The sequence below is a fragment of the Salvelinus alpinus genome, chromosome 30, assembly GCF_045679555.1.
Source record: "Salvelinus alpinus chromosome 30, SLU_Salpinus.1, whole genome shotgun sequence".
NCBI classification, from domain to species: Eukaryota; Metazoa; Chordata; class Actinopteri; order Salmoniformes; family Salmonidae; genus Salvelinus; species Salvelinus alpinus.
This window is the reverse complement of record NC_092115.1, coordinates 36,546,041-36,690,219: the sequence shown is the minus strand read 5'-3', so window position 1 is coordinate 36,690,219 and position 144,179 is coordinate 36,546,041. Positions and strand designations below refer to the sequence as shown.

At 42.6% G+C, this 144,179-nt stretch overlaps 7 protein-coding genes and 3 long non-coding RNA genes across 14 annotated transcripts; 7 read left to right on the top strand and 3 right to left on the bottom strand.

The window, feature by feature from the left end:
* Positions 1 to 24,615: 24,615 nt before the first annotated feature.
* On the top strand, positions 24,616 to 35,639 carry LOC139560280 (vang-like protein 2). 2 transcript variants are annotated; one of them, XM_071376918.1, is made up of 8 exons: positions 24,616 to 25,084; positions 30,421 to 30,807; positions 31,069 to 31,192; positions 31,441 to 32,048; positions 32,159 to 32,292; positions 32,461 to 32,596; positions 32,881 to 33,127; positions 33,635 to 35,639. In XM_071376918.1, exons 2-8 carry the CDS (start codon positions 30,737 to 30,739, stop codon positions 33,893 to 33,895), a joined length of 1,581 nt encoding a protein of 526 aa, XP_071233019.1. In that variant the 5' UTR covers positions 24,616 to 25,084; positions 30,421 to 30,736; the 3' UTR covers positions 33,896 to 35,639. The 2 variants fall into 2 exon arrangements, with proteins under 2 accessions (XP_071233019.1, XP_071233020.1); XM_071376919.1 differs by having other exon boundaries at positions 24,626 to 25,084; positions 30,486 to 30,807.
* A 122-nt stretch (positions 35,640 to 35,761) lies between these two features.
* LOC139560279 (nectin-4-like) lies at positions 35,762 to 49,184 on the top strand. Of its 2 annotated transcripts, none has more exons than XM_071376917.1 (11): positions 35,762 to 36,010; positions 36,663 to 36,857; positions 36,996 to 37,163; positions 37,376 to 37,654; positions 37,740 to 37,857; positions 46,775 to 46,926; positions 47,181 to 47,346; positions 47,441 to 47,516; positions 47,643 to 47,705; positions 47,817 to 48,029; positions 48,163 to 49,184. In XM_071376917.1, exons 1-11 carry the CDS (start codon positions 35,947 to 35,949, stop codon positions 48,460 to 48,462), a joined length of 1,794 nt encoding a protein of 597 aa, XP_071233018.1. In that variant the 5' UTR covers positions 35,762 to 35,946; the 3' UTR covers positions 48,463 to 49,184. The 2 variants fall into 2 exon arrangements, with proteins under 2 accessions (XP_071233018.1, XP_071233017.1); XM_071376916.1 differs by having other exon boundaries at positions 35,805 to 36,010; positions 36,660 to 36,857.
* LOC139560282 (zinc finger protein 24-like) lies at positions 48,713 to 52,596 on the bottom strand. The gene is made up of 2 exons (XM_071376921.1): positions 52,050 to 52,596; positions 48,713 to 51,006 (listed from the first exon to the last, which is right to left on the bottom strand). The coding sequence occupies exons 1-2, from the start codon at positions 52,327 to 52,329 to the stop codon at positions 50,057 to 50,059; spliced, it is 1,230 nt and encodes a 409-aa protein (XP_071233022.1). The 5' UTR covers positions 52,330 to 52,596; the 3' UTR covers positions 48,713 to 50,056.
* Positions 52,597 to 54,005: 1,409 nt separating this feature from the next.
* LOC139560284 (uncharacterized) lies at positions 54,006 to 56,286 on the top strand. Of its 2 annotated transcripts, XR_011671904.1 has the most exons (5): positions 54,006 to 54,109; positions 55,014 to 55,087; positions 55,247 to 55,309; positions 55,421 to 55,525; positions 55,647 to 56,286. It is a non-coding gene; the product is annotated as an uncharacterized lncRNA (long non-coding RNA). The 2 variants fall into 2 exon arrangements; XR_011671903.1 differs by lacking the exon at positions 54,006 to 54,109 and having other exon boundaries at positions 54,948 to 55,087.
* Positions 56,287 to 57,582: 1,296 nt separating this feature from the next.
* On the bottom strand, positions 57,583 to 60,194 carry LOC139560281 (zinc finger protein 24-like). Its single transcript, XM_071376920.1, has 2 exons — positions 59,774 to 60,194; positions 57,583 to 58,958 (listed from the first exon to the last, which is right to left on the bottom strand). Exons 1-2 carry the CDS (start codon positions 60,048 to 60,050, stop codon positions 57,934 to 57,936), a joined length of 1,302 nt encoding a protein of 433 aa, XP_071233021.1. The 5' UTR covers positions 60,051 to 60,194; the 3' UTR covers positions 57,583 to 57,933.
* A 16,786-nt stretch (positions 60,195 to 76,980) lies between these two features.
* On the bottom strand, positions 76,981 to 79,379 carry LOC139560383 (uncharacterized). Its single transcript, XR_011671926.1, has 3 exons — positions 79,271 to 79,379; positions 77,344 to 77,475; positions 76,981 to 77,256 (listed from the first exon to the last, which is right to left on the bottom strand). It is a non-coding gene; the product is annotated as an uncharacterized lncRNA (long non-coding RNA).
* On the top strand, positions 78,198 to 78,945 carry LOC139560381 (uncharacterized). Its single transcript, XR_011671925.1, has 3 exons — positions 78,198 to 78,324; positions 78,562 to 78,689; positions 78,813 to 78,945. It is a non-coding gene; the product is annotated as an uncharacterized lncRNA (long non-coding RNA).
* A 273-nt stretch (positions 79,380 to 79,652) lies between the features above and the next one.
* LOC139560376 (zinc finger protein 572-like) lies at positions 79,653 to 89,805 on the top strand. Its single transcript, XM_071377085.1, has 4 exons — positions 79,653 to 80,010; positions 86,283 to 86,383; positions 86,541 to 86,655; positions 88,171 to 89,805. Exons 1-4 carry the CDS (start codon positions 79,797 to 79,799, stop codon positions 89,316 to 89,318), a joined length of 1,578 nt encoding a protein of 525 aa, XP_071233186.1. The 5' UTR covers positions 79,653 to 79,796; the 3' UTR covers positions 89,319 to 89,805.
* A 21,099-nt stretch (positions 89,806 to 110,904) lies between these two features.
* Positions 110,905 to 113,288, top strand: LOC139560379 (oocyte zinc finger protein XlCOF8.4-like). The gene is made up of 4 exons (XM_071377088.1): positions 110,905 to 111,347; positions 111,436 to 111,542; positions 111,700 to 111,814; positions 112,006 to 113,288. Exons 1-4 carry the CDS (start codon positions 111,140 to 111,142, stop codon positions 113,064 to 113,066), a joined length of 1,491 nt encoding a protein of 496 aa, XP_071233189.1. The 5' UTR covers positions 110,905 to 111,139; the 3' UTR covers positions 113,067 to 113,288.
* A 14,433-nt stretch (positions 113,289 to 127,721) lies between these two features.
* On the top strand, positions 127,722 to 133,226 carry LOC139560374 (zinc finger protein 572-like). Of its 2 annotated transcripts, none has more exons than XM_071377081.1 (4): positions 127,722 to 128,092; positions 128,192 to 128,313; positions 131,182 to 131,296; positions 131,511 to 133,226. In XM_071377081.1, the coding sequence occupies exons 1-4, from the start codon at positions 127,879 to 127,881 to the stop codon at positions 132,554 to 132,556; spliced, it is 1,497 nt and encodes a 498-aa protein (XP_071233182.1). In that variant the 5' UTR covers positions 127,722 to 127,878; the 3' UTR covers positions 132,557 to 133,226. The 2 variants fall into 2 exon arrangements, with proteins under 2 accessions (XP_071233182.1, XP_071233183.1); XM_071377082.1 differs by lacking the exon at positions 127,722 to 128,092 and adding an exon at positions 128,984 to 129,156 and having other exon boundaries at positions 128,190 to 128,313.
* Positions 133,227 to 144,179: the final 10,953 nt, after the last annotated feature.

The following is a 144,179-nucleotide window of genomic DNA, read 5'->3' as shown; positions in this document are numbered from 1 at the left end:
CGCTCCGTCTAGCTAAACGGGGGTCTGTAAATCGGTAGGTCACGCCACGATATTGCTCTAATACGGAATAGAGGCCAGTATTGGGTGGGTGAATAGGGTATGAAGACAGGCTGACCCGGTTAGGCAGTGGTCTCGTCATACCGTGAAAAATCCTATAGAATAACTCCGGCTTATGTTGAGGAAGTTAATTAAGTTTAGTGGGCGAAAACTATAGGTCGTTTTAGGTAAAACGAAGGGTGTATATGAACGAATGAAAAATAAACGAATTAATGAGAATTCTCTGTGATGAAATGAGTAGAGCAGAATAAGCTAGAACATAAGGAGCAGAGAGGAAGAACATGTTGTGTGTGTCTTGTCATAGGTCCAGGGGAGAGGAATGCGCAAGCCTCTCTGTGACAGTTAACTGAGTGTAATTTGAGAAGGAGAGTGCATTTAACTTACTAAGACAAAGGGAACAAAATCGATAGAAATTGGGAAAAATAAGTTATAAATAAGGATAAAAAATGTACGTGATAATGTGTTAAACAACCATTGTAAGAATACAATAGGTGTTAAAATAAATAATAATAATTAAAGAGGTATTCAACAAGGCACGGATAGTATATAACGGATGCGAAGTAGGAAGAAAGAATTTAAAAAATATACAGATAAACTAAAATATACTACGTGGTTAAAATAAATCTAGGCGGTCTAGAATAAAGTGACAAAACTGCATGAGAGACACCAAAATAGAAGTCTAGAACACATATTAAAAATATCACGAGCACTGTAACGAAATAGGAGGAAAACAGCAGGCGACCAGGCACTCTGTAGCAACAGAGGCTGCAGTTTAAAAATAGCCTGAAGGAGAGGAGAGACTTTGTTTCACTAAAACCATGAATCAGGAATTAAACAGTAAAATAGGCTAAGAGAGAATATAGCAAGCGGATAAATAAAGACATAAGAAAGTGTAGACATTATAAATAGCTGAATTAGAAGGAAAAATATATTAAATGGGATTTAATACACTGAATAAAGTTAAAGTAATAGAATAAGCAAACTAATAAAATGAATAGTAATGATATCTGTGAAAGGGAAAAACACAGTGATATTTGAGGTACTGTACTAGAATAAGACATTAAGTCATCTGTAGTATTCAGAAATAAAGTGCAGACATTATAAAGTAGGCTTTGATAGGAGAAATTAAGTGATGTGACTAATGAATTATTATCTGGGAAAGTGAGTAGCTCTACCTTGGAAAATAGTAAATAAAAGGTGTATAATACGATGGGAAAGTTTAGGAAAAAATAAATAGTGGCATAGGAAACAAAAGGACTGTTTCTCCCTAGCATAGAGAGATAGCGGATTTAATAAAGCCATGGAGTCGCTGAAAGAAGCGCACGTTAATTCTACCGAATTCGTATTAAATATGACAGAGCAAACTGGATAATGTAGGACTACATTACCCGGTAAACAGGATAAATAAAATAAAAAATTCAGGGAGGCAATTAGGAATTGGAACAATCACATAATAAGAAGCTCAATTTACAAGCGTTCTGATGTCAACATTCTATCATCAGAAAATACATTACGATGGGGGACAAATATGATTCTGCTCGTCCTCGCAGACGTGCGAGTGGTTAGAAGAGCTATAGAAAATATCTAAACGTAAGAAGATAGCTCCCTGTTTTAGATATGGGAATATCGGGTATGGGAAAAATGAGAGTACGGTGACACTGGAACGTAGTGCGGTAGCAGGAAATGCTGCTATACAAGAGTTTGCATCTTTGTCAAAAGAACAAACAACTAATCGTTTTTGAGGTTAGTAAGAATGGAATTTTCACCTGGCGGTGTATAGTCTCTGATCGATCAATGAGTGGTTCATAGAGATTACAGTTTATATGTGATAAAAGACGTACTAGATCACGTTTTACCTACCTTCTAGTAAAGTACCGATGGGATTTACAAATAGTCCCACTTGGAATCATTTTACATTGAAACAATAGGTTCAGTGGTGATAAATACGTGGATAATTTGTTATTAGCGTCAAAAGACGGAAAATAAACGTATATGAGAAATCACCACCTTGGTAAAATTAGTTGGAGGAAAAGCAAAATGTAACATATTGATGTTTTCAATTTCTAAGGGTAAGATACAGATAACCAACCAGGAAGAAACTATGCGTTTTGTGGCATGGCTAAAACTTTTATCGCATGATAAAAATAAAAAGTAAAAGTAAGGGGATTTTAATTGTGTTAGACATTCTATACCGTCATTCTCTGAAACTGCTAAGACGCTTATAGAATAAAATGAATATATAAGTAATACTATTGGCTTGCTGATTAAAAGGTAACATTGTGAATGTTAACGAAATGTACAATTTCTTTTCCAGAAAAAAGGGGTTTAATCTTCTCTGGTCAAAATGTCATTGGAGACTGCGATACTGGGGAAAGCAGTTAGAGAAAGTCAGCCGCTTTAAAAATTAAAATATCTGGATAACCTTTCATTGCTACCCATCCCGGATCCGGGAGCATCCTCATCAAAAAAGCTGACTAGCATAGCCTAGCCTAACGCCACAGGGATATCATATAACATAATTTTCATGAAATCACAAGTCCAATACAGCAAATGAAAGGTAAACATCTTGTGAATCCAGCCATCATTTCCGATTTTTAAAATGTTTTACAGCGAAAACACTATGTATTTCTATTAGCTAACCACAATAGCAAAAGACTCAACCGCATATTTTCACAATTTTTCTACCGCATAGGTAGCTATCACAAAGCCGACCAAATAGAGATATAATTAGTCACTAACCAAGAAACAACTTCATCAGATGACAGTCTTATAACATGTTATACAATAAATCTATGTTTTGTTCGAAAATGTGCATATTTGAGGTATAAATCATAGTTTTACATTGCAGCTACCATCAAAAATATCACCAAAGCAGGCAGAATAATTACAGAGAGCAACGTGAAATACCTAAATACTCATCATAAAACATTTATGAAAAATACATGGTGTACAGCAAATGAAAGATAAACATCTTGTGAATCCAGCCAATATTTCCGATTTTTTAAGTGTTTTACAGCGAAAACACAATATAGCATTATATTAGCTTACCACAATAGCCAAACACACAACCGCATTTATCAGCAGCAAAAGGTAGCGATCGCAAAAAAACAGCAAAAGATATACAATTAATCACTAACCTTGACCAACTTCATCAGATGACAGTCTTATAACATCATGTTACACAATACATACAGTGGGGAGAACAAGTATTTGATACACTGCCGATTTTGCAGGTTTTCCTACTTACAAAGCATGTACAGGTCTGTAATTTTTATCATAGGTACACTTCAACTGTGAGAGACGGAATCTAAAACAAAAATCCAGAAAATCACAGTGTATGATTTTTAAGTAATTAATTTGCATTTTATTGCATGACATAAGTATTTGATCACCTACCAACCAGTAAGAATTCCAGCTCTCACAGACCTGTTAGTTTTTCTTTAAGAAGTCCTCCTGTTCTCCACTCATTACCTGTATTAACTGCACCTGTTTGAACTCGTTACCTGTATAAAAGACACCTGTCCACACACTCAATCAAACAGACTCCAACCTCTCCACAATGGCCAAGACCAGAGAGCTGTGTAAGGACATCAGGGATAAAATTGTAGACCTGCACAAGGCTGGGATGGGCTACAGGACAATAGGCAAGCAGCTTGGTGAGAAGGCAACAACTGTTGGCGCAGATATTAGAAAATGGAAGAAGTTCAAGATGACGGTCAATCACCCTTGGTCTGGGGCTCCATGCAAGATCTCACCTCGTGGGGCATCAATGATCATGAGGAAGGTGAGGGATCAGCCCAGAACTACACGGCAGAACCTGGTCAATGACCTGAAGAGAGCTGGGACCACAGTCTCAAAGAAAACCATTAGTAACACACTACGCCGTCATGGATTAAAATCCTGCAGAGCACGCATGGTCCCCCTGCTCAAGCCAGCGCATGTCCAGGCCCGTCTGAAGTTTGTCAATGACCATCTGGATGATCCAGAGGAGGAATGGAAGAAGGTCATGTGGTCTGATGAGACAAAAATAGAGCTTTTTGGTCTAAACTCCACTCGCCGTGTTTGGAGGAAGAAGAAGGATGAGTACAACCCCAAGAACACCATCCCAACCGTGAAGCATGGAGGTGGAAACATCATTCTTTGGGGATGCTTTTCTGCAACGGGGACAGGACTACTGCACCGTATTGAGGGGAGGATGGATGGGGCCATGTATCGCGAGATCTTGGCCAACAACCTCTTTCCCTCAGTAAGAGCATTGAAGATGGGTCGTGGCTGGGTCTTCCAGCATGTCAACGACCTGAAACACACAGCCATAGCAACTAAGGATTGGCTTCGTAAGAAGCATCTCAAGGTCCTGCAGTGGCCTAGCCAGTCTCCAGACCTGAACCCAATAGAAAATCTTTGGAGGGAGCTAAAAGTCCGTATTGCCCAGCGACAGCCCCGAAACCTGAAGGATCTGGAGAAGGTCTGTATGGAGGAGTGGGCCAAAATCAATGCTGCAGTGTGTGCAAACCTGGTCAAGAACTACAGGAAACGTATGATCTCTGTAATTGCAAACAAAGGTTTCTGTACCAAATATTAAGTTCTGCTTTTCTGATGTATCAAATACTTATGTCATGCAATAAAATGCAAATTAATTACTTAAAAATCATACAATGTGATTTTCTGGATTTTTGTTTTAGATTCCGTCTCTCACAGTTGAAGTGTACCTATGATAAAAATTACAGACCTCTACATGCTTTGTAAGTAGGAAAACCTGCAAAATCAGCAGTGTATCAAATACTTGTTCTCCCCACTGTATATGTTTTGTTCGAAAATTTGCATATTTAGAGGTACAAATCTTGGTTTTACATTGTGAATACGTAGCAGAAATGCACAAAAATCTCCGGAGATATTTTGGACAGTCACCTAATCTAATCAAAGAACTCAACATAAATCTAATCAAAGAACTCATCATAAACTTTACTAAAAAATACATGATGTACAGCAAATGAAAGATACACTGGTTCTTAATGCAACCGCTGTGTTAGATTTTTACAAATAACTTTAGTACGACATACAGCTTGCGTTATTGCGAGACAGTGCCCGTTATAAGGGCGGAGAATAGGACTAAACATTTCACACAAAAATACGAAATAACATCATAAATTGTTCTTACTTTTTGCTGAGCTTCCATCAGAATCTTGTACAAGGAGTCCTTTGTCCAGAATAAATCGTTGTTTGGTTTTAGAATGTCCTTCTCTCCTGTCGAATTAGCAACCTTAGCTAGCCAAGTGGCGCGAAGATGTCCATCTTCATCTAACGCAGAGAACGGAAAACTCCAAAACTCCCGATAAACGTTGAATAATCTGATAAAACTATATTGAAAAAACATACTTTACGATGATATTATCACATGTATCAAATAAAATCAAAGCCAGAGATATTAGCCGTCTATACCGAACGCTTTTCAGAAGTCAATGCTGATGTCCTTCCCGCGCCTTGGTAGACAAAGGAAATTGTGGGCACGTCATTCCAAGAGCTCTTGTTCGACCTCAGATCAAGCTAGACACCCCATTCCACCTCCCACTGCCTGTTGACATCTAGTGGAAGGCGTATGAAGTGCATGTATATCCATAGATTTCAAGCAATTGAATAGGAAGGCCCTGGAACAGAGCCTCGATTTCAGATTTTTCACTTCCTGTCAGGAAGTTTGCTGCAAAATGAGTTCTGTTTAACTCACAGATATAATTCAGATGGTTTTAGAAACTTGAGAGTGTTTTCTATCCAATAGTAATAATAATATGCATATTGTACGATCTAGAAAAGAGTACGAGGCAGTTTAATTTGGGCACGATTTTTTACAAAGTGGAAACAGCGCCCCCATATTGACAAGAAGATAAGGCTAAAACATGGAGTTCCGGATAAGTGAGGCCAGTTCCTGTGTGTTCTTGGCCTATGGTTCACTAGTAAGTACACACCATATACTGGGAATGAATATGCGTTAGTGGATTTATTTTGGAAGGGGTTTTATCAATTCAGTTTCAAATTGGGTATGCAGAAGGATGGACATGTTTTTGAAAATGTATTTAAGTTGTTTCTAAAGAAAGGGGAGTGGAAACATTTTTATGGTGCAAAATGCCCTGAATCCTAAGAATTTCCCGTGAAGATTGATCCACTTCACTAGAAATTGTTGGAACAGGTGGGATTTAATTATAAAACAAATAGGAAACACCAGTCTCTATTCAAAGTGTATAATTACTTTGAAAATCTATTATTTCCCTGGGATAATTATGAAGAGTTGTAATCTTAAATTGACTAGTTACTCAAATAGGTACATTTTTTGATTTAACATGGGTTCATAGGTAAAATTATCAGTTCCCTGGGGTTATGGTCTTTGGGTAAATACACAAATGTGCTTTGTTAATTCTGCATATAAAAGGGAAATATATGTTTAAAAAGGGATGACAGTTACTCCAAATGGTTTATTGGAGTGTGGGTCTCTGCGAGGGTTATGTTGATAACCACATAATCTGTAACTCGTCTGAGAGATCACCAGTAGAATAAGGGAGTTATCATGGAAGGTGACGTCAGAATGCTTTAATGCATGGGAGAGATTATCACCACAACAAGTGTGTGTGGAGCTCAAACCCACCCTAACCGGCTGAATAGTGAGGGACAACTGTGTCTGATGACCTGTGAACTGTATCTAAAATAGACATGCGGGAATGATATGTGCTGGGAGGAGAAAGACTAAAGGGGATTGGGGTACTGACCTTTTATTACCAGGCCACTCATGAGAGAAAAACAGAGACAAAAGGGCTATTTGGAAAATAGATATTACTGGTACTAAAAGTTTTTTAGTCTAAATGTTAATTATTAAAGGGATGATGTGTATTGAATAGATAAGGTCAAATTTGAGTTAAAGTAAGCACTAAGGACTGTTATCCTGAATATTGAGTTGGAAAATGTATTTAAAAAAGAACGTTTTAGTTATGATTTGGATATAGAACTGTTTAAATTTACATGGCCTAGGGAAGCTCTGGAAACTAATCCTGAGAATTTGACAGAATTTACAGAATATTAGATTAAAGGTTTTTGTTTCTTTTGTTTTAGAATATAATTGGAATTGGAATGATAAATTGGAATGATATAAGTAATTGAATAAAAGGTATAGTCTGTTGTGCGATGACACCCAAGGATGAAGGAGAAGGAGATCAACATAACATGGGCATAGAATGAAATGGATGGACGTTTTCCCCAGGTTTAATTACATTACAAATAGTAGTAATTTATTGCAAATATGCAGTTATTATAATTTATTTTTCTCTTTTTTCTTGTTTGGTCAATTTATTTTTGTTTTGAGGAACATAAGTGTGTATATTGTTCCTGAGGAGGGACTGATATAAATTGACTAAAATTGATTTGAGAATGTTTAAGTATGTATCAAACTATGGAAGGAAATTAGGAGTAGTGACTCATGTGGACTCATAAATTAAGGTTATGGTAGTGAAGGGGTGTTATTTCTAGAAACGATGTATATTATTAGAGGAGATAACTCACAGAAAAGGAAGGACAGTTGGCCTTGTAAAATATAGGGATATAAAATATAGGGACAATTCTAAAGTAAATAGAACATTACACATACCTAGATTATGGTAAAAGTAATAAGTGGTGGCATTTTGAACACTTGAGCAAAAGTTTAAGAAACTTATGACTTAGTTTTGTTAGGATTGGATATTCTTCCAACTGGAAGACACTTGACTGATTACATGTTATTCTTACAGCAGTTGCTGTAGGGACCATAATTTGGCTATCATTATGAATATTTCTGTGGCAGGAGGCCAGGTATTTGAGGCAGAATGTTTACATAGGGCTGTTATTTAAAAATTAAGAATTAGTGATCTTGCTATAAGAAGAAAGTCTGTTGTCAGGAAATAACCCATGAGAGAGAGAGAGAGAGAGAGAGAGAGAGAGAGAGAGAGAGAGAGAGAGAGAGAGAGAGAGAGAGAGAGACTAGATTCCAGATTCCACTGTAGACAAACTGGGTTGAGTTTGGGGGCTACTTGTTTTATTTGTTAATGCATCATGTGAAAAAGGATAGATGTTAGGGTAATTGTACTCTAAACAACATGTTGAAGGAATTGATGTGAAAGCATATACAGTGTTGAATTACTTCAAGAAGAGATAATGTTGATTAAGGTTATGCACATGCTTATCAGTTGAAATGGAGCAGATGGGAAACTAAGTAAAAAATGACATGATTTGGGAACACCTCTCAGAACCTGGGGCCGAAAGGGGAAGACTGGGTGGAAGCATGAGGAAGCTTTTTAAGGCTTTTATTTTTGTGGAAGTCCAGCAGAAAAGTATCCTGGAGGCATAGAGTCAGGTGAAGAGAGAGTGACACAACCATATGTAGACACAACCATATAGAGATGAGGACACAGAGGATGCTGATCCACCAGGCAGGAGCCCGGAAGGAGCAGGAACAGCGAAAGCAATCGAGACGCCAGGGAGGAGCCAAGAGAACAGCAGACCAAGTGAAAGCCAAAATACGACAGGTGCATCGCCTAAGGCACCCAGAAGAAGACGAAGGAGAGACAACACTGGAGAGAGAACCTGCGAACAACCAGTATTCTCTCCTGTGGGGCCAGAGAGTCCAGGGATGAGAGGAAGTAACCTGCCTGCTACTCTTGATGACATACCTATTGTGGCAGACCTCCTTGACGGAAGCCCTCCACAGTGGGACCCCGAAGTACCACCTACAGAATGGGAACATCTCTTCCCTAAAATTGACACCCTTCAGGATGGAAGCCCAGTCCAGCCTGAGCAGGGAGCCTCAGGGGAAGAAAGAGGAGGAGAGGCCTCACAATGAACAGAAGGAGAGACCCCACAAAGAGGAGGAAAAGTCCCGCAAGCTGAAGAAAATGGGGATTTCCCCACAATTGACTTTTCAGCTCTTGAATGGTCTCCTTAACAGACAATTGAAGTTAGAACAACAAAAGAATAATGACATTGACATAACAGAAGTAACAGTGACCGCTAGTATAGAAACAACAGACTCACGCACAATCAAGATGTATTGGGGAAACAGGAAGAGAAGAGAGGAACCAGCCGAACAATCTAAAAAGAATGACAGGGTTAGAATCTCTGTTCCACCTCAACTCATAACAGAAGCAGGAGAACTGAAGTCTATCTCAATCATAAGGATCAAACCCTTACCAAAGATTGCACTCTGTGGATGGACACATCACCAAACAAAGGGAGAAGTCGTTTGGGACCCGAAAGGATGTGACCTGACATTAATCAAAGAAAAAGACGAGTGAGTGCTCATCATGAACAAGATTGAACCAGTGGAAGGTGAAGAACATATAGTTGAAATAACGAGAACAAGATTGACTGAAGGGAGTAGCACCACAGTCATTAGAATTGGTCCTACGCCAATACCTAAACAGGAAGAGCCTGTGATAACTAGAAAGATAACAACAGTGGAAGCAGCTGCAAGAACTACAGTAGCTACCACTAAGATAACATCAACTGCCCTTACCAAGCAGTCCACTGTACCGACAAAGAAAAATCGAATTATTTGAAATCTAATTATTTTTTAACTACTTCTAGAAGGTGCCAATAATATTGTCCAAGGCCATTTTAGGATTTCTTTGTGGAATTATCAACCATTTTTTGTTTTGTTCAACTGCACACCAAAGACATACATATGTGGATACCAAAATATGTTTTAATTTCAACAGTTTTCTGTAACAAATTGTGCATTATTTGAAGAAAGTGCAAGTGTGCCAATATTTTTGTTTACGACCGTATGTAAATGTTATTATTTCAGTTTCGTATTTTTAATACATTTGCAAAAAAACATTTTGCTTTGTCATTATGGGGTATTGTGTGTAGATTGATGAGGGTAAAAACGATTTCATTCATTTTAGAATAAAGTTGTAAGGTAACAAAATGTGGAAATAATCAAGGGGTCTGAATACTTTCCGAATGCACTGTAAAAGTCCACTAAGATTTAAACAGGGAAATTTGTAATTTGAAAAGGAACTTTATAGAAGTCACGCGTTTTCTACACTTGTAAATGCAAAAAATACTTAACATGTGAAATTAAGAATACAGGCGCTTTATTCACCTGTTCATGCGAAAAGGACATTCGAACGCTTGAATGTTGAGTATGGGGGGTGATAAAGGCCTAAATTCAGCCTAGGCAACAGTACCACCGTGTGGCTGTCGCCTACCATTGAACATCTGACTGACATGACGATACCAACGCCTTACTAACGTCTGTGTGACACCTGCTCATAAAGTGCATAGATTATATTTATATTAATTAAATCTCAACCATAAATGTTAGAAACTTACCGCTTTTCCCATGCAAGCCAACATTCCCGATGTAACCACCTTGAGCTATAGTGTAGCCTACGGCTTGTGTATTTCCAGATATCACTCATGGCCTAGAAAAGATGATGTCCAATCTATAGGTAATCTGTCTTTCCCTCAACAACTCATGGGATGGTATGTAATATTATCTTGCTGTATACAGATCTAAAGGTTCTTAGCCAATCACAGACTGTGTTGTTCCCAGTAGCCTACATCAGATAACCAATAAGAGTTGTGTCCGTGGCTTTCATTCGAATAGACAAGTTCATAGGCTTTCCCAGAGGGTCCATGCTATTCGGGATGCTTGGGATATCCCAATGATAAAGTAATTTGATGTGCTAGTAGGATTTATTTCATGGATTAATTCAATTGTAAATGAAAATATACACACGTGGCGCTATAGGATATATTCATATTTTACATTGTAATAGACTACCCCTACATGCCATTGTATTATAGGATATATACATATTTTAAATTGTAATACACTACTCCTATATGCCATTGTGTGCTGGAGCTATGAGTTTATTTTTCCACTGCCACTAGGCCAACACATTCACACTCGAACTGAATTGAATGGGGGATGCATAACTACTTTTCACTGAAGAAGGGAAATGAGGTACAACATACAATTTCGATTGAAGACTTAAAATCATGACTGACAAGACCAATGAAATCCTAACGGTATCCTAATATAGTGTGGATACAGGAGTAGACTATTCTACAAGAATGTAACTAACTGTATGTGCTAGTATTATTTATCTAATTGGTGAATGAAATTGTAAATGTGGATGGGTAAGCTACTTTATTCAATGATTACGATATTGTTCAAGGTAGACACAGGAGTAGCTTATAGTCTAAAATAATAACGTCATTGAATGTGCTATTGTATAATTCATTTCATTGATTCATTAAATTGTAAATGAGGATGGGTAGGCTACTTTACTCAGTGAATACTGAATGTCTTGCTATCTCTGGGAGTATGTTTTTCAGCTGCTGAACTATGGTAATGTCAAACAAATGTATTTTATTCAAGAAGAAGTGATGAGCCAGAGCAACCGATCAGCATCACTGCAGCTGTTCAACTCACCACCCCCACTACTCTCCCTCCACAACTCATTTGTCTCCACACTGAAAATTACTGTACATACATACCCTAGTGCAACATAATCCATTCAAGGCCTCAGCTGGATGCCTAAAATGTGAGAAATGTAAACAAGATGCTACAGTTGTGTGTGTGTGTGTGTGTGGGTGGATGGAGTTCCAAGAAAAGACGTGTGATGTGACCGTCTGTGTCATTGTTGAAATGCCATAAATGGAAGATGGCAATGGAGATAGTGCTGAGAGTGAGAGTGTACAGTATGAAAATAAAAGACCCCTCGGGATCTAAAATGAGTGCGGGGTGCCCTCTTGTGTCTCGTTTTTGTCTGTTTGAGGATACTACCGTCACTCTTGGTTGAGGTTCTTGGAACTGCTATTTAAGTCTGAGCAGAGGTTGGCAGAGATTTGTGCTATGTTGTGTGTTATCTTGAATATCAGGCATATGTTTGAGTACAGAATGAAATGGTGTAAACTGAACAGGTTGAACTTGTTGAGTACACTCTTCGAAAAAGGGGTTCCAACAGAGCTCTTTGGCTATCACCAAAGGAGAACCCTTTTTGTTTCCAGTAAGAACCCTTTTGGGCTCCATGTAGGGGTCAGGGTGAACCAAGATGGGAGCTGTGGTGAAGTGGTGTTTGAGATCCCGGAACGCCCGGTCAGCAGCTGGGGACCATGTGAACAGAACCTTGGGAGAGGTGAGTGCAGACAGGGGGGAAAGCTAGGGTGCTGTTGCCCCATATAAAGCGGCAATAAAAGTAGGCAAATCCTAGGAAACGCTGCAGCTGTACTCTGGACATAAGCTGGGGCCAATCCACCACCGCTCTCACCTTCCCGCGATCCATCTGTATGCTTCCTGCAGCGATGACGCAACCCAGAAAGGGGATGGTGGAGCGATGGAATTCACACTTCTGCTTTAAAAAAAAGCTGGTTCTCCAGGAGACGTTGGAGAACTTGTCAGACATGGAGCACGTGTTCTTGGGTGGAGCGGGAAAAGACGAGGATGTCATCGAGGTAGATAAAAACGAACCGGTTCAACATGTCACGGAGAACATCATTATCAGAGCCTGGAACACAGCAGGGGCATTGGTGGGGGCAAAAGGCATGACCAGATACTCGTAGTGACCGCTGGCCGTGTGGAAGGCAGTTTTCCACTCGTCCACTTCCCGTATCCGCACCAGGTGGTAGGCATTCCGTAGGTCCAGCTTGGAGAACATGGTGGCCGCCTGGAGCAGCTCGAAGGCCAAAGAGATGAGCGGTAGCGGGTAGCGGTTCTTCACCAATGATGTCGTTGAGACCTCGGTAGTTGATGCATGGGCGCACAGGTTTTGTCCTTCTTCTCCACAAAGAACCCTGCGCCGGGCAGGGGAGGCAGAAGGATGGAAGAACTCAGCAGCTAGGTAGTCCTCAATCTAGGTCTCCATAGCCTTGGTCTCCAGGCCCGACAGAGAGCACAGTCGTCCCCTGGGCAGAGTGGTGCCTGGGAGAAGATCAATCCCGCAGTCATATGGTCGGTGCGGCAGCAGCGAAGTGGCCCGGGCCTTACTGAACACATCCCGGAGGTCCTGGTACTTTGTGGAAATGGTGGCGAGGTCCGGGGGCAGCTTCCGAGCTCCCAAGAAAACGTCCTGAGCCAGGCTGCGCTGATTTCAGGCAATGGGCATTACAGAAGGGGATCCAGCCCATGATGGCACCGGCAGACCAGTCAATGAGGGGATTGTGTCGCTGGAGCCAGGAGAATCCCAATACCACGGGAACCTGAGGAGACTTAATGAGCAGAAACTGGATCGTCTCGCTGTGATTCCCTGACACACAGAGGTTGATGGGGGTGGTATTGTGGGTGACCCAGCCAATAGAGCGTTGTTGCGGAGCTGGTCCGAGTCTGCTGGGTCAGTCATGGCCAGTTTGTACTATCACGTTTAAGGTATGACCCAGATGCAGACAGTGTAGAAGAAACAAAAGTGTATTCCTTAAACAGGGGCAGGCAAACAACAGGTCAAAGACAGGCAGGGGTCAATAATCCAGAGAGGGTGCAAGGGGTTCAGAATGGCAGGCAGGGGTCAATAATCCAGTAAGGTGGGGTAAGGTACAGGACTTTAGGCAGTCTCAGGGTCAGGGCAGGCAGAAAGGTCAAAATCGGGAAGGACTAGAAAACAGGAGCAAGAAACAGGTGAACAAATGCTGGTAGGTTTCACAAACAAAACGAGCTGGCAACAGACAAACAGAGAACACAGGTATAAATACACAGGGGATAATGGGGAAGATGGGCAACACCTGGAGGGGGGTGGAGACAATCACAAAGACAGGTGAAACAGATCAGGGTGTGACAGATACATTACAGAATTACACAGAGTATATGACTATCATCAATAGGCTAAAACAACATGGTAACACACGTCTTCAATTCAGAATAATCTCACAGAGATTAAACTATGTGTGTACACACAGGAGCTTCATAGTGAGTTTTCAAATTATGAACAGATTCACTGTCCTTTTAACCAAATTCAAGAAAAAATTCACACTCAACCTGATTAACATTTCTTTGCACTTTGCTCGTTAAAACAAAAGACAGGAAAACACAGCCAGATTCTGAAAGGTTTCTGGGTTTCCGGACTTCACTGCTGAGGGATTGCAAAGGATACTGTCCAAAAATGCTCTTCCTTCTCAGGAAGAAGAAGCGTGTTTTTGACGGTGCCTAATGCTTCAGAAGACTGGAAAGAGTATACTCTTTCTTTACCATATTGTAATGAAACAGCAGGGAGCAGGTCTCGAACCCTCGACCTTCTAGCCCGAGGTCCGGCGCGCTATCGACTGTGCCGCAAAAGCATGCTCAAGCGGCAGAGTCGATTTCCGCGCTTATAAACCCAGGGTCGTTACAATATCTTTGTTTTTATATAACAAAATATTGTTAAATAGGAATAAATAATTTAAGCTTTTTTTAGATTGAAATTGCTAGTGCTATTGTAACGTTACTTATTTACTTACATCAGCCTGCCTAGTCAGCTAGCTAGCTAGCCAGACAGTTTTATTTAGCTAATGTTAGCTAGCTAACTGTTATTGTAGCTTTCTGTTTGTGTGTAGTTTTCACTTCAATGGCATCCCTAGAGGAGATTTTATTTAATCTTTCCAACCAGGCGAAGTACTATGGCAGCACTGATCTCGACAAGAGGTGCAACATTCGTAGGGGGCAGAAATGCACTATTCAGGGTAACGCTAAGCAGTTAACTTCTATTACATAACTGGAAGGATTTAGCTATGAACAACCATTTTACATCTAGCTAGTTGGTCATCTACAAGTTGCTAGCTATACATTTAGTTATAGGCCATGCTGACCGAGATGCATGTTGGCCATTTCAAAGTGAAGCTCATGATTGCCAAAATCAACCTACGCTTCTTTTGGCGTGGGATTGTCAAGGATGGGGACAGCTGGGCAAGTGAAATAACCTTTATCAATCACATTCTATTAAATCTGAAATTATTATGGTTCTAATGAGAGAGAACACAACATTTCAATTTGTCACCTTGTGCTTAAAGGTCAGTACCTGTCCAGCCTGACAGAAGTTTAAGAGGGTGAAGACTGTGACGCAGGAGTTTTGCCCTGATAAGTTGTTTTGTAATGGTTGCTTTATTTGACCACAGAAGAGTTCAATATTATAGAATGTGTGTCATTATCCTTACAAATATGAAAATCAGCATACTGACTGACACAGATATGGGTAAGAATGAAGTAATCCTCTCTAACACTTTAAATGTTAGGGGTGGACCTCATCGGACCCTTCATGAAATCCAGGAATGGCAACAGCTGGTGTCTGACGAGGACCGATTACTTTACCAAGTGAGTGGAGGCAATACTCACCTCTTAAGGCTAGGGGGCAGTGTTCGGAAGTTCGGATGACTGACGTGCCCAAAGTAAACAGCCTGTTACTCAGGCCCAGAAGCTAGGATATGCATATAATTGGTAGCATTGGATAAAAAACACTCTGAAGTTTCTAAAAACTGTTAAAATAATGTCTGAGTATAACAGAACTGATATGGCAGGCAAAACCCCGAGGAAAATCCATCCGGAAAATGTTTTTTTGAGGTCACAGGCCATTTCAATGCTAGCCTATAAGAAAAACAAATAAATAGGACCCAGATTGCAGTTCCTATGGCTTCCACTAGATGTCAACAGTCTTTAGACAGGGTTTCAGGCTTGTTTACCTTGGATAAACTACAAACAAGTAGTTTATCCAAGGTGTCCCTCATTAGAAAAGTAGTCTTGTTGCGCGTGTGAATGAGGTGCGCGCTCTTCGTCATTTATCTTCCCTATTGAACATACTATTCTCCGTCTTAAATATGATCATTTATTTAGATATTAGAGTACCTGAAGATTAATTAGAAACATAATTTGACTTGTTTGGACGAACTTTACCGGTAACTTTTTGGATTAGTTTGAATGCACGTTGAACGAGTGGATTACTGAAATCAATGGCGCCAACTAAACTGACTTTTTTGGATATAAAGAGAGACTTTATCGAACAAAACGACCAATCATTGTGTAGCTGGGACCCTTGGGATTGCAAACAGAGGACGATCTTCAAAGGTAAGTGATTTATTTTATCGCTATTTGTGATTTTGCCGGTTTGGAAAAGTATTTTGATGTGGGGTGCTGTCCTCAGATAATCGCATGTTATGCTTTCGCCGTAAAGCATTTTGAAATCTGACAACGTGGTTGGATTAACAAGAAGTTAAGCTTTTAAATGATGTAAGACGCTTGTATTTTCATGAATGTTTAATATTACGATTTTTGTATTTTGAATTTCGCGCTCTACAATTTCACCGGATGTTGTTGTATTGGCACGCTAGCGGGACACCGATCCCAAAGAGATTTTAAGGTCAGTAAAGGAAGAGAACATGCTTAACTCTAAATTCCCTTCTGTAACCCATTTAAAAAGTGTGTTTGGAACCAACAATTGATTTTCCTTTTGTATGATGCCCATCAAGGACAAGACGATTCTCCTGAGGTCATCTTGAGTGACCGAGGTCATGAACTCTGGAACAAGGTACGGATATTATAAGTTATATTCTGTCACCAATAGTTTGTTTTAATTTTTATTAAATTAATACATTTTCCATGGTACATAATCAGACATTTCAACATCTTCCATTGTCAATAGATTGCACTTTCCTACCCCCTCCTGTAGCGCTCGTCGTCGGTGGAAGGAAGAGTGGACCAAAGCGCAGCGTGGAAAGTGTTCATGATATTTATTTACAAAAACACTCAAACAAAAATAACAAATCCAAAAACGAAAGCGAACAGTTCCGGCAGGCACAGACACTAAACAGAATAAACACCCCACAAAACCCAAACGGAAAATCACAACTTATATATGATCCCCAATCAGAGACAACGATAGACAGCTGCCTCTGATTGGGAACCACACTCGGCAAAACAACAAAGAAATAGAAAGCATTGATTTTCCCACCCGAGTCACACCCTGACCCAACCAAACATAGAGAATAAATAAGGATCTCTAAGGTCAGGGCGTGACACCTCCTCCAGTTTTAGATGAACGGACCAACCAGACCCTCAAGACTGCCATGGGCAAGTCCCTTGACGGTTACCAGGAATGGTGGAAGGACAAGCTGAAGGTAATTCTCTTTGCACACAACAGCAGCATCCAGGCCTCCAGAGTACTCACCCTATCGACTGCTGTATGGATGGGAGCTGCAGCTCTTTACTGAGGTAAACAACGCAATTATATATACAATTATTGCATATACTGTAGTATTTAAAATTTGTGATTGACTTAGTGTTGTTGTTTGTCTATTGTTATTTTTGGATAACGTACTTTGAGATCCCTGAAACTCCACCTGATGTGGTGGAAGTTGTCGAACCAGGTCAGAACAACTTCGAGGACCACCTTCAGGCACGGGCTGAGAAGGATCTGGAGGTTTTTGACCAGGTAAAAATTATTGTCCGGTGTTAATTTATTTTCTGGCCCTCCAAGAGACATGTAAGAGATGTATCTGTAATAATATTAAATATAATTGCATTTATTTATATTATCAATCAAGGTGAGACTGAACATTGACAAGGTGCAGGAGAAACAGAAGGAGAGCTACCAGAGGAGAATCAAGAAGCGGACCAAGTGCTTCGACATCTGGGCGAATGACTTAGTTTGGAAGAAGGATGAAAGGAAGGTGATACCTGGGAAAACTTGCTGCTCTTTCGCTCCAAGCTGGGGTCACCATCAATTAAGGTGAATATAAAAATCTCAGATGATTACTATTTGCTACCTCTCAGTGGGCGGCATTGCCATGCTGTCAGCAGTACCAACACTGGCCCAGGGGTTTCTCCAAATAGTCAATCTCAAGGCTAACCACTGGGACACGTTAGCTCCGCTGCCAGGTAGGTACTGTTAAGGTGTGGCCATGACACCACCCCTGAGTTTCTCTCACAACTCACCTCTCTCATCTTTTCTAGGGATCATCCCTAACCTCAGCAACCCCACTGACATAAAAATTACAGACAGGTATCCTTTCTTTTCTGTCTGTGTTAACATTAACATTAACAGTTAACATTATTGCATGTCTAATCAAACATTTAAATTAAATCATTCAATAACTGTATTTTTACATACCTGATCAACCTGTAACCTGTGTGTTTACGTCTCTGTCTCCTACCCTGTTCTCTTTTCTCTGCTCCTGTTCTCCAGGACCTATGGGTTCTGCCCAACACCCAGACATGGATCCACCTGATGTCCTCCATTACCAACCACACTCCAACTTTTCATTACATCATCTACAGCTACTGTTATTGTCATCAAAACTTATTTTTTTTATCCCAATGCCTGTTTATTCATAAAAAGCTCAAGATAGCAATGGTTAGCCTATGCAAATGAATAGGAAAACAATCTAAGCTTATTATTAGGACTACATTTAGTTAAAGGATTCTAGTCAGACTATTGTTTGTCAAATCCAGATTAAATATAGGCCTTCATGTGTATCAAATCTGTAGGTGAAAGTGGGCTAAATCAATGACAGATATAGCTGAAATGTTCAAGCTTTATCATGATCTGTGATCAAAACAGGCTGGGGTGTTTTCGGTTCCGTTTAGGCTAACGCAAATGCACTGAAATGAATAGCCTGATTCAATGCGATTCTCCTGAATAAATGTATATAAGCTGTTTGGTCCCCCCACACCGCTTCTAAACCGCTTCTATCTTTTTGGTCTTTTGCTGTAGACATAGCCATTCACTAATATTCTAAATTGCGGAGCATTTAATAAAACAACCATATTTTCCTGTGATAGTGACACTTGATTTTCATTTAAAAGTGAATATTTTCATAAGCCTATATGCCTACCAAGAACCCATGTTGAGGCTGAGCAAGACCTTCAATAGGCTAGAAGATTATGCAGAAATAATCGTGGAGTTAATGATTTCTATAGCCTACATCGCTTTATATAATCTGGACTGTTGTTTTTTCTAAGGCTAATTAAACAAGGGGTAGTATATGCTTTTTGCCTGTCTCTATAGCAAGTGTTAGGCCTATATCCCCACATACCCTCTCAATTCAAGCCCTGCATTTAACCATAAGACATCTCCACAACGTATAGCTTAAGGATCGCATGGTGATTGTGTCTGTTACTGGTAAATTTGTGGTAAACTTGAAACTCTTGGGGAAAAACGTAGTCATATCATGACATCAGTGATTTTCAGGTCAGAAAGTCAGTGAAAGATGCCAAAGTTTCTGAATTGGAATGCCGAGTTGGATGATAGTTCAAAACTATTTTTCCCAGTCTGAGCTCTTTTTTTCCCCGAGTTCCCAGTTATCTTGAACGCACTGAAGTCGAAGGCAGAGATTGACAATAAAAAAAAATGGTGCAAAAGCATATACATGTAGACATTATGTAGATGTTTGTAAGGCGTTCATGGTGAGATACTTAATAATAAACTAAACAGACACTTAAACTTACACGTGACACGTAAGTGTCGCATGTACACAACGTGAAAGCATGATGTACACTTAGATGTCATAGAAATCAAATCAAATTTTATTGGTCACATACACATGGTTAGCAGATGTTATTGCGAGTGTAGTGAAATGCTTGTACTTCTAGTTCCGACAGTGCAGCAATATCTAACATGTAATCTAACAATTCCACAACAACTGCCTAATACACACAAATCTAAGTGAAGGAATGGAATAAGAATATATACATATAAATATATGGATGAGCAATGACAGAGCGGCATAGGCAAGATGCAATAGATGGTATAAAATATAGTATATACATATGAGATGACAAATGCAAGATATGTAAACATTGTTAAAGTGGCATTATTAAAGTGACTAGTGATCCATTTATTAAAGTGGCCAATGATTTCAAGTCTGTATGTAGGCAGCAGCCTCTCTGTGTTAGTGATGGCTGTTTAACAGTCTGATGGCCATGAGATAGAAGCTGTTTTTAAGTCTCTCGGTCCAAGCTTTGATGCACCTGTACTGACGTCGCCTTCTGGATGGTAGCGGGGTGAACAGGCAGTGGCTCGGGTGGTTGTTGTCTTTGATGACCTTTTTGGCCTTCCTGTGACATCGGGTGATGTAGGTGTCCTTGAGGGCAGGTAGTTTGCCCCCGGTGATGCATTGTGCAGACCGCACCACCCTCTGGAGAGCCTTGCGGTTGTGGGTGGTGCAGTACCAGGCGGTGATACAGACCGACAGGATGCTCTCAATTTTGCATCTGTAAAAGTTTGTGAGGGTTTTAGGTGACAAGCCAAATTTCTTCAGCCTCCTGAGGTTGAAGAGGCACTGTTGCGCCTTCTTCACCACACTGTCTGTGTGGGTGGACCATTTCAGTTTGACCGTGATGTGTACGCCGAGGAACTTAAAACTTTCCACCTTCTCCACTGCTGTCTCGTCGATGTGGATAGTGGGGTGCTCCCTCTGCTGTTACCTGAAATCCACAATCTTTTGTTTTGTTGACGTTGAGTGAGAGGTTGTTTTCCTGACACCACCCTCCGAGTGCCCTCACCTCTTCCCTGTAGGCTGTCTCGTCATTGATGGTAATCAAGCCTACTACTGTTGTATCGTCTGCAAACTTGATGATTGAGTTGGAGGCGTGCATGACCACGCAGTCATGGGTGAACAGGGAGTACAGGAGGGGGCTCCACTCCCTTGTGGAGTCCCAGTGTTGAGGATCAGCGAAGTGGAGATGTTGTTTCCCACCTTCACCACCAGGGGTGGCCCGTCAGGAACTCCAGGACCCAATTGCACAGCGTGGGGTTGAGACCCAGGGCCTCAAGCTTAATGATGCGCTTGGGCGGTACAATGGTGTTAAATGCTGAGCTATAGTCATTGAACAACATTCTTGCATTGGTATTCCTCTTGTCCAGATGGGATAGGGCAGTGTGCAGTGTGATGGCGATTGCATCGTCTGTGGCCCTATTGGGACGGTAAGCAAATTGAAGTGGGTCTAGGGTGACAGGTAAGGTGGAGGTGATATGATCCTTGACAAGCCTCTCAAAGCACTTCAGGATGACAGAAGTGAGTGCTACGGGGCGATAGTCATTTAGTTCAGATACCTTTGCCTTCTTGGGTCCAGGAACAATGGTGGCCATCTTGAAGCATGTGGGGACAGCAGACTGGGATAGGGAGAGATTGAATATGTCTGTAAACACACCAGCCAGCTGGTCTGTGCATGCTCTGAGGATGCGGCTAGGGATGCCGTCTGGGCCGGCAGCCTTGTGAGGGTTAACACGTTTTAATGTCTTACTCACGTCGGCCACGGAGATGGAAAGCCCACAGTCCTTGGTAGCGGGCCTCGTCGGTGGCACTGTATTATCCTCAAAGCAGGCAAAGAAGGTGTTTAATTTGTCTGGAAGCAAGAGGTCGGTGTCCGTAAAGTGTCTGGTTTTCCTTTTGTAGTCCATGATTGTCTGTAGACCCTGCCACATACGTCTCGTGTCTAAGCCGTTGAATTGCGACTCCACTTTGTCTCTATACTGACATTTTGCTTGTTTGATTCCCTTGCGGAGGGAATAACTACACTGTTTGTATTCGGCCATATTCCCAGTCACCTTTCCATGGTTAAATGCGGTGGTTCGCGCTTTCAGTTTAGTGCGAATTCCGCTATCTATCTACGGTTTCTGGTTAGGGTAGGTTTAAATAGTCACAGTAGGTACAACATCTCTTATGCACTTCCTTATAAACTCACTTACCGAATCAGCATATACGTAAATATTATTCTCTGAGGCTACCCGGAACATGTCCCAGTCCGCGTGAACAAAACAATCTTGAAGCGTGGATTCCGATTGGTCAGACCAGTGTTGAATAGTCCTTAGCACGGGTACATCCTGTTTGAGTTTCTGCCTATAGGAAGGGAGGAGAAAAATGGAGTCATGGTCAGATTTGCCAAATGGAGGGCGGGGGAGGGCCTTGTATGCATCTCGGTTGTTGGAGTAGCGGTGATCCAGTGTTTTTCCAGGGCGGGTGCTACAATCAATGTGCTGATAGAATTTAGGTAGCCTTGTTCTCAAATTTGCTTTGTTAAAATTCCCAGCTACAATAAATGCAGCCTCAGGATATATGGTTTCCAGTTTGTATAAAATCTAGTGAAGTTCCTTGAGGGCCGTCGTGGTATCGGCTTGAGGGGGGATATACATGTCTGTGACAATAACCGAGGAGAATTCCCTCGGGAGATAATACAGTCGGCATTTGATTGTGAGGTAATCTAGGTCAGGTGAACAAAAGGACTTGACTTCCTGTATGTTTTTACAATTACCCCATGAGTCGTTAATCATGAAACATACTCCCCCGGCCTTCTTCTTCCCAGAGAGAAGTTTATTCCTGTCGGCGCGACGCACAAAGAATCCAAGTGGCTGTAACGACTCCGACAGCATATCTAGAGAGAGCCACATTTCCGTGAAACAGAGTATGTTACAATCCCTGATGTCTCTCTGGAAAGCAACCCTTGCCCTTATTTCGTCTATCTTGTTATCTAAAGACTGGACATTAACGAGTAATATACTCGGAAGTGGTGGGTGGTGTGCGCGCCTCCGAAGTCTGACCAAAAGATCGCTCCATCTATCTGTAAACGTTTTTAAGGCGTTTGTGGTGAGATCTTTCATTAAAAAAATACAAGCAAACTGACACTGTGTACGTGTAGGCAGTTTGACATCTTAGAAAAAAGTTGTCTCCATTGACAGTCCATGTTTATTCATGACGGTATCTAATGGCATTAGGTGACTTGGTGAGAGGTATCAGTAGCTTCAGTGGCTGAATTCTGGCCTGAATCACTCCCCATAGGTGTGTGTGCGTTGAGAGCACTTGTTGAGAGAGTGATGCAGCAGAGGCAGCTGAGTCATGGAGACAGAGCAGCACAAGAGCATGTCTTGACAACTTTTTACAAGTTGTAGGTAGGCTATTTAGATTGGTCATTATGTAGACACCCTTTTTCCACAAAACATATTAACACACTAGAACTGATATAATGGTAACAAAGCATTGGAAAACGAATTTAGGTGCAATAGGGCTCTTTAGATAAATTTGCTCAGAGGTGGTTTAAAGTAAACTGCATTCTAATGTTGACTTTTCTTATCGATAATATTAAGCGAAGGATTTTACTCATGCTCAGTTCTAGGGTCTGGAGCGCTGAGCGAGTGGAAGTTATGGAACTCCCTCACGTGCGTGTTTTATGAGAAAAAGTCCACAATGAAAGTACATTAAATGTGGAGAATGATAGGCTACATTGCATCTGTTGGCCATCAAGTAGGCTTTTAATTTCTATGCCATTACAGGCTACTGTTTTGATACAATAAATATAATGAAATGATGAGATCACTGGAGTCATTGCAAATCAATTAGTTCAACTTGTGTAGCCTACTTGGAGCTGGCAAATGGATTTAATAAATAGCCTATAACTTCAGTTTGTTGTTGTAGCCTTGTGTATCTATGCAATTATTAATGGTCATTTTTAGTTAATTAAATTGGGAGTTATCAATTGTGATCATGGTCACTGCTCTATCTTAAATGTATCATTCTCCACATTTAATGTCAGTTTCATTGTGGACTTCGGCATGTTGGCCTATCAGGGCCTACAGGCTACCTGCATCTAGCTCAGCAAACCATGGCAAAGTTGAATTGCAATTATAAACCCAGATTTTTGTCAGTAGCCTATGCGTATTGAAATAACAAGTCAATCTTGCAAATAGTCAATTTATAACAGTTTGTAGTCTTAACATCTGGCACATAATAACAGCACAATTGCCAGCAAATAGCCCAACATTTGTTTTTTGAAGTTTGTCCAAGTGTTTCTTGCACAGAGATTTCGGGAACCCCTGTCCAATTTTCATCACTCAAACTCTCCCGTCAGATTTATCTATAGTTATGCATATGAGCAAACAGGATTTATCTAAGTAATAAGGCATGAGGGGGTGTGGTATATGGCCAATATACCATGGCTAAGGGATGTTCCTATGCACGACGCAACGCGGACTGCCTGGATACAGCCCTTAGCCGTGGTATATTGCCCATATACCACAAAATCCTGAGGTTACAATTATAAACTGGATGGTTTGAGCCCTGGATGCTGATTGGTTGAAAGCCATGGTATATCAGACATATACCACGGGAATGACAAAAACTAACTTTTTACTGTTCTAATTACATTGGTAACCAGTTTATAATAGCAATAAGGCACCTCAGGTGTTTGTGGTATATGGCCAATATACCACGGTTAAGGGCTATGAACAGCCCTTAGCTGTGGTATATTGGCCTTATACCACACCTCTTCGGGCCTTATTGCTTAATCATAGCAGTCAAAACAAGTTAAATCGACTTCAAAGATGGGAAATTATCTGGAGAGTTTAAGAAGGGCGATTTGTCTTTTCTCTTGTGACAAATTCTTAAACTCGCGAGAATTATTATTTTGATGGAAAAAATGTTAAAAATGACAACGATATTACTTCTTAATTCGCTCAATAACGTTATGGAAAAGGGGTTAAATGTGGTAACTCATCTCTTGCTGCGATGTTTTTGGGGGGAGTTTCCAGGCATTCTGCGCGGGTTTTCAGAAGCCATTTAAATAAAATTGTAGCTCGACCTGGCAACCCTGTCTACCAGTCAGTCGAGGGAGAAAAGAGGAAAGTGAAAATACCTGAATGGATATTTGGGGATAAGTAGCCATACACAGTTTTTTGGGCGGGGGGTCGAAAGCGTGTTTTTCAGTGTGGATATATATAGTGAACATGTTTGGAAATAATTGACCATTGAAGTAAAGGGGGAATATAATATATATTGCTAGGGTGAGGTTTCATGGTTCCGAAACAAAAGTCGGGAAGAGACTATATTCGCACTCGGTTTTCACTCCAGACCGAAGCTGCAGGGAAGTTTAGAGAGGACCCCTGGCGTGATCGGGCCTATTGTTATTTTCACCCAGGCCACGTAGCTACGGGGTTCGAAGAGTTGAATCCTGAGTCCCAACAATTTGGGAGAAATTAGCCAACCCTCATCCCGACGACATGGGAACGATACGCTGAGAGGACACGTGTGGCTTCAAGCTCTGTGAGAAATTTCGCCGAAGGTTGGTGTTCAATTCAATGTGCATGATCCGTTCATCCAGGGCTTCCCCTTTCGAAAATAAATGGGGGAAAAGATTCGCAGACGGAAAACGGATCATCCATTTGTGCTCGATAGTGACCGGAGAGTCTCGCCCTATTGTTTGCTAACCCTCATATAATGGAGGATACGTTTCTGCTTACGTCGGATAAAATGGGCATTTATAACTTGTATATATCGTAGTTGAATCTTCGATTAACGTGTTTTGTGTTTGCTAGGTTATTGCTCAATTAGTAACATGTTATTGTTTCATTCAAGCTTTTGTGGATACACTTCATTTAAGTCCCTGTTCCAAACCGACCGGTAATGAAATGAGGCATGCCACTATTTGTTACGAATATAGTTAGCTACAGTGTATCTGATTCAGCTGGTGGCTAAATTACATGTTTGTAACCTTGTTACACTTGCAACACTGTAACAACGTAGCAAGATATTAACAAGGACTGCAGATATGCATGTTACAAATGTGTAATCTAGTCTAAAGACTAAAGTGAAACATTATGTCTACAGTAGGCTACTACAGTACCTCAAATTATGGCGAATGTTAAGCTTTCACTTCGTAAACTACACAATTACTGAGTTTTGAATGTTTTAAGTTAAACGTTAAGTTAGGCCTATGAAATCAAAATGGTCCTATGCTAATGAAGTTACAACGACCAACTTTGCCACAGCAATCTGCCTACAAGATTAATCTTTATTTGCTTATTTTATGCCTATTTTTCTCATGTAATTAGCTTTTGCTAGGGCTAATGTAGAGTTCCCAGTGCAACTGCTATTGTCCCAGCTGCATGTGGCTCTCAAAATAAACAGGCCCATTAGATTAGAGGCATAGTTTTATTTTTTTATTTAACTAGGCAAGTCAGTTAAGAACAAATTATTTACAATGATGGCCTACCAAAAGGTAAAAGCCCTCCTGTGGGGATGAGGGCTGAGATTAAAAATAAATTAAATTAAAATATTGGACAAATTGCACATCACGACCAGAGACAACACAACACTACATGAAGAGAGACCTAAGATGACAACATAGCATGGCATCAACACATGACAACACAGCATGGTAGCAACACAACATGGCAGCAGCACAAAACAGGGTACAAACATTTTTGGGCACAGACAACAGCACAAAGGGCACATCACGACAAAATAGACAAGTGGTGATTGAGGCAAGACTTTGGACAGTGGTAACCTCAAATCCATGCTTGGATATGGTCACAGAAAAGTTTCTTGGCAGGTGAATGGTAAACTGTCTTGCCCCTCTGGTAACAATGTTGTAACAAGCCTGCTTTGTCCAGTCCATAGACCGTATGTTGATTTGGTCACACCCCATCTTTTACATTGTACACCTGCTCCACTTTTACACCTGCTCCACTTCATAGGAGCACTGGGCACAAAGGTTGAGAGTGCAGTTGTCTGTTTTTCACTTGGTTTTCTGTTGTCACTGCAGTTAGCAGTAGGTGGGTGGGGGTTGAAATGGTGTGTGTGGCCCCCTCATACTCACTCACTCTCTACCACTGTACTGGGCTGTGCATGTTTATTTTCACAGTTGAAGTCTTTTGGCTTCATATTACTCATACATGAAGTTACATACCTCGTTGCCACAATCAGTTGTTTGGACTTTTCCACTCCCTCAAACAGCTGGTGGAAGTTTGGATTTCATGAAATGTAGAAAACGTTGATTTGTCCAATGGCTTTGAATGGTATTTCTGTGTGGGGATGTAGTTAGAGGTATATCACCTCCTCTGTTTATATTTACCAAGCTCCATTAAAGCATTAAGATTTGGAAGAGATGAAGGAGATGTTGTCATATTATATTAGGCTAGTAATTGTAGAGCCATGCGAAGAGAGAGAGATGTGTACTCAGAAAAGGTAAAGGCATCTGTGATGCTCACTGTGGGGCAACGAGACGTGCATGATAGTTTATGCACGGTCAGGCAAGCCCTGCCTTTGGCGTTGGCTTATCTGACTGGGTCATTATCTTAAATCCCTGACAACAGGGCCAGATTAGACTTCTAAGAGTGACTGAGGTTGATTTGGATATATCATTTGACTTTCATTTGAGGTAGCTACTCAAGGGGTCAGAGTGGGTACTGGGCTTGCTTGTGTATGAATTTTCTACAAGCAGTGGCAGATGAATCTGATAGATGCCAGCATACTCGGCAGATGTTTGCATATTTTCCCTATCTACATTATATGGATTAGATTTGCCAGAAGATACTGGCCCTACCGTTACGCTTGTTTACAGTGAGCTACACTGGGGTTGGAAGGCAATCATGGTTACCATCATGGTTACCATGATTGCCTTCAACCCCAGTGCAGCTCACTGTAAACAAGCATAATGGTAGGGACAGTATCTTCTGGCAAGGATTAACCCTGAGAAACAATCCCCCATTTACTATGGTGCCATCTATGGTGGTATGTATTGCTATGGTGGTATGGCTAGATCTTATATACACACACGCATTACCGTTCAAAAGTTCGGGGTCACTGAGAAATGTCCTCGTTTTCCATGAAACCATACATGAAATGAGTTGCAAAATGAATAGGAAATATAGTCAAGACGTTGACAAGGTTATAAATAATGATTTTTTTAAATTGAAATAATAATTGTGTCCTTCAAACTTTGCTTTCGTCAAAGAATCCTCCATTTGCAGCAATTACAGCCTTGCAGACCTTTGGCATTCTAGTCATTCCATGCTTCCTGAAGCACCTCCCACAATTTGGTTGGCTTAATGGGCACTTCTTCTGTACCATACGGTCAAGCTGCTCCCACAACAGCTCAATAGGGTTGAGATCTGGTGACTGTGCTGGCCACTCCATTATAGACAGAATACCAGCTGACTTCTTCCCTAAATAGTTCTTGCATAGTTTGGAGCTGTGGTTTGGGTCATTGTCCTGTTGTAGGATGAAATTGGCTCCAATTAAGTACCATCCACTGTATGGCATGGCATTGCAAAATGGTGTGATAGCCTTCCTTCTTCAAGATCCCTTTTACCCTGTACAAATCTCCCACTTTACCACCACCAAAGCACCCCCAGACCGTCACAATACCTACACCATGCTTGACAGATGGCGTCAACTCCTGCCTAGAAGGCCAGCATCCTGGAGTCGCCTCTTCACTGTTGACGTTGAGACTGGTGTTTTGCGGGTACTATTTATTGAAGCTGCCAGTTGAGGACTTGTCAGGCGTCAGTTTCCCAAACTAGACACTTTAATGTACTTGTCCTCTTGCTCAGTTGTGCACTGTGGCCTCCCACTCCTCTTTCTATTCTGGTTAGATCCAGTTTTCGCTGTTCTGTGAAGGGAGTAGTACACAGCGTTGTACGAGATCTTCAGTTTCTTGCCAATTTCTCGCATTGGAATAGCCTTCATTTCTCAGAACAAGAATAGACTGAGGAGTTTCAGAAGAAAGTGCTTTGTTTCTGGCCATTTTGAGCCTGTACACAAATGCTGATGCTCCAGATACTCAGCCAGTCTAAAGAAGGCCAGTTGTATTGCTTCTTTAATCAGAACAACAGTTTTCAGCTGTGCTAACATAAAACTTTTGTGTAAGTGAAGCTTTTTGAGATTTAGTGCTTTTATATTTAATCTCAGCCCACCCAGTTCATATTCATTGGCATACATGGACACCTTTTTGTTTTTAGGCTTTGGATTTCTAATCCTCTGTTATTTGATCTGCTTTTAATAGCTAGCATTTCGATGGCCATAGCGAATTGATATGGTGACAGTGGGCACCCTATGTTTAACTCCTCGTAATGGTTCAAAACTCTCAGAAGTAGCCACTATTTACTATTTTACACCTGGGATTACTATACATTACTTTTACCCATTGAATAAGAGACTCATTGAAATGGAAAAAATCCAGGCATTTATATATAAAATCCAGTATTACTTTTTCAAAGGCCTTTTCAAAATCTGCTATAAATACCAAGCCTGGCTTCTTTAGAAGTTTCATGTTGTTCCTTGTAGTTGTCATATATAATCGCCAATGTATCGCCCATGTAAAAAAAAAAACTCTTATATGCACCACACCCTCCCAGGGCTGCACAGCATGTGATGGGAGCTGAAGTTCAGCAAATGCTCAGGGGCCCTTAGGTTTCCATTGGAGGGTACAAAGGCTATGGGTTTTTATAGCATAAACAGTGGGGCACTTCCCAAGACGAGGCTCAAGTCAACTTGTGCATGTAAACAGATACACACAGTTAAGAATAGACTGGCAGTTTAATGGAGTTAGTTGTTAAATGTAATGCCCAGCATGCATGGCCATGACTGACTATTGCCCCATATGTGACAAATCAAACTGTCCAATTAACATGGTAAGCCAATACAGTTTCTCGGGGTAGGAGAGGGTGATGTAAGGTCCATTTCCATGGAAACTGTCAGCCTCCAATTCCCTCCATCTGAACACCCTATTTTCATCATCACCAGAAGCGGAGAGGCCCTGTTACCCAGGGGGCCAAGGGAGACCAAGAGGGAATGTGAGATAGGGAAAGAGAGGGCGAGGGCAAACAAGTTTGTGAAAACACAGTAATCCAATATGACTCCATTGTATCAGATCTGTAAGCTTTCCTGGACCTCGGCTCACTGCAGACGTATTGTCTGTAGAACTAGTTGAGGGCCAACCCTGTCTGAGATCAAAAGGCTTGTATTCACCCCGAGAGGTAACATGTCTTCAGTTGCGCAGACGGTCAGGGTCAAATACCCACAAACACTTTCAGGCTATGCTTAAACCCTACACCCCAAACCCCAGTACCCTGCTCTGCCACCTCTGGTCTCTTGACCCACCCACCCCTATGGGAGGGCAGCTCCCACTCAGCCCAGTCAAAGCTCCTCTCTGTCCTGGCACCACAATGGTGGAACCAGTTTCCCTCTGGACTTGTGAAACTTTGTCTGTATTTTGTATTTTTCGGTAATATTTTATGTACATGCTGCTATTTCCCTGTTTTGCCTCATTGTCAGGTCGCTCCCGCAAAATAGTTTTTTAACCTCAATTGGTCTTACCTGATTAAATAAAGGTTTAAAAAAAAAAAAAAAAAAAAACAGAACCCGCCCCCACCCTCTCCCCACTAGCATTGAGTGTGCTGAAAGCTACGTTGAGGAAAAATGTACTTACTATGACTGAGACATGTGGTTGTCCCACCTAGCTATTTTAAGATGAATGCACTAACTGTAAGTTGCTCTGAATAAGAGCAACTGCTAAATGACAAAAAATGAAATGTAAAATGAAATTGGGTTGGATTTAAACACCAGATTCGGGATAGGAGTTTGTTTTTGTCACTAATTCCCTTCTCTCTATTTCAGGGCCTGTCCACTTCAACCCCCCCCATCCTACTCATAATCATATCTTTTCACCCCCCCCTGTCTAGTCTGTCTTCTCTTCTTCCTACCCTCCTTTTTCTAGTCCATTGTTTCCCTGATTCCATCTGTCTGGTGGGCTCTTCTCCCTGTCCTTTGGCCTCCAAGATAGATTCTCTCAGGAGTAAGGTTGAGCTGCTAAAGCTGCCTCTGGCCCTATCCACCAAGTCCATCTCCGAGCTCAAGAGCCAGCTGGGCAGAATCAGGGAACGAGGCACGGGGGGGGAGAGGGGCCTGTCAACCTCATCCACCGACCCGAGACATGGACAACGAGTCACAGTACTCGGGCTACTCCTACAAGTCGTCCCACTCCCGCAGTTCCCGCAAGCACAGGTACCAGAGGGTCAGTCCGACAACAACAACAAAAAAGGCACAAGCGTGCAAGTACACTTTAAACAGTCGTTCCACAAATGTTTTAGTGAAACACTAGGCTCAAACGCATTTGTAATACGCACACACATCGATCCATTAGTCAATGGGCACATTGGTGAGCAACCACACACAAAACACATGTACCCCCAGGCCTCGGTTATGCAATGACAGAGGCTTAACACGCTGACATAACTGTGTGGCTGTCCTGTTTCTTTTACCCAGGGATCGGCGGGACAGACATCGCTCCAAGAGCAGAGACGGCAGCAGCCGTGGGGACAAGTCTGTCACCATCCAGGCCCCTGGGGAGTCACTATTAGACGCAGAGTCGACCCGCGGCGATGACCGGGTTAGAATCACAACCTACTCCTCTTCAACCCCTCTAGATCTCCATATTTATTTCTCTCATAATAGGGACGTTGGTTTTTCCTGACCATGTGACTGAACCAGGATCAGGTTATGCGGTCAGAAAAACGCCAGGTCCCGTTATCTTCCCTACCCATCCAATTCACCACCTCTCTATCCTTTTATATCTCTATAAAGCCCCCCTCCAATCTCTCCTCCACGTTTACTCGATGTCTCTGTCTCTGTCTGCAGGATGACAACTGGGGCGAGACCACCACTGTGGTCACAGGCACATCAGAACACAGCGTGTCCAACGAGGACCTGACGCGTGTCTCCAAGGAGCTGGAGGAATCGTCCCCCCTGGAATGCAAGCGCTTCCTGGGGCCTGTGCTGGGTGGCTGCCTAGGCCTGTTCGCTCTGGTCACCCCCCTGGCCTTCCTGGTCCTCCCCCAGCTGCTGTGGCGTGAGGCCCTGGAGCCCTGCGGCACGCCCTGCGAGGGTCTCTACGTCTCCCTGGCCTTCAAACTCCTGGTGCTCCTCATCTCCTCCTGGGCGCTGTTCCTGCGCCCGCCACGCGCCACCCTGCCCCGCTTCTTTGTCTTCCGCTGCCTGCTCATGGTGCTGGTGTTCCTGTTCGTGGCGTCCTACTGGCTGTTCTACGGCGTGCGCGTGCTGGAGCCACGGGAGAAGGACTACAGAGGCATCGTGGAGTATGCGGCGTCGCTGGTGGACGCGCTGCTCTTCATCCAGTACCTGGCCCTGGTGCTGCTGGAGGTCAGACACCTGCAGCCTGCCTTCTGCCTCAAGGTGGTGCGCGCCACAGACGGGGCTAGTCGCTTCTACAACGTCGGACACCTCAGGTCAGTGAGTGTGTGTACGTGTTTGTCTCTGTGCGTCTGTGCTGTGCATTGTGCTGTTCACGTATCCTCATTGCGATGTTGATAGTATTGAAGATGATTGTGTGTTCCAGTATCCAGAGGGCAGCAGTGTGGGTGCTGGATCAGTACTACAGGGACTTCCCAGTCTACAACCCTGCCCTGCTCAACCTGCCCAAGTCCATCCTCTCCAAGAAGATGTCTGGATTCAAAGTCTACTCACTGGACGGTAAACAGCATTCTACACCCCCCTCTATCGCTCTACCTTACAGTATCTTTCCATTCATCCGTCCAACTGTCCATCAATCCACCCATCCAGTAATTTGTCAACCCACTCATCCATCTATCCTCCCTCCCTCCTATTAATCCATCCACTGACTGATGTATTGATCCACAGAGAACAGCACCAATAACTCCACCAGTCAGTCCCGGGCCATGATCGCTGCTGCGGCCCGCAGGAGAGACAACTCCCACAACGAGTACTACTACGAGGAGGCCGAGATGGACCGCAGGTGCCGCAAGCGCAAGGCCAGGTAAGACCGACCACATCCTGTCCCCCTATACATGTCTGTAATATGCTTTTAAAGTGATTAGGGAAAGAAGAACCCTGTTAATGTCCCTGTTCTGTTTGTCTCCAGTGAGTCTTGTTGCTATGTACGTTGCTGGAGGATAACCAGTCCCTTTTCATAGTGTATTTCAGGCTCAGTTATGATGACTGATGCCACTGCCCATTGAGTTCTCCTGTATCATAGTGCTGTTGCTGATGGTATTAATAACACTAACACTGATCATAATGATTTATTGTGGCGTTGTCCAGGTTGGTAGTGGCGGTGGAAGAGGCCTTCACCCACATCAAGCGTCTCCATGATGATGACCCCGCAGGCTCGTCCCACAAACACCCCCGTGAGGTGATGGACCCCCGGGAGGCGGCTCAGGCCATCTTCGCCCCCATGGCGCGGGCCATGCAGAAGTACCTGAGGACCACGCGCCAGCAGCCCTACCACAGCATGGAGAGCATCCTCACGCACCTGCAGTTCTGTATCACCCACAACATGACCCCCAAGGTGAGCAGAATTGATCATGTTCTCTTGGAGTCTATAATATATCATGTTAAAATAGAAGAGGTACATTGTGTGACTCTGGGTACAATGTTACACCAGCTTTTGGGATAAATAGAAGGGCCGGGATGATACCAGTGTTGCGATATTTTTTCCATTACAAAAATTAAAACACGAAGCAGACCTTACTGTTTGGTTTTAAAAACCTGCTATATGTAAAATATTGTCTGCTACAGCTTGGAAAATAAATACATGTGGCTGGATGACGGCATAATTATATTTGTTTTCAACATTAGGACTTTCCTAAAGAAGTCAAATACGCTTTCCTTGCCACAATACTCAAGTGCATCGCTATACTGGTATCCTCCCAGCCCTAAAAAATAGCATGCATTTGATCAGATCTAGAATTCAAATTCTAACTTGTACACAACTACTCATCTTCTTTTTACCCATTCACATGTCTTCCTTATTCAGGTTGATTTTGAAAGGCTGTATTTTATCTTGTCTGTCCAGGCATTCCTGGAGCGTTATGTGAGCCCAGGCCCTACCATGCAGTACCAGCGTGAGAATGGCAGGGGGCGCCAGTGGACTCTAGTGAGCGAGGAGCCGGTAACCTCTGCCCTGCGTCAGGGTCTGGTCTTCTCCCTGCGCCGCCTCGACTTCTCCCTTGTCGTCACGGTGCAGCCCCTCCCCTTCCTGCGTATCGGTGAGGAGTTTATCGACCCCAAGAGCCACAAGTTTGTGATGAGGCTGCAGTCGGAGACCTCTGTGTGAAGGGGGGGTCAGTGGAGGCCCCTGATCCTACTGGGATACGCAGGGTGCTAGATCATCATGTACTCTCCTATTGAACCATTGTCATGGATGTTAACAGAATGGGAGGAAGTTACGATCTTCCAAAGACAGAAAATGGATGCCTTGACCATGTTTTATGACACTGTAAAATTCCCTTAAGGTGTTTCTTGTCTGTAGGCCAACTGTCTCCATCAGTTTGCAAAGGAACTACATTCCTGAGCTTGTTGTAACTGAGAGACTGTGTGTTGTAGAGTCTTATTCCATGTATATGTGGTATCATTTAATTGTACACTGGCCTTTTTTACACAAACGTTATCATGATTTGATAACATTGAGTGAGTAAATCATTCCTGCCTTGGGACAGCATTCTTACAATGTTTCTCAGACTGACTTTCCTGCATAACCTTTTGTTCCATGAAGCTGATTTGAATGGACTTGCCTTGTCTTTATCCTGTGTCCACTGTCCTCCACCCATCTCACTCTGACCAGGGACATGTGATTGTATCCTCACTGCAAGTTGTCTGCAGTCATAGCAAATCACCAGATTGTGCCACATTTGTAAAACATTCAAACAAGCACAGTAACAGCCTTACCCATGTGTGAACTATGAAATGCTGGCCGGTGATCTCTGGCAAAGAACCACTTCTCTGACCACTAAACCTCTCGGTTCGAACCCAGATGTACTGTAAACTGGCAGCCTAATGTTGCTACTTAGACAACAGTTTGGTGCAGTTCATCTTCTGAGCCACAACATGACTGCCAATCATTTCTATTCAAGCAGTTAGAACTCTAATACCGTACATTTCTGTGAGAACAACCAATGAAAGTTCACAACTGGTTTGACATAATTGATGATAACATCAACGCTAATGATTGTCGTTCCGTTTTTTTTATGCATGCTAGAATTGTGGGTTTAAATACATTTTATATGAGGTTGTTTTTGTTTTCTATATATTTTTTATTAAGTTAATTCAATAAAAAAAAAATGTTTTTACTTTTGGAAAAGAGGTGGTGTGTGTACAAAGATTTGAATGTTTCTTTATTGATAATAGTAGCTTGTATAGTGTGCTCCATGTTTTTACTCCTGTTCTCCCCGTCTCTGCTTTTCTCACATACACAAAGTTGTGATTGTATGAAGACCTGTCTTTCATTCTCTGGTCCTGTTAAGAAAAACAATACTGTAAGCCTGCTGACGAGAATATGATTAAAGACGTAATGGAATCTGAATTTTAATTCAGAGAAAGATGTCGAATTGAAAAGTAATTCCGATGGGGTTTAAACTTCTCTTTTTTACCTAAAACACTCTTTCTACTCGTTCCCTTCGGAGTTCTTTTATGGCCTTTTGTTTTCCACAGCACCCCATTATTCAATATGACCCTCTAGTGACAACATCCTACCACCCTCACTAGGAAGTCATTTCTTTCTTGGACATGTTGTGTATGTGCAGTACCAGTCACAAGTTTGGTCACACCTACTCAGTTTTTCTTTATCTGTACTATTTTCTACATTGTAGAATAATAGTGAAGACATCAAAACTATGAAATAACACATATGGAATCATGTAGTAACCACATTTTTTTTTAAATATGTTTAATATTTGAGATTCTTCTAAGTAGCCACCCTTTGCCTTGAGCGCTTTGCACACTTTTGGCATTCTCTCAACCAGCATGTACAACAGGGAAAGTAAGTGTAAATGTCATTTTTATTAAACATTATGGCTTGTGAAGACTATTGTGTCTTTTTTAGGGCGACTTTGGTCACACTAAAAATCCATAAAGTAACCATGGTAACAGTCTGGTTAATGAAGCATAAACGAAGAGAGGCGAACACCTGACGCACTGCCAACTTGACGCACAGCCTGTCTACCTGCCTCCACCGTAAACAGCGCTAGGAGCTGAATCTTTTTGCTTCAATTGCACTTTTAAGTGGCACCAGTTTACTCTCATATTTCTAATAATGAGATTACGAAAAGGAATTATTTCATAACATTTTGAAGCTTGTAGTTGATATTGTGAGGACTGGTGAATCGAGGGATGAAGTTACCTGTCTGGGATCAGAGCCAGTGGGAGGCAGCCTGGTTGGTGTTATGGGGATTTGGTAAGATTTGGGAATGGGTTTTCAACAACAAATATATGTATATAGCTTTTATATCTGAGTGTGTATTTTTGTTGCATACCATGACACTATTAGGAAAGGGAGTGGTGGTGACAAGTGCTGAGCAACATTCACCATAGAAATGTGGTAGAGTAACATTCTTTGGAAAACAAAAAACACAGGCTATTTCCCTGCATCTTTTGTTTTGATTGATTAGTAATGAGTACGTTTTTGTAGCATGTATAGGCCCATACCTGTGTTAAAAGTAGGCTTTGTTTGTGGTGAGTAAGTGCACTTTTTGTCAGTGTGTTTGTGTATTAATGGCCTTAGCATGACTGCCAAACTGAGGTGTGATAAAGGCAAATGTCATGAACAGGAAAAGCAAGTTAAACAGCTTTGTGGCACATACTCTACCTCTGAGTCCCTGTGTGTATCTGTCTGTTTCCCACTTCCCTGTCTGTAAAATAGGTGTAATCATTCATGAGTGAAGGAATCATTAACTACAGACTGTCTATCCGCCCCAGACATTTCAAAGGGAAATGTTTGCTCTTGTTTATTATGATGATTATGCATTACTCTTTCTCACACCCCTTCTCACCCTTGTTTCTGTCTCTAACACACACAAACACACACACTCCTCTCTCACAAAAAGCAGCGTGTGTGAGGGGTGGGTTTGTGGAGCCTCCTCCATCCTTTGCCCTGCGGTCCATGACGGAGGATGAGACACGGCTGCCCTGTCAGTTCCAGGTTCAGGAGGACGAGCAGGTAGTTCAGGTCAGCTGGATCAAGGAGCTACCTGATGGCACCAAGGAACATATCATCACCGCCCACCGCACAGAGGGACACACAGGTTGGTACACCATGCCCTCACACATCACGTAATCACTCAATCACTATCATACTGTTGTTTTCTTGCATTTGTTTACAATGACTGATGTTTACCAGAAACAAATCTGTCCCTTTGTCTCGTGTCTTGTTTTTGTATCAGAGTTTGGGCGGTACTCTGGGAGAGTGAGGTTTGAGAGCAGTCGCTCCATGGTGAACTCTGCTCTGCTCATCCTGACCACGGAGGAGTCTGATGAGGGGAAATACATCTGTCACATCAGCACATTCCCCTATGGGAACTTTGAGAGGAAGCTGTCACTCACTGTGTGGAGTAAGACACATTTCTTTAACCATCCTCCTTTTCATCCTAGATGTAAACCAAGTTACTATTTTCATTGTTATAATCATCATAGTAATTTCCACTGAAGGAACTCTCTCAGTTCTGACTGACCAAAGCCTTACTTAAAAACTCTATTTAACTGTATAAAATGCAATCTAATATACCTCAGCTTGACCGTGCCCCTCTCCCTCCCTTCCCCCCAGCCTTCCCCATCTCCTCTCTGGACCCGGTGGTTCTGGAGGAGGGCCAGTCCTTCCACGTGGCTGCCTCCTGCCGCTCCGTGGCCCGCCCTCCACCCCGCCTGACCTGGGACACGGACCTTCCTGGCCAGGCCCAGAACCGCAGCTCCGAGGGCGGGGCTGTGTCCACCCACTTCTCCCTGCACCCCCTGAGGAGCATGAATGGCATGCGGTTGGACTGCCTGGTCTGGCACCCTGCTCTGGAACAACCCCGCAGGATCAGCAACCGCCTGGTGGTGCAATGTGAGTTTACCCTCGGCTGTCACCATGGGCAGGTGGTAACTAGATGGCCATGCTAGGATTAAAGTGACATTGTTTGTGTTGATAGTTCCCCCAGATGCATCTGTCACCGGCTTTGATGGCAACTGGTACATGGGACTGAAGGAAGCTGAACTCCGTTGTGAGTCTGGAGGAAACCCCAAACCAAAGAACTTCACCTGGACCAGGTATTACCTGTCTGACTGACTGTCTTTGTTTCTGTCTATGTATTATTTGCCTAATGTAACACAATCTGCATTATAAAATATACTATACAAATACTGGCGTGAAAAATATACACACACACACACACACACACACACACACACACACACACACACACACACACACACACACACACACACACACACACACACACACACACACACACACACACACACACATACAAAGAAGAGTATGTCAATTAGGAGGGTGCCTTTCTCTCTTTGTTCCATTCAAGAATAAATAAAAGACATCGTGTCCAGTTACAGAATAAGAAAACCGATTGGGAGAGAGACATTTTCACATGAGTGAGGGAGCCATGGAGGGAGGGGGAAGAGTTGGAGGCGCATCTTAAGCACTTTATCAAATATCACTCTAATACGCAGTAAAACACAGGGTCTGCACATAATTAAAGATTCTTCTGCGAGCATTACAATAATGACAGAACACACAATTAAATACTCACTATTGCAGTATGATAAAAATCCATGAATCTGTTTCTGCAGTAGTTAGATATAATTGAAGGAGATACAGTGGGGAGAACAAGTATTTGATACACTGCCGATTTTGCAGGTTTTCCTACTTACAAAGCATGTAGAGGTCTGTAATTTTTATCATAGGTACACTTCAACTATGAGAGACGGAATCTAAAACAAAAATCCAGAAAATCACATTGTATGATTTTTAAGTAATTAATTTGCATTTTATTGCATGACATAAGTATTTGATACATCAGAAAAGCAGTACTTAATATTTGGTACAGAAACCTTTGTTTGCAATTACAGAGATCATACGTTTCCTGTAGTTCTTGACTAGGTTTGCACACACTGCAGCAGGGATTTTGGCCCACTCCTCCCTACAGATCTTCTCCAGATCCTTCAGGTTTCGGGGCTGTCGCTGGGCAATACGGAGTTTCAGCTCCCTCCAAAGATTTTCTATTGGGTTCAGGTCTGGAGACTGGCTAGGCCACTCCAGGACCTTGAGATGCTTCTTACGGAGCCACTCCTTAGTTGCCATGGCTGTGTGCTTCGTGTCGTTGTCATGCTGGAAGACCCAGCCACGACCCATCTTCAATGCTCTTACTGAGGGAAGGAGGTTGTTGGCCAAGATCTCGCGATACATGGCCCCATCCATCCTCCCCTCAATACGGTGCAGTCGTCCTGTCCCCTTTGCAGAAAAGCATCCCCAAAGAATGATGTTTCCACCTCCATGCTTCACGGTTGGGATGGTGTTCTTGGGGTTGTACTCATACTTCTTCTTCCTCCAAACACGGCGAGTGGAGTTAGACCAAAAAGCTCTATTTTTGTCTCATCAGACCACATGACCTTCTCCCATTCCTCCTCTGGATCATCCAGATGGTCATTGGCAAACTTCAGACAGGCCTGGACATGCACTGGCTTAAGCAGGGGGACCTTGCGTGCGCTGCAGGATTTTAATCCATGACGGCGTAGTGTGTTACTAATGGTTTTCTTTGAGACTGTGGTCCCAGCTCTCTTCAGGTCATTGACCAGGTCCTGCCGTGTAGTTCTGGGCTGATCCCTCACCTTCCTCATGATCATTGATGCCCCACGAGGTGAAATCTTGCATGGAGCCCCAGACCGAGGGTGATTGACCGTCATCTTGAACTTCTTCCATTTTCTAATAATTGCGCCAACAGTTGTTTCCTTCTCACCAAGCTGCTTGCCTATTGTCCTGTAGCCCATCCCAGCCTTGTGCAGGTCTACAATTTTATCCCTGATGTCCTTACACAGCTCTCTGGTCTTGGCCATTGTGGAGAGGTTGGAATCTGTTTGATTGAGTGTGTGGACAGGTGTCTTTCATACAGGTAACGAGTTCAAACAGGTGCAGTTAATACAGGTAATGAGTGGAGAACAGGAGGGCTTCTTAAAGAAAAACTAACAGGTCTGTGAGAGCCGGAATTCTTACTGGTTGGTAGGTGATCAAATACTTATGTCATGCAATAAAATGCAAATTAATTATTTAAACATCATACAATGTGATTTTCTGGATTTTTGTTTTAGATTCCGTCTCTCACAGTTGAAGTGTACCTATGATAAAAATTACAGACCTCTACATGCTTTGTAAGTAGGAAAACCTGCAAAATCGGCAGTGTATCAAATACTTGTTCTCCCCACTGTATACTTTTCCAAAATTGCTCTAAATGTATATAAAGTATCACATTTGGCATGTTGTTAAAAATGTAATGAATTTTAATGAAAAGAAACTGGATCCTGACCACTTGGTGATAGGGTTTCCCTATCAGTAGTATTATTCTCAAACATATATTCAATGTCAGATGTAATCTCTGGCGTTGATTCCATTATGAAGGATTGGTTAGAAGGTTGGGCTGAGTGAGGACAGAAATGTGAGAAGTTCCTTGTTGGGGTGAACAGTAAAATGGTAACCCGGCTGGGCACAGTGAAACTAGGGCAACGTGAGCCCTCTCAGTGGACCTAGTTCCTGGTGGGATCAGATACTTGCTCTCTATTATAGTCCCTAGGACATCTGAGCTTATTCCGGGGCCTCCTACTTCATAGTAGGGACAAGGGGTCGTCCGAGTCAAGACCGAGACCAGAAAAATGCGAGTCCAATTCAAGACCATGATTGTAATTTGTCAAATCACCACCATAATAAGAGTTCAAAATGTCCAGTATTTCTGGGTTCATATTTCAGAACAACATATAGATTCTTTAGACATTCAGAATAGTGAAAAAATCCATGCCGAGGGAAAATATAGCCGAACTACAAATTATTACTAACCCAAACACAGTGGGGAACAATTGGCCTTATATGCCTTCAGAGAAGGGCTAAGGATTTATAAAATAATTATAATAATATAATTAGATTATTATTTTCAATAATGTTCTGATCTAATCTCTAGTCAATGGCTGATTTAGCTAGCTAGATTTATCTCCCAAGAGACCTGCAAAGAAAAATCCTGACTGGATCTTTTTTCTCTTCAGTGTTAACAATTTCCAACACAAACTGAAGAGAAAAAAGATCCAGTCAGGATTTTTCTTTGCAGGTCTCTTGGGAGATAAATCTAGCTAGCTAAATCAGCCATTGACTAGGCCATAAGAATATACAGTAGATAAAGACATTAGGGCAACATTTAGTGGCGTGACAGTGGAACCAACCAATCACATTTTGACTTAATGGGAGGGACCGTTTTTACAAAAACGTATGCCTTCTTTAACTAGTTTGTAGTGGCTGCAGCAGGTGTTATCAAAGAGGATGTTGTTGCTTATTTGTTAGCTTCTCCCTTTTCAAGAATAACTTTAAACAAGAAGTTAAGTTTCAAATTATCATCATCTGGTGAGTGGAACTGGGTTTATTGCAGCGCACTTCCTGTTGTTAGTCATCTCTTTGAAAATAGCTTGTGTGTGAAATATTGTTGCATTTAAATTGGAACTGACAGCATTTTAGCCACATCTGTTCATATACACTCCCAGGAAAAATATCACACTTTTAAAACATTTGCTGACACTTAGATATGGTAATTTTCACGTTTTCATACATTCTTAGAATGTTTGGGAATTATGTATACTAAGGCATTTGTGAAAATTATATAGCAGTATAGAGAGGGAAAGTGGCTGTATGTTTGGACAATTAATAGACACTGCAGTAAATAAAACCGAATAAAAACACCTGTGTTGTCCAGGACTGGAGTCTACACAGACCGGTGCTCTATAGCCAATCAGAGCTACAGTAGGCCTTTATGTAAACAAGCCATTTGCCACAAGGGCCTGCCATAATTCACTTTGAACTGGACTGTGTGTTTACAGGCAGTAGGGCCTGTCATCATTCACTATGAACTGGACTGTGTGTTTACAGGCAGTCGCGACAGCGTGACTTTAGATAATTAGAATGCATTCACCAAAAGCTACAAAATACACCTAAAAGGATTTCTGCAAAGATGTAAACACCACGGGAGTCCTCTTACATTTGGAAACTTTATAGTCCTATTGATCAAACAACCATGAAATGGTAGGCTCTCTCTCTATTATGCACATCAACAACTAATGCTAACAAGAGCCAGATGAACTAAAACTAATAAATTAACATTAAAAACCCTGTCAAACTTTTTCAGCCAGTTGACCGTCAAAATTGCACTGATAAACGATGGGGAATTGTAGCCTCCTCGTCCTTCTGCAGCTTGCCTGCCAATGCATGCTTGTCCCAACCAAGCACCCAAGCTAACTGGGTAAAGTTGGCTAGCTTGCTACTTCCAGACACAAATGAGAGAACAACTGACCATTTTACTCGCCATAGAAGAGCTGGTTAGGCTGTTTACATGTTATCTAGAGCGTTCTTGACTAATTATTACTTTTTTTGCCTACATTTACTGACACCGGTCAAATTCAGCAGGTGTTCTGTGATCTGGCACACTCAGACGAGAGTGCTCTGACATCGGAGTAGATAGCCAGAGTAAATTTGTGAACGAAAGAGATATGCTAACTGTATAATAGTCATTCAAGTTCTTGCTAGCTAACTAAATGACACCTGCATCTCTAGCTGTGTATAGTCACCGAAAAACTATATGAGGGGGAAAAGTCACTCACCCACCCCTCCAAGGCATTACATGACATCCTCCTAGCAGCTAGCTAGCTATCTAGCTAACGTTAGGCTCCGTGTTTTTAGCTCGATACATAAATAGATACACTAGCCTATTAACCACGTTATGACTGACTTGTGATCATTGCTCTTCCTAGTTTGATTGTCTTGACATTCCCATCCTTAGTTACATTTCTCAGTTTTTGTCCAAAATATTGAGTCATTGAAACTGAAATGGTGCATCCCGAATGGTGGCAGCAAACAATGTACCAGGCCAGCTGTGATTTACAATCTGATAGCAATATTTTTTAGATAACAAAGTATTGGTGAATTATATTAATCATGCGTTGAACTGCATCCATCTATTCTGCCAACAATGCCTTAGTGTACATCATGGAACGTTGAGTCAAATATAACCTATTTTTAAAACATCTTATAAAGTTGATTTTGTAGCAGGAACTGGGAATGTTGTATGTTTTACTGATATTATGATTGTCTGTTTGTTTCATATCTGCAAAGTAGTTAAAACACTGTCAGTTCCACTGTAAACTTCAGGTCACCGGTTACTTTTTGTGCTAAACGTGAATTTCTTTGCAATGGGAAGTAGTAGTTGTACGTTTCGATTGGGACATGCTTAATGGTTGTGATTTTGTATTCTGATTGGGACCTACTGGCTTATTATGTCTGAGTTTATGGACTGCTTATCCCAAACATCATGCTGTGTGTGACTGCTGTCTTTCTATCAGTCCTATGCAGTGGTGTAGTGGTGACTGAAGAAGGTGGTATAGTCTAATTTTGTCAAAAAAGTTCCCAAATGGCCCGCCCAGCAAAGTAAAGACACCCTGTGTGAAACATCCTATGTTTTTTTTAATGAGTTTTCCTATAGATTTTTCAGATTTACACTCTCAAAATCCCACTTTTTTTAATAGAAAAAGGACAAAAATGTGATGGTCTAAGTCCACAACAATGCTTAAACCACATCAGTCTGATTGGGTGGGCCTGTGTCCAACCAGCCCCATCCATGTGTACACCCCTGATGCAAACAGTTCATGATGACAATTGCGCATCACAAATAGCCTACTAACCAACGCTTTGGACTAAACTTTTTAAATTCCTGGTTTGCATACCCATTCTTGCCTTAGTTGGCATTTACTGGTCAATATCATAAGTTGAAACGTTTTTCCTACGCTACCGATGTCATTCTTCTGTGAGCTGCTCCATGTCAAACCAGCTGAGAGCTGTACTCTCTTGCTGCCTGCAGATGATATTCCTACAGATGATATTGGTATTACGGTTGCTGTCCTTTCAGAATCACAAACCTGTCACACACTGAAGACCTATAGGTTCACCACTGTACTAACCTGTCACACACTGAAGGCCTATAGGTCCACCACTGTACTAACCTGTCACACACTGAAGGCCTATAGGTTCACCACTGCGCAAACATGTTTATAATAGATATAAAGACTGTTAAGATATAAATGTTTCAAGAAAGGAGTGTATATATTTGGCCGGCCGAAGCGGTTTTATGCGCTGACTGAATTGAAGCTGATAATTAAGAGTTTTTTACTCAAAGAAATTACGAGTCCTTACTGTCCGAGACCTAGTCAAGACCGAGTACAAATGTATCCGACACTGAGACACTCAATATGTGGTGTGTGGACCGAGACACTCAATATGTGGTGTGTGGACTGAGACACTCAATATGTGGTGTGTGGACCGAGACACTCAATATGCTGTGTGTGGACCGAGACACTCAATATGTGTTGTGTGGACCGAGACACTCAATATGTGTTGTGTGGACCGAGACACTCAATATGTGTTGTGTGGACCGAGACACTCAATATGTGGTGTGTGGACCGAGACACTCAATATGTGGTGTGTGGACCGAGACACTCAATATGTGTTGTGTGGACTGAGACACTCAATATGTGGTGTGTGGACCGAGACACTCAATATGTGTTGTGTGGACCGAGACACTCAATATGTGTTGTGTGGACCGAGACACTCAATATGTGGTGTGTGGACCGAGACACTCAATATGTGGTGTGTGGACCGAGACACTCAATATGTGTTGTGTGGACCGAGACACTCAATATATGGTGTGTGGACCGAGACACTCAATATGTGTTGTGTGGACCGAGACACTCAATATGTGGTGTGTGGACCGAGACACTCAATATGTGGTGTGTGGACCGAGACACTCAATATGTGGTGTGTGGACCGAGACACTCAATATGTGTTGTGTGGACCGAGACACTCAATATATGGTGTGTGGACCGAGACACTCAATATGTGGTGTGTGGACCGAGACACTCAATATGTGGTGTGTGGACCGAGACACTCAATATGTGGTGTGTGGACCGAGACACTCAATATGTGTTGTGTGGACTGAGACACTCAATATGTGGTGTGTGGACCGAGACACTCAATATGTGTTGTGTGGACCGAGACACTCAATATGTGTTGTGTGGACCGAGACACTCAATATGTGTTGTGTGGACCGAGACACTCAATATGTGGTGTGTGGACCGAGACACTCAATATGTGTTGTGTGGACCGAGACACTCAATATGTGTTGTGTGGACCGAGACACTCAATATGTGGTGTGTGGACCGAGACACTCAATATGTGGTGTGTGGACCGAGACACTCAATATGTGGTGTGTGGACCGAGACACTCAATATGTGTTGTGTGGACCGAGACACTCAATATGTGGTGTGTGGACCGAGACACTCAATATGTGGTGTGTGGACCGAGACACTCAATATGTGTTGTGTGGACCGAGACACTCAATATGTGTTGTGTGGACCGAGACACTCAATATGTGGTGTGTGGACCGAGACACTCAATATGTGGTGTGTGGACCGAGACACTCAATATGTGTTGTGTGGACCGAGACACTCAATATATGGTGTGTGGACCGAGACACTCAATATGTGTTGTGTGGACCGAGACACTCAATATGTGGTGTGTGGACCGAGACACTCAATATGTGGTGTGTGGACCGAGACACTCAATATGTGGTGTGTGGACCGAGACACTCAATATGTGTTGTGTGGACCGAGACACTCAATATATGGTGTGTGGACCGAGACACTCAATATGTGTTGTGTGGACCGAGACACTCAATATGTGGTGTGTGGACCGAGACACTCAATATGTGTTGTGTGGACCGAGACACTCAATATGTGTTGTGTGGACCGAGACACTCAGTATGTGTTGTGTGGACCGAGACACTCAGTATGTGTTGTGTGGACCGAGACACTCAATATGTGTTGTGTGGACCGAGACACTCAATATGTGTTGTGTGGACCGAGACACTCAATATGTGTTGTGTGGACCGAGACACTCAATATGTGTTGTGTGGACCGAGACACTCAATATGTGTTGTGTGGACCGAGACACTCAATATGTGTTGTGTGGACCGAGACACTCAATATGTGTTGTGTGGACCGAGACACTCAATATGTGGTGTGTGGACCGAGACACTCAATATGTGGTCTCGAGTACTACAACACTGGCTAAAACACCTAACCAACGCACGCTGACCTATTGTTTTGATTTAATTACAGGCTACTACTGTGGCTTAGCTGACATTCTTGTCAGAGCTTTAAATTCCGGTAGTGTCTAGTTGAACAAAAGGCTTTTAATGTTGTTTTTTCATGATTTGTGTTAAAACTGTTGAATTGAGAATTGAACAACCCTGCCCTTACAAAAAAAAATGTTTTGAAACTGCAGTTGAATATTGTATTTTGTAGGCAGTAATTGTAAATGAGAATTTGTTCTTCACTGACGAGCCTATTTAAATAAAAAATTAAAAAACACACTCATCATGACTCATGGAATAGCAGACCCACTGTGTGAAACAATGGCTATGTCCACAACTGCAGGTATACTGCAAGCTTTTTTTCTTAAGGGTACCCACTGTGTCTGCCTTCGTGGACATAGCCATTGTTTCATGCAGTGAGTCTGCTATTCCATGAGTCATGATGAGTGTGTTTTTATTTATTTTTTATTTAAATAGGCTCGTCAGTTAAGAACAAATTCTCATTTACAATGACGGTCTACGAACAGTGGGTTAACTGCCTTGTTCAGGGGCAGAACGACAGATTCTTACCTTGTCGGCTCAGGGATTCGATCTAGCAACCTTTCGGTTTCTAGCCCAATGATCTAACCACTATGCTACCTGCCGCCCCAGGTAGCTTTGTGCTATGTTGAGTAGGTTACATGAGTACATTGTTGAGAGGATTAGTATTAATGTGGGCATTCCTGTTTTCTGCTATTCTTTAATCCCCTGTATGTGGGTACATTTGTCTCCGTCTGCAGGGATGGTAAGGCTCTGCCAGATGGCCTGACTGTGGATGGAGCAAGGCTTCTGTTTGGCCGAGCCCTGAGCCTGAATGACACTGGAGTTTATGAATGTGTGGTGAACAACGGCGTTGGGACAAGGAAAGTAAAATGTAACATCACAGTTACAGGTAAGGGGAAATAGGCAAAGTTATTCCTGTATTTTGGGGAGATCTGAACAGAAAAACATGACACTGGTCACTACACCGGATTAGTAATATTTGTAACATTGCTGCCCCCTTGTGATAATAATCTGAAATACAGATGTCACTAAAGTTGCAACAAAACTGCATCCTATATACATGGCACTGCAATCGCTACCTTTGGTTGTTTGTGGTTACAATTTTGTGTGCATTCCCTCTTTCCTTCCCACTCCCTCACTCAGAGACATCTCGGAGTGTGCAGGAAGTGATCTTTGACACTCTAGTGATGATCATTATAGCTGTGGCTGCTGGGGTGTTGGTCATCGTCATGATCATCGTCATCATTTTAGTCAACCGATACCACAGACGCAAAAACAGCAAATTAGAGATGGAGCTTAGTAAAAGGATGTGAGTTGATTTCCATAATACTTTGAACCCCCCCCCCCCCCCTATCCTTAAATACTCAAATCGCCCTCAGTTTCTGAAATGCTCTCTTTCACAGGTTAGAAATCAACAATCTCTCCAGACAGGCCTCCTCCAGGAGACTCAACTCTGTCAGCACAGACCCCAGAGGACAGGTGCAGAGTACTTTAAATTCGAACGCTTGTTTGCTCTTATTTTAAGTTATTAGTTATCGTCTACTTGTGAATGAGTGTCTGCCAGCAATAATTATTGTCTTTCTCTACTTTTCACCCCACCCACAGAATGAAGACTGTACACAACTCAGACTAGACAGTAGAATGAAAAAAAGCCTAATGTCCCTTGAGGTGAGAGTTCATAAAAGCTTCAACAATATTATACATTTATAACATTATGTACAGTATCATACTGATTTCATTGATGTTTAATCTGTGGATTATTGCGATCCCTCTCGTTAGGACCATCCCATCTACAAAGGCAGTCAATCCACCCTCGGTGGGAAGTGGGGGACGGTTCGAGAGGATGATTTGGACTACATAGGCCGCCCCGTCCTGTACCAATCTAGCTGGCGCGAGTGCAGAGAGAGTACGAGGGGGGCTGAGATGGAGGGAGAAAGGGAAGAGCGCAGACGAAGGGTGGAGTCGTACCTAAAGAGCAGCAATATGTCCCTGGTGTGTATTTGTGTCCGAGAGAGGAAGAGGATACGTGAAAGTTTGAAAATGCACACTAAGTTTACTCTGTAATAACTGAAAGGCCTATCTGTTTCTCTCAATGCCACACAATATGTGCCTCTCTATTTCTCAGGACTCTGGCCTTCCTTCCTCCCTTGTCCCCATGAAGCCCCAGGATCATGATGGCAGTGTGGGGCCCACAGAAATCCCCCCAATGCTCAGCGACCTAGGTGGCCAGAGGGAAGGCATGACGGAAGGGGAAGACTGGAGCGACAGACAGGACGTGCTGGAGGTTGACGAGGCTGACTGTGACAACAGTTCATACCAGATCTCAGAGGCACTCTCCAACCACTTCCACTACAGTAACGGGTTCCTGCGGCCCAAACCACACTCCAACGCCATCCTCCTACACCCCAGAGGACAGAACATATAGACAGGGGTGAAAGGAGTTTGTTGAAAAGGGAACTGCCCTCTGCTCCACCCTAACCCAATGGTCATGGAGGCCTGTTATATTGTAGCATCGCTTTGTCAACTGTAAACCTAGTCTTGTCTAAGCACTTATCAGTTGTGCTTGTGCTGTCATTTTAGCTAACCTTATAGTTCTGATATACTAAATATACCCTACCCTTGTGCGTTAATGTTATTTTCATGTTTCTTTCTATTTAAAAAAATCAAAAGGGCTGTTTGAGAGAATTCTCATGTTTATTCATAAAAATGTATGCACTGGTAAAAGCATGTCCACTGTCGTTTTTCTCTCCAGATGTGTTAGTCTCTGGCATAGTTTTAAAAAGACGATGGAGATCTGGCTCTAGATATCGTTGTTCCTTTTAAAAGGTTACAAGCAGGAGGCTGTGATCCCTCCCTACAGTATATTAGCACCACTAGTGTAACAGTTGTGGTAGGGGATCACTGCTCTCACTTTACAAAATAGAAAGACAAAAGTAACACTGCTGCTTTCTGCACGTGTCTTGACTGTCTTCTCATAAACTCTGTTCACAGTCATTGGTAAAATGTTTGTCAATAGCTAGGTTTCCATCCAATTGGCGACAGATTTTCATGTGAATATTCTTGAATCCGAATAAAATATTTGCATTTCCAACGTGTTTACCCCAAACTGACTTGTTTTCATGTACCGAATAAAAATCTAAAGTTCAATGCGTTTCCATCACATTTTCAACTACAAAACAGTCGTGTTATATAGCAAATATGCCTACTCTGGTCTTGGCATGTGCGCTAGAGCCAACAGCTCGCAGATACAGTGCGGGTAGGGTAGTCTACATGATGAGATTATGGATATTTGACAAACACGGCAGTCAAGCGTTGATCATCATGTCACCAGAATAAGACCCTCGATATTTATTGGAAAGGAGCATCAAGATCACCGTGCACTTTCATCACCTTCCCACTGGGCATAGACAATTTCAACGTCTAGTTTATATTTACATTTGGTTGTCAACTACTGTGAAATGTCACCATGTCATTAGATTTAGGTTAAAAGTTGGATGAAAAATACAATTTCGTTACAGTTCTGACTTTTGGCAAATCCAATCAGTTTTCCATGTTGATTCAACGTCATCAGATTACATTTTTGTTGTTGAAATAACATGGAAACAATGATGCAACCAGTTTTTGCCCATTGGGCTGTGAAGTTTATAACTTAATCTGTAGCCTAATAAACTGCATGGTTTCACAAGTCGTATGGGAGGACCACCCACAATATAATTGTGACTCCAAGTTTACTTTGGTATGGTTATTATATTAATATTTGCACATAAAGGTGTTTCCACTGTCATTTCTCACATAATACATTTTACAGACACAAAAAGGTAGAACAAACAAATTATCTGTCAGAATTTATGAAATTGCACTGAAACATCACAGCCGTGATTTTGTTTTAATATGGTAAGACTTTACTCGCATAAAAACTGGATGGAAACGTGGTTAATGAGGTTGTTTCATAATGTGTGGGGCGTGCCCCAGCTGGTTTCTCTAGAATGTTCTTAATTGTCTCGTCATGGTGATGACCATCAGTAGACTGTTTGCTTTGCTCTGAGACCCCTGTGTACTCGCTGGTGTGTGCGGAGATTACTCTGCTGAGCAAAACACCTCCCACATGTCACACAGTTGTACGGTTTCTCTCCCGTATGAATCCGTTGATGCATCTCCAAGTGGCTGACCCAGTCAAAGCTCTTTCCGCAAAAGGTGCAAACAAACCGCTTCTCTCCTGCTGAGGTTCCCTGTGGGGCTACTTTTGCTGAGTTGAAACCATTTGGGGCAAACGAGAATACATTGTTTAGCCAAACATTGGAATATGCCCCACTCTCATTGGCTCGCGTTTGTTTGTCTGATGGCAGTCTGGTAGTAGTTCCATCCTCCCTTCTCTCTGGGTGCATAGTTTGCTCTCTGTGCTGACCTGGTTGTGCCTGAACCAAATCTGTAGAGGTCCTACTTCGGTCATTCCAAACAGACTGTGCTCGCATCTCTTCTTTCATTAGTCTGTTTATGTACCCCATCTCTGATGATGGATCGCTATCCAGACCCTGCACTGCACTTTGAATAAGCTGTATGTCTGTATTGAGATCCTGTGTATATTGTTCCGTACCATATGAGCAATCTGGACCCTCAGAGTCACAGTTGATCTCTGATACAGACGCCCACAGCTGACTCTCTCGGTCATCCATGGCAAACTCCGTTTCCTGATGATCTGATCTCTCTGTACCATGTTCACTTCCTGATGTATGTAGTGAAATAACATCATACTCCTCCTCTTGCTCGGTCTTCACCACTAATTCTCTTTCACTACCCTTCTCCTCTTGGTAGCCAGACCTGTACTGTTCATTAAGACCCTCTACTGATTCTTTAGGTGGCTGTGGTCTATTTTGATCCAGTTGTTTGTCTTTAGGTGTGAACACTTTGTCTCTCGCGGTCTGCTCAAATGAAGTCCTTTCACCAGCATCCTTATCAGACCCCTTGGACCCTAGGAAAGGTTTAAATGAACTGTCAGTATATGTCAAAAACTATGTAAAAGTTCAGAGAGCACTGAGCAATTGAACAAGGTCAACAACTGAAATCAATTATCTACACTAACTAGGCATAAATGTCAGTCATATTGTTAATACTTTATCTTTTTGAAGAATTTACCCTTTAGTTGAGATGGACAGAAACACATTTCAGATAGGTCTACTCAAATGCACCTTTCAAGTGCTAGTCTGAACTAGGAAAGTCGGAAATGTCCACCTTGCTAACTGGTAGTAGTAACGCATCATCAAGTTGGAAATTTCCGAGTTTCTTAGTTCCGACTAGCATGTGAACATGGCATACCTGAACCAGGACCTGGGCTTGGGGATAAACTCCTAATCGGAGGTAGGAAACGCGGACATTTCCGACTTGCTGGTTCGTTGAGCGCGGCACGTGTATCGCTACAACAGTTAGCGTGTCGGAAATGTCTGAGTTTTATTTTTCCGACTTGCAATAGAACGCGGCAAAAGTCCCATTAACTCTTCGAACGTTATGTCAAAATAGGTTCTGTACTCACCAAAATATGGAGTTTCGCAGAGCAGCTAATCATTACTGCCGTTACGCACGGTATGTTCTTCCAATAAAATCAATGACCTTTCGGAATATTGTAATGCTGGTGGATCAGCCTGCGAGACAGTAGTAATGAGTGATTTTATTGGAGGTGCCGAAGGTGGTTTTGGCGCATGCGGTAAAAAACGAAATAAAGTCTTATTTACCTTTTTTGGGAGTACATACCGTGCGTAAGGGCAGTAATGACTGTAGTTGTTCTGCATAACTCCATATGTTGCTGACTACCCAACGTGTTTTTTACATTATAACGTTTATGGAGCTGGTTAATGAGTCTTTAAATTGGAGGATCCTGGGCGTCAGAGTGCTCGTCATATGTATCGTCTCCTCAAGCCCATGTACTGGTTCATTCTAAACACAGCTAGCTAGTACAGTCTTAGAAATAAAATCCATGTATTATATTGCTATGAGTATAGTAAACACGAGCTGACTCACCCTGCTCTGTTCTGCTGGAAGACAAAGAGTATGTGGAATAACAGCCTGCTTCTCGCGCTTTGGACGTCGTCCTTTGCCGTTCGTTCTCCATAAACAATAATTTTCTTTTTAACGCTTCGATTTCATTTTCTCTTCGACACATTTCCAAGCGTAAAACAGTAAAACCATCATCGAACATTTTACTTATTTCTGCCACCGCAGCTTTGGCTAACACATCCATAACCGAGGTTAATTTGGTCTGAAAGGTAACACAATTGGTTATATTCTCCTGGAACAACATTTTATGTGACTACTGTTATGTTTCTAAAGATAATGTTCAGTCGGAAAAGACAATACAATAGCAAGCTACCAGAGACGGAAGAGGAAGCGACTCGCTGCTTTTTTTCCTGTTTCCATGGAAGTCAGACCCAGCTGCTATTGCATTGGTGTCTATGGGAGACACACCCAGTTAAGTATACTTTTTGGGAAGGTAAACTGCCTGAGTTAACTGTTAACCACTTTTGCTAGCTACCACCGATGGGTCTTTACTTCCGCGACAACAAAGGATGGGAGAAGCGCGTGGTCATATGATCATTAAAGAGTCCTACGGTGTCCGTAGAGGACATAAACAGACCGTGAGCTCACCTGTCTTTTCTGTAGCCAGATACATGGCACAGGCACGTAATACTGTTTCTTGCTGCTCAGGGAACAGACTACAGTACTATTGTCTCCTGAACCAATCTACCATTATGTACCATCATCACCAATTCAGACTGGTTTTCTGGCCAGAACAACATTGGTGCATTATACTATGATTCTGGACTGATGTCATTCATTTATTGAGCAAGTTCTCTAAAGCACACAACTGCTACTCAACCAAACAGACAACAATCTTTATCTGAGTTGAGTGAACCTTTTTCACTTTTACTGCTCACTTTTCCAGAGAAAGGCTCAAACACAGGGATAGCTTTTTGTGTTTTATTTAACTAGGCAAGTCAGTTAAGAACAACTTCTTATTTACAATGACAGCCTAGGAACAGTGGGTTAACTGCCTTGTTCAGTGGCAGAACAACAGATTTTTACCTTGACAGCTCAGGGATTTGATCCAGCAACCTTTCAGTTACTGGCCAAACGCTCTAACCACTGGGCTACCTGCCGCCTGTAGTTTGTATGTTTTACACAGACTGTTTAAATAATGAACCTGGAATGTCTCGCCAGTCAGGTACTGTGTTTTATGTTTGTCCTAGATGTACTGTAAAAGGCCCGGACCCTCCCTGTGCTGTGTGAATACACAGGTTGGCATTTTTTGGGATGACTTATGTACTGGAGGCAGCTCTGCAGGGTAGTCACTAGCTGACACAGCCACAATGTCATAAAATCAGATTTTAAACCTAAACTTAACCGAACTGCTAACCTTTTGCTTAACCGTAGCGTATTTTTGTTTTCATGGATTTTTTACAATGTATAGCTAATTTTGACTTTGTCGCTGGCCCATTAGTAGAAATCGCTCAGCTCTGCCTCCAGGACAAGATACATCCCAATAAACGTAAACTTCCTGCGTGCATGTGACCTAACAGTCAGTAGACTTTTCTTCCACCAGAGATAAAGGCACTGGCTTTGCGCCATCCTCATGGGGCCCGGGATCAGCAAGCCGCACCAGGGAGGCTCTACTCCAACTACCAGCGACAGCATGGAGAACAGACTCCTGCTCCAGGCCTCTGTGCTGCCTAAGGCCCTCTCTGTGACCTCATGTGCATCACAGCCCTCCTCCTGCCAGTCTCTCCAGCCCTCCAGGCTAACATCCACCACATCCTCCCTCTCCCCCACCGCCTCCTCCTCCCTCACCTCTCCACTCATAAGCACAGAGAACCAATTCTTAAAGAGGGGTTCACTCCTCTTCACTCATGGCTCCTCTCTTCCCTCTCCCCTCTCAGTCCTTTGTCCTCTTCATCCCTGCCACCCTCTAGTGGTGTCCTGCCTCCTACTGGCCTTCCTCCTCCTGTTCTGGATGAATAATGGGAGGATGAGGAAGGCAGTCTGCCTGTAAGGACGTGCTGTCTTACTCTGAAGAGATTTGTGTGGTATGTGGCCCCATAAGCCCATCCCTTCTTTCAGTCTGTTTTTTGTGGTGTAGTTTATCCAAGGTCCATTCCAGCACAGTCAATCTTTGAAATAAAATACATTTGTGATGCTCAATTTATTGGTTAAGTGATTCTGAGTCAATATGTTCCTCTGACAATGTAAGTTAATGGCAGTATACAGAATGTGTTCTCCTTCTTCCTCATGACATGTCAGGATTCTGACTAGGACAGCCTCATGGCTGAGGAGATTGAGGTGTCCACAGAGATGCATGTTCTGGACATGGTATTGGATGAAGAGGTGCTAGACCAAAACATGTCAATTGGAACAGGAGTTTGGCTTATTATTACATGCCTTATTATTTATTTTACTGCTGCTCTTTAATTTTTTGTTACTTTTATTTATTTTTCTTAACTGCATTGTTGGTTAAGGGCTTGTAAGTAAGCGTTTCACTGTTGTATTGGTGCATGTGATCATTCTTAATTTTTTTATTTGATACCTGATTAGTAATATTTGTAACATTGCTGCCCCCTTGTGATAATAATCTGAAATACAGATGTCACTAAAGTTGCAACAAAACTGCATCCTATATACATGGCACTGCAATCGCTACCTTTGGTTGTTTGAGTTTACAATTTTGTGTGCATTCCCTCTTTCCTTCCCAATCAGAGACATCTCAGAGTGTGCAGGAAGTGATCTTTGACACTCTAGTGATGATCATTATAGGTGTGGCTGCTGGGGTGTTGGTCATCGTCATTATCATCTTAGTTAACTAATACCATAGACGCAATAACAGGACATTAGAGATGGAGCTTCGCGAAAGGACATGAGTTGATTTCCACAATACTTGGAACCCCCTTTCCCTATCCTTAAATCCTCCTTAGTTTCTAAAAAGCTCTTTCATAGGTTAGAAATCAACACTCTCCAGATAGGCCTCCTCCACAAGACTCAACTCTGTCAGCACAGACCCCAGATGACAGGTACAGAGTACTTTCATTTCAAACACCTGTTACTCGTATTTTCAGTCATCTCTCATTTTCTTAGAGGGGTCATTTTCAGTTATTAGTTATCATCTACTTGTGAATGAGTGTTTGCCAGCAATCATTTTTGTCTTTCTCTAATTGTCACCCTACCCACAGAATGAAGACTGTACACTACTCAGACTAGACAGTGAAATGAAAAAAAGCCTAATGTCCCTTGAGGTGATAGTTCATAAAAGCTTCAACAATATTATACATTTACAACATTATGTACAGTATCATACTGATTTCATTGATGTTTAATCTGTGGATTATTGTGATCCCTCTCGTTAGGACCATCCCATCTACAAAGGCAGTCAATCCACCCTCGGTGGGGGACGGTTCGAGAGGGTGATTTGGACTACCTAGGCCGCCCCGTCCTGTACCAATCTAGCTGGCGTGAGTGCAGAGAGAGTATGAAGGGGCTGTTTGAAAATGCACACTAAGTTTACTCTGTAATAACTGAAAGAACTATCTGTTTATCTTAATGCCTCCCAATATGTGGCTCTCTATTTTTCAGGACTCTGGCCTTCCTTCCTCGTCCCCAGGAGCAGGATGGCAGTGTGTGGCAGACATCCTCCCAATGCTCAGTGACCTGGGTGGCCAGAGGGAGGGTGTGACCGAAGGGGACGACTGGGTCCACAGACAGGACGTGCTGGAGGTTGATGAGGCTGACTGTGACACCAGTTCTTACCAGATCTCAGCGGCACTCTTCAACCACAGCAATGGGTTTCTGCAGCCCAAACCACACTCCAACACCACCCTCCTACACCCCAGAGGACAGAACATCTCGACAGGGGTGAAAGGAGTTGGTTGAAAAGGGAACTGCCCTCAGCTCCACTCTAACCCCATGGTCATGGTGGCCTGCTACTCACTCCTGTGAACTGAACTTGGATACAGTTGGACTGAAGTGAGTGTTTGGCAACCTCATGTTCACATTAATTGCCATTTTTAGGTTGACTTTGTCCTTTTTTTCCATCAGCATGGGCTTCTTGTATACAGTGCCTTCAGAAAGTATTCACACCCCTTGATTTGTTGTGTTACAGCGTTATTACAAATGGATTAAATTTAGATTTTTTTTGTCACTGGCCTACAGACAATATCCCATTTCAAAGTAGAATTATGTTTTTTGATTAAACATTTTTTATGAAAAGCTTAAATGTCTTGAGTGAAAAAGTTTTCAACCCCTTGTTATGGCGAGCCTAAATAAGTTCAGGACAAAAAAATCTGCTTAACAAGTCACATACGTTGCATGGACTCTGTGTGTAACACTGTGGTTTTTGAATGACTACCTCATGCCAGTACCCCACACAATTATATGTAAGGTTCCTCAGTCTAGCAGTGAATTTCAAACACAGATTCAACCACAAATACCAGGGAGATTTTCAAATGCCTCTCAAAGGGCATAAATATAAAATGTCTTGTTCATTCACCCTCTAAATACATGTCTCAAGGCTTAAAAATCCTTCTCTAACCTGTCTCTTTAACAAGTGACATCAATAAGGGATCATAGCTTTCATCTGTATTCACCTGGTCATTCTGTCATGTTCTATAGTTGCCATGGTGCCCTAGCTTCACCATTCCAGGTGAAGCTGGTTGAGAGAATGCCAAGAGTGTGCAAAGCTGTCAAGGCAAAGGGTGGCTACTTTGAAGAATCTCAAATATAAAACATTTTGATTTAACACTCTTTTGGTTACTACATGATTGCATATGTGTTATTTCATAGTTTTGATGTCTCACTATTATTCTACAATGTAGAAAATAGTAAACCCTGGAATGAGTAGGCGTGTCAAACGTTTGACTGGTACGAATTTGCAGATTTACTGACAGGTTAAAAGTCTTTGGCTTGGCTAACTAGCTAGCTGGCTAATATTTTTGTTTGAAAAATGCATCTGGACACATTACCAGCTTTTTTGTTTCTTCTGGCTGCCAATTCCCGATCTTCTGAGAACAATTTTCAGGAGTCGCCTGAAACGTGAGAGGAATGGGAGATGCGGGAATATAGTAGTACTAAGAGAGAGCGCTCGTAGTGAGGACGACTGGCTACTATTGTGAACTTTGTGTGGTGAACTTTCTGGTCTCCAGAGCTGCTGAGGCATCACCCAAGTGGGTGCTACACAGACTGGAAGAGAAGAAGACCAGTGGCTATAAGAGTCAGGCTGGTTCCCAGACGCGCCCCCTACAAGATCATCAACAGACTCCATCACCATCCTCTGACCAGCTCTCTCTGCTCAAGCCATGAACTGACCCTCTCCATCTTCGAGGATGCAGCTTTCAAAGACTTGGCCTCTATTGGTTCATCTGTCATGATATATTGCGTTTTTTTTTTTTGCTCTTGAAGCACGGAGATTCTATGAAAAGCGCTATAGAAATTGTATAAATTATTATATTATGGAAAGAGCAGGTGTTAATGTTTTGTATTCTCAGTGTATTTCAACAACAACAAGGGCTCAAAGTTCAGAGAATTTATGTTTATTCATAAAAATGTATGCATTGATAAAAGCACATCCATTGTATTTTCTCTCCAGATGTGTTGTCTCTGGCATAGTCCTACAAAAACTAAAAAGACGATGGAGATCCACCTCTTGATAACTGTTCCTTTTAAAATATACAAGCAGGAGGATGTAAACCTGTAACTTTAACTCCCTACAGTATATTAGCACCACTAGTGTAACAGTTGTGGTAGGGTCGCACTGCTCTCACTTTAAGAATAGGAAAACAAAAGTAGCACACTGCGGCTTTTTGCACGAGTGTCTTGACTGTCTTGTCATGAACACTTTGTTCTCAGTCATTAGAAAAAGTTTATATTAATGAGGCTGTGTTTCATAATGTGTGGGGCGGGACCCAGCTGGTTTCTCTAGAATGTTCTTAGTCGTCTCGTCATTGTGATTACTTTTCGTTTGCTTTGTTCTGAGGCCCCTGTGTACTCGCTGATGTGTGCGAAGATTACTCTGCTGAGCAAAACACCTCCCACATGTCACACAGCTGTACGGTTTCTCTCCTGTATGAATCCGTTGATGCATCTCCAAGTGACTGACCCTGTCAAAGCTCTTTCCGCAAAAGGTGCAAACAAACCACTTCTCTCTTGCTGGGGTACTCCTTGGGGCTACCTTTGCGGAGTTGAAACCATTTGGGGCAAACGAGAATACATTGTTTAGCCAAACGTTGGAATATGCTGCACCCTCATTGGTTCGCGTTTGTTTGTCTGACGGCACTCTGGTAGTAGTTCCATCCTCCCTTCTCTCTGGGTACATAGTTTGCGCTCTCTGCTGTCCTGGTTGTGCTTGAACCAAATCTATAGGGGTCCTTCTTTGGTCATTCCAACCAGACTGTGCTCGCATCTCTTCTTTCATTAGTCTGTTTATGTACCCCATCTCTGATGATGGATCGCTATCAAGACCCTCCACAGCACTTTGAATAAGCTGTATGTCTGTATTGAGATCCCGTGTATATTGTTCCGTACCATATGAGCAATCTGGACCCTCAGAGTCACAGTTGATCTCTGATACAGACGCCCACAGATGACTCTCTCTGCGATCCATGGCAAACTCAGTTTCCTGATGATCTGATTGCTCTGTGCCATGTTCACTTCCCGATGTATGTAGTGAAATAACGTCATACTCCTCCTCATGCTCTGTCTTCACTAACTCTAGTGCACTACCCTTCCCTCGCTGGACAGACCTGTACTGTTCATTGAGCCCCTCTACTGATTCTTTAGGTGGCTGTGGTCTATTTTGATCCAGTTGTTTGTCTTTAGGTGTGAACACTTTGTCTCTGGCGGTGTGCTCAAATGAAGTTCTTTCACCAGCATCCTCATCAGACCCCTTGGACCCTGAAAGGGAAGGTTTAACTGAACTGTCAGAAGCTATATGTCAGAAGCACTGTAAAACAAAGTTGAGAGTGTACTGAACAATTTAACATAGGTCAACAATAAAACTGATACCCATTATCTACACTTGCCTGGAAACCTGACCTCGAATTGCATTGAATTCCACATAGGGCAGAAATGAGTGTTTGAATGTGGAAAGTTTCCCTTCACAACCTCTACAAGTCAGAATGTTGAAAAAAAATATTTTTGAACTTTTTGATATTTGTCTGTGCGGTTGATCCTTTTGGAGGTAGGAATGTGAGGCACTGGCAGTGCTTTCGAATTTCTATCACCTGAAGCATGTGCACAAGATTTAAAAAATACATTCATGAGATGCACGCATACTTGCCGAGCTCGTGCTTTCATGGTTAAGTGCATGCTTCGCGTGATAGAAATCTGAACCCACTACCAGAGCTTTGTAAAGTTGATGTAATCATAATTTTCTGTGGATGTATTGTGTCACATTCCTAACGCCAAAAAGACCAACTGCACGGACAACCGGTAAAGTAGGTTAAAATATAATTGTATTCAACAGAGGTCGTGAGAGGAAACTACCCTTACTCAAACGCTCATTTCTGCCCAACAGAATTCAATGCAATTCAACGTTGGGTTTCCTGGCAATATGTACACTAGCTAGGCATTGAGCTAAATTATTGTCAGTTATGTTGTTAATACTGTTAAGAATTGACCCCTGAGTTGAGATGGACACTGGACAACAACACATTTTAGATAAGTCAACCTAGTTAGCTAGTACAGTAAGCAAGCACGCGCAGGCTTACCCTGCTCTGTCCTTCTGGAAGACGAAGAACATGTGGAAGAATTGCCTGCTTCTCGCAGTTTGGAACTCGTCGCTTGCCGTTCGTTCTCCATAAATAATTTTCTTTTCAAGGCTTCAATTTCATTTTCTCTATGGCACATTTCCAAGCGTAACACAGCAAACCCATCATCGAACAATTTACTTATTTCTGCCACTGCAGCTTTGGCCAACACATCCATAACGGATGATAATTTGGTCTGAAAAGTAACACAGTTGGTCATATTCTCCTGGAACAACATTTTATCGGACTAGTGTTATGTTTCTAAAGATAATATTCAGCTGGAAAATCCAATAGTTGGCTAGCTATCGCTGATGGATTTTACTTCCGCGAAAACAAACTGAGGGGAGGAGCGGATATACTTTTAAGGAAATCGGAAACTCCCTTGGAATCGTAATAATCCCAGCGATATTAGAGAAAGGAGGAGATGGGAATATTTTTTGGGCAAAGAATGTAGTCAGACTGTCGCCCAATCGCGTTTAAGTTGTCATGCTGCGTCATGCGGTTGCTAAACTCATCGTCACGATCCATTCTCAAAGTCAGGGTATGAGTCGAGAAACTTGCCTATTTTCCTTGAAAGTACACAGTGTCCCGATTCCAAAGCTATACGATATTACAGATAACAAGTTAATTATCTCACGTCTCGGATTTGTTATTGATATTGTACTTCTTGTTTACGAAATTCATGCTAATGTTGGGTTTTTGAGCTAGCGCCCAATTGACTCCCATTCACTCCTTGTAGGAGAGCTCGTCTTGTCCCAGAATCACCCAGAATGCACCGCGCGGCCGTTAATTGATTACAAAAGAGTTTCTCATCTCCTCAAAAAGTATATCTGTTAACACACCGCGTACGTTGGCAATGGGTCGCTCGGTGTATTCTGGGTAAACTCCGACAAGGAAATATCTCCTTTTTAAATTTTTAAATTTTATTAACAGTAATATGCAAAACATAAACATAACAGCCAGAGGGATTCCACAAATAAATAATTTAAAAAATAAAACGAATCCACATTATATCAATTCAAATACAGACATATAGTGAATACATTTTTTGGACATTTTTTTGTTGTATACATTTTAAAGACTAAATAGTTTTCCAAATCAGATTTAAAAAGGGCCTTTTTCTTCATACATTTTTATTTGTGTATGAAAATGTTTCCTCATAAAATAAAGAGATTTATGACATACTCACGTTCAATTGTAGAATCAGTGTAGTAAAATAATATGTCAAATTTCAACGGTTGTATGCAATTTGAGGCCAATATATAGTTTTACATCAGTCCAGAACACTTCACTATATAAACAATGACAGAATAACTGTTCAATAGATTGTTTCTAGTTCACAAAAACTGCATTCACTGGTAACATCAGGTATATATTTAGAAATCAAGCTATTACACAGATAGAATCTATGGATAATCTTAAACGAGATCTCCTTTACTTTATTGGTCACCATAAATTTGTGTGGAGTGAGCCAAGCACGGTGCCAGTTTACATCAAACGATGAAGCCCAACAAAATATCAAAGAGGGAATAGACTTCCTGTAGAAAATATCCCTTAATAAACGATTGTTGAATTTCGTATCTAGTAGACCAATGCCATTCACCTGGATATCGCTTACAATCGGAGATATTCCAAATGATGCATTATTCTGAAGTCAAGTTTTTATCCCACTAGGTTTAGCTTTAATAACAGTGTCATATTCCTTGCTAGAAACCTCAAAGTCATATCTTTCCATAAATTCTATCAGTGTAAATAGATTCCCACTAATATTAACTAATTGGCTGACAAGGACAATGTTTTTCGAGAACCATTTATGGTTAAATAACATCTTGTTTCTATGTAATATCGACCCATTGTTCCATATAAAACATTTATGAGGTGAAAAGTTGTGTTTATACAACAAAGCCCAGCACATTAAAGCCTGCTTGTGAAAAGCCGCCAGTTTCACAGGAAGTTTACCCACAATATATGGACATTGTAGTAAAAAATGAAGCCCTCCGAACTTCTGAAACACAAAATGAGGTATAATATTCCAGAAACTATGAGGATTTTTTATGTATCTTTTAATCCAGTTGACCTTTGATATCTGATTGAAGAGAGTGAAGTCTAAGACATTTAGACCGCCATCACAAACCCTGTTGGTGATAACATCTCTTTTTATCTTATGTGGCTTGTTTTTCCATACGAAGTTGTACAAAAGCCTATCTAAGGTACAGCAAGTGGATTTGGGAATGTCAATAGATGAAAACAGATAGGATGCACGAGATAGCCCCTCAGCTTTGGATAAAAGCACCCTTCCTTGAAGACTTAAATCCCTCGCTAACCATGAGGATAATTTTTTGTTGTTGACAGATTCAGTTACAGGGTTCAAATTAAGATCATTCACAGCCTTAAGATTTTTGGTGATCTTTACACCGAGGTAGATTACAGTATCTTTTTCAGAGATGTTACAATCTGCTGGATTGACAGCTCCTTTCAAAACAAACATCTCACATTTGGAAAGATTTAATGCCAAACCTGAGATTTTGGAGAACTGCTTCACGATATCCAATGCTAATCTAGCTTGTGACACATTAATTAAAAAAAAGTGAGGTGTCATCCACCAGTTGGGATAACTGATCTCTCTGGACTGGAATGTAATGCCTTCAAATTGACTTTTATGAACTAATGAGCATAACATTTGAGATACTAACAAAAATAAAAAGGTGAAATTGGACAACCTTGTCGTATTCCTTTGTAAATGTTAAACCTTGAGGATGTTCCATGACAGAGTTTGATACAGCTATTGCCACCATTATACAGAGTTCTAATAGCATCAACAACAAAAACGACCAAATTTCAAATGCTTAAAACAATCAAAGATAAAATTGTGACTTACTGTATCAAATGCTTTCTGAAAATCCCAAAATAGGATAACAGGGAAGTAATCCAATAGATCACAATACTCAACCAAGTCTAACACCAGCCTCAGATTATTAGATACAGTGGGGAGAACAAGTATTTGATACACTGCCGATTTTGCAGGTTTTCCTACTTACAAAGCATGTAGAGGTCTGTAATTTTTATCATAGGTACACTTCAACTGTGAGAGACGGAATCTAAAACAAAAATCCAGAAAATCACATTGTATGATTTTTAAATAATTAATTTGCATTTTATTGCATGACATAAGTATTTGATCACCTACCAACCAGTAAGAATTCCGGCTCTCACAGACCTGTTAGTTTTTCTTTAAGAAGCCCTCCTGTTCTCCACTCATTACCTGTATTAACTGCACCTGTTTGAACTCGTTACCTGTATAAAAGACACCTGTCCACACACAATCAAACAGATTCCAACCTCTCCACAATGGCCAAGACCAGAGAGCTGTGTAAGGACATCAGGGATAAAATTGTAGACCTGCACAAGGCTGGGATGGGCTACAGGACAATAGGCAAGCAGCTTGGTGAGAAGGAAACAACTGTTGGCGCAATTATTAGAAAATGGAAGAAGTTCAAGATGACGGTCAATCACCCTCGGTCTGGGGCTCCATGCAAGATTTCACCTCGTGGGGCATCAATGATCATGAGGAAGGTGAGGGATCAGCCCAGAACTACACGGCAGGACCTGGTCAATGACCTGAAGAGAGCTGGGACCACAGTCTCAAAGAAAACCATTAGTAACACACTACGCCGTCATGGATTAAAATCCTGCAGCGCACGCAAGGTCCCCCTGCTTAAGCCAGTGCATGTCCAGGCCTGTCTGAAGTTTGCCAATGACCATCTGGATGATCCAGAGGAGGAATGGGAGAAGGTCATGTGGTCTGATGAGACAAAAATAGAGCTTTTTGGTCTAACTCCACTCGCCGTGTTTGGAGGAAGAAGAAGTATGAGTACAACCCCAAGAACACCATCCCAACCGTGAAGCATGGAGGTGGAAACATCATTCTTTGGGGATGCTTTTCTGCAAAGGGGACAGGACGACTGCACCGTATTGAGGGGAGGATGGATGGGGCCATGTATCGCGAGATCTTGGCCAACAACCTCCTTCCCTCAGTAAGAGCATTGAAGATGGGTCGTGGCTGGGTCTTCCAGCATGACAACGACACGAAGCACACAGCCATGGCAACTAAGGAGTGGCTCCGTAAGAAGCATCTCAAGGTCCTGGAGTGGCCTAGCCAGTCTCCAGACCTGAACCCAATAGAAAATCTTTGGAGGGAGCTGAAAGTCCGTATTGCCCAGCGACAGCCCCGAAACCTGAAGGATCTGGAGAAGATCTGTAGGGAGGAGTGGGCCAAAATCCCTGCTGCAGTGTGTGCAAACCTAGTCAAGAACTACAGGAAACGTATGATCTCTGTAATTGCAAACAAAGGTTTCTGTACCAAATATTGAGTTCTGCTTTTCTGATGTATCAAATACTTATGTCATGCAATAAAATGCAAATTAATTACTTAAAAATCATACAATGTGATTTTCTGGATTTTTGTTTTAGATTCCGTCTCTCACAGTTGAAGTGTACCTATGATAAAAATTACAGACCTCTACATGCTTTGTAAGTAGGAAAACCTGCAAAATCGGCAGTGTATCAAATACTTGTTCTCCCCACTGTATATGGCACCCTTTCATAAACCCTGATTGATATTCATCAATCAGATCATTCAAGCAAGACTTTAACATTTTCGCAAAAATTAAGGCTATAATTTTGTAGTCGTTATTTAGGAGTGTGATTGGATGCCAATTATCAATATTTAAGAGATCCTTGTGTGGTTTAGGTATAAGAGTAATAACCCCTTGCTTCAGACAGGCAGGTAGTTCTCCCTTCTTTATAGCCTCCTTAAAGGTTTCAAGTAAAAATTGTGCTATTTCTTCAGAGAAGGTTTTGTAAAATTCAGAGGTTATGTCACGTTCTGACCCTAGTTCTTTTGTTATTTCTTTGTTTTAGTGTGGTCAGGGCGTGAGTTGGGTGGGTTATCTATGTTCATTTGTCTATGTTGTTTTTTTCGTTTGGCCTGGTATGATTCTCAATCAGAGGCAGGTGTCGTTAGTTGTCTCTGATTGAGAATCATACTTAGGTAGCCTTTTTCCACCTGGGTTTCGTGGGTGGTTATTTCCTGTTTAGTGTTTTTGTGTTTCACCTCTCAGGACTGTTCGTTTGTTGGTTTATTGTTTTTGTTTCAGTGTTCAGTTTTATTATTAAAACATTATGGACACTTACCACGCTGCATCTTGGTCCTCTTCTTCTCCTCCAGACGACGAACGTTACAGGTTAATCCATCACAACCTGGAGATTTGTTATTTTTTAACTGAGCAACCACGTACTGGATGTCAATAATGGATCAATCTTGACAACAAGACCGATTGAATTCTTCACTAACCGAATTAACATTCTCTATAGAATCAAGGAGATCCTTAGTCACTCAAATTGTTATCTAAGGAGTAAAGATTCTCATAAAACTTAGTGGTAAAGTCTGATAACAACTCTCTATCCTCAGTGGTAACCCCATTAATCTTACATTTCCGAAGTGTGTTGAGTTCCCCTCTCCTCTTTTCCATATTAAAAAAGTATCTACTGTTCTTTTCGCCTTTTTCAAGCCATTGTTTTCTGGATCTTGTGAAAGCTCCTCTAGCCTTTTCCTCATACAATGTATCTAGTTGATTCTGTAAATCATTCAATTTAGCTTTCTCATTAAGATCAAGATGCTCAATCTCTGTGATATCCGCAATTGTCTTAGAGAGTTCAGCTACCTCACATATCCTTCTTAAAGCAAGCCTTTTTCCATAAGTAATACAGGCTGAGTGGATTTTAAATTTCAGCAGTTCCCAATATTTCCCATATTCTGCATTAGATGTAGCTAAACTCCAGTAAACAGAAATTAGATTCTTAATCACATTTTTTAAATCATCATGCAATAACAATGAGTTATTTAATTTCCAATAACCACCAGAGTATTTCTTACCATCATTACTGCACATTCTTACAGTCAACCACATAATGTTTCTGCCACACTTTATGATCCGTCAGGACTCAGGCAGTATTTTTACCTCTACAGTGTTGGGCTCAAGACTAGAGGTTATCACCCACAAATCAATTCTTGATTGTAAAGAACGATCTCTATTACTCCATGTGTATTGTTTCTCTCCAGGGTTTTTAACTCTCCATATGTCAATTAAGTTCAGGCTTTGGTAGAAATTCACCAACTTGTTCACACCAATGTTAGGCCTATGGGGCAATCTATCAGTCTCATTAGAATAAACCATATTAAAATCTCCACCAACTATAATCTGACTGGATGGATATTTTCTCAGAAGACTTTTAAGAATTTCTTAAATTTCCTCTAGAAGTAAGTTATTTGGGGGACTAGAACAGTATCCATATACATTACACAACACAAATAATTTGTCCATGTGGTTGATGATCGCTACTAGCCAATGTCCATTGGAGTCCATTTGAGTAAACAAAAATTTCCCTTTGAAGTTGTGTGCTAAAATCGCAACCCCCAACTGAATGACTGGTCCCGTGGGCCCAAAAAATGAAATTGCCCCACTGATTTTTCCAATAATTATAGTCCTCTTTGCATGAATGTGTTTCTTGAACGAATACAAGATCTGCGTTGCAGTCCTTACAAAAAAAAAAGCTTTTCTCTTCAACAGGTTTTGTATCCCTCTGGCATTGATTGACATAAACTTCAAGTCCATATCTACAGAATATAAAGAAAAATCCTATGCAATCTCAACTCTACCCTCTCTATAAAAAGTTGCTTCATATACAGTGGGGAGAACAAGTATTTGATACACTGATGATTTTGCAGGTTTTCCTACTTACAAAGCATGTAGAGGTCTGTCATTTTTATCATAGGTACACTTCAACTGTGAGAGACGGAATCTAAAACAAAAATCCAGAAAATCACATTGTATGATTTTTAAGTAATTAATTTGCATTTTATTGCATGACATAAGTATTTGATACATCAGAAAAGCAGAACTTAATATTTGGTACAGAAACCTTAGTTTGCAATTACAGAGATCATACGTTTCCTGTAGTTCTTGACCAGGTTTGCACACACTGCAGCAGGGATTTTGGCCCACTCCTCCATACAGACCTTCTCCAGATCCTTCAGGTTTCGGGGCTGTCGCTGGGCAATACGGACTTTCGGCTCCCTCCAAAGATTTTCTATTGGGTTCAGGTCTGGAGACTGGCTAGGCCACTCCAGGACCTTGAGATGCTTCTTACGGAGCCACTCCTTAGTTGCCCTGGCTGTGTGTTTCGGGTCGTTGTCATGCTGGAAGACCCAGCCACGACCCATCTTCAATGCTCTTACTGAGGGAAGGAGGTTGTTGGTGTAGATCTCGCGATACATGGCCCCATCCATCCTCCCCTCAATACGGTGCAGTCGTCCTGTCCCCTTTGCAGAAAAGCATCCCCAAAGAATGATGTTTCCACCTCCATGCTTCACGGTTGGGATGGTGTTCTTGGGGTTGTACTCATCCTTCTATTCCTCCAAACACGGCGAGTGGAGTTTAGAGCAAAAAGCTCTATTTTTGTCTCATCAGACCACATGACCTTCTCCCATTCCTCCTCTGGATCATCCAGATGGTCATTGGCAAACTTCAGACGGGCCTGGACATGCGCTGGCTTGAGCAGGGGGACCTTGCGTGCGCTGCAGGATTTTAATCCATGACGGCGTAGTGTGTTACTAATGGTTTTCTTTGAGACTGTGGTCCCAGCTCTCTTCAGGTCATTGACCAGGTCCTGCCGTGTAGTTCTGGGCTGATCCCTCACATTCCTCATGATCATTGATGCCCCACGAGGTGAGATCTTGCATGGAGCCATAGACCGAGGGTGATTGACCGTCATCTTGAACTTCTTCCATTTTCTAATAATTGTGCCAACAGTTGTTGCCTTCTCATCAAGCTGCTTGCCTATTGTCCTGTAGCCCATCCCAGCCTTGTACAGGTCTACAATTTATCCCTGATGTCCTTACACAGCTCTCTGGTCTTGGCCATTGTGGAGAGGTTGGAGTCTGTTTGATTGAGTGTGTGGACAGGTGTCTTTTATACAGGTAACGAGTTCAAACAGGTGCAGTTAATACAGGTAATGAGTGGAGAACAGGAGGGCTTCTTAAAGAAAAACTAACAGGTCTGTGAGAGCCGGAATTCTTACTGGTTGGTAGGTGATCAAATACTTATGTCATGCAATAAAATGCAAATTAATTACTTAAAAATCATACAATGTGATTTTCTGGACTTTTGTTTTAGATTCCGTCTCTCACAGTTGAAGTGTACCTATGATAAAAATGACAGACCTCTACATGCTTTGTAAGTAGGAAAACCTGCAAAATCGGCAGTGTATCAAATACTTGTTCTCCCCACTGTATGTATTAACAGAAGTCTTAACTTGTAAACAGTAACACCATAATTCAAAACTAGAACGCTCAGTTTTCAGTGGGGAAGGAGCTACCTTGTAAACCTACCGACAGAACAAATCACCCCGGTCGTATTTATTTTCAGTCAGCAAAAAAGGCTCTGATTCCCCTGTAGTATCCACCCTTTCTTTGATTTCAGGCCTGTTGTACAAGAGGCCACAATTTTGCCTTTGCTGCCTTATCTGCTGCAGTCAAGTCCTCACCGAATCTAAATTTTCTCTCTTTCAGAAAGGAGCTTTCCTTTGCTTTCTTCCAAACTGCATCTCTCGCTGCGCGAAAAGCAAACTGGATGATGATCGAGCAGCTGATGAAAGGCATCTTTCTTCTTCCCAATAAGATGAGATACATCCACAGCCATATCCATATAACCATCGGGGAAGTCCGGTTACAAATGTCTCTTACTAAGCGCTTCACATTCTCATCCTGGTCCTCCGGTTCACCTTAAAACCGTAGCCCCCACCTTCTCCGGTATCGCTCTGCTTCGATAAGCGCTCTTGCATGTCTGCAATGGTCTTCTCCTGTGCAGTGCATTTCTCAGAAGTAGCAGTGTTTGCAAGTTTAAGCTCTTCGATACTCTTGTATGCATGATTCAGAGAGGTCTCGAGGTCAACTATTTTTGATGTATTTTCGCTTATCATTTCCTCCAGACTATCGGCTCTTTCGTTTATCTTTGCAGAGACAGCATCGATTATGTTGACCTGTAATTCGCGGACTAGTAACTGGATTTTCAGAATCAACCGAATGTCCAGAATCCTCCATTTCTTCTCCCGAGGAATCAGGTAGCGGTTTTTCTCCGTTTGCTCTTTCGCACATTTTTTCCTTCCATTTCTCAAAGTTTCAGATCAAATTAGCAGTCAACTTATCGCTGTTCTCTATTGTGTTTACTATAAGCCAAGTTCCGTTACATTTAATTACGTTTGAGGGATAAAAGTTAAGGTTACTCGGAGCAAGCTGAAATCTCGCCTGCACTCGCCGCCATCTTCAGCACCCCTCAGGAAATATCTCCTTCAAGGAGTCAGTGACCACGGTTACATGTACACCAATAACCCGTTATTAGTCCGCGTTCAAAACAACTGGGAACGCGGAAAAATACGAGGTCAAATCATGAAGTCAGTGATCTTCAGGTCAGAATGTCGGAGCTCTAGAAAGAGGCCCAATTTCCCGAGTTGGAATTCTGAGTTGGATAACCGTTCAAATCGATTTTCCCAGCTGGAGCTCGTTTTTTCGAGGTCCCCATTGTTTTGAACACACGGAAGTCGGAATTCTGAGATTTCAGAGTTTAGAGTTCCCAGTTGCGGCATTATTCGGTAGTGATGGGGAAACTAAGCTTCCTGAAGCATTGAAGCTTTCTAGACAATTGTGTCTAGTCAAGGCTTTGATCAACACAGTGTACACTGTTGGCACCTGCTGGTCAAAAGAATTTAGAGCATCCAAATTATTATAGATGACATCCCACACGCTGGAGCTTGTGCGCATAGTAGCCTTTTTGTTTTCTACCAAACCAATCGCCTACCAAACCAATCAGGTGGTTGTTCGAGGAAACAACGCTTCGGACGTCATTGATCACGTTCTTCTGATAAAGTGATACAGGCACACTGCTTAGAAGTAAACTGCTTAGTGATTTTGATGTATGCCTCAGAGCTTCGGTATCAAAAGCAACATCACTATGTTATCAGAGTAGGGGTTTAAACATCTTCTATTGTAAAGAAAGTTAATAGCTTAATCAATTGATAGACAGAATTTGATTGATTCCCTAGCAAAGTCAGCCTCTAAATGTCAAAGAAACAAAACAATGATATCCCCATATGCATCGGAGTCAGGTATTTCCCAGGTATTTTACATCTTGTTTCTAGCATAAAGTATCTCAGACCAAAGTGCTCTTATAGATCACTTTATATAATCAGATCTGTTTTATTTTCTTCAAGCTCTTAAGCTAATAAGGGATAGGCCTGTGCTTTTTTCCAGTTTCTTTAATAAAAGGTAGGCCTATTGCATACCCTCATATATAGAGTGGTGGGTGGAGGAAGTGACTGACATACAGTATCTATGCATACAGTGGGGCAAAAAAGTATTTAGTCAGCCACCAATTGTGCAAGTTCTCCCACTTAAAAAGATGAGAGAGGCCTGTAATTTTCATCATAGGTACACTTCAACTATGACAGACAAAATGAGGGAAAAAAATCACATTGTAGGATTTTTAATGAATTTATTTGCTAATTATGGTGGAAAATAAGTATTTGGTCACCTACAAACAAGCAAGATTTCTGGCTCTCACAGACCTGTAACTTCTTCTTTAAGAGGCTCCTCTGTCCTCCACTCGTTACCTGTATTAATGGCACCTGTTTGAACTTGTTATCAGTATAAAATACACCTGTCCACAACCTCAAACAGTCACACTCCAAACTCCACTATGGCCAAGACCAAAGCGCTGTCAAAGGACACCAGAAACAAAATTGTAGACCTGCACCAGGCTGGGAAGACTGAATCTGCAATAGGTAAGCAGCTTGGTTTGAAGAAATCAACTGTGGGAGCAATTATTAGGAAATGGAAGACATACAAGACCACTGATAATCTCCCTCGATCTGGGGCTCCACGCAAGATCTCACCCTGGTGAGCAAAAATCCCAGAACCACACGGGGGGACCTAGTGAATGACCTGCAGAGAGCTGGGACCAAAGTAACAAAGCCTACCATCAGTAACACACTACGCCGCCAGGGACTCAAATCCTGCAGTGCCAGACGTGTCCCCCTGCTTAAGCCAGTACATGTCCAGGCCCGTCTGAAGTTTGCTAGAGAGCATTTGGATGATCCAGAAGAAGATTGGGAGAATGTCATATGGTCAGATGAAACCAAAATAGAACTTTTTGGTAAAAACTCAACTCGTCGTGTTTGGAGAACAAAGAATGCTGAGTTGCATCCAAAGAACACCATACCTACTGTGAAGCATGGGGGTGGAAACATCATGCTTTGGGGCTGTTTTTCTGCAAAGGGACCAGGACGACTGATCCGTGTAAAAGAAAGAATGAATGGGGCCATGTATCGTGAGATTTTGAGTGAAAACCTCCTTCCATCAGCAAGGGCATTGAAGATGAAACGTGGCTGGGTCTTTCAGCATGACAATGATCCCAAACACACCGCCCGGGCAACGAAGGAGTGGCTTCGTAAGAAGCAAAACAAGGTCCTGGAGTGTTCTAGCCAGTCTCCAGATCTCAACCCCATAGAAAATCTTTGGAGGGAGTTGAAAGTCTGTGTTGCCCAGCAACAGCCCCAAAATATCACTGCTCTAGAGGAGATCTGCATGGAGGAATGGGCCAAAATACCAGCAACAGTGTGTGAAAACCTTGTGAAGACTTACAGAAAACATTTGACCTCTGTCATTGCCAACAAAGGGTATATAACAAAGTATTGAGATAAACTTTTGTTATTGACCAAATACTTATTTTCCACCATAATTTGCAAATAAATTCATAAAAAATCCTACAATGTGATTTTCTGGATTTTTTTTCTCATTTTGTCTGTCATAGTTGAAGTGTACATATGATGAAAATTACAGGCCTCTCTCATCTTTTTAAGTGGGAGAACTTGCACAATTGGTGGCTGACTAAATACTTTTTTGCCCCACTGTATAGCAGCCTGTAGCCTAATTTCATCTGTCAAACAGGTAGACCTACCTCTTATTTCTTAAATAGGAAGAAATGGGCTCCAACACAAAGCCCTCTTGTTGTTAGTAACATCTAATTAAAATTAAGACGGTGAAATGAATTATACCTACTTTCAGCACCATGAGCTGTACATTTCCGATTGATTGTGCTGTTGCTGCTGCTTCAAGTTTCAGCACCACAATGTAAGTTACTCGAATCTGGCTTATTGTGAGGTCAATAACTGGAATAATGGCGCCGGAGGAGATGACTGCTGTTTTACGGTCCCCTAACCAATTGTGCTGTTGTGTGTGTTTTTTTGCATTATTTGTAACTTATTTTGTACATAATGTTTCTGCCACCGTCTCTTATGACCGAAAAGAGCTTCTAAATATCAGTTTGCATACCGCCCCAACAGATCCACAGATGATGCAATCTCTATTGCACTCCGCACTGCCCTTTCCCACCTGGACAAAAGGAACACCTATGTGAGAATGCTATTCATTGACTAAAGCTCAGCCTTGAACACCATAGTGCCCTCAAAGTTCATCACTAAGCTAAGGACCCTGGGACTAAACACCTCCCTCGGCAACTGGATCCTGGACTTCCTGACGGGCTGCCCCAGGTGGTAAGGGTAGGTAACAACACATCTGCCACGCTGATCCTCAACACAGGGGCCCCTCAGGGGTGCATGCTCAGTTCCCTCCTGTAATCCCTGTTCACTCATGACTGCATTGCAAGGCACGACTCCAACAAAGCCTAGTCCCCCTCAGGAGACTGAAAAGATTTGGCATGGGTCCTCAGATCCTCAAAATGTTCTACAGCTGCACCATCGAGAGCATCCTGACTGGTTGCATCACTGCCTGGTATGGCAACTGCTCGGCCTCCGACCGCAAGTCACTACAGAGGGTAGTGTGTACGGCCCAGTACATCACTGGGGCCAAGCTTCCTGCCATCCAGGACCTCTATACCAGGCGGTGTCAGAGGAAGGCCCTAAAAATTGTCAAAGACTCCAGCCACCCTAGTCATAGACTGTTCTGTCTGCTACCGCACGGTACCAGAGTGCCAAGTCTAGGTCCAAAAGACTTCTTAACAGCTTCTACCCCCAAGCCATAAGACTCCTGAACAGCTAATCAAATGGCTACCCAGACTATTTGCATTGTCGTCGCCCCCCCCCCCCCCCTTTACACTGCTGCTACTCTCTGTTTATTAACTAACTTTAACTCTACCTACATGTACATATTACCTCAATGAACTCAACTAACCGGTGCCCCCACACATTGACTCTGTACCGGTACCCCCTGTATATAGCCTCGCTGTTGTTATTTTACTGCTGCTCTTTAATTATTTGTTACTGTTATTTTTATCTATTTTATCTATTTTTTTACTTAACTTATTTTTTCTTAAAACTAAGCATTTCACTGTAAGGTCTACACCTGTTGTATTCAGTGCATGTCACAAATACAATTTGATTATGATTTTGATAACTGATAAATACATCAATGGCAACAAACATTGTTTTTTAAAATAAAATCAATTATAGCTATTAAAGTTGTCAAACTTAACAGAACATAGGCTATAGGCTAGTCCATGCGCAAGATAGTGCATTTTTTTTGGACTAGGCCTAATCTAAAATTATTTTAGGAAGAAACAATTTGACCCTCCTCCTGAACTGCCATCGTAGCCTTACACAGCACAGCCATTTGTTAAGCAGCACACAAAAATGTGTTTGAAGGAGCAGAGCAGGCTGGAGCTCAGGGTTGGAATATCCATTGCAGCGTGTAATCAGCCTAGTTTTATTTACACCATCCCAACAGCTATCTTAGAAATATAACTTTTCTATGTGCTTCGATGGATTGGATGCGCATTGGTGTCTGGCTGTAGGCCAGTTGTCTAGTGATATTGCCAACAATCATCGGGTGATCCAGTAAAGAAAACAAATATTCAAAGAATATAGTAAAGCTAAATAAATGGTCTACTACTTCTGGCAAAGGATGGCACGTAGAACAGCAGTACCCACTCGCACCTGAAAAACAAAGCAATGGGCACTCAAAAAGCTGACTGACAAAAGCAACAATGATAAATCAACAGATAAATCTAATGCATTGGAATGAAGGCTATTTTTATCAAGGACACATGGCAAACAAATGGCGAAAAAATTGGAAGTACAAAGAAAAATCTATGAGTAAAGGAGCTCAGTTTAGGCTGAAATTCAGCACGATGTCACTCCCTGACCTGAGATATCTTTGTTTTCTTTATATTTTGGTTAGGTCAGGGTGTGACTAGGGTAGGTACATTAGTTTTGTATTGTCTAGGGGTTTTTGTATGTCTAGGGTTTTTGTAGGTCTAGGTGATTTGTATGTCTATGGTGGCCTGATATGGTTCCCAATCAGAGGCAGCTGTTTATCGTTGTCTCTGATTGGTATGGTAACTAGTCTGGCCCTAATTCAGGTAAAAAATACTGTATATCTTGATTAGATAAGTATTCAACCCCCTAAGTCATTACATGTTAGAATCACCTTTGGCAGTGATTACAACTGTGAGTCTTTCCGGGTAGGTCTCTAAGAGCTTTCACTTTTTTCTTAAAATTCAAGCTTTGTCAATTTGGTTGTTGATCATTGCTAGACAACCATTTTCAGATCTTGCCATAGATTTTCAAGCAGATTTAAGTCAAAACTGTAACTTGGCCGCTCAGGAACATTCCCTGTCTTCTTGGTAAGCAACTCCAGTGTAGATTTGGCCTTGTGTTTTTGGTTATTGTCTGGTGAAAAGCAGACTGAACCAGGTTTTCCTCTAGGATTTTGCCTGTGCTTAGCTCCATTCCGTTTCTTTTTTATCCTGAAAAACTCCCCAGTCCTTAACTATTACAAGCACACCCATAACATGATGCAGCCACCATTATGCTTGAAAATATGGAGAGTGGTACTCAGTAATGTGTTGTATTGGATTTGCCCCAACCACAAAACTTTGTATTCAAGACAAAAAGTTAATTGCTATTCTGTACAAGCTTTCTTCCTTTCACTCTGCCAATTAGGTTCATATTGTGGAGTAACTACAATGTTGTTGATCACAGCCATTAAACTCTGTAACTGGCATCATGGTGAAATCCTGAGCAGTTTCCTTCCTCTCCGGCAACTAAGTTAGGAAGAACGCATTAATCTTTAAAGTGACTGGGTGTATTGATGCACCATCCAACGTGTAATTAATAACTTCACCATGCTCAAAGGGATATTCAATGTCTGCTTTTTTATGTTTTACCCATCTACCAATAGGTGCCTTTCTTTGTGAGGCATGGGAAAACCTCCCTGGTCTTTGTAGTTGAATCTGTGTTTGAAATTCACTTCTAGACTGAGGGACCTTACAGATAATTGTATGTGTAGGGTACAGAGATGAGGTGGTCGTTCAAAAAAATCATGTTATTAAACACTATTGTTGCACACAAGAGTGAGTCCATGTAACTTATGTGACTTGTTAAGCAAATGTTTACTCCTGAACTTAGTTAGGCTTGCCATAACAAAGGGGTTGAAAACTTATTGACTCAAGACATTTCAGCTTTACATTTTTAATGTATTTATTTTAAAAAATCGAAAAATATAATTCCACTTTGACATTATGGGTTATTGTGTATAGGCTAGTGACAAAAAAATCTATAAAAAAAAAATCAGGCTGTACCACAACAAAATGTGGAAAAAGTCAAGGTGTGTGAATACTTTTTTAAGGCCCTGTAGCAAATAAGCCATTACATTTTTAGTTAACCAAATTCGACACTCATTGATCTCCATTCAAAAACTCCTTGCTTGGTGAGCGAAAAAAATTAAAACGCCACCTGCTGGAGAAGACAGATTTTGGGCCCAGTTATCCCCACTGAAGTATAAGCTAATACGAACTGGAGACTGCATCCAAGATGTGAATTTATGTACATGTAGTCTAATCCTTTTCATATTGTTTACCCAATAACTTAGGTAAACTGAATGATGCATATGTATAGTCTAATCATTTTCTGTATAGTGAGTGTTTTGTGCTTCATGTGATTGAATCAAATTCTGTTATTTCAAATCAAATCACATTTTATTTGTCACATGTTTTGTGTAGACTAACGGTGAAATGGTTACTTACAGGTACTTCTCAACATGCTTACTGACAAAAGCAACATAAAGGCGCCCATAGGCTCTCCCGGGAAGAGCATGTGATCATATGATCATTAATAAAGAGTCCTACAGAAATAAACAGACTGTGAGAGCACCTGTTTTTTCTGTAGCCAGATATTGCACAGGCACATGCGGGAATAATACTGTATCTTGCTGCTCTGGACACTGACCACACATCATTGAATTGAAAAGTATTAGCTTGTTGTTCACAGGAGTTTTTCTGCAACTTATTTGGTAAGCTTGCCTCCCTGTTTGTGTCATTAGGGGAGGAAATGAGTGATTATACACTGTTGAATGGAGAATGGTAGGAAATTGAACGTAAACACAGTTAATCTCTTTCTTGTTCTTCTGCAGCCTGATTGATCCATCCCTCTGTCACGGCCCAAATGACTTCCTGGCAGTCTGTCTTTGGTCAGATGAAAGGCCAGTGGAAGGCACTACACGTTCCCTGCTTTCCAGTTAACATTTCCTGTTTGTCAAGGTGCGCCATGGCCTCCTGCATCATCTCCTGGAAACCTACAGCTTGTTTAGTAAGTCACCTCTCTGTCCAGGCAACTATGATCGGTTTTCTATAACAGCTTTTCATCTCCTCTTTTATCATTCTCTCCTCTGCAGGCAAGAGGTTTGAGTCTGAAGGTATTGGCTCATCGGAATCTTCAGGTAATAGAATTTATAATTTTCTACCTGTTTCTATCTGTATAGCAAAGTCTCTCTAGACAGAAAACCCTGAGTTAAGTCTTCCTCTCCTTTTCCTGTAAAGACCCCATGTCAGAGGATGCCCAGAGTGGTCTGACGGGTTGTGTGAGGTTCCTGCAGCACCGTGCTCCCCTCCTGACCAGCCCTGTTTCTGCAGCAAGCTCTCAACAAGCCCCACCACACTCCCGCTTACGCCTGGGCACAAGGCATGATGGGAATTGGAGGAAAAGGGGTGTATGTGATGAGGTGGCTAAAAGATTAACAAGATACTCAACCGGAGAACAGGTACAGTAGCTTATCTTTATGCTGTTTGTGTAAGTGATTTTTACCGCAATGTTATTACAGGCCATATTGACCTGTGATATGTCTTAGCTACCTCAGAGGTTGTTATATTGTTTATTGCCCTAGTTGTGACGATATTAGAGATTATTGTGGTCTCTAATCACAGTGAGCTGGTTTCCATCTTCCCCTCTGAGTCCAGGGGCTGGGGATATGGCAGTAGGGACTGGACAGGGGACCGTCCACCTCATCCAAAAAGACAAGACAGGTACATTTCTGGCCTCTGTCAATAAAAACAATATGTTACTGACCTGACAAACTAGGAAAGGACTTACTACTGACTATATGTAAGTTTCAAATTGCACATTACCTTGGCCGTTAACAGGAAGTGAGGTCACTGGTGAGCAGCTGTGATCGCATCTCTGGATGCATCTTCCTTAGGTAAGGGCTTATGGGAACTACTTCATTTGATGGACGGATTGAGTTGTGGGACGTTGAGTGGCTGCAGGTGAAAGAATGTTTGGGATAAGACTTCTAAAAAAAAGACTCTCCCAGGCCAATACACATTGCCATATACAATAGCTTTAGAAATATGGGATTACGTAATTCAGATCCTGCAGACACATGCAAAATGGTCAACTCTCTCATCTTTCTACGGACAACCCTTATTGATGGCCACTCAAACAAAATAACAGGAAGTGACGTTAGTGCAGACGGGAAGCACCTTGCAACTTTGTCCCTTGACTTAAGCCTTAAAGTGAGTCTCACATTAAGACAATGCCAGTCGCTCTGATTACTACGTCACCCATTAGTTTGAACTGTTAATGTTATATATGTAATGCTCCACATGTGTGGTCATCTCCAAAGGCCAGTCTGGTCACAGCCCTGTTGAGCCCTAGACCTCTGAACTGTGTTACCTTTGAACCCGAAGGTCATCTTGTGGGGTGTTGGGATGGAGCTGTGCATCTGTGGAGTACTGGCTGAAGGGTGAAGTTACGGTGAGTCGAATGAAGGACATATTGGGAGCAGAGATGTGTGTCACACTGTTAACTTCTTTCGCCCTCGTTTTTTAACACAACCTTCCTTTCCTAATTCTAATTCCTCCTTCCTTCCTCCCTCCCAGACTCTCTCTGGTCATCAGAGGTCAGTACGCAATCTGTCCTTCTTTCCCTCCTCCTCTCTGCTGTGCACTGGCTGTCTGGAGAGGTGAGGCTGTGGTCAGTTCCAGCCTCTATCTGCATGGGCTGCTACCAGGCTCACAGCAGATCTACAGAGGTGCTCACTTTCCTGCGAGGTGCTCACTTTCCTGCTGGAAGGGACCAAACTCCTGAGTGCTGGCTCGGACCACACAGTGAGAGATGCTTTACACACACACACACATATATATTTTGAAATGTACACTTTTTACTTCTCCCTCAACTTCCTCCACAGGTCCAATTATGGTCAGGTGGTCTGAGCCGCTCGGTGAATGTGTTTGGAGAACCCAAGATATGCCGTTACACTCATCTTTCAGAAGTTCGTCAATGTCCATTTCTGTCACTCGGATGTTCAAAAATCACTTCTTTATTGTAGTTGTTTGCTTTGACAGGAGTCCATTGTTCAGAAGGGAAAGAAGATGTCAACCACGGAGCCCGCTTCTCTGTGTGGCTGTCACTGGGTGTTATGCAGCAGTGTGTTACCATGGTGATGGGTTGAAACCCTTGAGTCTTAAATCAGGTATATGGTTTTAAAAGTTTGCCAACAACTCTGTAAGCCAATTAACTAAATTAATTAAATACATCACTGAACACAACATCAGTGATTAAGAACTAATGAAACCACCCCAACCCTATTGTGTAGATTAGAGGACGTGGGCTAGCGAGGATCTATGGGTGTCCATCCTCTACCTGATTTGGCTGGCTGCAGAGGAGCCCAAGCTACTGGTATCTCGGGGCAGGGATCAACGGCTAAGGGTGTGGAGGATACAGGAGGGAGAGGCAAGCATGGTGCTGCTGGGACGTTTTAGGGTGCAACAAGGCCCCATCCTGGCACTGGCAAAAAACTATTCTTATCTGGCCTCCGCCTCAGGTCAGACTAGTTGAAGATCAACAACTAAAACCCTCATTAAACACTAATTTAATCAATAGTTAACCCATGAACCACATATTCCCCTTGGAATCTCCACACACCACCAACAGGACACATAATAACAGTGCAGTTAATAAATCATTCATTTAACAACTTGTTTACAGATGATTCACAAGATGTATCAAAATGTGTATGAGTATGTGAGTGTCATTGTACTGCAGTGTAGCTACCTCCCTCCACAGTCACTGCAGTTATCCAGCCACCTTTTCCCCCACTAGACTCATCCATTTCTAGCTCAATGTCACAACATGATTACGGCAGGTCAGTATTTGGGCGCATGACATATTAGGGAAGGCAAATTTAATTTTTTGGCTGTGAGATGCAGTGCCGCTGCGCCACTCGGGAGCCCTAAATGTAGGCTTTTTATGCGTTAATAACCACAGCAACCTGCATTGCTCTGCACTCTCCCCTACACGTAGCCATATATTTTCACTAAATGGAGAATGCGTTTTACGATCTGAATTCTTTATTCAATAGATATGATTACCCTAAATGTACTAATTTTAAGGGCTGTTGCACTCTCTTATTTACGGTAATATTTACTTACGTCACGTGTGCATTTGCGCACGCATCTCCCACTTGAAACATTGTTGCAGTTTATTAACATCTACGGATTCTTTATTGAACATTAGCGTTGAAATACTAGACTATTTACTTCACATTGAGAATACAAATCTGTAATTTGGATTGGACAAGATGGCAAGCTGCAATTTTCAGGCGCAGTTGGTATCCATTATGGAGGTTTTGGCTAAAGCAGCTGTAGCAGAAATAAACAAACGTGTTGATGATAGCTGTGCAGTTATACGTTTGGAAATTACCCAAAGCCAGCGAGATATTGATGGACTGAAAAGGAAGTGTCAAATGATGGAGGGCGAGCTGAAGAAGACGCGAGGACGAGTCAGGAGAAAAGGTAGTAGATTTTTGTATATACTTTTACTACGGTGATATGTGAATGATTCTTAAACGTTAAGTTAAATCCGTTACACATTAGCTAGTGTAAATCATAGTAGGCAATTTTTCAACTAACCTGTTTTTGGCGATAGTTTCTCTGTTCTCGATTCGGGGAGAAAATGGTATCATATAAATGTCCGTATCCAGTTGCAAGTCGTTCTCCAAAAAACAGAATATTCAGAAAAATATGAAATGCAAGTTTTGTATCGAGGTAGAAATTCCTTTTGCATGTGTGTAGATCTCTGTTTTGCACTGTTTCAGTGCGACCAAAACACACACGCAAAAGGTATTTCTCACTCGATACAAAACGTGGATTTAATATATCTTTCTGAATATTCTCAGATGTGTTTAAATCCTGAATTGCGGATGCTATGTAATGGCCAATGAAAGGCTTTGAAGCCACCGGCCGTAATATTGGCATTCCCCAGGTTTCCACTAGATAACACATCCACAAAATCAAAATTACCTTAAAAATGTAGCATTCTGGTCATCATTTGAGATTAGGCATAATGATAGCAGTGTGGCTAGGGTTAACATCTAATTTTAACATAATAAATTGTAGAAATGGCCGGGGTTTAGCCATAATTATGACTTTGTGGCTGTGTTAACTAGTGACAGTCCGGTCATCACTAGTTTCCAGTGATGATGATTTATATAAACCCTGGATTGCTGATGTTATTTATTGGCCATTGAGGGGCTTTGATGCTACCGGTCGTTATATTGGCACTCCCTAGTAGGAGCAGTCGTCCATAGGAATGAATGGAATGTCTTTTTTTGCTGTGGTGGGGCAGTAACATTAGTACTCTCCCAAAACAACTTTAACTTCTTATGGCTGCAGGGGCAGTATTGAGTAGCTTGGATGAAAGGTGCACAGAGGTGCCCAGAGTAAACGGCCTGCTCCTCAGTCATAGTTGCTAATATATGCATGTTATTATTAGTATTGGATAGAAAACACTCTGAAGTTTCTAAAACTGTTTGAATTATGTCTGTGAGTATAACAGAACTCATTGCCATGGATCATCACTGGACTGGAGGGCTAATACACTGGCAGGCAAAAACCTGAGAAAAAATCGAAACAGGAAGTGGAAATTCTGAGGCTGGTCGATTTTCAACCAAGATCCCATTGAAATCACAGCGAGATATGAATGAGTTTGCACTTCCTACGGCTTCCACTAGATGTCAACAGTCTGTAGAACTTTGTCTGATGTCTCCACTGTGAAAGGGGGCCGAAGGAGACAGGAATGAGTAACCACTGCAATGAGGTGACCACGCTTTGACCATGCGCGTTCACGTGAGAGGCAGCTCCGTTCCGTCGCTCAACTGAAGTCAATGTAATTCTCCGGTTGGAACGTTATTCAAGATGTATGTTAACAACATTCTAAAGATTGATTCAATACATCGTTTGACATGTTTCTACTGACTGTTACGGAACTTTTGGACATTTCGTCACGTTTTAGTGAACACGCTTTGTGACTTTGGAATTGTTTACCAAACGCGCTAACCAAAGTAGCTAATTGGACATAAATAACGGACATTATCGAACAAATCAAGCATTTATTGTGGACCTGGGATTCCTGGGAGTGCATTGTGATGAAGATCATCAAAGGTAAGGGAATATTTATCATGTAATTTCTGGTTTCTGTTGACTCCAACATGGCGGCTAATTTGACTCTTGTTCTGAGCTCCGTCTCAGATTATTGCATGGTTTGCTTTTTCCGTAAAGTTCTTTTGAAATATGACACAGCGGTTGCATTAAGGAGAGGTATATCTATAATTCCATGTGTATAACTTGTATTATCATCTACATTTATGATGAGTATTTCTGTTGAATCGATGTGGCTATGCACTATCACTGGATGTTTTTGGAACTAGTGAATGTAACGCGCCAATGTAAACTCAGATTTTTAAAATATAAATATGAACTTTATCAAACAAAACATGCATGTATTGTGTGACATGAAGTCCTATGAGTGTCATCTGATGAAGATCATCAAAGGTTAGTGATTCATTTGATCTCTATTTGTGCTTTTTGTGACTGCTATCTTTCGCTGGAAAAATGGCTGTGCTTATTGTGGTTTGGTGTGACCTAACATAATCGTTTGTAGTGCTTTCGCTGAAAAGCATATTTGAAATCGGACACTTTGGTGGGATTAACAACAAGATTACCTTTTAAAATGGTATAAAACACATGTATGTCTGAGGAATTTTAATTATGAGATTTCTGTTTTTTGAATTTGGCGCCCTGCACTTTCACTGGCTGTTGTCATATCGATCCCGTTTCCGGGATTGCAGCATAAGGACTTTATTTCAATATTTTTATTTATTTGTATATTTAGCTCATAATATCATTTAAAAGTGTGCATGAAGGTGTCTGTAATAGAATAAACGTGCCAAAAACGAATGTAGACATTAATAGATGCATTTCTATAGCTTCCAAAATATTTTCTTTTACAATTGAGGAGGAATGCCAAGATGGCTGTGCCAAGTGCCAAGATGACTGACGGGGGCTTCAATACAGCGCCCCATGTCAGTAATCCAGGGTTTATACAAATCATTATTCTATACCCGGCTTTCAACCTACTCTTGAAAGTTGTAATAGTAGAATGCACAAGGTGCAATTTCGAAACTAGGTATTACATCAGCAGTGTTCCTCTTGTCATGTCAGTCATTGCAGACCTTAGAGAGCTATTTATAACTTGTCAGAAATATTCAGATCAACTATCCCATGACAGCTAACGTTATTTAGCTAGTGTTTTATCCCATTGATTTTGTTGTAACGGTTGAGTAACTCAAATATCACATGAATACACATAAGACATAGCAAAATGTGTACAATAGCAGGAAATTAGCTTTAAAACGGCAACATTTTTCTCTGCACCCCATGACAAAATGTGTAGAATTGCATGAAATGAGCTTCAAAATGGCAACAACAAAAAATCTCCATCCCATGGCAAAATCTATAGAATTGCAGGAAATAAGGTTTAAACCACCAAAGATTTCTTTCTACCTGCAAGAGGGGTGTGAACAGTTTGTGTCGTGAACATTCCTTGTGCCCATAGAAATAGACATGGCACGCGCGCGCAGGCGGGGGTATGGGATGTTCCCCAATGCTTGAAGGGGGGCCTAAGTGAAAAAGTTTGGTAACCCCTTATATAGAATATAATGGAAACCGAGTAGTCCTCCATAGGAATGAATGGAATTCTACAGTATTTCTATAAATTTCAAGTACAAAATGACATGTAACATTAGTACTGTCTAAGTCGGAAGTTTACATACACCTTAGCCAAATACATTTATACATTATATATATATATATACACACATATATATATATATATATATATATATATGTAATGTGTGTATATATATATATATACACATATGTGTATATATACACATATGTGTGTGTATGTGTATATATATATATATATATATATATATAAAAGTGTATATATGTATGTGTATATATATATATATATATATATATATATGTGTGTATGTATATATGTTATATATACATATACACACACATACACGTATGTATGTGTATATATATATTGTAAAGACCCTGGGTTTATAAGCGCGGAAATCGACTCTGCCGCTTGAGCATGCTTATGCGGCACAGTCGATAGCGCGCCGGACTTCGGGCTAGAAGGTTGAGGGTTCGAGACCTGCTCCCTGCTGTTTCATTACATTGGTGTCAGAAGTGATCGGACCTTGCATCCACGACAGTGCGTGTGCTTGGCCGGTGAGCGCGTTCCTGTAAGACATAGAGTCGCAAGCTAGCGCGAGGACGTGCTCTTTGAAAGAAGGGAGTAGTGTAAAGACCCTGGGTTTATAAGCGCAGAAATCGACTCTGCCGCTTGAGCATGCTTTTGCGGCACAGTCGGTAGCGCGCTGGACCTCGGGCTAGAAGGTTGAGGGTTCGAGACCTGCTCCCTGCTGTTTCTTTACAATATATATATATGTATATGTGTGTGTGTGTATGTATATATATGTACAGTGGGGCAAAAAAGTATTTAGTCAGCCACCAATTGTGCAAGTTCTCCCACTTAAAAAGATGAGAGAGGCCTGTAATTTTCATCATAGGTACACTTCAACTATGACAGACAAAATGAGAAGAAAAAAATCACATTGTAGGATTTTTAATGAATTTATTTGCTAATTATGGTGGAAAATAAGTATTTGGTCACCTACAAACAAGCAAGATTTCTGGCTCTCACAGACCTGTAACTTCTTTAAGAGGCTCCTCTGTCCTCCACTCGTTACCTGTATTAATGGCACCTGTTTGAACTTGTTATCAGTATAAAAGACACCTGTCCACAACCTCAAACAGTCACACTCCAAACAACACTATGGCCAAGGCCAAAGAGCTGTCAAAGGACACCAGAAACAAAATTGTAGACCTGCACCAGGCTGGGAAGACTGAATCTGCAATAGGTAAGCAGCTTGGTTTGAAGAAATCAACTGTGGGAGCAATTATTAGGAAATGGAAGACATACAAGACCATTGACAATCTCCCTCGATCTGGGGCTCCACGCAAGATCTCACCCCGTGGGGTCAAAATGATCACAAGAACGGTGAGCAAAAATCCCAGAACCACACGGGGGGACCTAGTGAATGATCTGCAGAGAGCTGGGACCAAAGTAACAAAGCCTACCATCAGTAACACACTACGCCGCCAGCGACTCAAATCCTGCAGTGCCAGGACAGACACAGTCTCTGGGTTCGCGCCCAGGCTCTGTCGCAGCCGGCCGCGACCGGGAGGTCCGTGGGGCGACGCACAATTGGCATAGCGTCGTCCGGGTTAGGGAGGGTTTGGCCGGTAGGGATATCCTTGTCTCATCGCGCTCCAGCGACTCCTGTGGCGGGGCGGGCGCAGTGCGCGCTAACCAAGGGGGCCAGGTACACGGTGTTTCCTCCGACACATTGGTGCGGCTGGCTTCCGGGTTGGAGGCGCGCTGTGTTAAAGAAGCAGTGCGGCTTGGTTGGGTTGTGCTTCGGAGGACGCATGGCTTTCGACCTTCGTCTCTCCCGAGCCCGTACGGGAGTTGTAGCGATGAGACAAGATAGTAATTACTAGCGATTGGATACCACGAAAATTGGGGAGAAAATGGGGTAAAATTTATAAAAAATAAAAATAAAAAATAAAAATTATATTATATCTGTTTAGGCTTCTTGCGGTCAGTTTGCGGTCAACATAAACAAAATATTTAAACAAATCTGCCCCCACGACCATCTGCTCAATAACAAATTGGCCCGTGGCTGAATCTAGTTGATGATCCCTGCATTAAGGTGTCTGCAATAGAATATAATTGTCATAGCTAATATAGACATTAAAGACACAGTGCAGTCCAAAACTTGATTTTCCTGTGATCTATATATATTTCCACACTATGAGGTTGGAAAAATACTGTGAAATTGTGAAAATTATGATAATGCTGTTTTAGTGTAAGACCCATTCGAAAAGAAATTTCAGCCTGTTTTGGTGGGATGGAGTTTTGGCCTGCCTGGTGGCATCAACAGGCAGTAAATTAGTTAGACCAATGAGAAAGTTCCAAACCTCTCTGCCAAAATCAGCTAGTTTTCAGTTTTCTCCTCTACTCAGACTACTCTGACAGTCCTAGCAAAGTTCTTGCTTGAGAAATTGCTCTTAGCTAAGATTTTTTTTAAATTAGAAAACAATTACAGTAAGGTACTTACTTGTTACCCAGAAATGATTTAATATTGAGATATAAACAGTGCAATAGGCCTTTCTATAGCTTCCAAAATATATTTTTTTACACTAGAGGAAGAGTACCAAAATGGCTCTGTGGTGGCTTCAACAGAGCCCGCTGTCAATCATCTAGGGTTAATACATACTGTATCATTCTATGCAACTCTCTGTCATCTACTTCTACATGTGTCTGGCAGCTGAAATTCAGTGTAAAATGTGTATTTAATATTTTTCTGTTTTTTTGGAGAACCATCTACAATTGGACAGGGACATCTTTAAGATAGACTTTTCTCCCGAATTGGGAACGAAGTGGCGCCAAGAACAGCTTAGTTCAAAATGTGGCTGCTGTGCTTTATATTAGCTAATGTGTACCGGCTGTATAGAAGCATTCACATATCACCGCTGTAACAAGGTGGAGCTAGATCATTTGTTTGCTTATGCAAAACCCAAATGTGTGAATAGCCATAATATTTAACTGAATACAATATTTAATTTTTTTTACCCCATGGCATCAGAGAGATCTTCATATCCAGTCAAGATTGTTTTGAACAAGCAGAGGATTTGCTCACAGTGGAGAGATGGAGAGATGGCTGTTGAAGAGGACTCTCAACCCCAGGTGTGATACATTACCTTTTACAATTACAGAGACCTGACCTCTTGGATCAATTCTGTTATTGGAATATCAGGAGAATTTACAGTTTGTGTGATTCATTAAAATCAAAAAGGGTTAGATATGGTGTGTTCAGAGTAATAACTTCGGTCCCCTCTTACAGCCTACATATGTGGAGCAGAGAGTGGAGACTGAACCCATACTGATCAAAGATGAGGAGACGGCAGAGGACGTTTGGAAGACTGACCCTCAGGAAGAGCTCATGATCACTGGAGAGGGTGGGTGCGACCATAAGGGGTACTGCTCTGTCTGTCTATGGAAGACTGTGTGGGTGTGGTGTTATACACGTTGCAAGTTGCTACATTGGTGTTGGGCGTTTTATTTTCTGCCATATGGAGTGCACATACACACACAGTCCCTTACAAAGCCGTCATGGTTTGCTACTGGTAGCCCTTTACACTCGTACCTCTATACGGGTTGAAAATGGCAGATTTTGGCACTGATAAGTGCCTAAATTGGAACGTAGTGGCTGCCCAGTAACATGCTATAAATGACGTCAGATCTCAGGCTCTGCGCCGCTTCACAGTGCTGTATGTGTTTTGACTGACAGCCGTTCTGAACATGAGCACCGCACGCGACAAGTTGTTGCCCCTATCCCTCCCGCTAATTGTCAAACCTTTGCACATTTGTTGTTGTCTGAGTGAAACGCTGTATATTAAGAGGACTCAATGTATTTTGAAAGATGAGACGTAGAGGATTATAATACATACGGCATTGATACAAGCAAGCCAAACACTTGTGAGTCCAAATGTGCACTTCACATTTCCGTATCATAAAACCCATGTCATATACAGTGTCATCATTTACGATCACTATATTTGATGTACAGTTACAAGATGACATGGCGTCATACCCTGGGTTGTTCTGAACAGAATGAGCCTATTCTTTTGGTCTATTGTGAAGAAAATCTGGCACAGAACACGCACCTGAATGCACTCATTACTCCTTTCTATGCGCACCAAAATGACGGTATGTTTCTCTGAATTCCCTTGTGAAAGCCTAACACTGTAAGATTGTATTTTATAACTTAGCTGATCATGTTGGCAATATAACAAACTTTCAAATGATGCCCAGCTGACCCAGATTGTAATTTAAAATGGGCAGGTTTTGGATTAGGTAAACAACAACATTAATTGTGTGAAGGCGGGGATGCAGGGCTGTGTTATAAACAAAACAACTACAAGTGTGCTTGTTCTAGTTCCTCAAAGCACCTTATAGTTGAAGACTCTTCTTTGAGTCATGAAAGTGTATTTATATGACTTAGGAACTGTGTACACTTTGGAGAGGAGTGTGGCCACTTGGAGACACCAGTTAGTCCTCTCAGTCAAACCCTTGTCAATTTTCTGTTTTATGTTGCACCTACCCCATATTTCCAGGAATATTCTTATCATGTTACTGAATGTATCCAGAACATTTTCTGATTTTGTTATCAACAAATGTGGCAAAAAGTACAGTAAATGTAAAATGCACACAAAATCAAGAGTGTAATGTTTGGATTCAGTCTTGTGTCAGGTGAAATGTTGTATCCTCAACTTTAGTGTAATAATTTCCCCATAATCTCCAAACTGCTCCCTTTCAAGTGCTACCATGCTTATGCATGTTTTTTACAAAGACATATGAATCTTTGTAAAAAACATTTAAATTTAGCCCTATTCATATAGGCCAAATCCCACAAGTGTAAAGGGTTAAGTGTCTTTTTGAATGTTTCTTTCATGTTTATCCCAAATCTTTAGAGTCTGGTTCCAAGCCTGGGCAACCACCATCCTTTGAGCAACGGCACTTTGAGGACTTCATCCCACAACCCAACATATCTCCTGAAGACTCGGTGGAACATTACCCCAATTCTGATGGTCCAAAGGAACCAGGCACATCCCGGCTCACATCTGCAGAGAAGTCAAAGGTGTTCAGGACAGAGCAGCACCGCCCAGCCGAGGACGAGGACTCACAAGAGCTAGTGATGGTGAAGGATGAGAAAGAGGAGGAGCTGGATCAGACCACGGCCCTGGCAGGACCTGACCAGTTTGTCATGGATGAGACTGATGGGCAGCGGTGGACCTCTGTGGATCCAGGCAGAGAAACTGACCCTGATGGCCACCCAGATTTCTCCTTTCATTCCACAGAAGGGTACTCTCAGAATATCTCAATTTTTCCATCTCACAGTGGGCTGCCATCCCTTCCTACTATGACAGATGGTGTAGGGCCATCGGTTCACTCTTCTAGAGGGAAACCACATGCTAACATGTTCAGTACAGCAGCACACATGAAAAGACATGTCAGGACATTGGCTGATGAGACTAGACAACAGATGCCAGAAGGACAGAGCAGTGAGATGCTGAACTCAAATAATGATGGAAATAGTTTAGCTCTACAGCCAAGGCAGCATCAGCACAGGGCTTCAGAATCAACAGTGAGAATGAGTGAGTGCATGACAGGGTCAAACATGGCCACCACCTCCACCTTCTCTGGATACAGCCTGAGTCGCAGTAGTTTTAACAAGGTGAAGAGAATGAGGACTCAGTGGAGGTCGGGTGGCACCACTGAGAGGCGTTTCAGCTGCACCTTCTGTGGGAAGAGCTTCCAGCGTTTCAGCCAGCTCAAAGAACACCTCCGAAGTCACACCGGAGAGAAACCGTACACCTGCGAACAGTGTGGCAGGAGTTTCACCAAGCAGTGCAACCTGATCAGACATGCTGTGGTCCACAGCGGGGAGAAGCCCTACGAGTGCACACAGTGTGGGAAATGCTTCACCCAGCGCTCCAGTATGAAGTCACATCAGAGAACTCACATAGGAGAGAGTCCATTATCTCAATATGTTGTACCATCATACCCTGGGGATCCACACACAAGTTTAATGTTGTCTCAGACGAAATGGAACAAATAGAGCATAATTGCATGATGTTTCTATAACACTTTCTATGTGAAAATGTGTTACAGAAGGTATTTTGAGACATTTTGACAAGCTTTTCCTCCCAATTTATTTGTGAAATGGTTTTCATGTTTAACTGTTGACGGCTCCTCACTTTCATTTTAACACACAGAGTGACGGAATTCCATAACTACTAGAATGGCCATGACGGTCATTCTGATCGTTGATATTTCAATTATATAAATGTTCCATAATAAATTCCTAAATGATTGCATTTATTATGTTAAAATAGATCATAAGAAACCTCAGGACACCAAATGCAAATTGTAATCAGTCAGAAAATGAATTGATTGATCCAAAACGCACAGATTAAAAAAAAAGAAATTGTGATAGTGTATTTTCTGACTGTAAGACAACCTATTTACAACAGGTAGCATTGTGTTTTGTACCACAAAATCATTAAAAAAAACATGCTATATTCAATAAAATTGATTTAATGAAAGACTTGATCTGCGCTTTTAGATCAACCATTTATAGGAGCCATTAAGTATGTATTGTTTAGTTAGTGTTTGTCTCTCAGGGATGTCACTTCATGCCATAAGGGACAGTGTCATATCGGGTCAGGTTAATAACAACATGATTTCCCAAGTTATATTTTCACGTTACTCTGCTGCCTTAAAATGTTAAGTTATGTCAACTCAAAACTTGGCAATTAAATATTTGTTTCAGTATAATAGGCTATACATGCTCATACAGCTTTACATTTGACATCTAGAAACAACACTTTTTTACTGTGTACATTGTCTAACCTGACTCTACACCGCTACTGTATAAAACTGATAATCTGAATGTAAGATCAAATCAAATCAATGACCTGTTCAGGAGTCTTATGGCTTGGGGGTAAAAACTGTTGAGAAGCCTTTTTGTCTTAGACTTGGCACTCCGGTACTGCTTGCCATGCAGTAGTAGAGAGAACAGTCTATGGCTGGGGTGGCTGGGGTCTTTGACAATTTTCAGGGCCTTCCTCTGACACCGCCTGGTGTAAAGGTCCTGGATGGCAGGCAGCTTATCCCCAGTGATGTACTGAGCCGTATGCACTACCCTCTGTAGTGCCTTGCGGTTGGAGGCTTAGCAATTGCCGTACCAGGCAGTGATGCAACCAGTCAGGATGCTGTCGATGTTGCAGCTGTTCTTGATCGTTGTCTCTGTTGAACCACTTTCTCAAAGTTTGAGACTCAGCTCGTCTTGGAGTGTTTGTTAGAATAGATACTTGGGTTGTCTGAGAGGGGATTCCTCTTCCCACCTCGCGTCTTTAGTAAAATGTTGTAGACTACTTTACATGACTGATATTAGGTCTAGTGAGTTCATCTTCTTGTGTTAAGATTAAAACTTTGAGTTTCTCACCATTTCAAACGTATGGACTAACGTCTCACGTTTCCTGGTCTGTAGAGGTTCAAACATTTGTAACGTTGAGCTTGCGCTTTGTCGGCTGGTCTGCTTGTACATTTCGTTACCAAGGCTTTTATCCTTGGGTAAAAAGGGGGCATTCCATCACGCCGACACATTGTCTGTGCTCACTTGGGCGTGGTTACTGACTGGGAAAAAGTTATGAAAAACAATTAGAAGACTAAAATCACATTTATATCTTAACCAAAATACTCTCATACTTTATATAACATTTAGATGTAAACTTGATAAATTGATTGCGTACCCTTTCCGAGTTACAGTTAGTTTGTTATACCATTCTTAATGACATCACAATATAATAAACAATATGACATGATTATTCTTTAGATCCCCACTGACCACTCTTAACATTCCTATCTTATAAATATTGTTCCCTTATTCACTTTCTGGGCAAAAAGGTTTTGGCGACAAAAGTCTCTATCTACACAAAGCACATTCCTTTCCCAATACTGCAGGGCAGGAAATACCCTTTTGCAGGACACAATATTGTTGACCGGGTGTTAAGGTGTCAAAATCGGCATAACTCCCCCGTCACCTCTCCTGTGGGAGAGGGGGGGGGGGGGGGGGGTTTGGAAATCTGTCAGCCATTTTCCAAGCTGATCTGGCATCTTTGATCCTCCCTCAGGATAGAGCCATGACAGGTGTCATCCGACACACAGAAACGAAGGTAAGTTTGTGGTGTTTGCGTGCATCCGTGAGTGTGTGGTCAAGTAGTCGAGTACAGCAGTGAAATGTAACTTGTTTGTTTTCAAACCGGTATGTTTGATGTGGACCTGCATCCACATCAACGGGCCGCATTGGAGAAGGTGAAAAGCTTCAAGTTCCTCTGCGTACACATTACTGACAATCTGAAATGGTCCACCCACACAGTGTGGTGAAGAAGGCACAACAGTGTCTCTACAACCTCAGGAGGCTGAAGAAATTTGACTTGGCCCCTAAGATGGGGCCTACAGATGCACCATTGAAAGCATCCTGTCGGGCTGTATCACCGCCTGGTACGGCAACTGCACCGTCCGCAACTGCAGGGCTCTCCAGAGGGTGGTGTGGTCTGCCCAATGCATCACCGGGGGCACACTGCCTGCCCCCCAGGACATCTACAGCACCCGGTGTCACAGGAAGGGCAAGAAGATCATCAAGGACCTCAGCCACCCGAACCACTGCTTGGTTCACCACGCTACCATCCAGAAGGCGAGGTCAGTACAGGTACATCAAAGCTGGGAACGAGAGGCTGAAAGAAGCAGTTTATCTCAAGGCCATCAGACTGTTAAATAGTCACCATTAGCCGGCCTCCACCCAATACCCTACCCTAAACTTTAGACACTGTCACTAACCGGCTACCACCCAGTTACTCTACCATGCACCTTAGAGGCTGCTGCCCTATGTACATAGTCATGGAACACTGGTCACTTTAATAATGTTTACATACTGTTTTACTCACTTCATATGTACTGAATATACTATATTCTAGTCAAGGCCTATCCTATTTACAGTGCATTTGGAAAGTATTATGGTGGAAAAATTGCAAGATTATGTTAACACTTTTATTGCATCAAATGGTTGTGTTATGCAACAGAATAGAGTATTCTGTTAACTATTGTCTGTGTGTGTTCTACTGAGGATGGGCCTCTGGGAGTGTCACAGTGGCGTGTATAAGTGGCAGGGAAGTCAGGCGCAGGAGAGTCAAATAGAGTGTAGAATGGAGTACTTTAATTAAAGTCCCAGTAATCTGCTCCATAACACTCACGGGAAAAACATAAAACAAATCTGGGTACGAAGACCCGTCGCACACCTATACACAATCAACACAACACTTGACAACGAACAATCTCTGACAAAGACATAAAGGGAAACAGAGGGTTAAATACACAATAGGTAATGGATGGGATTGAAAACAGGTGTGTGGGAAGACAAGACAAAACCAATGGAAAATGAAAAATGGATCGATGATGGCTAGAAGACCGGTGACGTCGACCGCCGAACACCGCCCGGACAAGGAGAGGCAACGACTTCGGCAGAAGTCGTGACATTACCCCCCCCCCCCCCCCCTGACGCGCGGCTCCAGCAGCGCTTCGACACCGGCCTCGGGGACGACCCGGAGGGCGAGGTGCAGGGCGATCCGGATGGAGGCGGTGGAATTCTTTTAACATGGAAGGATCTAAAACGTCCTCCACCGGAACCCAGCATCTCTCCTCCGGCCCGTACCCCTCCCAGTCCACGAGGTACTGAAGGCCCCTCGCCCGACGTCTCGAATCCAAAATGGATCGAACAGAATACGCCGGGACCCCCTCGATGTCAAGAGGAGGTGGAGGAACTTCACGCACTTCAGCCTCCTGGAGCGGGCCAGCCACCACCGGCCTGAGGAGAGACACATGGAACGAGGGGTTAATACGGTAATTAGTGGGCAGTTGTAACCTATAACATACCTCGTTCACTCTCCTCAGGACTTTAAACGGCCCCACAAACCGCGGACCCAGCTTCCGGCAGAGCAGGCGGAGGGGCAGGTTTCGGGTCGAGAGCCAGACCCTGTCCCCTGGTGCGAACACCGGGGCCTCACTGCGGCGACGGTCTGCGCCAATTTTCTGGCGCCTTATGGCACGCTGAAGGTGGACGTGGGCTGCCTCCCAGGTTTCCTCAGCGTGCCGAAACCAATTGTCCACCGCAGGAGCTTCGGTCTGACTCTGATGCCAAGGAGCCAGAACCGGCTGATACCCTAATACACATTGAAAAGGAGTAAGGTTAGTGGAGGAGTGACGTAGCGAGTTCTGGGCCATCTCTGCCCAGGGCACGAACTTCGCCCACTCCCCCGGCCGGTCCTGGCAATAGGACCGCAGAAACCTGCCCACATCCTGGTTAACTCTCTCCACCTGCCCATTACTCTCGGGGTGAAAACCTGAGGTAAGACTAACCGAGATCCCCAGACGTTCCATGAACGCCTTCCAGACCCTTGATGTGAACTGGGGACCCCGATCAGACACTATATCCTCAGGCACCCCATAGTGCCGGAAAACGTGTGTAAACAGGGCCTCTGCAGTTTGTAAGGCCGTAGGGAGACCGGGCAACGGGAGGAGACGACAGGACTTCGAAAACCGATCCACAACGACCAAGATCGTGGTGTAACCCTGTGAAGGTGGAAGATCCGTCAAAAAATCCACCGACAGGTGCGACCACGGCCGTTGAGGAACAGGTAAAGGTTGAAGCTTACCTCTAGGCAGGTGTCTAGGAGCCTTGCACTGGGCGCACACCGAACAGGAGGAAACATAAATCCTCACGTCCTTAGCTAAAGTGGGCCACCAGTACCTCCCATCAAGACAGCGCATCGTCCGACCTATCCCAGGATGACCAGAGGAGGGTGACGTGTGAGCCCAATAGATCAATCGGTCGCGGACAGCAGACGGAACGTACAGACGACCAGCTGGACACTCAGGAGGAGAGGGCTCTGCACGTGACGCCCGCTCAATGTCCGCGTCCAGCTCCCACACTACTGGCGCAACCAAACACGACGCTGGGAGTATGGGAGTGGGATCCATGGGCCGCTCCTCTGTGTCATACAGCCGAGACAATGCGTCTGCCTTGACGTTCTGGGAGCCTGGTCTGTAAGTGAGCGTAAACACAAAACGAGTGAAAAACATGGCCCACCTTGCCTGGCGAGGATTTAGTCTCTTCGCCTGCCGGATGTACTCCAGATTGCGGTGGTCAGTCCAGATGAGAAAAGGGTGATTAGCCCCCTCAAGCCAATGCCTCCACACCTTCAAGGCTTTTACGACAGCTAACAGCTCTCGGTCCCCCACATCATAGTTTCGCTCCGCCGGGCTGAGCTTCTTCGAAAAGAAAGCACAGGGGCGAAGCTTCAGTGGCACACCCGAACGCTGAGAGAGCACTGCTCCTATCCCAGCTTCGGATGCGTCCACCTCTACTATGAATGGCAAAGAGGGATCCGGATGAGCCAACACAGGCGCCGAGGTAAACAGAGCCTTCAGTTGACCAAAAGCCCTATTCGCCTCGGCCGACCACTGCAAGCGCACCGGTCCCCCCTTTAGCAGTGAGGTAATGGGAGCTGCAACCTGACCAAAACCCCGGATAAATCTCCGGTAGTAATTGGCAAACCCTAAAAAACGCTGCACCTCCTTTACCGTGGTTGGAGTCGGCCAATTACGCACGGCTGTAATGCGGTCGCTCTCCATTTCCACTCCTGAAGTGGAAATCTGATGCCCTAGGAAGGAGATGGATTGTTGGAAGAATAAGCATTTCTCAGCCTTGACATATAGATCATGCTCCAACAGGCGACCAAGCACCCTGCGCACCAGGGACACATGCTCGGCGCGTGTAGCGGAGTATATCAAAATATCATCGATATACACCACTACACCCTGCCCGTGCAGGTCCCTGAAGATCTCATCTACAAATGATTGGAAGACTGATGGAGCATTCATCAACCCATATGGCATGACCAGGTACTCATAATGACCTGAGGTGGTGCTAAATGCCGTCTTCCACTCATCACCCTCCCTAATACGCACCAGATTGTACGCACTCCTGAGATCCAATTTTGTGAAGAAGCGTGCCCCGCGCATTGATTCCATAACTGTATTGATCAAAGGTAGCGGGTAACTATATTTTACCGTGATTTTATTGAGATCTCGATAATCAATGCACGGGCGTAAACCGCCATCCTTCTTCTTCACAAAAAAGAAACTCGAAGAGGCGGGTGAAATGGATGGCTGAATGAACCCCTGACGCAGGGATTCAGAGATATACAGTGGGGAGAACAAGTATTTGATACACTGCCGATTTTGCAGGTTTTCCTACTTACAAAGCATGTAGAGGTCTGTCATTTTTATCATAGGTACACTTCAACTGTGAGAGACGGAATCTAAAACAAAAGTCCAGAAAATCACATTGTATGATTTTTAAGTAATTAATTTGCATTTTATTGCATGACATAAGTATTTGATCACCTACCAACCAGTAAGAATTCCGGCTCTCACAGACCTGTTAGTTTTTCTTTAAGAAGCCCTCCTGTTCTCCACTCATTACCTGTATTAACTGCACCTGTTTGAACTCGTTACCTGTATAAAAGACACCTGTCCACACACTCAATCAAACAGACTCCAACCTCTCCACAATGGCCAAGACCAGAGAGCTGTGTAAGGACATCAGGGATAAATTGTAGACCTGTACAAGGCTGGGATGGGCTACAGGACAATAGGCAAGCAGCTTGGTGAGAAGGCAACAACTGTTGGCACAATTATTAGAAAATGGAAGAAGTTCAAGATGACGGTCAATCACCCTCGGTCTGGGGCTCCATGCAAGATCTCACCTCGTGGGGCATCAATGATCATGAGGAATGTGAGGGATCAGCCCAGAACTACACGGCAGGACCTGGTCAATGACCTGAAGAGAGCTGGGACCACAGTCTCAAAGAAAACCATTAGTAACACACTACGCCGTCATGGATTAAAATCCTGCAGCGCACGCAAGGTCCCCCTGCTCAAGCCAGCGCATGTCCAGGCCCGTCTGAAGTTTGCCAATGACCATCTGGATGATCCAGAGGAAGAATGGGAGAAGGTCATGTGGTCTGATGAGACAAAAATAGAGCTTTTTGCTCTAAACTCCACTCGCCGTGTTTGGAGGAAGAAGAAGGATGAGTACAACCCCAAGAACACTATCCCAACCGTGAAGCATGGAAGTGGAAACATCATTCTTTGGGGATGCTTTTCTGCAAAGGGGACAGGACGACTGCACCGTATTGAGGGGAGGATGGATGGGGCCATGTATCGCGAGATCTACACCAACAACCTCCTTCCCTCAGTAAGAGCATTGAAGATGGGTCGTGGCTGGGTCTTCCAGCATGACAACGACCCGAAACACACAGCCAGGGCAACTAAGGAGTGGCTCCGTAAGAAGCATCTCAAGGTCCTGGAGTGGCCTAGCCAGTCTCCAGACCTGAACCCAATAGAAAATCTTTGGAGGGAGCCGAAAGTCCGTATTGCCCAGCGACAGCCCCGAAACCTGAAGGATCTGGAGAAGGTCTGTATGGAGGAGTGGGCCAAAATCCCTGCTGCAGTGTGTGCAAACCTGGTCAAGAACTACAGGAAACGTATGATCTCTGTAATTGCAAACTAAGGTTTCTGTACCAAATATTAAGTTCTGCTTTTCTGATGTATCAAATACTTATGTCATGCAATAAAATGCAAATTAATTACTTAAAAATCATACAATGTGATTTTCTGGATTTTTGTTTTAGATTCCGTCTCTCACAGTTGAAGTGTACCTATGATAAAAATTACAGACCTCTACATGCTTTGTAAGTAGGAAAACCTGCAAAATCATCAGTGTATCAAATACTTGTTTTCCCCACTGTATGTATCCATAGCCACTGTCTCCGCTTGCGACAGGGGATACACGTGACTCCTGGGATATGCAGCGTCTACCAGGAGATCTATCGCACAATCCCCCTGTCGATGGGGTGGTAATTGAGTCGCCTTCTTTTTACAGAAGGCGAGTGCCAAATCGGCATATTCTGGGGGAATGCGCACGGTGGAGACCTGGTCTGGACTTTCCACCGTAGTAGCACCAACGGAAACCCCTACACACCTACCTGAGCACTCTCGCGACCACCCCGTGAGAGCCCTCTGTGGCCAAGAAACAGTGGGGTTATGATAAGTTAACCAGGGTATGCCTAGCACCACAGAATACGCAGGGGAATCAATAAGGAAAAGACTAATCTTCTCCTTGTGACCCCCCTGCGTTATCATAGACACAGGTGCGGTGACCTCCCTGATAAACCCTGACCCTATTGGTCGACTATCTAAGGCATGAATAGGGAAAGGCATATCCACAGAAACAATAGGAATCCCTAAACTATGAGCTAAATTTTTATTAATGAAATTCCCAGCCGCGCCTGAATCTACTAGCGCCTTATACTGGGAATGCAGGGGAAAATCCGGAAAAGTGACAGAGACAAACATAAGTGCAGCAGAGGGCTCTGGGTGAGTATGGTGCCTACTCACCTGGGGTGATGCCAGAGTGCCCTGCCTGCCTTCTCCATTCCCAGAGGAACCAACCCGGCACCGACCAGCAGTGTGATCTCTGCGACCATAGATGGTGCTCGAGCGGGAACCCCCTCCGGTCTCCCGGCGCACCGTCCCTCCCAATTCCATTGGTTCGGGAGAGAGGGTGCGGGAGGATGGAACAACCAGACCCCGATCTAGACGTCCACGAGTAGCCAGCATGTTGTCCAGCCTGATGGACATGTCCACCAGCTGGTCGAAGTTGAGGGTGGTGTCTCTACAGGCCAGCTCCCGACGGACGTCCTCGCGTAGGCTACAACGGTAATGGTCGATCAGGGCCCTGTCGCTCCATCCAGCGCCGGCAGCCAAGGTCCTAAACTCCAAAGCAAACTCCTGGGCACTCCTCGTCTCCTGCCTCAGATGATAGAGGAGCTCACCCGCCGTTTTTCCTTCGGGAGGATGGTCGAATACTCTCCTGAAATAAAGGGTGAACTCCTCAAAATGGTCCAACGCCGCATTCTCCTCTACACACAGCGCTGGCCCACTCCCGGGCTTTCCCGGTGAGGCATGAGACGAGGGCGGAACTCTTCTCCCGGTCGGATGGTACTGGGGAGACCGTGGCCAGATATAAGTTCAGTTTAAGGAGGAAACCCTGGCAGCCTGCAGTATCACCGTTGTAACCCGTGGGTAGGGGTAAACGGATTTTGTTAGGTTCAGGTGGGGAAAACGCGTTAAAGGTAAATCCCCGTTGTGGCAGTGGAGGCGCTGGAGAAACTCCCTGTCTCTCCCAGCGATCCATATTCTGGACAATGCGATCCATGACGGCGCTCAAACAGTCAATCTCCTTCGCTTGGTCCATAACGCGCTTTTCCACCTCCATGGGCGTCGTGTCCTCTCCTGCTGACTTCATATTTTTTGGTCAGAGATTCTGTCACAGTGGCGTGTATAAGTGGCAGGGAAGTCAGGCGCAGGAGAGTCAAATAGCGTGTAGAATGGAGTACTTTAATTAAAGTCCCAGTAATCTGCTCCATAACACTCACGGGAAAAACATAAAACAAATCTGGGTACGAAGACCCGTCGCACACCTATACACAATCAACACAACACTTGACAACGAACAATCTCTGACAAAGACATAAAGGGAAACAGAGGGTTAAATACACAATAGGTAATGGATGGGATTGAAAACAGGTGTGTGGGAAGACAAGACAAAACCAATGGAAAATGAAAAATGGATCGATGATGGCTAGAAGACCGGTGACGTCGACCGCCGAACACCGCCCGGACAAGGAGAGGCAACGACTTCGGCAGAAGTCGTGACAGGGAGATAACACTGACAGGAGATTTGATGTCTTTTGGATGATAAAACCTAAAGAGCATTCCAGAGCATGAGTTAATGTTTCTGTTCTATACGGGGCTAGACACTGCTCTCTACACAATGAAAACTGTTGACCCAGCAGATACTGTCTGCTATGTATTATAGGTATCTTTCATACAAATGAAACCTTAACCTTATGACCCATTCTATATATCTGTTGTTCGTCATGTAGGTTGAAAGGGGTGTATCTTGGCTATAAAATACCTTTGTACTTTTGTCTCGGGGCTCTCAACGAATAATTTGATCGTGAATCGTCGACCAGCCATGACCAGTCATCATTTGCGTAGAGCACTCAATCGATTCACTTTATATGTGTGTGTTGTATTGACCTACTTCCTTATTAATAAGTGATTCAAGATTTAGTTTAAGTATAACTCTGACTTGTGTGATAAGTTTGTCTCCTCATTTGATAGCAAAGAAATTAACCACCACAGTATTCACACCCCTTGACTTTTTCCAAATTTTGTTACGATACAGCCTTATTCTAAAATTGATGATTTTATTGAATTGAAAGCCATGAGGTCGAAGGAATTGTCCGTAAAGCTCCGAGAGAGGATTGTGTCGAGGCACAGATCTGGGGAAGGGTACCAAAACATTTCTGCAGCATTGAAGGTCCCCAAGAACACAGAGGCCTCCATCATTCTTAAAGGGAAGAAGTTTGGAACTACCAAGACTCTTCCTAGAGCTGGCCGCCCAGCCAAACTGAGCAATCGGGGGAGAAGGGGCTTGTCAGGGAGGTTACCAAGAACCTGATGGTCACTCTGACAGAGCTCTAGAGTTCCTCTGTGGAGATGGGAGAACCTTCCGGAAGGACAACCATCTCTGCAGCACTCCACCAATCAGACCTTTATGGTAGAGTGGCCAGACGGAAGCCACTCATCAGTAAAAGGCACATGACAGCCCGCTTGGAGTTTGTCAAAAGGCACCTAAAGACTCTGACCATGAGAAACAAGATTCTCTGGTCTGATGAAACCAAGATTGACCTCTTTGGCCTGAATGCCAAGCGTCACGTCTGGAGGAAACCTGGCACCATCCCTACGGTGAAGCATGGTAGTGGCAGCATCATGCTGTGGGGGAAGTTTTTCAGCGACAGGGACTGGGAGACTAGTCAGGATCGAGGCAAAGATGAACAGAGCGAAGTACAGAGAGACCCTTGATGAAAACCTGCTCCAGAACGCTCAGGACCTCAGACTTGGGCAAAGGTTCACCTTCCAACAGGACAACGACCCTAAGCAGACAGCCAAGACAACGCAGGAGTGGCTTCAGGACAAGTCTCTGAATGTCCTTGAGAGCCCGGACTTGAACCCGGATCAAACATTTCTGAGAGACCTGAAAATAGCTGTGTCAAAAGGCACCTAAAGACTATAGCTGTCTTGGGGACCAATGCTCCCCAACCAACCTGACAGAGCTTGAAAGGATCTGCAGAGGAGAATGGGAGAAACTTCCCAAATACAGGTATGCCAAGCTTGTAGCGTCATACTCAAGAGTCAATGCTGCCAAAGGTGCTTCGACAAAGTACTGAGTAAAGGGTCTGAATACTTATTTAAATGTAATATTTTTTTATTTTTATTTTATAAATTAACTAAAACGTTTTTTTTTTTATGTTGCTTTGTCATTATGGTGTATTGTGTGTACATTGATTGGGGATTTTTTTTAAATCAATTTGAGAATAATGCTGTAACATAACAAAATGTTGAAAAAGTCAAGGGGTCTGAATACTTTCCGAATGCACTGTATACATGTTTATTTATACTCCGGACTCCGATATTGATCGTCCTAATATTTCAATATTTCTTCATTCAATTTTTTTACTTTTTATATTTGTGTGTATTGTTACATATTACTGCCCTGTTGGAACTAGGAACACAAACGTAGAATATGTAACGAATTTGCAAAAAATTACTTTAGTTTCGAATTTGCAAAACATATATGTTACGAATTCTAGCTAGGTGGCTAATGTTAGCTAGATGAAATGAAAGATCCCAGAAAATGTTCCATGCGCACAAAAAGCTTTCACATTTTGAACCGTAACATATACTACCTCGCTGTTAGTGAGCATTTCTCCTTTGCCAAGACAATCCAACCACCTGGCGGGTGTGTCAAATCAAAAAGCTGATGAAGCAGCATGATCATTACACATGTGCACCTTGTGCTGGGGATAACAAAGCTCACTCTAAAATGTGCAGCTTTGTCACACAACACAATGCCAAAGATTTCTCAAGTTTTGAAGGAGTATGCAATTGGCATGCTGACTGGAGGAATGACCACGGGCTGTTTCAGAGAATTTCATGTTGATTTCTCTACCATAAGCCGCATCCAACGTTGTTTAGAGAATTTGGGAGTATGTCCAACCAGCCTCAGAAACGCAGACCATGTTTAACCACGCCAGCCCAGGACCTTTACATCCAACTTCTTCACATGCGGGATCGTCTGAGACTAGCCACCCGGACAGCTGATGAAACTGGAGAAGTGTCCTCTTTACAGATGAATCCCGGTTTCAACTGTACTGGGCAGACGGCAGACAGCGTGTATGGCGTCGTGTGGGCGAGTGGTTTGCTGATGTCAACATTGTGAACAGAGTGGCCCATGGTGGGGTTTTGGTATGAGCAGGCATAAGCTACGGACAACAAACAAAATAGCATTTTATTGATGGCAATTTGAACACACAGAGATACCGTGATGAAATACTGAGGCCCATTGTTGTGCCATTCATCCGCTGCCATCACCTCATGTTTCAGCATGATAATGCACTGCCCCATGTCGCGAGGATCTGTACACAGTTCCTGGAAGCTGAAAATGTCCCAGTTCTTCCATGGCCTGCATTCTCACCAGACATGTCACTCCTTGAGCTTTTTTGGGATGCCCTGGATCAACGTGTAGGACAGTGTGTTCCAGTTCCTGCCAATATCCAATAACTTCGCACAGGCATTGAAGAGGAGTGGGACAACATTCCACAGGCCACAATCAACAGCCTGATCAACTCTATGTGAAGGAGATGTGTTGCGCTGCGTGAGGCAAATTCTGGTCACACAAGATACTGATTGGTTTTCTGATCCACGGCCCTACCTTTTTTTAAAGCTATCTGTGACCAACAGATGCATATCTGTATTCCCAGTCATGTGAAATCCATAGATTAAGGCCTAATTTATTTATTTCAATTGACTGATTTCCTTATATGAACTGTACCTCGGTAAAATCTTTGAAATCGTTGCATGTTGCGTTTTATATTTTTGTTCAGTGTAGTTGCAAAGTAGCAAGTAGTTGAAAAGTTGCTAATTAGGTAAATGCTAAAGTTGTCCTTGATGAGATTTGAAATTGCAACCCTTGGGTTACTAGACTTTGTCATACACCCATCCATCCATCCCGACCAACCACCCTACTTTCGTTCCTGCCTTTTGTAATCATCTGTCTTATGTAACCATACCAAAAGTAACAGATCATACTAATTTGTGTGTCCCAGATTTATGTTTACTATGTTACGTCTAGTCTATGAGACCAGGCTGGAGTGACATCCTTAGTACAAGAAGGCGTCCGAGACAGAGTCATGACCGAGACCAGAAGAATGCGAGTCCAATTCAAGACCATGATTGTAATTATGTCAAATCACCACCATAATAAGAGTTCAAAATGTCCAGTATTTCTGGGTTCATATTTCAGAACAACATATAGATTCTTTAGACATTCAGAATAGTGAAAAAATCCATGCCGAGGGAAAATATAGCCGAACTACAAATTATTACTAACCCAAACACAGTGGGGAACAATGGGCCTTATATGCCTTCAGAGAAGGGCTAAGGATTTATAAAATAATTATTATAATAAGTCAGCCTTTGGCTAGGCCATCAGAAGCTACTGTAGATAAAGGCATCTGCCATTCAACTGTATTAAGGCAACATTTTAGAGTGACAGTGACATCAACCAATCCCATTTAGACTTAATCGGGTGGGACCGTTTTCACAAAAACCTATGGAAAGTTCTGGCTTCTTTAAAAAAACAGGTCACTCGCTGCGCAATAGCGAGCAGTAGTTTTCTTACGGTCTAGCTAGCTAGTTTTTCTTGTCGGCTAGTTTTTCAGTGGCTGCAGCTGGTGTTATCAAAGAGGATGTTGTTGCTAATTTGTTAACTTCTCCCTTTTCAAGAATAACTTTAAACAAGAAGTTAAGTTTCAAATTATCATCATCTGGTGAGTGGAACTGGGTTTTTTATTGCAGCGCACTTTCTGTTGTTAGTCATCTCTTTGAAAATAACTTGTGTGTGAAACATTGCTGCATTTAAAGTGGAACTGGCAGCATTTTAGCATCATAAAATCTTATTAACATCTGTTCATATACACTCCCAGGAAGAATATCACACTTTTAAAACATTTTCTGACACATAGATATGGTAATTTTCACGTTTTTATACATTCTTAGAATGTTTGGGAATTATGTGTATTAAGGCATTTGTGAAAATTCTATAGCAATATAGAGAGGCAAAGCGGCCATGCGTTTGTACAATTAATAGACACTGCAGTAAATAACACTGAATAAAAACACCTCTTGTCCAGGACCGGTGCTCTATAGCCAATCAGAGCTACAGTAGGCAGTATATACAGTATATACAAACAAACCATTTGCCACACGGGCCTGCCATCATTCACTTTGAACTGGACTGTATGTTTACAGGCAGTCGCAACAGCGTGACTTTAGATAATTAGAATGCATTCACCAAAAGCTACAAAATACACCTGAAAGGATTTCTGGAAAGATGTAAACACCACGGGAGTCCTCTTACATTTGGGAACTTTACAGTCCTCTTGAAACCATGAAAAGGTAGGCTCTCTCTACATCAGTTATGCCCATCAACAAGATCATCAACTAATACTAACCCAAAGCAAGATGTGCTAAAATCTAATGAAGGAACATTAGATAAACCCTCTCAAACTTTTGCAGCTAGTTGGCCCTCAAAATTGCATTAATAAACGATGGACTATTTTTAACTATTTCTTTTTTTTGCATACGTTTACTGACACTGGTCACATTCAGCAGGTGTTGCGCGTTTGTAAATTAATCAGTTCTGCGCTCTGGCACACTCAGATGAGTGCTCTGACATCGGAGTAGATAGCCAGAGTGAATTTGCGAATGCAAGAGATATGCTAGCTGAATAACAGTCGTTCAAGTTCTTGTTAGCTAACCAAATGACACCTGCATCTTTAGCTGTGTACACCAAAAAACCTACATGCGGGGGAAAAGTCCGTCACTCACCCACTCCTCCTAGCTGCTAGCTCACAAGCTATCTAGCTAACATTAGGCGCTGTGTTTTTAGATTGCAACATAAATAAATATGCTAGATTGTTAGCTACGTTATGACTGACTTGTGCTCATATCCCTTGCTAGTTTGATTGTATTGACATTCCCAGCCTTAGTTAAAAATAAAAATCAGAATATTGAGTCATTTAAACTGAAAGCGTGCATCCCGAATGGAGGCAGCAAACAATGTACCAGGCCAGCTGTAATTTACAACTTGATAATATTTTTTGGACTACCAAGAAATGTATTGGTGAATTATATTAATCATGCATTGAACTGCATCCATCTATTCTGCCAACAATGCCTATTGTACGTCATGAAACACTGAGTCAAATATAACCTATTTTTAAAACCTCTTATGAAGTTGGTTTTGTAGCATAAACTGGGAATTTGATATTTTCGACTGATATTATGATTGTCTGTTTGTTTCATATCTGCAAAGTAGTTAAAACACTGTCAGTTCCACTTTAAACTTAAGATCACCGGTTACTTTGTGTGCCTAACGGGAATTTGTTTGCAATGGGAAGTAATTGACGTTTCGATTGGGAAATGCTTAATGGTTGTGATTTTATATTCTTCTGTTTGGGACCTACTGGCTTATTATGTCTGAGTTTATGGACTGCTTATCCTTAACATCATGCTGTGTGTGACTGCTGTCTTTCCATCAGCCCTATGCAGTGGTGTAGTCTAATTTTGTCATATTTCCCAAATGGCCTGCCCAGCGAAGTAAAGACACCATGTGTGAAAAATCCTATGTTTCCCTGTGGTTTTTGATACGCTTTCCTAAATATTTTTCACCTTTTCACTCTCAAAATCACACTTTTTTGAATAGAAAAAAACACACATTTGATGATCTAAGTCCACAACAATTCTTAAACCACATCAATCTGATTGGGTGGGCCTGTCAGGGCCTGGCTCCCCAGTGGGTGGATCTGTGTCCACCCAGGCCCATTCATGCATACACCCCTGATGCAAACAGTGCATGATAACAATTGCACATCACAAATAGCCTGCTAACTAACATTTTGTACAACATTTTTTTGCATACCCATTGTTGCCTTAGGATATTTACTAGTCAATGCTAACTAAGTTGAAACGTCTTTCCAACCCTACTGGCTACCGATGTCATTCTTCTGTGAGTTGCTACATGCCAAAATCAACTGAGAGCTGCACTCTCTTGCTGCCTGCAGATGATATTCCTGCAGATGATATTGGTATTATGGTTGCTGTCCTTTCAGAATCACAAACATGTCACACACTGAAGACCGATAGGTTCGCCACTGTACTAACCTGTCACACACTGAAGGCCTATAGGTTCACCACTGTACTAACCTGTCACACACTGAAGGCCTATAGGTTCACCACTGTACTAACCTGTCACACACTGAAGGCCTATAGGTTCACCACTGTACTAACCTGTCACACACTGAAGGCCTATAGGTTCACCACTGTACTAACCTGTCACACACTGAAGGCCTATAGGTTCACCACTGCGAAAACATGTCTAAAATAGATATAAAGACTTAAGATATAAATGTTTCAAGAAAGGAGTGTATATATTTGGCCCGGCGAAGCAGTTTTTTGCGCTGACTGAATTGAAGCTGATAATTATGAGTTTTTTACTCCGTTGGTCTCCGGAAGAAATTACGAGTCAGAGTACAAATGTATCCGACACTGAGACACTCAATATCTGGTCTGTGGACCGAGACCGGTCTCGAGTACTACAACATTGGTACATCGATTACATTTTAGTCATCATGTGTTCTAGTACTCCTGCAATGCATGCTAATGAAGACTGTGATGCTTTTGTCCCTAGTCTGTTGAAGGTGTCTACATACTCAGTGCCTTCCCCAGTGATGCACCTGTACGACCACTCTATCGTGCTGGGACCCTGTGAGGATAGAAATGTAATCTGTGTCCTTGTTGACGCTGATAGGGAAATTAACAAGGAAAGCACAAGCAGGCGCGCACACACATTATTATGTGGTACACCAGATCTAGACTGATAAATACTGACTTGAAATGTACATAACTGATTCAATTGCAGTTGGAAGGTTGACATAAGAATGATTGGGTTGGTGGCCATCGATGAAAAAAGCACAAGCAGACACACAAAGGCCCGGTCTTAGGTGAGACAAAAAATGTTTCGCCCTACTATACCCCTGCAAAACTAGAATAGTCCCAGTAAGCAAAATAAGGTAGAATTTTTAAAATTTTAAATACGTATTTTCCAGACATTGAAGTTAGGTTCATTTTAGGTTCTGAATGAAAGGTCAAATACATTTTCCGGACGTAGGAAATACATATTTTCCAGACATTGATAAGATGTATTTTCCAAACGTTGAAATCTGGTTTATTTTCTGTTCTGAATTAAAGTTGAAAAGACGTCATTTATAGACATCTACACTACATGATCAAAATTATGTGGACCTGCATGTCGAACATCTCATTCCAAAATCATGGGCGTTAATACCCCTTTGCTGCTATAACAGCCTCCACTCTTCTGGGAAGTCTTTCCACTAGAAGCTGGAACATTGCTGCAGGGACTTGCTTCCATTCAGCCACGAGCATTACTGAGGTCGGGCACTTATGTTGGGCGGTTAGGTCTGGCTTGCAGTCGGCTTTCCAATTCATCCCAAAGGTGTTCCATGGGGTTGAGGCTCTGTGCATGCCAATCAAGTTCTTCCACACCGATCTCAACAAACCATTTCTGTATTGACCTCGTTTTGTGCACGGGGACATTGTCATGCTGAAACAGGAAAGGGCCTTTCACAAAGTTTGAAGCACAGAATCATCTAATGTCATTGTATGCTGTAGCTTTAAGATTTCCCTTCACTGGAACTAAGGGGCATAGCCGAACCATGAAAAACAGCACCAGACCATTATTTCTCCTCCACTAAACTTTACATTTGGCACTATGCATTGGGGCAGGTAGCGTTCTCCTAGCATCCGCCAAACCAAGATTTGTCTCTGAAAGCCTGATTCATAATTTCAGAGAACGTGTTTCCACTGCTCCAGAGTCCAATGGCGGCGAGCTTCACACCACTCCAGCCGACGCTTGGCATTGTGCATGGTGATCTTAGGTTTGTGACTGGCTGCTCGACCATGGAAACCCATTTCATGAAGCTCCTGACAAACAGTTCAGTTGACTGGGGCAGCTCTAGCGGGGCAGAAATTTGACAAACTGACTTTTTGGAAAGGTGGCATTCTATGACAGTGCCACATTGAAAGTCACTGATCTCTTCAGTAAGGCCATTCTACTGCCAATGTTTGTTTATGGAGACTGGATGGCGGTGTGCTAGATTTTATACACCTGTCAGCAATGGGTATGGCTGAAATAGCCAAATCCACTAATTTTAAGGGGCGTCCACATACTTTTGTATATATAGTGTATGTTTATACCAAATCAAGTCTGGTCCAGACCGGACCAAATCGGAACCAAATATAGACGTCTTACTGGGGTGTAGCTTACAGTGTAAGGCCTGCAATGGATTTTTATGAATGCACATCCATGTGGTACGCCTACCATTTATAAAACTGGCAGGTGTTTGTTAATAAATCCTCTTAAGGATCCGCCACTATTTTTCAATTTTCCCCTAAAATGACATACCCAAATCCAACTGCATGTTGCTCCTGAAGCAAGGATATGCATATTCTTGGCACCAGTTGAAAGGAAACACTGGTGTGTGGAAATGTGAAAGGAATGTAAGAGAATATAACACAATAGATCTGGTAATGCAAAGAAAAAAACGTGCTTTTGTATTTTTTTGTACCATCAATTGGAAATGCAAGAGAAAGGCCATAATGTATTATTCCAGCCCAGGTGCAATTTAGATTTTGGCCAACAGATGGCAGCAGTGTATGTGCACAGTTTTAGACTGATCCAATGAACCATTGCATTTCTGTTCAAAATTTTGTATCAAGACTGCTCAAATGTGCCTAATTTGTTTATTAATAACTTTTCATGTTGAAAAATTGTGCACTCTCCTCAAACAATAGCATGGTATTATTTCACTGTAATAGCTACTGTAAATTGGACAGTGCAGTTACATTAACAAGAATTTAAGCTTTCTGCCAATATCAGATATATCTATGTCCTGGGAAATATTCCTGTTACTTACTGCGTTAGCTCAACTGTCCCGTGGAAGGACACCGATCCCAAAGAGGTTTTAACATGTCAGTGCATTTTTTATTTGATTGGGCTCCATTTAGGTTAGGCTATTTGATCTGAGAAACGTGCATGATGTAAAAAGTGTCCGTCTCATTACATTGTCATTAATTTTCTCTCCAGCCTGGAGGTTACATAAAAGTTCACATACTCTTTAAGCTATATCTGCTACAGTATTTATGTTCGTTTTTTTTTTTTTGACGGAACGTTGGTGGAGCGCCGCAGCATTGCCTAATCCTGCCTAATGGGCGGGCCGGCCCTGGACAAACAACACATGGTACACACACATTATTACTTGGTACACCAGATCTAGACTAATAAATACTGACTTGAAATGTACATAACTGATTAAATTGCAGTTCGAAGGATAACACACAAATTCTTGGGATGTTGGCCAATGATGAAAAAAGCACTTGACTGCTGGGCGAGAAGAAAGGACAGGTTGTGCTGGGTGGGTTCTTGGTGAATTTACCAGCAACATACCAGACAATTATTTTCCCGGAGGCTGCAACACCTGCCATTTTTTTCCCCCTTGAGGCCCCCACACATGCATTTTTTTTTTATTGAGGCCCCAATTATTATGGAGATCATGATCATTTTGCACACAAAAAAACTAGTTAGACAGGCCCACTGCACAAAAAATGGACCAGCCCCTCTGGCATTTCGGCCAGTCCGCACCTGTTTACCACCACCATTATCACCAACTCAAGCATCATCAACATCATCATCATAGTCATTCTCAATGACCACACTGCTGGTGTTTGGATTATTGTTTTGATATAAGTTATATTGATGGATGATAATATCTGCCTTCCCTAGAATGCCATGGGTCCAAAGACTGACCTGTCATCATGTGGTGACATTGAGCTAGAAATGGATGAGACTAGTGAGGGAAAAGGTGGCTGGATAACTGCATTGACTGTGGAGGGAGGTAGCTGCACTGAAACATGTGATTCAACCAGCCACCAAATGTCATCTCCTGGAGCATGTCTCTCTTTTCCTCTGATGAAACTGATTTATTTTTTCAATGATGATGATTTGGATGGATTCTCCCTCGGCACACAGTGACAGGATCAGTGTACTGCAATTCACAAACAGCACAATCATCTTGGCGTCCCATGACAGAACTGTCAATGTGGGACAAATACAAAGGTGCATGTCATTCTAACTCTTCAACTTCCACATATACAAATCATTTAATCAAGAATGGATGAGTAGTCACAACAATGCATGTATGCTTACACTTGATCTCTCTGTATCTCGCTCTACAGGTGTGTTTGTGTGGGTCCTGTTCTAGTCTTGGAGGTGAACCTGCAATGCTCCAGTGAACTGGTGTGGGTGATGAAGTCAGCTCTACTTCCTCTCCTGTAGAGAATAACCACCCAGTCAGTGTACACACAGTCATTGCATGCACTCTGCTCCATACACACACATACAATCATAATTCACCTACTCTCACAGATATATCAGTACTACTGTACTTTTATGCATATTCTCTCATGTTGCTCAATCAACTACTCACTATCTTATACACTATCTGATATGCATACACTTTATATCTAATACCACTACATTGAGTGTACAAAACATTAGGAACACCTTCCTAATATTGAGTTGCACCCCCCCCCCCCCCTTTTGCCCCCAGAACAGCCTCAATTCGTCGGGTCATGGACTCTACAAGGTGTCAAAAGCATTCCAAAGGGATGCTGGCCCATTTGATTTGATTTATTGCCACAGTTGTGTCAAGTTGGCTGGATATCCTTTGGGTGGTGGCTCATTCTTGATACACACGGGAAACGATTGAGCGTGAAAAACCCAGCTGCTTTGCAGTTCTTTACACACTCAAAACCAGTGCACCTGGCACCTACTACCATACCTTGTTCAAAGGCACTTAAATATTTTGTCTTGCCCATTCACCCTCTGAATGGCACACATACATAATCCATGTCTCAAGGCTTAAAAATCCTTCTTTAACTAGTCTTCTCCCCTTCATCTACACTGAATGAAGTGGAATAAACAGATGGCATCAATAAGGGGTCTTAGACTATCCAGATGAAAGCTATTACATGGAAAGAGCAGGCATCCTAATGTTTTGTGCACTCAGTGTATATGTATGTGCCTTAAAAACCCTAAGAGAATAACCTCTTAATGTTAATCAGCTATAGTTAATGTAGTATGCAATAGTTACTTGAAATATATAATTCAATTACGTTTATTTTAAGTTTACATGAATCTAGTTGCACTCTCTACATGCAGACTAGAACAGAACCTCGTTTTTACCTGGCCAGGCCAGGCTAGTGATAATTATACCAATTTTGAAGGGCTGTTGCAGTCTTATATTTACGGTAGTACATATTTATGTCACGTGTTGAAGGAAAGCGCGATTGCAATTTCGCCCGCATCTCCCACAAGCAATATTGTTGCAATTTGTAAACATCTACGGATTGTTTGTTGCACATTAGCTTGGAAATTGGAGACTTTATTTCACACAGAGAATACAAATTCTGTAATTTGGACTGGACAAGATGGCCAGCTGCAATTTTCAGTCGCAGTTGGTATCCATTATGGAGGTATTAGCTAAAGCAGCTGTAGCAGAAATTAACAAACGGGTTGATGATAGCTGTGCAGTTATACGTTTGGAAATGACCCAAAGCCAGCGAGATATTGATGCACTGAAAAGGAAGTGTCAAATGATGGAGGGCGAGCTGAAGAAGACGCGAGTCAGGAGAAAAGGTTATGTGTTATTCATGATAAATTGATTGCATATACAAAACCCAAATGTCTGACTAGCCCTAATATGACTCAATACAATTTTTTCCAGCTTTTTACCCCATGGCATCAGCAAGATCTTCATATCCAGTCAAGATTGTTTTGAACAAGCAGAGGAGTAACTCACAGTGGAGAGATGGAGAGGACTCTCAACCCCTGGTGTGATACATCACCTTTTACAATTACAGAGATCTGACCTCTTGGATCAATTCTGTTATTGGATTTTCAGGAGAATTTACTGCTTTTGTGTGATTCATGAGAATGAAAGTGTTAAATATGGTGTGTCCAGAGTAATAACCTCAGTCCCCTGTTACAGCCTACAGATGTGGAGCAGAGAGTAGAGACTGAACCCATACTGATCAAAGATGAGGAGACAGCAGAGGATGTGTGGAAAACGGATTCTCAGGAAGAGCTCAGGATCACTGGAGAGGGTGGGTGCGACCATAAGGGGTACTGCTCTGTCTATGAAAGACTGTGTGGGTGTGGTGGTATGCGTGTTCGTTGGCGTCAATTCTGCTAAACCTAGGGCACGTACACTCACAGTCAGTTCTAAAGCAGTCATGTCTTCCAACTGTTAAGGGTCTTTTATAATGTTTCTTTTATGTTTATCCCAAATCTTTAGAGTCTGGTTCCAAGCCTGGACAACCACCATCCTTTGAGCAACGGCACTTTGAGGACTTCATCACACAACCCAACATATCTCCTGAAGACTCAGTGGAACATTACCCCAATTCTGATGGTCCAGAGGAACCAGACACACCCCGGCTCACATCTACAGACGTGTTCAGCACAGAGCAGCACGGGCCAGATGAGGACTCACTAGAGCTAGTGATGGTGAAGGATGAGAAAGAGGAGGAGCTGGATCAGACCACAGCCCTGGCAGGACCTGACCAGTTTGTCATGGAAGAGACTGATGGGCAGCTGTGGACCTCTGTGGATCCAGGCAGAGACACTGACCCTGATGGCCACCCAATTTTCTCCTTTCATGCGTCAGAAGAGTACTCTCAGAATATCTCAATTTTCCCATCTCACAGTGGGCTGCCATCCCTTCCTACTATGACAGATGATGTATGGCCATCACTTCACTCTAGAGGGAAACCACATGCTAACATGTTCAGTACAGCAGCACACATGAAAAGACATATCAGGACATTGGCTGATGAGACTAGACAACAGATGCCAGAAGGACAGAGCAGTGAGATGCTGAACTCAAATAATGATGGAAATAGTTTAGATCTACAGCCAAGGCAGCATCAGTACAGGGCTTCAGAAGCAACAGTGAGAATGAGTGAGTGCATGACAGGTTCAAACATGGCCACCACCTCCACCTTCTCTGGATACAGCCTGAGTCGCAGTAGTTTTAACATGGTGAAGAGAATGAGGACTCGGTGGAGGTCGGGCGGCACCACTGAGAAGCGTTTCAGAGAGAAACCGCACACCTGCGAACAGTGTGGCAGGAGTTTCACCAAGCAGTGGAACCTCATCAGACATGCTGTGGTCCACAGTGGGGAGAAGCCATACGAGTGCACACAGTGTGGGAAATGCTTCACCCGGCGCTCCAGTATGAAGTCACATCAGAGAACTCACATAGGAGAGAGTCCAGTGTCTCAAAATGTTGTACCCCGATACCCCTTGGATCCACACACAAGTGTTATGTTGTCTCAGACCAGGTGGAACAAATAGGGACATAATTGCATACTTTCTATGTGAAAATGTTGTACAGAAGGTATTTAGAAGGTACAGAGACATTTTACAATATTTTTCTCCCAATTGATTTGTGAAATGCTTTGTCTGTTGATGGCTCTTCACTTTCAGTTTAACAACCTATTTACAACTGTTAATGTGTTTTTGGCAACAAAATCATAAACATCTTATATTCATAAAAAATTATTTCATGAAAGAGTCCATCTGTGCTTTTAGATAAATAATTTATACGATCCTTTTAGTATGTGTTTTGTATAGTTAGACCAACACTAGCTGGGATGTCACTTCTTTCCAAAGGGACAGTCTCATATTAGGTCTAGTTAATAACTTAACTTGATTTCCCAAGTTGTATTTTCACGTTACTCTGCTGCCTTAAAATGTTTATTTAGGTCAACTCAAAACTAGGCAGTGACATATTTGTTTCAGTGTAATAGGCTATACATGCTCATACTGCTTTACATTTTACATCTGCAAACTATGCTTTACTATGTACGTTGTCTAAACTGACACTGCACCGGTACAGGATAAAACTGGTAATCTGAATCAAAGAACATTAGATAGTATAGATCAAGGATGGGCAAGTTTGATGGGGGCCACTAAAAATTTTGAATTTATCATGAGGGGCTGCAGTGGCTCGTGTGTCTACTTACCCACATCCATACCCACACATGCAATCAGTGCCAGCCAGCCCTAGCCTTTTTGGGGCCTTACGTGCATATATTTTTTCAGTTTTTGGAAATTGATTCGTGGGCCTACAAAAGGCGAGCCGCCAGTTGCCCATCCCTGCTGTAGATAGCTAAATAGATCAGTTAAATAGATTGATATGATTAGTTTGAGTGATTTACTGTTTCACTGATTTGCCAATCAACAGAGTCGGTAGGTTGCTGCTTCTTGGATGTGCCGGTGCAGTGAAGGTAGGAACAGTCTTAAAAATTCACAAAAACTGACGTTAGCTAATGAAGATTTTCTCAGCACAAAAAGTATAAGAGCTCCTAAGCCTGTGTTATCACAGACCTTATTTTCGGCGGTTATCCAACCCCCCCCCCCAAAAAAAACGTGTCCTCAGACCACGGCACTGAGAGGGAGACTAGGAGTGTTGGGGTGAAAGGGGTGGGCTGTTTATTTTGTTGGAACAAATACTTTAGGGGAAGTGAAGAGAGATGTATGCTGTACAATGTGAGGGATGCACATTTAGATTTTAAGTGTTCGCATTAAGTGTTGTATTGGTGTACACATATTGAGAAGATGATTTGGCTGTTTTCTTACTTTACAGAGTGCCACAAACACAACACAAAACAGCATGATCCAGCAGAAAGGCTCAAAACACAGCTCAGTATAACACAGTAAAGCAATGCACTTCACAGAGTGAAACAATAAAGCACAATTAAATGCAATGAAGAAAACAAAACAGCGTAGAATATTAATGGGGCTTTGTAAATGTTTATGAAATCCTTATGTCACGTTACCGTTGTTGTTGCCTGTTTTGCATTTTATTTTGTCATTAATATGTGTCAAATATCAGTTTGCAAAATATGCAAAGAAAATATATAGAGTTGGAAGTTTACATACACCTTAGCCAAATACATTTAAACTCAGTTTTTCACAATTCCTGACATTTAATCAGAGTAAAAAGTCCCTGTCCTAGGTCAGTTAGGATCACCACTTTATTTTAAGAATGTGAAATGTCAGAATAATAGTAGAGAATTATTTATTTCAGCTTTTATTTCTATCATCACATTCCCAGTGGGTCAGAAGTTTACATACACTCAATTAGTATTTGGTAGCTTTGCATTTAAATTGTTTAACTTGGGTCAAATGTTTTGAGTAGCCTTCCACAAGCTTCCCACAATAAGTTGGGTGAATTTTGGCCCTTTCCTCCTGACAGAGCTGGTGTAAGTGAGTCAGGTTTTTAGGCCTCCTTGCTCGCACACGCTTTTTCAGTTCTCCCCACAAATTTTCTATAAGATTGAGGTCAGGGCTTTGTGATGGCCACTCAAATACCTTGACTTTGTTGTCCTTAAGCCATTTTGCCACAACTTTGGAAGTATGCTTGGGGTCATTGTCCATTTGGAAGACCCATTTGTGACCAAGCTTTAACTTCCTGACTTGAGATGCTGCTTCAAAATATCCACATCATTTTCCTCCCTCATGATGCCATTTATTTTGTGAAGTGCACCAGTCCCTCCTGCAGCAAAGCACCCCCACAACATGATCCTGCCACCCCCGTGCTTCACAGTTGGGATGGTGTTCTCCGGCTTGCAAGCCTCCCCCTTTTTCCTCCAAACATAACGATGGTCATTATGGCCAAACAGTTAGATTTTTGTTTCATCAGACCAGAGGACATTTCTCCAAAAAGTACGATCTTTCTCCCCATGTGCAGTTGCAAACCGTAGTCTGGCTTTTTTATGGCGGTTTTGGAGCAGAGGCTTCTTCCTCGCTGAGTGGCCTTTCAGGTTATGTCGATATAGGACTTGTTTTACTGTGGATATAGACACTTTCGTACCTGTTTCCTCCAGCATCTTCACAAGGTCCTTTGCTGTTGTTCTGGGATTGATTTGCACTTTTCGCACCAAAGTATGTTCATCTCTAGGAGACAGAACGCATCTCCTTCCTGAGCGGTATGACGGCTGCGTGGTCCCATGGTGTTAATACTTGTGTACTATTGTTTGTACAGATGAACATGGTACCTTCAGGCGTTTGGAAATTGCTCCCAATGATGAACCAGATTTGTGGAGGTCTTGGCCAATTTCTTTTGATTTTCCCACAAAATGACGTCAAATCATATATCTACCATAGCTTTGATTGGACTTATGTCAACATCATTCTTTAAAAATCTTAGCTTGCAAGCTAGCAGTCATCATCATGAATCAAGTCGACAATCTACTGGCAAATCCTTTTCGATCCTTGTCGTATGAAGAAAAATGATGAAGAGCAATTATAGATAAAACGTATTGGTGCTCATCGGCCATTGGACATAAACATTACACAACAAATTGGGAATCACAAATTCAACAATGAGTGGTTTGGAAGGAATCAGTGGCTAACTGGAAGCGTTGCAAAGCAATTACTAGCCTGTATTTCAGTGGAGTGGGTGTGTGGTTCAAGTCTGTGTTTAAGGGTCTCTTTTCCAAGCGTAAAAGGATAAACATTCAACAAAATGGGCCAGAAAAGGTTGAATACCATGGCCATGCTGTCAATCCAGCATTACTTCTGCCGTGTTCAAAATAACTGAAAACTCGGAACTGGGAAACCTCGTACTTCAGTGAGTTCAAGACACCTGGGAACTCTGGTAAAAAACGAGCTCCGACTGGGAAAATAGGTTTTGAACGGTCATCCAACTCATAATTCCAAGTCAGGCCTCTTTCTAGAGCTCTGACCTGAAGATCACGGACGTCATGATTCAACCTTGTTTTTGTCTTGAAAGAACCATAAATCCAGAAAATGCTAGACTCTGCTGCATAAATTATGTAATATGCCAGGGAGATTTATTTACATGTTTTATTTGACCTTTATTTAACTAGGCAAGTCAGTTAAGAACAAATTCTTATTTACAATGACGGCCTACCAAAAGGCAAAAGCCCTCCTGCGGGGACGAGGGCTGGGATTAAAAATAAAAATATAGGACAAAACACACATCACGAAAAGAGAGACAACACAACACTACATAAAGAGAGACCTAAGACAACAACATAGCATGGCAGCAACACAACATGACAACAACATGCTAGCAACACAACATGGCAGCAGCACAACATGGTAGCAGCACAAAACATGGTGCAAACATTACTGGGCAGAGACAACAGCACAAATGCAAGAAGGTAGAGACAACATTACATCATGCGAAGCAGCCACAACTGTTAGTAAGAGTGTCCATGATTGAGTCTTTGAATGAAGAGATTGAGATAAACTGTCCAGTTGGAGTGTTTGTTGCAGCTCGTTCCAATCGCTAGCTGCAGTGAACTGAAAAGAGGAGCGACCCAGGGATGTGTGTGCTTTGGGGACCTTCAACAGAATGTGACTGGCAGAATGGGTGTTGAATGTGGAGGATGAGGGCTGCAGTAGATATCTCAGATAGGTGGGAGTGAGGCCTAAGAGGATTTTATAAATAAGTATCAACCATTGGGTCTTGCGACGGGTATACAGAGATGAACAGTTTACAGAGGAATATAGAGTGCAGTGATGTGTCCTATAAGGAGCATTGGTGGCAAATCTGATGGCCGAATGGTAAAGAACATCTAGTCGCTCGAGAGCACCCTTACCTGCCGATCTATAAATTACGTATCCGTAATCTAGCATGGGTAGGATGGTCATCTGAATCAGGGTTAGTTTGGCAGCTTAGGTGAAAGAGGAGTGATTACGATAGAGGAAACCAAGTCTAGATTTAACTTTAGCCTGCAGCTTTGATATGTGCTGAGAGAAGGACAGTGTACCATCTAGCCATACTCCCAGGTACTTGTATGAGGTGACTACCTCAAGCTCTAAACCCTCAGAGATAGTAATCACACCTGTGGGGAGAGGGGCACTCTTCTTACCAAACCATATCACATTTGTTTTGGAGGTGTTCAGAACAAGGTTAAGGGCAGAGAAAGCTTGTTGGAAACGAAGAAAGCTTTGTTGTAGAGCGTTTAGCACAAAATCCGGGGAGGGGCCAGCTGAGTACAAGACTGTCTCATCTGCATATAAATGGATGGGAGAGCTTCCTACTGCCTGAGCTATGTTGTTGATGTAAATTGAGAAGAGCATGGGGCCTAGGATCGAGCCTTGGGGTACACCCTTAGTGACAGGCAGTGGCTGATACAGCAGATGTTTTGACTTTATACACTGCACTCTTTGAGAGAAGTAGTTAGCAAACCAGGCCAAAGACCCCTCAGAGATATGTATACTGTAGCTAAGAAATGTATACTAAGTGTACATTGTGTAGTACGCTGTTATTAGCCCATGTGCCTCACCCTAATAATGTGGTCCCTTTCCCCCTTATAACTTAGCCTACTGTTCTGACTTGGTGGTGCACATGTAGCATATAGCCTGTTTTAGAGAAATGTCATAATCAAATATTGCAGGCACTTCCATTGTACGCTTATATGCCCCCTTTATTTATCCTATGGTTCTGACTTGGTGTACAGGGAGAATACTGTAAGAAAGGCCCATGTTCTGAATTCTGTTGCTGTACATTTCAAAAGTGCTGAATAAATAGTTATATTGACTACGTCCGTCCTAGCTCGCTCATTGTCTTAATCGAAATTACGGATTGCCTCTTATCCGCTTGTCGTCTCCTTATGCCATAGTAATGTAGAAACCACATTTGTTTAAGCAAGTCAGCCATTTTTTTTTAAAGGCAGTAAATGAGGCTGAATTAACTGTTTCGCTACCAGATAGCCGGTGTCTTGTGTAGCAGTGGTAAGGATTCACCCTTATACTGTAATTAATGTATTGTTTAGTGTTGTGTTGTGTATTTGCTTTGCTGGCATGTGTTCCCCCAATTTTAATTTTTTTTTGCGCCACCAAGATTTACATGTTAAAATCGCAACTGGTTACAATTGACCAATTCATACAGAAAATACTAATATTAAATACACACATAGTTGACAACAGGGCTGAATGTGAGAAGTTGAGGCAGGAGAAAATAAGAGATGCGGAGACTCCAGAGAAAAGGAGGGAACAATGAGAAGGTGTTTGGCTGTCACCTGTTGGACCACCTGGCTATAACCTGTCAGGAGAGTAAGTCCCAAGTTCCCTCAGTCTGTTAGAATATGTTGTATCTGAACACATTAAATATTAGCATCCTGTTGTTCATCCCTGTCAGGTCCATAGTATTATCATCTTGTCTGTCTCTCAGTTCCTCAGGTGCTGCGAAGCTGCAGTGAATTCATTGAGAAGCATGGGGTTGTAGATGGGATCTACAGGCTATCTGGGGTGTCATCCAACACACAGAAAGTAAGGTAAGCGTGTGTGTTTGTGTCTTGTACGTGTGTGTGTGTGGTCAAGTATAGCAGTGTAATGTGTTTGTTTCCAAACGGGTGAGTTTGACAGTAAGTGGACCCCAGATAAGTAAGTTGAGCAATTTTTTACATTCAGCATCACTACATCAAGGGAAATATAGTATTCTTTCTAACAAAGATATCTACATGCACTGGGTGTACAAAACATTATGAACATCTGCTTTTCCCATGACATAGACTGACCAGGTAAAAGCTATGATCCCTTACTGATGTCACCTGTTAAATAACGTTGAACAATGCAAACACACTGTTTTAACTATCTCTACCTAGTTCATGTCTTTCTCTCTCATGTAGATAAATACACTTGAGAAGGTTTGGAGCCCAAACAATGGCGAGGAATAAGAAGCCATCTTGATAAGGTGACACATCAGGAACTGCAGAATCCAAAGAAACCAGGGTGAGGGAGAAGGGGCAAAGGGAGAGGAAAATGGGTTTAATTTTGTAGATATAGCTTGAAAACAGTTGAAACTATTGGAGAAAAACGACACATGGCACAATTTTTTTATCCCAATTTACAAACAGATGGTTCCATCCATGTAATATATGGAAACATTGCAAACATTTACTCTTTCTATATAAAAGTAGGATAAATTACTGAATAGGTGGAGGTTTACCTGTAATGGGGAGCTGGTAACTCCTTCAGCACATCCTTGATCTTCACTAGCCTCTCGTCCTGCAGCTGAATCACCACAGCTTCCTAGTGGGAAAGAGGTTGATACAAAAAGCAATATGCCATATTTATGCTGGGTCCCGTTCAGTAGGTATGAAATGGGAGAAAATATTGACATTTTGAACCTCTACTACCTGAACTCGTCCAATAGAAACACCACTTCTCGTTTTCCATGTCTCCTTTTCGCTCCTACTGAATGGAATTACAGTATCTGAATTACTATCAAGAAATGTACTAAGACAGGTAGAGGAGTGTGGGGTAAGTTGAGCCACCTTTGTTTCTAGGAAAAAAATGTATCATCTGATCAAATATTTTGGAAGAGGTTATCATTTCATGGTCTGTAAAGGAAGAAACCACATGCAAAAAGTGGTATATCAAGTTAGGCCCAAAAAACAGATTTCTACCAAGTCAAATGAATGTATTGTGTTAGGTTTCATGATGCTTGTATCTAAATCAAAGCAGATCATTATTGTGTTCTATACATCAGCTGAGCTCTCTCTAAGCTTCAATATAAGGTCCTAAACCTAGCACAAAAGTGCATCCTTGTAGCTGTGTGGGCTAATATAGTCAAAATGTTTGCCTTGGGGTAAGTTGAGCCAATGGTAGAGCCAATGGCAAGTTGAGCAAAGTGTTTTCTTCTTAACATAGGGCCTAGCCTATGTTAAAAGTGTAAAAAAAAGTACAAAGTGTTAAGTCTGTGTCAATAGATGCTTAAAATGATTAAAAGTCAAAAAAGCTATTGTGATTGTGTTGAATTGTGTTTGGGAAATAAATATAGACATGGTTTTATAAAGGTAGTGGTAATATCTAACTCAGTAAAGACATTTGAAGGCGGCTTAACTTACATTGTCCCGCAACTCAATTTACCCCATAAGTAAGTTGGCCAGGAGACCACTTTTTTTGGACAAGCTTTTGATTATTTCCAGGGATACATAACATCCAGAAATATACAGTGATTGTAAAAAACATCAGGAGCACCTACCTATTATTGAGTTGCATCTCCTTTTGCCCTCAGGACAGCCTCAACTCATCGGGGCATGGGCTACAAAGTGTCGAAAGTGTTCCACAGGGACAGGTTCCACAGGTTTTGTCAAGTTGGCTGGAATGCCTTTGGGTGGTGTATACACACGGGAAACTGTTGACCGTGAAAAACCCAGCAGTGTTGCAGTTCTTGACGCACCTGGCACCTACTACCATACCCCGTTCAAAGGCACTTAAATATTTTGTCTTGCCCATTCACCCTCTAAATGGTACACAATCTATGTCTCAATTGTCTCAAGGCTTAAAAATCATTATTTAACCTGTCTCCTCCCCTTCATCTACACTGATTGAAGATGATTTAACCCTCTGAGGCTGTTTGCAGATTAAAAGACATTGAGGCGTCAGGGTTTAACAGTACAGGAGTCTTTATGGAGGTGAGGGTCCAGTCCATCATGGTGGAATTCATCCTCACCCACGTGCCCCAGCTGTTTCCGTATTCAGATGCATGGTATTTTCCTCCCTAGTCTGTCTGCCAAAGACAAGGGTCATGTTCATTAGTGCACACTGTAGCAGAAATATGTGAATGACAATGTGAATGATAATATGGTCATATTAGTATGTCACTTATGGTCACTTCCCTAGTATGTCATGGGCCCAAATACTGATCTGTCTTCATCATTGAGCTAGAAATGGACCAGTCTAGTGGGGGAAAAGGTGGCTGGATAACTGCACTGCAGTACAATGACACTCACATAACAAGTTGTTATATGAATAATTTATTAACTGGACTGTTATTCTGTGTCCTGTCTCTAGAGTTGGTGGTGTGGGAGAAACATGTGGTTCAACCAGCCACCAAACATCCTGGAGCAGCCGGAATTTTTTAAATGATTTTTTAAATGATAATTTTACCCCTTTTTATCCCCAATTGGTAGTTAGTCTTGTCCCATCGCTGTAACTCCCATATGGACTCGGGAGAGTTGAAGGTCGAGAGCCATGCATCCTCCGAAACACGACCCAGCCAAGCCGCACTGCTTCTTGACACAATGCCCACTTAACCCGGAACCAAGCCGCACCAATGTGTCAGAGGAAACACTACACCTGGCAAACGTGTCAGCGTGCAGGCGCCCGGCCCGCCACAGGAGTTGCTAGAGTGCAATGGGACGAGGACGTCGTCCATATCCTTCCCTAAACCCGACGACGCTGGGCCAATTGCACGCCACCCCATGTGTCTCCCGGTCGCGGCCGGCTGTGACAGAGCCTGGACTCGAACCAGGATCTCTAGTGGCACAGCTAGCACTGCGATGCAGTGTCTTAGACCACTGCACCACTCGGGAGGCCTGATGATGATGATTTTGATGGATATTCCCTAGACACACAATGACAGGATTAGTGTACTGTGATTCGCCAACAGCACGATCATCTTGGCGTCCCATGAGAGAACTGTCCAAATTTGGGACACAAACATCAAGAAACAGGTGCATGAAATTCTAACTCTTCAGTTTCCACACACTCAACTAATTTTTATCAAGAATGGATGAGTAGTCACAGCAATGCACTGTTTGTGTATGTACAGTGGGGAGAACAAGTATTTGAAACACTGCTGATTTTGCAGGTTTTCCTACTTACAAAGCATGTAGAGGTCTGTAATTTTTATCATAGGTACTTTTTGGTCTAAACTCCACTCGACGTGTTTGGAGGAAGAAGAAGGATGAGTACAACCCCAAGAACACCATCCCAACCGTGAAGCATGGAGGTGGAAACATCATTCTTTGGGGTTGCTTTTCTGCAAAGGGGACAGGACGACTGCACCGTATTGAGGAGGATGGGGCCATGTATCGCGAGATCTTGGCCAACAACCTCCTTCCCTCAGTAAGAGCATTGAAGATGGGTCGCGGCTGGGTCTTCCAGCATGACAACGACCCGAAACACACAGCCAGGGCAACTAAGGAGTGGCTCCGTAAGAAGCATCTCAAGGTCCTGGAGTGGCCTAGCCAGTCTCCAGACCTGAACCCAATATAAAATCTTTGGAGAGAGCTGAAAGTCCGTATTGCGCAGCGACAGCCCCGTAACCTGAAGGATCTGGAGAAGGTCTGTATGGAGGAATGGGCCAAAATCCCTGCTGCGGTGTGTACAAACCTGGTCAAGAACTACAGGAAACATATGATCTCTGTAATTGCAAACAAAGGTTTCTGTGCCAAATATTAAGTTCTGCTTTTCTGATGTATCAAATACTTATGTCATGCAATAAAATGCAAATTAATTACTTAAAAATCATACAATGTGATTTTCTGGATTTTTGATTTTCTGGACAGTTGAAGTGTACCTATGATAAAAATTACAGACCTCTACATGCTTTGTAAGTAGGAAAACCTGCAAAATCGGCAGTGTATCAAATACTTGTTCTCCCCACTGTATGTATGTCTGAATGTATGCTTACAGTATCTCTCTCTCTATCTCTCTACATGTGTTTGTGTGTGTGGGTACTGCAGTAGTCTTGGAGGTGAACCTGCACTGCTCCAGTGAACTGGTGTGTGGCGATGAACTGAGCCAGCTCTACTTCCTCTCCTGGATAGAAATACCACCCAGTGTACACACAGTCGTTGTATACACACTGCTCCATAACACATGCAATCAAATCAAATGTATTTATATAGCCCTTCTTACATCAGCTGATATCTCAAAGTGCTGTACAGAAACCCAGCCTAAAACCCCAAACAGCAAGCAATGCAGGTGTAGAAGCACGGTGGCTAGGAAAAATTCCCTAGAAAGGCCAAAACCTAGGAAGAAACCTAGAGGAACCAGGCTATGAGGGGTGGCCAATCCTCTTCTGGCTGTGCTTGGTGGAGATTATAACAGAACATGGCCAAGATGTTCAAATGTTCATAAATTACCAGCATGGTCAAATAATAATCACAGTAGTTGTCGAGGGTGCAGCAAGTCAGCACCTCAGGAGTAAATGTCAGTTGGCTTTTCATAGCCGATCCTCTACCGCTCCTGCAGTCTCTAGAGAGTTGAAAACAGCAGGTCTGGGACAGGTAGCACGTCCGGTGAACAGGTCAGGGTTCCATAGCCGCAGGCAGAACAGTTGAAACTGGAGCAGCAGCACGGCCAGGTGGACTGGGGACAGCAAGGAGTCATCATGCCAGGTAGTCCTGAGGCATGGTCCTAGGGCTCAGGTCCTCCGAGAGAGAGAAAGAAAGAGAGAATTAGAGAGAGCATACTTAAATTCACACAGGACACTGGATAAGACAGGAGAAGTGCTCCAGATATAACAGACTGACCCTAGCCCCCCGACACAAACTACTGCAGCATAAATACTGGAGGCTGAGACAGGAGGGGTCAGGAGACACTGTGGCCCCATCCGATGATACCCCCGGACAGGGCTAAACAGGAAGGATATAACCCCACCCACTTTGCCAAAGCACAGCCCCCACACCACTAGAGGGATATCTTCAACCACCAATTTACCATCCTGAGACAAGGCCGAGTATAGCCCACAGAGATCTCCGCCACGGCACAACCCAAGGGGGGGCGCCAACCCAGACAGGAAGATCACGTCAGTGACTCAACCCACTCAAGTGACGCACCCCTCCTAGGGACGGCATGAAAGAGCACCAGTAAGCCAGTGACTCAGCCCCTGTAATAGGGAGTAAGTGAATCATAATTCACTTACTCTCACACAGATATATCAGTACCACTGTACTTTTATGCATATTCTTTCATGTAGGCCAATCAACACCACTCATTATGTTCTACACACTATCTGATATGGATACACTTTATATCTAACAACTCTACTTATATATGTGTGTGCCTTAAAAGCCCTAGGAGATGAACCTCTGAATGTAAATCAGCTATAATGCAGGTCTTCACGAGTCATCCCGTATATCCGAGACCCGTTCTATGTAACTACAGGAAGGTTGACCCGAATGGACACGACCATGGCTCTGCATAGCCTATAGCATATTTACTTTACACTAATAAGGTTAATTTATTGACTTAGACAACATATAAAGACATATTCAGTAACCAGAAGAGCAACTTGTCTGATAAACATATATCTTTTTTCACTTAAGTCCAATCGAGTCTGGTCTAGGACAGGTTGGTTGTCGTCTGGTCCGTTCAGGATTGGGTTTGATTGTTCTCGGGTCCGTCCGGGTCCCCCCCTTTTTTAATGATCAGGTCCGTTCGAGTCCAGGTTCAAAATTTGGAGGATGTAGCATGCAATAGTTCCTTTAAATATATGATGAAATTATGTTTACATGAAACTAGTTTATTGTCTTTGTTCCCTAACTGTGTGTCAAATAAGTTATATTGCTTCATCTATCCTTTATTTTAATTTTATTTTATTTCACCTTTATTTAACCAGGTAGGCTAGTTGAGAACAAGTTCTCATTTACAACTGCGACCTGGCCAAGATAAAGCAAAGCAGTTCGAGACATACTACTACAACACAGAGTTACACATGGAATAAACAAACATACAGTCAATAATACAGTAGAAAAAGTCTATATACAGTGTGTGCAAATGAGTTAAGATTAGGTGAGGAAAGGCAATAAATAGGCCATGGTGGCGAAATAATTACAATATACCAATTAAACACTGGAGTGATTGATGTGCAGAGGATGAATGTGCAAGTAGAGATACAGGGGTGCAAAGAAGCAAGATAAATAAATAAATACAGTAAGGGGATGAGGTAGTTGGATGGGATATTTACAGATGGGCTATGTACAGGTGCAGTGATCTGTGAGCTGCTCTGACAGCTGGTGTTTAAAGCTAGTGAGGGAGATATGAGTCTCCAGCTTCAGTGATTTTTGAGATTCGTTCCAGTCATTGGCAGCAGAGAACTGGAAGGAAAGGCGACCAAAGGGGGAATTGGCTTTGGGGGTGACCCGTGAGATATACCTGCTGGAGTGCGTGCTACGGGTGGGTGCTGCTATGGTGACCAGTGAGCTGAGATAAGGCGGGGCTTTACCTAGCAAAGACTTGTAGATGACCTGAAGCCAGTGGGTTTGGCGACGAGTATGAAGCGAGGGCCAACCAACGAGAGCGTACAGGTCTTTGGTGACAAAACGGATGGCACTGTGATAGACTGCATCCAATTTGTTGAGTAGAGTGTTGGAGGCTATTTTGTAAATGACGTCGCCGAAGTCGAGGATCGGCAGGATGGTCAGTTTTACGAGGGTATGTTTAGCAGCATGAGTGAAGGATGCTTTGTTGCGAAATAGGAAGCCGATTGTAGATCGTGCTCTTATTCTCCATGGACTTTACAGTGTCTCAGAACTTTATTGAGTTTGTGCTACAGGATGCAAATTTCTGTTTGAAAAGCTAGCCTTAGCTTTCCTAACTGCCTGTGTATATTGGTTCCTAATTTCCCTGAAAAGTTGCATATCACGGGGGCTATTCGATGCTAATGCAGTACACCATAGGATGTTTTTGTGCTGGTCAAGGGCAGTCAGGTCTGGAGTGAACTAAGGGCTAAATCTGTTCCTGGTTCTAAAGTTTTTGAATTGGGCATGCTTATTTAAGATTGTGAGGAAGGCACTTTTAAAGAGTAACCAGGCATCCTCTACTGATGGGATGAGGTCAATATCCTTCCAGAATACCTGGGCCAGGTCGATTAGAAAGGCCTGCTCGCTGAAGTGTTTTAGGAAGAGTTTGACAGTGATGAGTGGTGGTCGTTTGACCGCAGACCCATTACGGATGCAGGCAATGAAGCAGTGATCGCTGAGATCTTGGTTGAAAACAGCAGAGGTTTATTTGGAGGGCAAGTTGGTTAGGATGATATCTATGAGGGTGCCCGTGTTCACGGATTTGGGGTTGTACCTGGTAGGTTCATTGATAATTTGTGTGAGATTGAGGGCATCAAGCTTAGATTGTAGGATGGCCGGGGTGTTAAGCATGTCCCAGTTTAGGTCACCTAGCAGCACAAGCTCTGAAGATAGATGGAGGGCAATCAATTCATATATGGAGTCCAGGGCACAGCTGGGGGCAGAGGGTGGTCTATAGCAAGCGGCAACGGTTAGACTTTTAAAAGTAGTAGCTCGAATTGTTTGGGTACAGACCTGGATAGTAAGACAGAACTCTGCAGGCTATCTCTGCAGTAGATTGCAACTCCGCCCCCTTTGGCAGTTCTATCTTGTCGGAAAATTTTATAGTTAGGGATGGAAATTTCTGGGGTTTTGGTGGTCTTCCTAAGCCAGGATTCAGACCCGGCTAAGACATCCGTGTTGGCAGAGTGTGCTAAAGCAGTGAATAAAACAAACTTAGGGAGGAGGCTTCTAATGTTAACATGCATGAAACCAAGGCTTTTACTGTTACAGAAGTCAACAAATGAGAGCACCTGGGAAATAGGAGTGGAGCTAGGCACTGCAGGTCCTGGATTAACCTCTACATCACCAGAGGAACAGAGGAGGAGTAGTATAAGGGTACGGCTGAAGGCTATTAGAACTGGTCATCTAGTACGTTTGGAACAGAGAGTAAAAGGAGCAGGTTTCTGGGCGCGATGTACAGACAAAGGTATGGTAGGATGTAAGTACATTAGAGGTAAACCTAGGCATTGAGTGATGATGAGAGAGATATTTAATAAATACCATATCACATTTTCAGAATGGTTTTATTAGGTTGTGTCGATGAGAAAGGACATGACAATATTTGATCATATATAAATCATGAGTGTTTGTGAATGGTTGAAGAAAGTGTTTTTGTATTTTACCACAGTGAGTCATAAAAGGCATCTATATCCTTTTATGCATAATAACCATGTGAGCCACTGCATTGCACTGCACTCTTCCTCCCATACATGTAGCCATATCTATTGACTAAAAAGAGACTTTATTCAGATCGTAAAACGTGTTTTTTTGTCAATAACCATGGCTACACTACAGGCAGACTAGAATAGATCCTGGAGAATAGACACTGGTATTTGCCTTGAAGGTGCTAATTCTACCAAATGATTTAGGGCTGTTGCGTTCTCATATTTACGGTAATAGATACCTACGTCACGAGTTGAACGGAAGTACGATTGCAATTGCGCACGCATCTCCCACTTGAAACGTTGCCATTTATCATAATCTACGGATTGTTTATTGCACGTTTTACTTCACACAGAGAATACAAATCTGTAATTTGGCTGGACGAGATGGCAAACTGCAATTTTCAGGCGCAGTTGGTATCCATTATGGAGGTATTAGCTAAAGCAGCTGTAGCAGAAATAAACAAACGTGTTGATGATAGCTGTGCAGTTATACGTTTGGAAATTACCCAAAGCCAGCGAGATATTGATGGACTGAAAAGGAAGTGTCAAATGATGGAGGGCGAGCTGAAGAAGACGCGAGGACGAGTCAGGAGAAAAGGTAGTAGATGTGTTTGTTATTAATGATAAATTGATTGCATATTCAAACCCTTAATGTGTGAATAGCCCTAATATTTGACTGAATACAATTATTTTCCAGCTTTTTACCCCATGGCATCTGAGAAATCTTCATATCCAGTCAAGATTGTTTTGAACAAGCAGAGGAATAGCTCACAGTGGAGAGATGGAGAGATGGCTGTTGAAGAGGACTCTCAACCCCAGGTGTGATACATTACCTTTTACAATTACAAAGACCTGACCTCTTGGATCAATTCTGTTATTGGAATATTTAAAGTTTTTGTGTGATTCATTAGTATTGCAATGAAACAGGCAGGGAGTATAGCTCGAACCCTCAACCTTCTGGCCAGAATCCCTGCGAACCAATTGACTGTGCCACAAAAGTATGCTCCAGTGACAGAGTTGAGATCCGCTTTCATAAACCAGGGTAACTACCAAGGTGCGAATTAGGGGGGAGCCAGGGAGTGCTCAGCTCCCCTGAATAAGATGTTGGCTCCCATAAATGCAACAAAAGTCAAACTTTGTGAGGGTCTCTAAATAATGCTAATTTAACCGTTCTCCTATTTGTTTAAAATGTAGTGGTAAATATGTTTCCCAGTGGTAAATATGTTTCCCAGTGGTAAATATGTTTCCCAGTGGTAAATATGTTTCCCAGTGGTAAATATGTTTCCCAGTGGTAAATATGTTTCCCAGTGGTAAATATGAGCTCCTTTTATGAATAGATTTTCCTTTGTACTTACTCATTTTCGCCATTTGTTTGCCATGTGTCCTTGATAGATAGCCTTTATTCCAATGCTTTAGATTTATCGGTTGATTTGTCATTGTTTGCTTTTGATAGTCAGCTATTTAGAGCGCACATTGTTTTGTTTTTCAGGTGTGCGTGGGTGTTCTCCGTGCCATCCGTGGCCCGAAGTAGTAGCCCATTTGTTTAGCTTTATTTTCTATCAATATTTGTTTTTTTTCCTGGATGAGCTGATGATGGTCGACTATAGCACTAGACAACTGGCCTACAGCTACACGCCAATGTGCATCCAATCCATCCAAAAAGTAGGCTATATGTTAATGACAGTAGGCCTATAAGGTGACTTTTGGTTTGAAGAGGTTAACGTTTGGTTAGAAGCGTTACATTTTCCAATGGCATAGGCCTACATTATTTGGGATTTGTGTCCCCATTGGGAACTGTTTTCATGGTGAAACATAATGAAATGTTACATCGGCATAGTTACACTTACAGAGCATTTTCCCAGATCTCCAAGATCCATGATAGGTACAGGGTTTAAGTTCAATATTCTATTTCAATTGTTAGCCTAAATGCTTAATAATGACAATTAACATTGTCATAAATGTCATTAATGTAAGGAATGAAATGTAGTGTTTTATGTCACACGATCTGTGAAGACTCCAAGCATAAATTATGGACAACTCATGAACTAGGGTGTAAAACATGTTTGATTCAACTCATTGCATGATTGTCATTGATTAGGCCTACATTAATTGATGCGTCCTGCTGACAAATGTAACTTTTTTTGTAGCCTGAAAAGTCATGACAGCTGAAATTAGGCTGAAACTGTCACGGGAAAAAAATGTTGGTCACGCTCATGTAGCACATGGGGATGTGTGAAACTTATTCCTCAGCCTGAAGTGTCCCGCTTGCGTCGCCTCATTAGCTAGCTTTTGAGGTGGCGCGATCGTCAAAGACGTTTGAGGGAGGACAGTCGTGTGTTTGTGAGGCAGAGGTCCCGAGTTCGCGCCAGTTTGTGAGCAAGCAGCGTGAAGTCCTTTACTCTAACACACACGGTCAACTTACTTAGGCTACAATGTGTATTACCATGAACCTCAAATAAGCTTACCGGTAGTGGCAAAATAATTGGTGGGTAAACGCTGATTGTTGGTCGTGGTAAATGTTTTTAGTAATGCTCCCTATACTTTCAAAGTATTTTTCTGAAAAAGGTGGGTACACGGCCTTTACTTGCATCTACCCTCCACTAGGCCTGCACCACTGCCGGTAGCCTACCCTCTCAGCCAAGGCAATTTTACGCACATGAACACACGCAGAACAGGTACAGTAGTCTACATTCAATATAATACATTAGGCACACTTTTTGGTGTTTTGTAACATATCTATTTCCATTCATCAAATGGCGCACGTATACATGATGTTTAGATGCTGGAATTATTTTGGAGTGGATGAACATGCACAGGTAGACTACTTTTAAGTGATTTGTTTGACAATCAGGTGAAAAATTTAATGACTGGTTATGTTCATGCCACATTTTTAAAAGGTAATTAATATTTTAAAAAACAAAATAAACTTTGATCTCTTTTTCGGGATATCCAATTGGTAGTTACAGTCATGTCCCATTGTTGCAACTCCCCTACAGACTCGGGAGAGGCGAAGGTCGAGAGCCATGCATCCTCCGAAACACGACCCTGCCAAGCCGCACTGCCTCTTGACACCCTGCTCGCTTAACCCAGAAGCCAGCCGCACCAATGTGTCGGAGGAAACGCCGTCCAACTGGCGACCAAAGTCAGCTTGCAGGCGCCCGGCCTGCCACAAGGAATCGCTAACCTTCCCCTAACCCAGACGACGCTGGGCCAATTGTGCTCTGCCTCATGGTTCTCCCGGCCGTCTGTGACACAGCCTGCGATTGAACCCGGGTCTGTAGTGATGCCTCAAGCACTGCGATGCAGTGTCTTAGACTGCTGCACCACTCGGGAGGCCCATATTTACAGTTTAAATGATGTCGTTATTATTAGTGCCATTTTTCTTTTACACTCAATAGAGACCCCCGAATGTCATGGTGTAATTTACACCAATGCAATGACCTTGATAGATTATAAATGAGAGAATGTTCACAACTGTTCTCAAATTGAATGGTTTATTGACCCAGAAATTATACAAGCTACTTTCTGGCTGTACCCTATGCCAAATAAATCGGATAAGAATAACAGGTAGCTATCCAACTTACTTTCTGGACATGAAAAGAGCCCGTTTACCAACCAAGGTCACTGCAGTATGAAAAGGGTTAGATATGGTGTCTCCAGAGTAATAACCTCAGTCCCCTGTTACAGCCTACAGATGTGGAGCAGAGAGTGGAGACTGAACACATACTGATCAAAGATGAGGAGACAGCAGAGGACGTTTGGAAGACTGACCCTCAGGAAGAGCTCATGATCACTGGAGAGGGTGGGTGCAACCATAAGGGGTACTGCTCTGTCTATGAAAGACTGTGTGGGTGTGGTGGTATACACGTTGCAAATTGCTAGTTGGTGTTGGGTGTTTTTTGTTCTGGGTTGGCATATAGAGTGCGCGTACACATAGTCAATTTGAAAGTAGTCATGTTTTGCAACTGTTAAGGATCTTTTGTAATGTTTCTTTTATGTTTATCCCAAATCTTTAGAGTCTGGTTCCAAGCCTGGACAACCACCATCCTTTGAGCAACGGCACTTTGAGGACTTCATCCCACAACCCAACATATCTCCTGAAGACTCAGTGGAACATTACCCCAATTCTGATGGTCCAGAGGAACCAGGCACACCCCGGCTCACGTCTGCAGAGAAATCAAAGGTGTTTAGCACAGAGCAGCACCAGCCAGCCGAGGATGAGGACTCACAAGAGGTAGTGATGGTGAAGGATGAGAAAAAGGAGGAGCTGGATCAGACCACGGCCCTGGCAGGACCTGACCAGTTTGTCATGGATGAGACTGATGCGCAGCTGTGGACCTCTGTGGATCCAGGCAGAGACACTGACACTGTTGGCCACCCAGATTTCTCCTTTCATGCCACAGAGGAGTACTCTCAGAATATCTCAATTTTCCCATCTCATAGTGGGCTGCCATCCGTAGGGCCATCGGTTCACTCTTCTATAGGGAAACCACATGCTAACATGTTCAGTACAGCAGCACACATGAAAAGACATGTCAGGACATTGGCTGATGAGACTAGACAACAGATGCCAGAAGGACAGAGGGGCGAGAGGCTGAACTCAAATAATGATGGAAATAGTTTAGCTCTACAGCCAAGGCAGCATCAACACAGGGCTTCAGAATCAACAGTGAGAATGAGTGAGTGCATGACAGGGTCAAACATGGCCACCACCTCCACCTTCTCTGGATACAGCCTGAGTCGCAGTAGTTTTAACATGGTGAAGAGAATGAGGACTCAGTGGAGGTCGGGCGGCACCACCGGAGAGAAACCGTACACCTGCGAACAGTGTGGCAGGAGTTTCACCAAGCAGTACAACCTGATCAGACATGCTGTGGTCCACAGCGGGGAGAAGCCATACGAGTGCACACAGTGTGGGAAATGCTTCACCCAGCGCTCCAGTATGAAGTCACATCAGAGAACTCACATAGGAGAGAGTCCAGTGTCTCAACATGTGGTACCTGCATACCCTGGGGATCCACACACAAGTTTAATGTTGTCTCAGGCCAGATGGAACAAATAAAACATAATTGTATAGTTTTTCTGTACCACTGTCTGTGAAAATGTGGTACAAAAGGTATTTTGAGACATTTTGCTGAGCTTTTCTTCCTAATTGATTTGTGAAATGGCTTTCATGTTTGACTGTTGACAGCTCCTCACAAATTTTACCAGCCTTTTATTTACAACTGGTAAAAAAAATATCATGAAAACCTATCTGCACTTTTAGAAAAAGAAAACAGTGAGTAACACCTTCCTAGAATTGAGTTGTACCCCCCCCCTTCCTAAAATTTAGTTGCACCCAACTCCCACATCTACACTGACTGAAGTTGATTAAACAAGTGACATTAATCATGTATCATAGCTTTCACCTGGTCAGTCTATGTAATGGAAAGAGCAGGTATTCTTAATATTTTATACACTGTGTATATAGGAACCAATTAGTATGTGTTGTCTAGGTAGTGTTTGTCTATTTGGGATGTCACTTCTTGCCACAAAGGACAGTATCATATCAAATCAGGTTAATTAATTTCCTGAGTTATATTTTGAAGTTACTCTGCTGCCTTAAACTGTTATGTTATTTTAACTCAACTAGGCAATCAAATATGTGTTTCAGTGTATTAGCTTACATGTATGTTCATACTTTACATTTGACATCTGGAAATTAAACTTTTACTGTACATTGTCTAAACTGACACCACTGGCACTGTGTAAAACTGGTCATCTGAATCAAAGATCATTATATACCGTAGATGGATAAATCGATAAGATAAATAAATATGTAGTTTGAAAGATTTACTGGTTCATTGATTTGCCAGTCAACAGAGGCAGAGATAACAGTGGAGATATACAAAGAGAGAAAAGGAGGGACTCAGGAAGTCAACATGGGAAGTTTAGTGATTTCTTGCGTCATCACTTGCTGATGCTTGGTTGTGCCGGTGCAGAGTGAAGGTAGGAACAATCGCAACTCTTTTTCTTACTTTTTCGTATTCTTGTTTATACCTGTAAGTAAGCCCGAAACTCAAGAGGAATAATAGTGACAGTGTGTTCGGTAGGGGTGGGATAGTAGTGGTCAGGGGGATGGAAAGGTGGGGTCAGGTGCAGAGGTTTCATGTTCTACGACAGGCCTGCAGTCACAACGTACAGTTAAATTGACTTCCGCTGCAGTGAGAGGGCCCCAATGGCCAGGAGAGGCAGGGAGGAAAGGGCATCTATCGATCACAGAGAACAACCAGAGCCAGGGTTTGGGGTGTCAGGGTGTCCATCAACATAGGAAGACTAGGTGTGATTGAATTTGAAGTGTCCCCAGACCATGGCACAGAGGGAGACTGTGAGTGTTGAGGTGAAGGGTGTGGCCTGTTTATTTTGTGAAAAAAGATGGGGGGAAGAGAAGAGAGTAATGATTGCTGTAGATTGTGAGCGATGCACAGTTTGATTTGAAGTGATCACATTAAGTTTTGTGTTGGTGTATACATATTGAGAAGATCATTTTATTTTTTTTTATTTTTTTTCAGAGTGCCACAAACACAACACAAGACAGAATGACCCAGCAGAATGGCTCAAAACACAGCTCAGTCTCCCACAGTAAAGCAAAGCACTTCACGGAGTGAATCAATAAACCACAAATTGCATTGAAGAAAATAAGTGTAGGATGTTAACAGCACATTGTAATTGTATATGAAATTCTCATGATCATGTTACCATTGACCAATTCCTACAGAAAATACAATGAGTGTACAAAACATTAAGAACACCTTCCTAATATTGAGTTGCACCCCCTTTTTCCCCAAACAGCCTCAGTTTTCTGGGGCATGGACTCTACAAGGTGTTAAAAGCATTCCACAAGGATGCTGGCCCATGTTGACTCCAATGCTTCCCACAGTTGTGTCAAATTGGCTGGTAGTTGATCTCTACTCCAAATAGCTTGTTCCATCTCCTCCCACAGACGCTCAATGGGAATGAGATCTGGTGACTGGGCAGGCCACTGCAGTAAGCTGAATTCACTGTCATGTTTGTGGAACCATTCCTGGACAATCCTAGCCTTGTGGTTTGGGCATTATCCTGCTGAAAAATCCATTCACAGATGGATACACTGCTGCCTTGAAGGGATACACTTGATTGGCAATGATTTTCAGATATCCTGTGGCATTCGAACGTTGCTCCACTTTTATCAATGGGCCTAATGTGTGCCATGAAAACACACCCCACAACACCAGCCTGCAATGTTGAAACGCAGCATGATGGATGCATGTACCCAAGTGTTTTTTCCCCCCCATACTCTAGTCCTCCCATCAGCGTGAAACAGCAGGAACTGGGATTAATCAGACAGGCAATGTTTTTCCAATTCTAAAGTATCCAGCGTTTTCGTTCCTTAACCGGAGTTTCTTGGTTTTTGCTGAATGAAGTGTAACTTTGCAAGGTCGTCGGCTGCCATACACCATTCGCAGGGGGCGCAACTTTGGTTTTAGAAGTGGCCGTCTGTCACGCCCTGACCATAGAGAGCTGTTTATTCTCTGTTGGTTGGGGCGTGATAGTGACTAGGGTGGATCATCTAGGTGTTTAATGGTTTATGTTGGCCTGGTATGGTTTCATATAATATGGGGATCATATTTAGGCAGCCATTTTCCCTTTGTGTTTTGTGGGATCTTGTCTACAGATAGTTGCCTGTGTGCACACCAGTAGCGGTTTGTTTGTGCGTTTGTTTGGTGAGTTTCTCTTCATTAAAAGATGTGGAGCTCTACGTATGCTGTGCCTTGGTCCGATTATTACGACGAACGTGACACCGTCTCTATTTAGAACAACAAAAAGTAAGCATGCCCCCAGTCATCAAGCTAGGTAAGAGATCATTGCTAAATTTAAGTGATTGATAAGACAGAACTAGATCAAAGCTAATTCAATAATCAATATTGTGGTGCACCTTTAACTCAAGTACAAAAATCAAGTACAAAGACTTTTGATTGTCTTTTAAGACATACTCTATATCAAATTTCAGCCAGACCGCCCAGCCAGCCTGAGCCGCCTGCATGCCCGACCCCAATCAGTCTAGTCAATACCTCAACTCTCTCCCAACACAATCTTTTCCCCACTTTTTAAAATTTGATTTATTCCCAAGGGAAAGGTTTGGAAACAAAAACACCTACATATACATTAACACACAAACAGCACATCCTCCATATAATTTATCTCATAGGCCTAATAGTATTGTATAGTTATTTTTACTTGCACACAATATAGCTGGGTCACCCCATCCTGCCCTTAAGGGACCACCGCCCTGCAGCGCCCCAACACACCTCACTCAGCTTTAGGATCTTAGTGAAACATTCATTATGCTAAGGCCAGAGTGACAACCCCTCAGGACGGCAGACTCCTAGGGCCACGACTGAGCAGCCAAGCAGCTAGGGATTGCCTAAATAAGTATCTCTCCTGATGTTGGCATGTTTTCAGACTCCTTTTGTCGTACTTTATTCCATATCAGGCATCCAGAGCTTATGAAAGTTGCCCAGTATACCCTTAATCTGGTAATAAATCAAATCTAGTGATACATAATTTGGGATTTCTGCCATCCATTGTGACATTGTGGGAGGATAACCAACCTTCCAATGAATGGCAATGCATTTAGATGCTTGGTTACACAGTTTTGTTCAGTAACAGTCTCTTGTATCAACATTTAGAAGCAAGCAAAAACAAGAAGGGATAATCTGTAGACATGCTGAGATGAAAGACATACTGCCGAAATTCAGCCAGATTTCACAAAACCATAACATATGCAAATATGTCCTCTTTTTTGTGTTTTACAACTCCAGCAGAGGAATATCATGTTATTCAGTTACACTGGCATATACACTGCTCAAAAAAATAAAGGGAACACTAAAATAACACATCCTAGATCTGAATGAATGAAATATTCTTATTAAATACTTTTTTCTTTACATAGTTGAATGTGCTGACAACAAAATCACACAAATTATCAATGGAAATCAAATTTATCAACCCATGGAGGTCTGGATTTGGAGTCACACTCAAAATTAAAGTGGAAAACCACACTACAGGCTGATCCAACTTTGATGTAATGTCCTTAAAACAAGTCAAAATGAGGCTCAGTAGTGTGTGTGGCCTCCACGTGCCTGTATGACCTCCCTACAACGCCTGGGCAAGCTCCTGATGAGGTGGCGGATGGTCTCCTGAGGGATCTCCTCCCAGACCTGGACTAAAGCATCCGCCAACTCCTGGACAGTCTGTGGTGCAACGTGGCGTTGGTGGATGGAGCGAGACATGATGTCCCAGATGTGCTCAATTGGATTCAGGTCTGGGGAACAGGTGGGCCAGTCCATAGCATCAATGCCTTCCTCTTGCAGGAACTGCTGACACACTCCAGCCACATGAGGTCTAGCATTGTCTTCCATTAGGAGGAACCCAGGGCCAACCGCACCAGCATATGGTCTCACAAGGGGTCTGAGGATCTCATCTCGGTACCTAATGGCAGTCAGGCTACCTCTGGCGAGCACATGGAGGGCTGTGCGGCCCCCCAAAGAAATGCCACCCCACACCATGACTGACCCACCGCCAAACCGGTCATGCTGGAGGATGTTGCAGGCAGCAGAACGTTCTCCACGGCGTCTCCAGACTCTGTCACGTCTGTCACATGTGCTCAGTGTGAACCTGCTTTCATCTGTGAAGAGCACAGGGCGCCAGTGGCGAATTTGCCAATCTTGGTGTTCTCTGGCAAATGCCAAACGTCCTGCACGGTGTTGGGCTGTAAGCACAACCCCCACCTGTGGACGTCGGGCCCTCATGGGGCCCTCATGGAGTCTGTTTCTGACCGTTTGAGCAGACACATGCACATTTGTGGCCTGCTGGAGGTCATTTTGCAGGGCTCTGGCAGTGCTCCTCCTTGCACAAAGGCGGAGGTAGCGGTCCTGCTGCTGGGTTGTTGCCCTCCTACGGCCTCCTCCACGTCTCCTGATGTACTGGCCTGTCTCCTGGTAGCGCCTCCATGCTCTGGACACTACGCTGACAGACACAGCAAACCTTCTTGCCACAGCTCGCATTGATGTGCCATCCTGGATGAGCTGCACTACCTGAGCCACTTGTGTGGGTTGTAGACTCCGTCTCATGCTACCACTAGAGTGAAAGCACCGCCAGCATTCAAAAGTGACCAAAACATCAGCCAGGAAGCATAGGAACTGAGAAGTGGTCTGTGGTCACCACCTGCAGAACCACTCCTTTATTGGGGGTGTCTTGCTAATTGCCTATAATTTCAACCTGTTGTCTTATTCCATTTGCACAACAGCATGTGAAATTTAATGTCAATCAGTGTTGCTTCCTAAGTGGACAGTTTGATTTCACAGAAGTGTGATTGACTTGGAGTTACATTGTGTTGTTTAAGTGTTCCCTTTATTTTTTTGAGCAGTGTAGTATGTTCTATGGATGGTCTAACCGAAAGGTTGCGGGATCGAATCCCCGAGCTGACAAAGTAAAAATCTGTCATTCTGCCCCTGAGCAAGGCAGTTAACCCACTGTTCCCTGAGCGCCAAAGACGTGGATGTCGATTAGAGGGGTTGGGTTAAATGCGGAAGACACATTTCAGTTGAAGGCATTCAGTTGTACAACTGACTAGGTATCCCCCTTTCTCCCTTAAACTGCAGTAATTTATGTCTGAGATTATATGAACTTGACTGGGCATTCAAACATCTGTATCTATTCATCATCTATAGCTTCTACCAGGTCTTCCTCACATCTTTGTTTTATATGCTTTGTGTCATCAGGAAAAGCTTCAATCAACCCTTGATACAGTTTGGAAATCAACTTTGCAAGTTTGTCACACTGCCTTAAAATAGTCTCAATCTTTGAAGCATCTGGCTTGTCCAGTGTTTGCTGCACAGAGATAATAAAGTGTCGTATCTGCAAAAATTCACCTCAGCTCCACCACAGACGGGTCTTTCTTGGCTGCCTGACCCTGCTGAGACCTGTCACCATCTGATCCTCCTAAGATGAAGCATGATAAATAATTACATTGGTGTACATTTATACATGATATTATCCAAGAATAGAATCAATGGTTCAACAATTGAAATGACCATTATTCCCAGATCCCATCCTGTAGCTACTGTAGGTCTACCCATCATCTCAAGTTGAAACTTTGTATTACTCACTGATATTGTTAATAAACTGCAAAATTCACCTGAGCTCCGTAGGCTGGTCTTCCCTGACTGTCTGACCCTGCTGGGACACCGGTCACCATCTGATCCTGCTAAGACAGGACGATTATAGTGTTGTGTACTGACGGTGCACCTTGACAGTGAAGCCCGTAGAGCTGTTTATTACTGTGTCAGTATGAAAAGAAGGGAATTAGCTAGGGAAACGGACAAATCAATAACATTGATTTTGGCCGCTGGTTTCATTGTTTGATTCAGGTCTAGTATGAATGAGGTAAAGATAATAACATTACCTAATTTTGGCAAGCTCTCTAACGGTACATCAACTGGCGAAAGGTAGCTAAGTTCATTTACTTCTGTTGAAGGCTACAAAACATTTCCATACAAACAACAGCTGTTAGATAGTAATAATAGCCACCTAATATCACTATTTGACAGATAGCTACAGACTAGAGCTGAACTGACTGTGGTAGCTACTAGCAAGCTAATTCATTCACCTCAGTCAAGAGATGAAACATTTGTAAGCTAACGTTACATGTCAGTAACACTACTAGCTTAGCACTGGAAATTAAACTTTTTTTTTCTTCTGTTAATTAAACAGCAATTACCTTAATCTACATCAGACAACTAAAGAGTAGCCAGTTTCTGTTCTGCTTGCTTTTACAACTCTGAGAAAGAGTGCAACACATACACACTGACAGCAGCTGCTTCTGTTCATCTCTCCCGTGTTGGTCCTATGCGTCAGCCTTTCAGAAGCGTTGCTTTCACACGCTCTGTGGTGTCTGTGCGGTCCTAAATCTAGCCAGCTGAAACCTCCAAACAGCCTACCCGACTGCTCTAAGGTGTCTGTATGGTCCTAAAGCACACCGATGCCGTTTTTGGTATCACAGTGCAATGATGAAACTGGGGAGGGGACAAAAATGCAGTTTCAGGGATCCCTAGTGAAAGTTGCGCCCCTGCCCATTCATGTCAAGGTACAATGATTTGTGCAATCTTTTATCTTTGGGCACTAATGTTTTACTAGACTATAAGTTGACTAACTGTAGTCTGTCTGTTGCTGTGCACAATTCGTTTCAACCTCCTTTGTCCTCTTTCAACAGTGACCCGTTTCTGACCACTGGCCTGCCGTTGGCTGGAGGTCCTTTTGGGTGGTGGACCATTCTTGATACACACAGGAAACTGTTGAGCGTGAAAAACAGCGTCACAGTTCTTGACACAAACCGGTGTGCCTGGCACCTACTACAATACCCCGTTCAAAGGCACTTAAATATCTTGTCTTGCCCATTCACCCTCTGAAGGCTTAACAATCCTTTGTTAACCTGTCTCCCTCCCTTCCTTTATACTGATTGAAGTGGATTTAACAGGTGACATCAATAGGGGATCATAGCTTTCACCTGGATTCACCCGGTCCAAACCTTCTCAGGTGTGTGTGTGTGTGTGTGTGTGTTTGTTTATCTACATCTGCCACACTGTCATGGATACTGGATAACTGGCTGTGTATGAGGCCCAAACAATGGCGTGAGTCTGTCTGAAGGCTGTATTTTCTTTGTTTCTATGACTGTCCTTTTGTTGCCTGTTTTTATCTGATGATAATTCCAATTTCAACCAGTAAGACTTTACTAAATTAAACCAGAGTAACTTACTGTGCTTCTGTCTCTCAGGTGAGCTGTTCCAGTGACTGCAAGATCTTTGTTTTGGACCTTCAGAATAGTCAGTGTGAGATGCTGGGGAGATCCTCCCTGAGTGCAGTCCGCTGCTTGATTAGTCTAACAGCGGGAGGCAGTGTGATCTCTAACGGTACTAACCAGATAGATAGTGTGAAATTGTAAGTGTTAAGGGGGGGGGGGGGGGGGGAACATTTGCCTTCAGGGTGACTTTGTGATCTCTTCATGTTATATACAGTATGACAGTAATTTCTGATGTTTATGTTGTCTTCAGGGGTCTGCAGGGGGAGTTTGTGACAGCAGGCTGTGTGGAGCGGGAGGTGTAGGAAATGGGATTCGGGATGGAAATCAGCAGGATTTTAGCTCACAAGTCACACATACACCACTGCTCTGTGCTCCGGTAGTGGATCTTTACTAGTAATATGAATTCCCTTTTCAAAAATACTATATTCGCATACCATTTTGTGATGTTGTATATCGTTTCTATATATTTTATATTCAGACAAGACCAAGGAGACTAAGCAGGAGCACATGGTGGGTGCTACGGCAACTGATGGCACTGTGAAGCTGTGGCACCCCTTCCAGGTGCGATGAATGCAATTTGATCAGGATTTAGGATTTGATTGGAGCAGTGTCAAAGCAGGAAGGAGTCCAGGCATTCCTCACTGTGTCTGAAGATCGGTCGCTGAGGTCTTGGAGCATTGCTATGGCAATGGGTAACACATTTATCAACCTAAATTAATCGTCCAATTTCCATGCTTGATGTTTTTTTTTGCAGATAAAAAAAAAAAAAATCCCATCTTTACCTCCCAACCAGAGGGGCACTGTTACTGCTCTGTGCTGCTCCCAGAGTGGCGATCTGCTGCTATCTGGCTATGAGTCTGGCAGAGTGGATATATGGAAACACAACACTTTAGTTGGCCACAAAAAGGTATCTCCATACATTAATGTCCATTCAGGACCTTGTTTTGTTGGTGTGTTTATCACATTTTACATTTTAGTAATTTAGCAGACTCGCTTATCCAGAGCGACTTACAGTAGTCAGTGCATACATTTTCATACTGGTCCACCATTGGAATCAAACCCACAACCCTGGAGTTGCAAGCACCAAGCTCTACCAACTGAGCCACATTGTGACAAATAAAACAAAGTTGGTTTATCTGTGATTTGCTTGTGTCTCTCAGGTGTCTGACAGTAGTGTAAAAGTGATATGCTCCATGCCTGATGGTTAGTTAGCTGTGGTCTGCAGGAGGTTGGAGTGGAATCCTCAGCACAATGCTGCAAGGTCAGCTCTTGATATTGGCACAATTTGGCATTTGTAAGAAATTGATTACATTTGCTGGTTGAAAATGTGGAAATGTTCAGTAGTATATACAGTGTATTCAGACCCTTTTACATGTTCTACATTTTGTTACGTTACAGCCTTATTCTAAACTCTTTTTTAAAAATCCTCATCAATCTACACACAATACCCCATAATGAAGAAGCGAAAACAGGTTTTTAGAAATGTGGGCAAATTTATTTAAAATAAAAAACACAAATACTTTATTTACATAAGTATTCAGACCTTTTGCCTTTATGGTAGAGTGGCCAGACGGAAGCCACTCCTCAGTAAAAGGCACATGACAGCCCTCTTGGATTTTGCCAAAAGGCACTTAAAGACTCTCAGATTATGAGAATCAAGATTCTCTGTTCTGATGAAACCAAGATGGAACTCTGTGGTCTGAATGCCAAGCGTCACATCTGGAGGACACCTAGCACCATCCCTACGGTGAAGCACGGTGGTGGCAGCATCATGCTGTGGGGATGTTTTTCAGTGGCAGGGACTGGCAGACGAGGCAGGATCGGAGCAAAGTACAAAGATCCTTGATGAAAACCTGCACCAGATCGCTCAGGACCTCAGACTGGGGAAACGATTCACCTTCCAACAGGACACTGACACTAAGCACACAGCCAACACAAAGCAGGAGTGGCTTTGGGATAAGTCTCTGAATGTCCTTGAGGGGCCCACCCAGAGTTCGGACTTGAACCCTATCGAACAGAGACCTGAAAATAACTGTGCAGCGACGCTCCCCATCCAACCTGACAGAGCTTGAAAGGATCTGCAGAGAAGAATGGGAGAAACTCCCCAAATACAGGTGTGCCAAGCTTGTAGTGTCATACCTAAGACGACTTGAGGCTGTAATCGCTGCCAAAGGTGCTTCAACAATGTACTGAGTAAAGGGTCTGAATACTTATGTAAATGTGATTTTTCTGTTTTTAAATTGAAGAGGTAAAAAACAATTTAATACATTTTAAGAATAAGGCTGTATTTTATTTTTACCAGGCAAGTCAGTTTTTACCTTGTCAGCTCTGGGATTCGATCCAGCAACTTTTCGGTTGCTGGCCCAACGCTCTAACCACTAGGCTACCTAACATAACAAAATGTGGCAAAAGTCGAAGGGTCTGAATACTTTCCGAATGTGCCGTACAGTAGATTACATTTTAGTCATGTGTTCTAGTACTCCTGCAATGCCTGCTGGTAAACTGTCATCCTTTTGCCCCTAGTCTGTTGGTATCCACATACTCAGTGCCTTCCCCAGTGACGCACCTGTACTACTATCCTGCTGGGAACCTGTGAGGATGGAAATATCATCAGTGTCCTCATTGACCCTGATGCTGATAGAGAAATGATCAAGTAAAGCATGTGCACACACACACACACACAAACATTACGTGGTGAACCAGATCTAGCCTGATAAATACTGACTTGAAATGTACATAACTGATTAAATTGCAGTTGGAAAGATGACACGTGAATTCTTGGAATGTGGCCAACGATGAAAAAAGCACTTGGTTGGTAGACGAGAAGAAAGGACAGGTTGTGCTTGGCGTCTTGGTGAGTTTACCACCATCACTGACACATTCATCATTTTCAATGATCTCACTGCTGCTGTTTGGATGATTGTTTTGATATAAGTTATATTGGTGGATGATAATATGGCCCTATCTGCCTTCTTTAGTATGTCATGGGCCAGGGCTCCCGAGTGGCGCAGCGGTCTAAGGCACTGCATCTCAGTGCAAGAGGTGTCACTACAGTCCTTGGTTTGAATCCAGGCTTTATCACATCCGGCCGTGATTTGGAGTCCCATAGGGCGGCGCTCAATTGGCCCAGCGTCTTCCGGGTTTGGCCTGGGTAGGCCGTCAATGTAAATAAGAATTTGTTCTTAACTGACTTGCCTAGTTAAATAAAGGTTACATTTAAAAAATGTGGTGACATTGAGCTAGAAATGGACCAGTCTAGTGGTGGAAGAGGTGGCTGGGTAACTGCAGTGACTGTGGAGAGAGGTACGGTAGCTGCACTGCAGTACAATGACACTCACATAACAAGTTGTTATATGAATAATTTATTAACTGGACTGTTATTCTGTGTCCTGTCTCTAGAGTTGGCGGTGTGGGAGATTCCAAGGGGAAAATGTGGTTCTACCAGCCACCAAATGTCAACTCCTGGAGCAGCAGGGAAACCTGTAAGATGTCTCCCTTTTGAAACGGATGTCTTTTTTTCAACAATGATGATTTTGATGGATATTCTTTAGGCACACAGTGACAGGATCAGTGTACTGCGACTCACTAACAGCACGATCATCTCGGCGTCCCATGACAGAACTGTCAAAATGTGGGACAAACACCAAGAAACAGGGGCATGTAATTCTAACTCTTCAGTTTCCACACATTCAAATCATTTTATCAATAATAGATGAGTAGTCACAGCAATGCACTGTTTGTGTATGTGTTTATGCTTACACGCTATCTCTCGATCTCTCTACAGGTGGGTGTGTTTGCGTGTGTG

Coding starts and splice junctions, on each gene's coding strand:
- LOC139560280 (XM_071376918.1), top strand. CDS start 30,737: ATGGACAACGAGTCACAGTACTCGGGCTACTCCTACAAGTCGTCCCAC. Junction 32,597..32,880: donor TGCCGCAAGCGCAAGGCCAG/GTAAGACCGACC, acceptor GGCGTTGTCCAG/GTTGGTAGTGGCGGTGGAAG. Junction 33,128..33,634: donor CCCACAACATGACCCCCAAG/GTGAGCAGAATT, acceptor TTGTCTGTCCAG/GCATTCCTGGAGCGTTATGT.
- LOC139560279 (XM_071376916.1), top strand. CDS start 35,947: ATGAAGTTACCTGTCTGGGATCAGAGCCAGTGGGAGGCAGCCTGGTTG. Junction 46,927..47,180: donor ATGTAACATCACAGTTACAG/GTAAGGGGAAAT, acceptor TCCCTCACTCAG/AGACATCTCGGAGTGTGCAG. Junction 48,030..48,162: donor AGAGCAGCAATATGTCCCTG/GTGTGTATTTGT, acceptor TCTATTTCTCAG/GACTCTGGCCTTCCTTCCTC.
- LOC139560282 (XM_071376921.1), bottom strand. CDS start 52,329: ATGTTGTTCCAGGAGAATATAACCAATTGTGTTACCTTTCAGACCAAA. Junction 51,007..52,049: donor TTCCAGCAGAACAGAGCAGG/GTGAGTCAGCTC, acceptor AACCTTTCCTAG/GGTCCAAGGGGTCTGATAAG.
- LOC139560281 (XM_071376920.1), bottom strand. CDS start 60,050: ATGTTGTTCCAGGAGAATATGACCAACTGTGTTACTTTTCAGACCAAA. Junction 58,959..59,773: donor TTCCAGAAGGACAGAGCAGG/GTAAGCCTGCGC, acceptor CTTCCCTTTCAG/GGTCCAAGGGGTCTGATGAG.
- LOC139560376 (XM_071377085.1), top strand. CDS start 79,797: ATGGCAAGCTGCAATTTTCAGGCGCAGTTGGTATCCATTATGGAGGTT. Junction 80,011..86,282: donor AGGACGAGTCAGGAGAAAAG/GTAGTAGATTTT, acceptor CCATGGCATCAG/AGAGATCTTCATATCCAGTC. Junction 86,384..86,540: donor AAGAGGACTCTCAACCCCAG/GTGTGATACATT, acceptor CCCCTCTTACAG/CCTACATATGTGGAGCAGAG.
- LOC139560379 (XM_071377088.1), top strand. CDS start 111,140: ATGGCCAGCTGCAATTTTCAGTCGCAGTTGGTATCCATTATGGAGGTA. Junction 111,348..111,435: donor GACGCGAGTCAGGAGAAAAG/GTTATGTGTTAT, acceptor AATTTTTTCCAG/CTTTTTACCCCATGGCATCA. Junction 111,543..111,699: donor GAGAGGACTCTCAACCCCTG/GTGTGATACATC, acceptor CCCCTGTTACAG/CCTACAGATGTGGAGCAGAG.
- LOC139560374 (XM_071377081.1), top strand. CDS start 127,879: ATGGCAAACTGCAATTTTCAGGCGCAGTTGGTATCCATTATGGAGGTA. Junction 128,093..128,191: donor AGGACGAGTCAGGAGAAAAG/GTAGTAGATGTG, acceptor ATTATTTTCCAG/CTTTTTACCCCATGGCATCT. Junction 128,314..131,181: donor AAGAGGACTCTCAACCCCAG/GTGTGATACATT, acceptor CCCCTGTTACAG/CCTACAGATGTGGAGCAGAG.